General features: G+C 37.8%; 2 protein-coding genes across 18 annotated transcripts; one reads left to right on the top strand and one right to left on the bottom strand.

Moving 5' to 3' along the window:
- Positions 1-5,124: 5,124 nt before the first annotated feature.
- ELF2 (E74 like ETS transcription factor 2) lies at positions 5,125-100,317 on the bottom strand. Of its 17 annotated transcripts, none has more exons than XM_058721340.1 (11): positions 100,178-100,317; positions 71,197-71,284; positions 69,557-69,796; positions 58,548-58,713; positions 18,220-18,333; positions 16,190-16,363; positions 13,622-13,660; positions 13,182-13,268; positions 8,733-8,925; positions 7,769-8,116; positions 5,125-7,392 (listed from the first exon to the last, which is right to left on the bottom strand). In XM_058721340.1, the coding sequence occupies exons 3-11, from the start codon at positions 69,626-69,628 to the stop codon at positions 6,765-6,767; spliced, it is 1,821 nt and encodes a 606-aa protein (XP_058577323.1). In that variant the 5' UTR covers positions 69,629-69,796; positions 71,197-71,284; positions 100,178-100,317; the 3' UTR covers positions 5,125-6,764. The 17 variants fall into 17 exon arrangements, with proteins under 17 accessions (XP_058577323.1, XP_058577326.1, XP_058577325.1 ...); XM_058721343.1 differs by having other exon boundaries at positions 16,190-16,327; XM_058721342.1 differs by lacking the exon at positions 100,178-100,317 and adding an exon at positions 98,766-98,784.
- LOC131508015 (basic salivary proline-rich protein 2-like) lies at positions 99,107-108,409 on the top strand. Its single transcript, XM_058723316.1, has 5 exons — positions 99,107-99,221; positions 99,436-99,508; positions 99,619-99,775; positions 99,834-100,759; positions 107,062-108,409. Exons 1-5 carry the CDS (start codon positions 99,107-99,109, stop codon positions 107,066-107,068), a joined length of 1,278 nt encoding a protein of 425 aa, XP_058579299.1. The 3' UTR covers positions 107,069-108,409.
- Positions 108,410-122,795: the final 14,386 nt, after the last annotated feature.

Below are 122,795 nucleotides of genomic sequence, written 5' to 3'. Positions count from 1 at the left end.
ATATGATGGAATGGGGGCGCCTGGGTGGCTCAGTTGGCTGAGTGTCCGACTCTTGATTTTAGCTCAGGTCATGATCCCAAGGATCATGGGATCAAGCCCCTGCATGGGGCTACGTGCTGAGCATGGAGCCTACTGGGGATTCTCCCCTTCTGCCCCTCCGTCTCTAAGATTAAAAAAAAAAAAAACTAAGAAAAGAAAGATAATGGGAGACTGGGCACCAAGAATATGTCCAACACCTCATTTTGGTTTCCACAGATTGGTAAATCTGAAGAGAACAACATCACAGCAAAATTCTGCAACGTTTTAAGATTTAGTTTGTGAGAAAGTAAGGATCATTAGATGATAGTACAGACTTATTCCTAAACTGACCTACTCGCCCCCCCCTCCCCCCGCCTTTTTTTTTGGAAGGGAGGGAATGGAGATTGAGGCTAAAACTGAATTGAGAGGCAGAGAAGTTGTTTTTAGGTCTGCCACTGACTAACCTAACTACGACTGAGGAGTCCATTGTTTTCAAACCTTAGTCTCTTTATTTGTAACACAGGCAATAGATCAGAAAATCTCTAAGGTTTCTCAAAACATTGAACTCTGGTACCTCCACAAAATTTGAGTTTCTATTCACACTGCTCAAAACTGTTTTTGCAGGGGGCCTCTGACTCTTGGTTTTGGCTCAGGTCATGATCTCACTTCGTGAGTCTGAGCCCCACATCCGGCTCTGCACTGACAGTACAGAGCCTGCTTGGGATTCTCTCCCTCTCTCTAAATAAAAAAAGTCCCTTTAAAAAAAAATATTTTTGCAATTTCTTGGAACTGCTTCCATATCCAGTTTTAGGGTGCTCTCCAGAAAAGTACTGTGAATTTTATAGCCACGTCTCGTTTTGAACCAAATATGGCATTACCTAGCTTGATTCACATCAATTTATTTACCTCAAGTGACTTGGCAGTTTCTAAAACTAAAATCTTCCTCAGAAAACTTGCCTCTATTAATTATGTTTTAAATTTTAGGCCCTGCTCCAGGAAGCAATTAGGAAAAAAAAAAAAAAAAAAAAAAAAATTTCAAACAATGGTAGCATTGTTGGCATTAGTATATAGCTTTCCAAAACAATTTCTTTGAAGGGACAAGGCACGTTAACATAATATACTGTTTTGTAAGACTTTCTCACCTTAATTAAAGAGCTGTTAAATATGAGAAAGGCTTTGGAATTGATGAAATATATAGTACGTAGGCTTTTCAAAAGCCTGTTCTAATACTTTAAAAAAAAAAGTTTTATTTTTGAGAGAACGCAAATGGTGGAGGGACAGAGAGAGGGGGGACAGAGGATTTGAAGCAGGCTTTGTGCTGACAACAGTGAACCTGATGTGGGGCTTGAACTCATGAACCGGAAGATCATAACCTGAGCTGAAACTGGACGCTCAACCGACTAAGCCACCCAGGTGCCTCAAAAGCCCGTTGTAATACTTAATACACCTATGTCAAACTACCTTTTTCTACTGAACATTTAGAAAAGCTTGATAGAGCAGATCCCTGAATATAAAGCTTTCTTTGATTGTATCCATACAACTTGCCAGCAGCAACAATGAAGTCTCCTAGACATAGTTAATACTGATGATGCCTGGCTCCCGCTGCCATACGTTGTAACTGAATTGGTATGGAGTGTGACCTGGGCAACAGGATTGTTCAGTCTTCCCAAGTGATTCTAATGGGCAGCAAAGGTACATGTTACAGTGAATTAATATCCTGTAACTCAGAAATAATTTGCAGGTTATGTAAATAGTACTTCATCTGTTATGACAGCGATGGTGTCACTTAAGTCTTCTGAAATAGACAACACTTTCTCAAAGTTAAACATATTACTATAAGGGGATGGGAAGAAATCTCTTGGGAGAAGACGACAACTGTTATTTTACAGCCTATTTATAGTTCAGTTTTATTTTGTTTTTGATACAGAAGTATTAAACAGTCTTGTTGTTTGTAAGTTCTCACTGTGGAAGTTGTGATATATTGTGTTTAAGTCCTGAACTCCCAACATTACTGCTGAGTTGCAGTGTTCAAAAAGATAGTTACGGTTGCTTAAAACGAGAACTAGATAAAAATCAAATCAGATCAGTCTCCCTTGCAGGACTTGAGTTTTCAAGGCTTTGGAGGCGTGATGCTCAAAGGAAGCAAACCAGTGCACTTGCAAAGGGTTGCATAGTATCTTCTCATTCTCTTTAGGAATGTATCACTGTGTACGACTTCCTACAGAATATTGTAAGTTTTAATTACGGAGATTGTATGGTGATTGTAACATAGGGGCTGAAGTACAAATAAATCACAACCACAGAGGGCTTGGGTTGTGAATGGTTAAAAGCTGTAATACAGGGAAAAGTTACAGTGACAGCTATGGAACTAAAATAAAGTAGGGTTATTCTTGCCTCCCCAAAACAATGTGCTGTGTCCATGCCCTCGGAGTAGGCCAGGTGACTTCAAGTAAAAGTAGCATAGGATACTCTGTAAATAACCCCAAAGACAATAAAATTGTCTTCCTGTGTATGTCTAATTATTACACACGACTGATTTATACACAGTGATCAGAGATGCCTTCTCTGTAGTGAAGTAATTGCCAGGTTGTCAGAGGGAGGCCACTGGTAACGTCTCAGGTGCCCCATCCCTTATTTTCTGCCTTCAAGGCCACCGCCTACTAGAACTGCCCTTTTATTTTTACTGTATCAACAATCTCTGGCTTTTTCTTTGGCCACCTATGCTTAGCCCTTTCTGCTACACTTGATAGTGTTGCCCACCATATCTGGAAATGTTCCCTCATCCGTCCTTTTAATTCTCTGTGAACCATCTTTCATTTCCACTGCTTATTCTTTTTCCACTCCCCTAACCCTGGTCTTTATATACATTACACATTTCCGTCTTTATCCTCAGAATTCACTCAGAGTAGACCACTTCCCAACCTGGGTGGTTTCCCAGCCTATTTCAGAGATTTTTATTTTGATATCTGTCATTTCTAACTCCACAAATAAAGTGAACTCCTATGTGGGTGAATGCAGAGGGAGGTCTAGAGAGCAGCCATCTGTGGAAGGGCCTAGTGAGGTACCGGTGCCTGGAAAGTTTGTAGTCCAGAGATGACCAAAAGAGAAGCAAGAGAATAAGGCTTGGGAAGGTAGGCAGAGGCCAGATCAAAGGACTTAAATGTTCTGCTTTGAACTTTTATGTTTTCAGGAAGAGATGCCATTGAAGAATTTAAAGCAGTAGCAAGAGAAATGGACTACAGAGAGGCTTGGCAAGATGAGCAGTAAAGGTAGGGAGGATGGGAAAGGAAGCTACTTACAAGGTACTGTCAAGAGGATTTGGTGAACGGCTGGAGGTAGGAAGTAAGGTGTCTGGAATGGTTTCTTCTGGCCTGAGTAATGGGCTGCTGGTTATGTCATTTACTGAGCTGAGAACAGATTTCAGAACAGAGCTCAGCTGGACATTCAAGGAATAAATCGTAGGCAATTAGATAAAGCCAACTGAGCCTGAAAACTCTAGGCCAGAACACATTTGGCAGTAAAAACAACAGGCATGGATGAAATTATCTTACAATTCAGTTGAAGTAAAATCGTAATAGTAAGCACTTACTAGAGTGCTTGCTAGATGCCAGGCACTGACTCTAACAAATTAATTCATTTAATTCTTGCAACTACTCTGAAGAAAAGAGCCCCATTGACAGAACCTTAGTGTTAACATTAAATGGGAAAACTGAAGGACAGCAAAGCAGACTAAGAGGACTGACTGGTCAGGTAGAAGGTTGTCATGGAAAACCAAAAGAATTTTTAAGAAGCAGGCTAAGGCACAAGGTCACATGAAAAAAATGAAGTGTGTTTGATTTTACTACTGTATTATTGGACCTCAGTGAGAACTGTTTCTAAGCCAGAATTCAGCCACTGAAGAAAAAGAGACAGAATGATAGGCTATTAAACTGCTGGAACAAGGAGACCAAGGAGGTGTGAAAGGAGAGGAGAGGCAGAGTCCAGGAGGAGGGCACACCTGCCACCTCCTTGAAACAGGTGGGTGAGGAAGGATGCCCGTATAAGTAGATACTCTTAAAGCAAAGGATCCAGATATGGAGGGAGTTCACAGCTCACGACAGACTGCTGATTATTGTTCAAGAGCCCTAGTGAGGCTGGAAAACATAGTGGCATCAAGCTATTGTTATGTGGTTCCTCGATATACCAGACACAAAAAACAAATGTAGGTTACAGTTTGGAAGGGTTGAGATTAAAAGCCATACCACTGGTGATTTTAATCAGCAGAAACACTCTGATCAGTAATACTGTCTACATACAGGTTTTCAGATCTAGACCTTAGGTGTACTTGTTCTGAAAGAGCTAGAAAAATGTCTAGGCAGAATGGTAGAGATAAGCTAGGTAGTTCTGGTTTGACCCAGTTAGAACCAATTAATAATATAGCGGGGAGGGGGGTATATTATTCGTTGAAAATTTAAGTCTTATCTGTCATTCACAGTACATGACTTAGATTCTTAGCAAATGTGTTACCAAAACCAATACGTGTCTGAGTGTCCAATATGCTTAGCACTTTGGGAGTGGTGAAGGTATGGTATAAGCTATATATGTACTCTTTGCCCTCAAAAAATATAGAAGATAGGACTCAACAAATGAAACTATAGTGCAAAAAAGAAAGTGCCAAAGAAAACTGAAATACTTAAGAAATGTTTTAAAAGTAGGCAGAATTTGAGCTTAACTCCCAAATGGGATAAGAAGCGAGTTTTTCTTTCAGCTTTTATTAAAAAGTACCATCAGGTAGGGGCGCCTGGGTGGCTCAGTCGGCTAAGCGTCCGACTTCGGCTCAGGTCATGATCTCGCAGTCCGTGAGTTTGAGCCCCGCATCGGGCTCTGTGCTGACAGCTCAGAGCCTGGAACCTGTTTCAGATTCTGTGTCTCCCTCTCTCTCTCTCTGACCCTCCCCCGTTCACGCTCTGTCTCTGTCTCAAAAATAAATAAACGTTAAAAAAAATTAAAAAAAAAAGTACCATCAGGTATACTTATGGAAAAAGATCAATGCTTACAAAGGGTTCGGTTATAAAAATCTTTGTTGACCTAAGTAGTATCTGATCAAAAGCACAATTAAAGGCCACAAAATATTAAGTATCAGTTTATTTAAATTTCTAAAAGATGTAAAAATAGACAACTTTTCTTTGTAGTAGAAAGAACATGAAGATGTGGAGTCCTAGGACCTAGTTTGGTGTGAAATTAGGAAACTCCTGTAATCCCTCTGGTACCTACCTCCATTTCCTAATCTGCAAAAGGGCAAGAGTATTACTTGTTCATCCTAACCCTCAAAAGGTCTGTTTGAGAAATACCTGGTCTGATTTGAAATAGAAATTCTTTACGTGTGGCCAACATTAAAATAATAAACTCATCACGGTAAGTAGAACATTATAGTTCATGACAGTAATTAGAAATTAAGTGGCAACATGCAGATATTTGCAAATATTAATGTAATGAAACAAAACAGAAGGAATATTTCTTCACACGGTAGTTGGGAAGGAGAAATAAGACTCCTACTACTTAACTAGAAATAAGACTTCTACTACTTAACTAAAACAGTGTCTCTATACTAGCTTTTGAATATTATAAATATCACCAGACACCAAACCACAACATAAATTTCATTTCTATATTTCAGAAAACCTACTTGAATACACTTTGAAACAAGAGTACAACAAAATAGAATATACTTCAAATGTTGAATATACAAACTATTATAGTTCAAATCTGAACACTGGTACTTTCCCTCTTAAACTTCAACTAAAAAAAAAAGAAAGAAAGAAAGAAAAGAAAGGAAGGAAAAAAACAAAAACACCAGGTATTAGAGCTACCTGACAAAAATTCATGCTGAGCCTGAACTTCCAAGTGACAGTAGAACTGGAACTGATAAGTCTGCACAGATGCCAGGGCTAAGTGAGTGACACAGGCAGGTTACAGCAAAAGGCCAGAGCAACTGTTAATTTGTCCACAATTAGGAAACTGACAGACTTAAACTACCATATAAAATGTTACATGTAAATTCTATAACAATACTGTGCTAGGTACAAGATTTTTAAAATTTTTCTTTTAATAAAAAAGCTTTACACAAACAAGCCATTAGCTTATTTCGATAAAGAAAACTGAAAATTAGTCTAAGGCCTTTGTTTTAAATCAGCTTAAGCTATATGATATAAAAAAAAAAAATCGCACTAGATCTTTTTTGCTATCTTTCTGAAAAGCTTTTGGATCCATTTTCAATTCACATTCTAAAATACCTATATTAGCAGTCTTCACGTAGCACCAGTTAAGTGAGTTCTGTGTGAACACAGTAATAATTGCTGGTATGCATATAAAATGCATCAAAAATTGCTGTATGTAACAATGAGATCACCCATCCCAACCCCTCCCCACTGAAAACTATATAACCTCTTACAGAATGTTAGTGTTCCAAGTCTTAGTGTAACTTGATATTGTAGTGAGTTGCTTGGTCCCTTTTCAATCCTTTTTCTTATTGATGGGTTCAGTTGTTTCCTACTGTAAGAGGCAGTTTTCTGTCAGCATCTCCGTATGTAGTTCATTTCCCACTGAAACATGGGATAGGTAATTTACTTCCAGTAAGTTTGATTGTTTTCTTATATGCATTAAAAATGTTTTAAAGTCTTCTTTTGACTCTTCTTGATGACCTCCCTTGCAAGTATTTATGTTAGTACTATTACTAACAGTCTTAAGTCCGTGGTAGGGCTGCTATTTTATTTCTCACACGTCACTAGTCCTTCCGTTTTCATAGTTACGGGAAGGGCAATAGCTGAAGGTGCACTGACAACCACTACGTGGGTCACTGTCTTATTTCCATCTGCTGGTTTTTCTTCTTGTACCAGCTGCAAAGTTTTCACGTCATGTTCCTGCTTTTTTGCCACTGCTTCCGATTTTACCTCTGGCCCTTTTATGACCGCACTGATAACTCGGGGAGGAGTCTGGCCAGATGCCTGCTGAGTAGGCACCGATAGTCTCATTACAGGTGTACCATGGGCTATGGAAACAGGAGTAAGTGCTCTCACAGCCAGCGGGGTTCCAACAATGTTAATGCTTCCCGATCCAGTCAGATTTGACTTTGTCTGAAGTTGACACTGTGCAAGTTGTGTAGCTGGGATGGTAATAATTTTGGCAGGCTGCATGGTGATTTTGTCTCCATTTTCAGAAGAGGCTGGCATCACAGTAGGGATTGTCTGAATAACTACCTTTGGAGAGGTTGCTGTTGTTGGACTAGTGCTGGTTATTAACGGTGCACCTGCATTAACTGACTGAACTGCCACAGTTGAAATTTTCTGACCCAACGATGTCATTACAACAGGTACTTGCATCGCGACACGAACTGTCCTAGTAGATTAAAAAAATTGATTTAATGTTAGACAATAGGTTTCTTGAGCAAAAAGATGAATGCAAATCTAAAATGTACAAAACTATTGCTCTCAAACTCTACAGGTGTACTGACAATTTACAGTATGAAATAGCATGAAATAAATACATTTTAAAAACAAAAGCCCACACTAAGTTTCATCTACAAAACCATAAAAACCAAGTCAAGTTAGTTGAGACATCTACTTTAACAGCAACAAAATACATTTAAAAAAGATCAGGCAATTTTCCAAGTCTTGATGACAGTGGGTTCTTAGGCTGCTAACATTAAAAAGGGGACATATTTTTGCTAAGGCACTTTCTAAAATAAACACGAGTAATGGTTTCCTTCACTGACCTTGGAGCTGCCGTTGCTGACACAGATGTGGTAGTAGTAGGGGACCTGGATGGAGCATCGTGACCAGGGGAAGTGATATTCACAACTCTAGCTACACCCTTTTCTGCTCTGGAGCAGTTTAGAGAGGAGTTTTTTCCACCACGAACAGAGGTTGCTGCTTTTAGGAGACTTTCTGCAGACAGTGACACTCGTTCTAACGATTTTTCATCAGTAGCTGCTGCTAAGTCTTCATTACAAGTTTCACTTTTGTCGTCGTCTATGACCACTATGTTTTTGGGCATATCCTTGAACTGATATACAAGCCTCTGTCCTTCAACCTTTGCAAGAATACCCCTTTGGTAATAATATCTGTAAGGGAAACAGTATTACATGAATCAAGTGCATTACATTTTTTTACCCCCCAAGAAACACCATGTAGAATGAATAGTAACAGAAACATTCACTTGTTCCTGTTAGAGACCAGAAGGAACTCCTTTAAAAGGCTGAATCTGTGGAATATGTGAATACTGTCACGTAAACTATATGTCCATTTACAAACACCCCTAATTACAAGAAGGCATGTATACTGAAAAGTTTTATGGGTTTCCCAAATTGACAAAACTTAGGGGAAATTTTCATATTAAGATAAATCCATTGTAACAAATTCACAGGAACTAAAAAGTAAATTAACGATTTGGAAACCATTTTGTTTGCGTTTAATTTTCTTAAAGGTCTTCAACTTTTCTATTAAAGAACGGTCCTAAAATTAAGCACATTTTTCTGCAAAGATGGGTTTCCAGTGATGCTGCAATTTTAGACATCTAGACCAAAATCTTTCTCCCTATCTACCTCCAAATCCAAGAAACTGCTCTAAAATATCCCCCAAATTGTTATAATAAGGGGCTTTTAGAGCTCTTTTTTAAACCACTAAGACAATGTTCAGAGGTATTACGTTTTGTTTAAAAATTCACTCTTGTGTTCTTACCTCAGAGCTCGTCCCATAGTTTCATAGTTCATATCTGGCTTATTCTTATGCTTCCCCCAAAGCTTAGAGACAGCCTTGGAATCCACAAGTTTGAATATGCCTTTTTCTCTCTGAGTCCACTTAATATACCGAGGACAAGTATTTTTATCTTGAAGTAGATCTAAGAGAAACTCCCACAAATAGGTTGTGTTTCCTTTGAAAAAGTGATAAGACATTGGTGAAAAATTCTTTAATATAACTAAAAGCAAATATTTATGCTGAATAAAAATTCATTTACTACTGGTAAAACAAATGTACTAAGAGTCTGTCAGTAAGTACTTGACTATATGAGCAATCACTTATACAGTGTCAAATTGTGTCGCCCAATTACATATAAACTATCTTTCATTATAAAAGTCCTACATATACTTGTGTGCTGGTTTTCAAAAATAATATCCTATTTATAGTTATGATACTCCTATAATAGAGGTCCTGGGTTTTGTACTATTATACATCACCCTATCCTAAATTTTGAGTTCAGTAAAGGCAAAAGCATAATGCATAGCACAAAGTGAACCTGAATTAAACATAATCTAATTTAATCTATTTACAGATTTAAACCATGAATAAATTTGCACCAGTATGTTTATCATATAAGCCCAAATTCCGTGATCAAAATTCATCAAAAGGCACTTATTTGCTGGAAAGGCAAGTAGTACACAATGAAATATGCAAAACTTTTAGACATTAGTCCAAGGATCTTTTTATAAGATCTATATATATACTTTTATAAGATCTATACTATATACTATATAACGGCACACCCAACATGAGGCTCAAACCCACAACCCTGAGATCAGGAGTCGCACGCTCCACTGCCTAAGCCAGCCAAGCTCCCTGAAATGTATTTTTCTTTGGTTCACCTTTATGCATGAACTCTGAAGTACATGTCTTATAAAGTATAAATTACCCATGACCCTTTAAACATTCTTTTATCACTCCTCTGGACTACCAGTCAATTTGGATTTGATTATCAATGAATGAGAGCTACTGCCTCTAAAAATAGGGTTGTTGTTGTTTTTTTTCCTTAACTGCTAATCTCTTTCTACTGATGATACCCGATTCAGTGAAGATAAGCAGTATATTAGGATTTCATTATACACGAACAATTCAGTTAGTAAATACATTTGTGCTTCAGTCTTAAAATATGAACTCCTTAAATAGAAATACTAAGTAGTATTTCTAGCATTTCCTTTAACTGTCAAGTATTCATCAAATGTTAACTATATACAACATTTGATCATATACTAACAAAATTTGAAAATGGGATATTTCTGCAGAGTAAAATACTTATTCATCACACACTATGTAGTGTAGGACACAAAAGAGCATTTAAAACGTGGTCCTTCAAGGAATTTACAATCTAGTTGGGAAGGGGGGAAAAGTAAATGACAAGTTAACAATACAAAAAAGAAGTAATGGTTTGAAATGACCTAAGATCTATCACAAGGCAATGCATAATTATATTCCAAATGATTGACAAAGTTTCTGGGGTTTCAGGAATGAAAATAAAGTGGATCAATAAAGCATGAAGACTTGGAAAATGACTAAGATGTGCATAGAGGAAAAGGAGAGAAACTGCGTAGGTAAGGTAAAGAACTTAATCCCCCAAAGAAGAGTCAATATTTTTTTCCCCTTTGGAGAACTCTTGAGGGCAGACAAGTAGTGGACAGTGTTTATAAGAAGATCAGGCTTTTCAGGCTGCTGATTTTCTTTTATTCCCCTCATAAGCCTCTAGGGCCAGAGGTTCTTAAGTTGATCAAAGAACAGAAAAGAACACTGAGAAGAAGAAAATTACACACACCACCACGAGTCACTGGGTCATCTCTAGGCTCCTACTCACTATCCCCTTACTCTCATCAAATCTAGATCCAAATTACAGCCTTCATGAGAAGAACCTTTAAGGGTGCGAGGCTTCCAAATTAAGCCACTGCTACTCAATCTAAATGCTGATGCTCTTCCTCAGGCATTTCATTTTCATTCTGGAATTCTCTGAAAATTCAATAAATTTATTAAGCCACAGTTGAGACCAGTGTGCATCTCTTGACTTGAAAAGATTAACCTTCAACTTTACAAGGTTATATTTATGGCTCTGAAACCCCACTGCACCAGCATCAACATGTATAAACTATAGGTAACCTTCAACCACATCAAGATGAGTACTTGGGACATTTTTATTTTCTTTGTGATCAGGCCCCAGAAGTGGATATAGTAAAAGTGCAGAGAACTTACTCTGCAAAAAAATGTTTGAATAACAGACAATGCCTTTTATATAGTAGGGATTTGAATGCATCCATGTTTGTTGAACTAGACTCATAAACGTTCCTCAGGTTACCTTTAGGTACCACTCCACCCCAGTTCCCAACCACAAGTTAAAACTTAAAAGTCTTCATCTCATTTTAAGGAAAACAATTTGGAAAGGGAAGCCTTTATCAGACAAGGTAGTTCATTAAGCCTCTGACATACTGTCAGCATTTACAATGACATTTTACAGAGGAAACACTGAACTTCTTAAAATTTTTATTTTTATCTTTTTTTAATGTTTATTTTTGAGAGACAGGAACAGAATCTGAAGCAGGCTCCAGGCTCTGAGCTGTCAGTGCAGAACCTGATGCAGGGCTCAAACCCACAAACCATGAGATCAAGACCTGCGCTGAAGCTGGACATTTAACCAACAAAGTCACCCAGGCACCCCTTAAGATTTTATTGCTAGGTAATCTCAAGATTTTATTTTTATTTAAAAAAAATTTTTTAATGTTTATTCATTTTTGGAAGACGGAGAGAGACAGACCACAAGCAGGGGTGGGCGGAGAGAGAGGGAGACACAGAATCCGAAGCAGGCTCCAGGCTCTGAGCGGTCAGCACAGAGCCCGACGCGGGGCTTGAACTCACAAACCGCGAGATCATGACCTGAGCCGAAGTCAGACGCTTAACCGATTGAGCCACCCAGGCGCCCCTCAAGATTTTATTTTTAAGTAATCTCTACACCCAGTGTGGGACTCAAACTTACAATCCCATGATCAAGAGTCACATGCTCTACCGACTGAGCCAGCCAGGTGCTCCCAACTGATTTTTAATCTTTAATCTTCACATTTACCATGCTGCCTCAAGTTTAATAATACAATATGGGAATTTTAACAAAAAGTGATTCTGACTGGCAAAAACAGGTCATCACAAAGGTTTTCTCCAGTGTTAAGCATAAGGTCTTTGAGTACAGGAGACTGCTGATGATGGGAATTATTTTAAAAACAGTAATAATTGTATACAACATAAATTAAAAGATAAAACCTAAGATGTTAGAAATGTAAAGTGACCAAAGACAGACAAGGAAATAAGTATCCTAAATCCGTCCTAAATTGAATTATTATTGGTTCCTCAATAAATAACATTTCAATGTAACTTGATTTGTAACGGATTTTTTTTTTTGCCTTTATTTCCTGGCAAACTTATTAGAGAACTTTTTTTTTTCTAGAGACTTACTTTTTGCTTTAATTATTTAAAATTAGATGTAAAACCACCTGTTGAAGATGGAATAAACTTGAATGTATTAAACCAAAATATATCCAGCTACTAAATATAGATCTGAAAACATTCGTGAAAGTGAGAAATTTTGGTTATCAGATAATCAGAACACACCTAAAACCATGATTAAAATTACCTGAAATCAACTTACTTAACATATTAAGACAACAGAATGTAGAAGTCTTGTTAAAGTTTGTTTTTAACGAAAATATGCCAACTCTAAAGCAAAAATATGGTAAGTTTTTGTTCTGACTCCTGACAGGACTGACATTGGTTGAGTAGGAAATTAAATCCAGTTTGCCTTGGGAATTCTTGCATTACCTCTATCAGTTAATAAATGATGTATCCGAAATAAGTCTTCATTATAAACTCTTTCAATTCTGAGTGGCTCTGTGTGAGGATGAGTGCTGTTACACATACCTCCCCATCAAGAACAATGGCCCTTAAGAAGGGTGTGCATAAGACTGCACTTAAGGGGCACCTGAGTGGCTCAGTCAGTTAAGCTCCGACTCTTGATTTCAGCTCAGGTCGTGAGCTCACGGTTCACGAGTTTGAGCCCTGCACTGGGCTCTGTGCTGAGGATGCAGAGTCTGTTTGGGATTCTCTCTCCCTCAAAGACTGCACTTAAGACAACCTTTCCCAAACATAAATGCCTACTGCCTTTTACTCCCCCATAGCCTATCTATGGCTACAGAATTTCAGTGGGGTAGGGACTGGGTACAAATTAAAAAAGCTCCCCAGGTGATGCTCATACATCCCTGACTAAGAACTACTACCAAAGACTGTACTTCCGCTTGTACTAGAAATAATCTTCTTACAAATGCAGAAACGTCGACTGAAAAAAAAAAAAAAATCATCTCACCTCCAAAACAGCCCTCCCCAAATTACCTTTGCCTTCTCTGGGTTTCTTCTTTATACCTAACTCAGGAGACCCATTGGAAATTGGTGATTGCTGGGTCTTTGGTTTACGGCCAACTGAAAAAATAAGATTGAAACCATACAGTGAAAACAAGAAAAACAGAAGCACGATCAGCAGACTCTGTGAGAACACATTATTCATGAAATTGACACTAATTTGTGTATTAATATACTGCAGTGTATATAAAAAACTGCATTTAAAATGAGCATTAAAAGCACTTCTGCAATTTCAGATTACAGCAGTTAGTTGGCAGTAATTTCAGTGTATATGGCAAATCAGGTACTACCAACCTATTATTTATATGGTCAGAGCCTCAATTTGCTAACCTCTTCCAATAATGTAGCAATGGAAACGAATTCTAGTATACACTTTTTTGTTCTACAGGATTGTTAGAAAAAGCTTTACCTACCTATTGCAGAGGATGTGGTAATCTGCGAAGCCCTTTCAGCTCAAATGAGGAAAAGTAAAAAGTGTTATTTTAAACACTCTATTGCTCTGAGCCAATCAATTCACCAGAATTTAAGCATATGTGTCCAAATTTCCCCACCTCAACGTGTAGGTACATTATAAGGATAAAAAAAACCTTCCAAATAATTATTTAGTGCATCTAATAAGGGTGCCCTTCCTTTTGCTTCTCACTTCTGCCATAAGGCTCTCTCAGACAGACTAGCATCCACCGTGAACAGAAAGAAAAGCAAGAGCTGCACTTCATACTAAACGTGTAAGGCTGAAATGCATTGTTTCCAATCCTTAGCACTGACAGAAGAATTCTGGCAAATGAGGGGGAAGCCTCCACAAAGGCTGGGAGTAGCCAAGCATACTATATTTACAGATTATATTACTAATTTGGTGATTGTCATACATCTGGGATTTCTGATGTCACTCTGTTCTTCATTAGCAAGGATTATTTAGAGCTAAATAGAGACCTAAATTAAAGTGTTTTATTTCAAACTACATAGCTTTTATATTCTAGAATTCATCATGGTAAAACTAATAAATAAGAAGTATGCTCTGACAAAAATTAAAATGGAAAGTTCACTGGTCTCCTTATTAGAACAGAGATTAATTTCTCAATTTAAATAATGTTTAGATGTATAAATCAATCAGTAATAAGTCTCAAGCAAAAACAAACAAAACAAAAAAAACAAAACCAACTTCCTTAATCAAAACGTTAGCCCAGGGATGTGGCCTGGGTGCCTTAGTCGGTTAAGCATCCGACTGTTGATCTCAGCCCAGGTCTCAATCTCAGGGTCATGAGTCAAACTCCATGTTGGGCTCCATGCTGGGTGTGGAGTTTACTTATAAATAATAATTTAAAAAGCCCAAAAAGGCTTAATTTGTTTTCATATAAAGTAGTATTTGTGAAATCATACTCCTTAAGAAATAGTTTATTCATCAGTAGAAAACAAGGTTCTCCAAATTAATTTTTAGAATTGCATGTAATCGTCTCTTGGAGATTCATAACACACGTTAGTATATCAGAAGGATCTGTTATTAAAAAACAACCTACTTGGGGCATCTGGCTGGCTCACTTGGTTAGGCATCCGACTTGATTTCGGCACAGGTCATGATCTCATGGGTTTGTGAGACTGATCCCCGTGTGTCCAGCTGTGCGCTGACAGAGCACCGCATGCTTGGGATTCTCTCTCTCCCTCTCTCTCTGCCCCTCCCCCCCACTCATGTGTGTGCACGTGCTCTCTCAAAACAAATAAACTTAAAAAAAAAAAAAAAAAAACCCTACCTAACTCTGTATGTCCCAAATGAACTTAAGCACAAAATACAAGGTATATATATTTACAAATACATTATTTATATTTTAAATGGTCATTAAGACCATCTATTTTCAAATACGTAAAATTAGTGTTAAATTGGCAAATTATTTCCTGGTTTATATCATACCACATTTTGGTTCCCTAAATGATCCCATTTTTCATGGTCTTTTCCATCTTCTTTTAAATCCAAAAATTCCTTAAGTATTTTGTAATAATAGCTCCCATGTGAATACAGCCAGCCAAGGCTACAATGGGAAGGTAGGTAAACAGGGCTATTTATATGTATGTCTTTTGTTTTTAAACATTTACAGCAGGAAATAATTCTTTCTAAATTCTCTCTCATTCATAGCTCTCGCAAGATACATGTAATCTACATGTAACACATGACTGAAGGTACTCAATCTTATTCTTCACTGTGTCCCTCACAGTAATGCGCACAGACCTATAAATATCACAGCAATCTGAAATACCTCTAATAGATGAAAAAGCTACCATTATTTCTAACACAAGTTTTTCTTACTTTTGCCTTTTTTTCTACTCTAAAATGTGAAGAGATACAGAAGAAAATGGAATTAGATGAGTACCCATTTATACAGATTTTTCATTTTTTTCAAGTTTTACCTTTGGATCGAAGAGGAAAGAAAAGGACCCAGTTGCTGCACATCCCTTAGGGATGCTGGAGGTGTGCTGGGGCTTTGTGCCTCACCCACTGAGATCAGGTCAACAGAAGTTTCAGCAGGAGTCAAATAGTAAGTAGAAAGGCTCTTTATCCATTGGTGAGTTTATTCCACTTAAAAGTCCTTACTGGCAATCTTGGTGTTTTAAGACAGAAGGTAAATAGCATTGGGCTTTCTATTTTAATTCCCACAAAAGAGGGGAACATAAGATTATTAAAAATAGAGAAAATAAAAGTTTTTTTAAAAACAGAAAGCAAATAGGCAGTGAATCTCTGATCTTCCGTTTTCCAACACTTGTTATTTGCAGGCAACTTACTTTACAGCTCAAATACACACTCCTTTTAAACAGTATGAATATGTTAAAACACTACTTTAATCTCAATTTGTTGATTCTTTGAGAATATCTAGTTAAAGATAACTTCAATCTTAAATCTACAGCATGTATTTCCTATGTCCCTTGATGTGGGGAAAAAAAAATACCAGAAAAAATTTCACCCACTTTTCCAGAAATGTATAAATATACTCTACCTTTTTTCTTTTTCATTGGTTCATGGCTATCTGGTGATGTGGGAATAGGAGAGGTATCCATTGGTTCGGATTCTTCAGTTGACACCTCCACTACAGTTTCTGTAATGACATCTGGCCTCATAGCAGCATGGATAAATTCTGGAGTTGATACACAAGGAGGGACAAACACTTCCACTATAAAGAAAAGTTGAAAAATTAAAATTTCCCACCCCCATTAACACTTTTAATGCGGACAATTCAATATTTGATAGAGGTGAGACTTATTAACAATTCATCAAAACAGGATAAATGCCTGAAGTTAATTTGCTGAATATGCAATATGATCTCAAGTATGTAAGGAAATGAATGCAAAGAAAATCAGGCTGAAGGTAAGGTGGTAAAAAGGTGGGGATCATACGAGGTCACCCCCCTTCTTCACATTTTTACATGCTTTCGAGCTTACTGTAGAAGACTTTGAATTATTTTGACAATTGGGAAAACATCTGAAAATAAAATAATCGTATAATATAATAATAGTGAGTTCTTTAATAATTACTTTCCTTCCTGGTACCCATCATTATGCTCTAACTAGGTAATACATGCACATGGTATAAAATTAAAAACATTTAATAAAGGGACGCCTGGGTGGCTCAGTCAGTTAAGCGGTCAACTCTTGATTTCGACTCTGGTCATGATCTCACGGGTCTTGAGATCAAGCCCCACATCGTGCTCTGTGCTTACAGTGCAGAGCCTGCTTCAGGTTGTCTGTCTCCCTCTCTCTGCCCCTCCCCCACTTGTGCTCTCTTCTCTCTCAAAAATAAAATGTTATAAAAATATTTTAAAAACCATTTAATAAATGTGTCTGCAGTGAAAAGAAAGCACTTACACATCATTTAAAAATATGAAGAAAAGGAAAACCTCATTACAGCCCAATTAATATCATCTTTCAGTATTTAAAATTTTATTTAATGTAACAGTCCTGATGTTTTGAGTCACTAAACCAATACATACAGACTGCCATTCGGTGTTCTATTACAGCAATGTTGCTCTGGTTTCCTTTCCATGTGCATGAATAATCAGAATATGACATTTCTATTTCAATTAGGAGACAGTTAATACATACGATTGTGGATCAATACATTGACCAGCATTTCCTAACTTTTTTCTCACATCTCTAAATAATACATGGGATTCCAATTATTAAAAAGGACATTTGCTCTTAGGATTTATTATAAATCCCTATAATAAGAAAGGCCAATATCATTGTATTAAGTCAAATTAACACCTGGACATTAAAACTGGAAGACAAAACGACTCTCAAAGGCAGTCTTAAAGAAAAAACGGGACCAAAAGAAAAAGAAACTTGTAGCCTGAGGGAGTATGGGGAAACGGTGGAAGCTCGATCTCCTCCTTCCACCTCGGATGGTTCCCTGGAGCTACTGCCTATTTATCACTGAAGAAAGGATAGAAAGCAGTCTTGGGAGGCAACTCCACCACCCCATGTGCCATTCCCTTAAGGACTACAAAGGTCTCTAATTTACCCAGAACTAAGAAAATAAGACATGACAGGAGAAGTAAAAACTTAATGAACATTTATCTGTCTACAGTGGGCATTTTCTGTATCATTTATTATAAAAATCAAGTATTTCAAGTATTTAAGTCTTGGGAACTTTGACAAAGATCAATTATTGCTGTCACAGGTATTCGTGCATAATAAACCTTGAGAACAACAACAATCCCCATGTATTTAAGAAGAAACTTTCAGGGCACCTGGGTGTCCTAGTCAGTTAAGCCACCGACTCTTGGTTTTGGCTCAGATCACGATCTCGCAGTTCGTGGGTTCAAGCCCTGCGTCAGGCTCCACACTGACAGCATGGAGCACTCTTGGGATTCTCTCCCTCCCTCTCTGCCCCTCTCCAGCTCCCTGCTTGCTCACTCACTCAAAATAAAAACAAACTTTTTTTAATTAAAGACAAAAACAGAAGAAACTTTTATTTTAGATACGTGGAGTGATGTGACATGTTTAATATAAAACAGAACAATTCACATACCAGGACTTCTTGAATCCCTTAAGCAGGTAGGAGATTCCATATGAAGCAGGGCTTCAGCAGCTTCAATGGTCTTATCTGTACAGTGTGCATTACTGCTATGAACTGATGCTTCCACTGGGGGGAAAATAAGTTCTACTCAATTAAAAATATACTGAATACATTACTAAATTAAAACATATTAGTCTATGAGAAACAAATTCACTCTCATATGAATAAATAAGTCATTGATACATATTAGTCCATATAAATTATTTACACAAATAATTTAAAAAAACAATCTGGTATCTATACTTTGCAAAATAAGTGTTGAATTATAAAGCAACTATTGAGAATGATTAGAAATTACCAAGAAATTTCTGAATCTTATCGAAAGGAAAACAAGGACAGACCCTTGAAATCTGAATCTTATATCAACTTTAGAACAAAACTAACTTGGGGGTAGGGGGGTGGATAGTTGCAGTTTAACAATTGGGGAAGTCAATTCTGTATCTTGACATACTGCTACTGAAATTAGGGGATATACCTTGCAGAATCAGTGGGAAACACACATTTGTACATTAGTTTAATGAATTGGTTTCTTACAGACCCTCCTAGGTGAGTACTCTAACATAGCACCAGAACACTAGGAACTTTCTTCCCAATAACCTTGTCTCTTCTTCAGGACTTCACTGAGCTTTTCTGGGTTTTACCCAATAAATTTGTCTTTAACGTTTCTGTGTTTGTGGGGCACCTGGGTGGCTCAGTTGGCTGAGCGTCCAACTTCGGCTCAGGTCACGATCTCACAGCTTGTGAGTTCGAGCCCCATGTTGGGCTCTGTGCTGACGGCTCAGAGCCTGGAGCCTGCTTCGGATTCTGTGTCTCCCTCACTCTCTCACCCTAACCCACTCGCATTGTCTCTGTCTCTCTCAAAAATAAACAAACATTAAAAATAATAATAAAGTTTCTGTGTTTGTTTTCCCATGAAGCCTTTTCTAATTCTGCCACCTTCTGTAACTCTTTTTTAGCACTGTATGCTTTGCTGACTGAAATACCTGTGAAACAGTAAAACATAATACAGCAATCATTTAGGCTTTCAAGTCCAACAGCTTGGGTTCTGCCACTTATATGTTACCCTAGACCAGCTCAGTTTCCTCCTTCACAAAACAGGTGTATTACTTACCTCATATAGGTGTGAGAATTAAGTGACGTGCAATACCCATAAAAAACATGTACAGTGCCTGGCATATAGGTAAGTATTTAATAAATGATAATTTCTTACCACTCCTATAAAGATTATATGTTCCCTGAGGTCAGGAGGGCTATCTTAATTCATCTTTATATCTGCTATAATTTCCAATATAGACTTTAAATACAACAGGCATGCAAGTATTTCTTTTATATATTAAAGTTAAAAACAACCCACAGACCTCACAGGGAAATTGGCCATTCAAAGCACAAACTTGCATTAATGACATATTAATTTCACACCCTGACTTAAAATGTTGAATATTCTACTTGGTAAGAGCTTCTGAAACATGAATATGCAACAGTTTCTAATTTGATAGATTTTTCTCAGCATGTCCTATAGAAAAACTAAAACGAAATATTTGTATAAACTGCATAAACCATATGACAGATCCATACATTCTACACACTAAAGATATGAATCTTTTAAAACCGTTTCCAGGAAACTCTGAATTGAAAAAAAAAAAATTCACTTAATCTCAAAATTCACCAAATGCTAAAGCTTTAGCCTTAAACAGTAGTCATTTGGAGAGCATTTATTTAAAGGAAAAAAAAAAAAATCCAGCGACTGTTTTACCACCTGTTGCACATCATCCACACTCTCAAGCAAGGTACTGAGTCTCTCCAGTTGCTCTTTCCATTTATGGAAATCTGCTCAAAGCTAAACAGTTCCAGAGAGGCAGCCAAACCTCTAAGTAAATCTATCTTTAGGTGACCCTGCTTACTCTTTATCTGCAGCTTCACTGAAGCAAAGGATTCAATCAGTCCCAGCTCAACTTTAAGAAACTTAGTAAGTATAAAATATATTACCATTCTCAAGTAGTTTTTTCAAAGTGCCTCCCCCAACACTCACATGTATTAAAGAACCTTGGAAAGCAATTTCTCAGGCTTTTAAAATTTATTCTAGGAACTTCATTCTCTCTAGAGTCTGCTTGTGTTGCAATTTAGGTGTTGTCTTATGTGCTATTAATAAACTATCCTGGGTAAACTAATTCCTTATGTAATTGTATTAAGACACACCCTAAAAACCTTACCATATTAAAATGACAGCTTGAAAGCACTTGATAATACAGAAACAGAATTTTACCCAATGTTTAATGTTTTCAGTTTATAAACAATGAAATGTGCCTAATGGTTACATATAGTGCTGCTCTGAGTTTTTATGCAGTTTGAGGCACATTTCATGTTAGTCATGTTGCTATTTCTGACCTCAAACTCCCGTCTCCCCCAAATTCAACATATTATTTCCCAGAAATATTTTACATTTACAGAGTAAAACATTACATAACAAACTTTAAGAATTAAATTTACCAATTCATATTTTAAATTTAGGATAAGAATATAAAAAATGCAGATGTTCTTTATGAATTATCAAAGAGAAGATCTAATACTCTGTGTTCTGTCAACAAATGGTTGTTGAGCACTTATCATAGCCAGATCCTGTGCCACAAATCTGAAATACAAGTGTGAATAGATCTCTGGCCTCATGAAGCTTATACTAAGAGTTTAGAAACATAAATGGTAGTATCAAAAACATAAATGAAAATAAAATATTTCAAAACTAAAGAAAAGTACAAAATAAAGTTACTCTGTAAACTAACAGCTTATTAAGTAGAACACTGATTTCTTTTTTTTTTTTTTTGATGCTTACTAATTTTACCTTTTGTCATTTTTATTAACTGAAATAACCCTAAGCACTAGGAGCTCATACTTAAGATCAATTTGCAATATTGTACCCATCAGTATCCAAGAATACTTAACCATTTTGTAAAAGAAAGCACTATCTCCTTTTAATTTTCTTTTGTTGATACAAGTCTGTAAGTAGTTTCTGATAAAAGAAATTTAAGAAATATTTCTCAGGGTGCCTGGGTGGCTCAGTCGGTTAAGCTCAGGTCATGAGCTCCCAGTTCATGGGCTTGAGCCCTGTGTAGGGCTCTGTACTGATAGCAGCCTGCTTGGGATTCTTTCTTTCTCTCTCTCTCTCTCTCTCTCTCTCTCTCTCTCTCTCTCTCTCTCTCTTCTTCTCTCTCTCTCTCTCTCTCTCTCTCTCTCTCTCTCTCTCTCTCCCTCCCTCCCTCCCTCCCTCCCTCCCTCCCTCCCTCCCTTCCCTGTTTTCTCTCTCAAAATAAATAAATAAAATAAACTTAAAAAAAATAAATATTTCTCTTATTCAAGTTTCTGTAATTTTTAAAACCTTTCAATTCCTTTGGTTCAGCTCAGTAATTCAAATACAATTTAAACTAGAATTATGCACAATTCTTAAGGATAAACATGAATTTAACAGTGTTGTACAATCAAAGTAAGCAAATAACCAAACTACATGCAAGGGCTGAAAACTCCTTATCTCTTACTTAAAACCTGATTTACTGGCATCTTTCTAGACCTGTGTATGAAATTAATGGGAGGAAAAAAATAAGCAACACATTTTAAAAATTGAAACAATGAAGACAAAAGTAATCTGAAAGGTATCATTTTCTACCTAAGACTAGTAGGTGGTGTTGCTGGTTAATCCCTCTTGAAGAAATAAATGTATCAAATAAACTTCAAAACAATTTCAACTTTAATCATTGTGCCAAAATCAAATTTGCTTTTTTATGCCCTCCTTTAGTATTGGTAAGAGTCTTGTTGTTTCATTTCCAGCTTTGTAATCAACTGGTGTTTGTATGGCAGAGTATCCAGACTCACTCAACAGCTGTTACAAAATACCAAACTTGGTAATTAAGTCTGACAAGAGACATACCTCTCAGCTTTGCAGAAGAGAATGCTGGCAATGGATCTAGTTCATAAGAAAGTTCTTAAGGTCAAAAATAAAAATTAACAGCAACTTAATTTGAGAGCAATGGGAAAAAACAACAACAACATTTCCTTAAATGATAGTAGTATGCCCCTACAAGCAAGACCATAAACTAGTATTACAAGGTCATCACTCAACTGTGCACCTGACTTACTACAGCTTATCTCCTAATGCCCCAAGGTGTCAACAGGTGAGTGAAGAATAAAAAGGAATGCAATAAAAAGGGGGGGAAAGGTAAAACTTTTGGGACACTCCATCTTTTCTTGTTCCTCTTTGACTTTCTAATTACTATCGTCACAATTTAAAAGTTTAAAAGGGAAAAAGAACTAAAATTATTTTTGTAAAATAGAGCTACTTGATGAAAACTTAACATGAGGCACGTTTAGTTTTTAAATTCCTGCAGCCAGATTTTAAAAAGTAAAACTGAAATTAATGCCTTTCATTTAACCCAGTATATTCAATATATTGTCATTTCAACACGAAATCAATATAAAAGTTTTCCACAGTTTGTTTAAATTAGTTAAAATTTAAAAAAATTAAAAATTCAGTTTCTCAGTCACATTTCAAGTACTCAATAGCCGTATATGGCTAGTAGCTATGGTACTGAAAAGTGCGGACTAAATAAAACTGTAACACAGCTATTCTCAAACTTTTTTGGTCAAGGGAAACTTTTATACTCAAACTACTGAAGACCACAAAGAGATTTTGTTTATATAAGTCCTATTTTTATGAATGTTTTTATTTTATAAATTTTTTTTTTTTTTTTTTTTACTATTTATGGGGGAGGGGGGCAGAGAGATAGGAATACACAGACTCCAAAGCAGGCTCTAGGCTCTGAGCTGTCAGCACAGAGCCGGATGCGGGGCTCGAACTCAGACCATCAGATCGTGACCTGAACCCAAGTCAATTGCTTAATTCACTGAGCCACCCAGGTGCCCCTATACAAGTCCTATTTTTAGATATTATTCTATTTGAAATTGAAATTAAGAAGACATTACAATATTTATAAGTTCATTGAAAATAATAAACCCAATACTTATAATATTTTTATGAAAACAGATTTTCTATCACAAACAAAAATCAGTAAGTAGCTTTGTTTTACATTGTAGCAACTTTTTGTTAATACATGATAGAAACACAGTTGAATTCATATTTGCTTCTTCATTCAATTTGTTGTGATATCAAGTCACATAGCCTCTAGAAAACTCTGAACACTTGTGAAAGTGAAAAGGCAAATGTCTTAGCATTATTATGAAAACAACTTTGACCTCACAGACTCCCTGAGCCTAGTTACTCCCCAGATCCTCAGATAAGAGATTTCAGTTTTTAAGAACTGCAACTGTAATCTGTTGCCAAACATAACATCCAAATTCTATCTTAGTGTTTCTGTAACTTTTAGCTTCTAGTGTGTATAGATGAAAAATTATATTCTATTTTCCGTAAGTACAACAGCATTTTGTCCACTTACACGTAAAGGACTTAGCAAGTTTTTCACAAATACTTCTTTGCATCCCTATGAACATTTAAGCTATAGATTAACACAGGGAGTTTAAATAATTATCAAGAACATTCTCCTGCCTGCCCTTTTCAACCAACCACATGTTTCTAAAGATTTTATGTTAAATTATCCTGGTTGAGTAAACATTGATGTTACTCTTCAACTCAGTTTTTATATGAATTTTAGTACTTATGCTGCAATGAATTCTGAAGAGTAATTTCTTAAACACATTTCCAAATAAAAATTTTTTAATGAATGCCATTTTTCCAGGTTTATTTTAACACATGCTTCAGTTTTTCACATCCTAAATTGTTTCCAAATTGATCTTTTCAAGATTGATACCAGATATTTCAATTTACAGTAAACTGGAAATGATTTTCAAGTTCAAATTTCACAAACCTTTGACAAACTAGACAGATTTGTTTTGTCAGTGAAAATACTTAAGCTAAATTTCCAGAAACCCCCCCTTCCTGCCCCCCCCCCCCCATTTATTAACAGCATTAAAGTAGAGCAAAAGTTCTGGTGACCTTATCTCTCAATTCCAATTTCTTAATTCTCAATTTCTTAAAACAAGTAGAAACAAGTCAAGGGAAGTATAATTGAGAACAAGAAGGTAGAATATTTTAAATTGAAAATCTTCCAGAAAGTCTATAGACCATACACACCCAGTGCTTTCACATAAATGTTAAGAAAGTAACATTCATTTTTCCTATAGACTAGACATTTATTTTTCCTATAATTAGCTATATACGTTTATGTGTGTGTGTGTATATATACATACTATGTATGTATGTATGTATGTATGTATGTATACATGAAAATAAGCCTAAACTATATCATAGTCTCATTCAACATAAAGACCTGGCCTCAAGTTCCAATGTGACACAAAGACTGGCTAGCAGAAATTAACCCAATTATGTAATAACCTTACAGACATATTCATTCACATGGTGTAATGTAAAAAAAAACCCCAAAAAAATCCTTCACTGTCCATTAAATATTTGAACCACTTATAATTTTAGAGCTTTAAAAATTATTAAAGATCCCCTAGTCAGTCTTGTTCTCTTACAGAAAGTGAAGCCTTAGAGAAGTCAAGTCACTAGCACACAATTAGGTTAGTGACAGTGAGATGCAGATCTTCATCTCCTGACTTCAGGGTCAAGGCTCTTTCTCATACATCACACTGTAAATGAAAGTTTTATAAAGTATGTCAAGTCTTTACCACAAAAATATTTTCTATGTTAAAAGTGATTTTTAATAAGTAAGCTTATTTATTTCATTCTTAACTCAAACTCCTCTGACAGCATAAATGGTAAAAACTAAAGCTGAAGTTGATAGCTAAAGTTGATAACTTCAAAAGGAGGAAAAGCAAAAGTGTATCCTCAGTACCTTAACATATAACAATATAGTAGTGGTAATATTAAGTGCTTTATAAACTTAGAAACAACAGTTTTGCTAACAATATTCAACTTAAAGCTTACCTCCTTCTACAAGTTTTCATTAGTATCAGTTATTATACACTAATCATCAACCGATTATAGCATTAACATTTATGTATTGCATAGATTTACATCTGTCTCCCCAATTAGACTGTAAAATCTTTATGAGGAAGAATTACGTCTAACACTCGATGACTTCCCTCAAGGGAATAAAAAAGTATCATTCCATTTTACAAATGCAAACTTCACAAACATTACTCCGCCAACATCACTGGAAATTGGCAGCAATCTAAATTTTTATTAATTTAGATCCATGATTCTTCATTTTATGGGTCACGTTTCCTCCCCAACTTTTAACTCACTGAATAATCCTTGGGTAAATCAGCAAACCTATCTCAAGTTTCCTTCTAAAACAGAGCTTGAAAAAGAGCTTCAGATTACGTGAAAATTATTGAGGAAATAATCTGAAAAACAATTATATGTACAACATATTCTTTACAGAATACTATACTCACAAGGAAACTTCAATTGTAAGATTCATAAATACTAAAGAAATGCAGTAAGACTAGAAAATAACATATAACTTAAAAACCTCTTATCAAAGGAGATAAAACTTGTGTTTTCAAATTGCAGACTGCCTATATGTTTCCACTCCAAACAAAATATCTACAGGTCTCGTTCAGCTTCGCTAATTCCAAAAGCTTATGAAAGAAATACCTTCCACTGGGAAAATTAGGCCCTCTAACATTAACAATGTTTTTCCAAATTCTGTGGGGGCTATGCTACGGTTCTCCTGGTATGTTCACAATCACTGAAAACATTTCTCGAAATGTTTAACACTCACAGAAATATCACTGACCCCCACAATTACAGGTATTGTTAGTACCAGTAACATGAGGCCTAAAATTCCACTCCTTCATATTATTAATGGACTGAACATACAGAAAAGGAACCAAGTTCTCGCTGTACTCTGCCTCTTATTTACGGATACTTAGGTTCTTGCTCTTACAAGAAAATAACTGTCAAATATGTTTTAATCATCACGCAGTAAACTGTGATTTTTCTTTGGGACTTTTGATATGTGTATTACATCTTACAGGATAAAAGGCTAGTCACTTATGTGTTATACAATACAGTTATATTATTCAAGACTTTATTTCAACTTAAAGCCCTTCCGTTAAATTTAGAGATACGCATTTATGTTCATGATTCTCCCCAACCGAACTACTAATTTCACACTCTCAAAGGGTAACATCTTTTTGCAACATTAGTCTTTGGTATTTCCCATCTTCCAACTCCCATAGCTGGCGATATGAAACAGAACCCGGGGAAAAGAAACATGTATGCTTTGTTGTTAGCATAAGTAAATAATATTCAAGCACTGCTACATCGATTCAGGGCCCTCACTGCGCTGTCTGCTATTAAGTAAAGCTGCTTTTTCTATGTAACTTAAGTCCGTGCCCTTCCGCTGCAGCAGTGGCGCTGCACATCCCCCACCCCCGCGGCCACTTCCGTGTTTACACTCCTCTTCCCTCCAATTCCATGCGTACATTGTCAGCTTCACTCCCGCCCAATCTTCATTGGCCCAGCGCGGGCCCAGAGTCCCGCCCCCAGAAATCAACGTTCTTATTTGGAACATCTTAGAGAGCAGATTGGAACCAAAGGCCTGTCAATCCCGCCCGTTCTGTCCTCTCCGAGGCGCTTCCGCTATGGTGGGAGGTTTGGGGGGGAGGGGAAAAGGGGGCAATTCCGTGCTGAGACTTCCCTAGGGCCAAGACTCCCTCTCGCCCGCCCCACTCCTTCACATTCACCCACTGTTTACAAAAATAACCGTTCTTCTCTGATGCCTCAACCGTCCAGGTCAGGGGTACAAAATATATTCCGTGTCCTTCCCATTCTTACCCCTAAAAAAACAACCCACGAGGGAAGGGGCATAAGCCTACTTCTTCACAGCCACCCATTAAATGAGGAAAGGGAGGCGGGCCCCTGAGAGCAACATCAACCCGGGCTATTCCACATTATTCAGTGACCCTTTCCAGAACCGTTACTCCTGAGACTGCACAAGGTGGGGACGTGAAGAGGAGGGGCAGAGCATTTTTTTGGCGGGTATCGGTCTACCGGACGTGGCCCGGGGCTGCATCGTCCACGCGGAAGTCACGGATTTGTGGACCAAGTCTCAAAGGAGAACGGAGCGGGGGTGGCGAGCGTTCACCGGAGAAGCCCGCCGCCCCCGACCGCGGGCAGTAGCGGCCTCTCCGGCCAGACAGCGTGGCAGGCGCAGCCGAGAGACAACAGCCTCACTCACTTCCTGGTTCCTCAGCAACTGGGGTGAAGCGCACAACTCGTCCGCCCCCGAGTCCCCAACTTAACTGCGGCTCGGTTCTCCGGCACCCGCTGCCAGCGCTCCGCCCGGCAGCTGCCGCCGCTGCTCGCCGAACACACCCTGAAGCGACAGCGCCAGATTCGAGGCAGGTTACTCTCCAAGGTGATCACTTCCTGATTCGTCGCCTCCATTACTTCATTCACTACCCCCCTTTCCCCCGGCCGCCCCGGTGACTGAGGTGGACACTGAACCCCCTGCACTGACCGCCACAGGGGAGTCACCCCGCCTTCTGTGCACCCCCTCTCCTGCTGCACCGATGCACAGGAGAAAAGTTCCCTGTCCTTACCAGCCCGGATGAGCAGATCCAGCTGGTTCGTGGGTCCCTCATGCAGAGACGTCGCCATGTTTATCCCGGGGCTGGAGCTGCTGCTTCACATTGACTTACACCGTGAGCAGCGGCAGCAGGGGAGGAGGCGGAACCCACGGCCGGAGATACACGCCGTGCGACCGACACACACTCACGCACTCGCACACACTCAGACGCCCGGATCCTTGCGCGTCCTCCGACAGGAAGCCGAGGCCGGCCCGCCTCCCGCCGCGGGGCTGAGAAACCCCACCACCTAACGGCAGGGGCGGCGGCGGCGGCGACCGCCTCGGCTGGCAACGCGATCCTTCCGCCCCGCGTTCAGACAGGAAGTCCCGGACGCCCGCCCCGGAGAGCGGCCGCGGCCCACGGCGAGAGACACCTGAGGCTGGAAACCGCCCCGGTAGCCGCGGCTAGGACAAGGCCCCTCGGCAGGAAGAGGCACATTTCACGCTCTGCGGAAGAAAAGTCTGCAATTGTCCCCACTTTGGAAAAAAGCCATTAATCAAATTTTCTTCCTGGAAGAGATCTAATACCTAGTCCAACAGCTGTAAATAAAGGTGGCTATTTAACTTGTTTTGGCCGTTTCAAAGCTTATGCAACATGTAACCCGTCCACTTCAAAAAGCTGCACTTTAAAACAGGAATACCAACAACAAAAAAGGCATACCTACAAAATATTCTAAAAGCTTTACTTGGAAAGTTAAGTAGTTTACAACTACTTTAAGAGGCTGGCTTCGTCTTTTTTCCTCTACAGCAGTGTTAAAGAGCACACTAAACAGGTATTTATTAGTAAACAACAGAATTTGCCAACCTCTGGGAGATTAGATTATCCTTCCCCAATTTGCTAGTCATGAAATTCTCTTCTTACCCTTTCATTTCTGTTTGGTTCATTTGGAAACAAACGTATTCATTTGTATCATCTACTTTTAAAAATCTTTTTCATAGAAACAAATAAGTACATGCTAAAATACAATAGAAGAGCGAGATAAATTGCCATTTAGTGATTTTAAATTTATTGACAACACAAAATCAAACCAATAAAATGACTCAGATGAATCTTCATTAAAACAGCAACAAAAAATGCTTCCCTGGTTTCAAAATTTCATAACCTAAGTTTGAAACAAAATGTTGCCCTGAAGTTGTTTCTACATAAAATGTACATAAAACAGTGCCTCCTACAGAGTAAGTGCTCAATAAGTATTGGCTAAATACCCACCAAAAAAAAATTTGGCAGTTACAAATTTAAGGTACAATTTTTATGATCTGAATCAAATGAACTGTGCTGATAATCCGAGGGGAAAAAAAGTTTTCCAGTGGTAATATTAATGCAATATTTGGCAAAAGTTTGCCCAACATGTCAGTGCAATTTTAGAATAGACTTGCACAGCCCATAACTTTTTTTTTTGTTTTCATTTATATACTCATTTATTCTCTTGGAGCTTTGTCCTAGCCCTTCCACCATGATACCCACCCTCCCATAAAAGAACTTATATGCCATTTCCAGAGTACAACTCCCCTTAAACTCAATAAGGATCTTTCTTGCATTAGGTAAACTTTCACCTGTTGGACAAAAGGGACTATATGAGTGGTAGCTTTTTAAATCTCTAGTCAATTTAAAACAAGGATCATCTACTGATAAGCAGCATCTTAAACTGAGACAGTTTCCAGGTGGGGGATGATAAGGAAACCCAAGAAGTAATTCCTGGCTTTAGGCAAATCACTGAAATTGATAATAAATTTGAATGTCTACTCCTATCAATCAGTAGTTTTTCATGTATTTAAAAAGAAAGAGAAGCTTATTTTTTCTGGAGGCAACAGGTTAACTTGGGCTCAAGGAGGAATACACAACAGAAGAGTCAGTTTGAAGTATGATATATAACTTTTACCTCACGATTTGCATCCTGAGATATATCTTAAGAAGTCAATAGTGTGTATTTTACTCTTTGTACATCTTAATTATATGTATTTACCTTGCCTTATATTTTAAGTTCCAAGAGAAGAGAAGCTGTATCTATTCCTACCTAATACTTCACAGTATTCCTGTGTGTGTGTGTGTGTGTGTGTGTGTGTGTGTGTGTGTGTGTGTGTGTAATAACAGAAATCAATTCAGAAAGACTGGAAAGTATTCCTACATATTTAAAGTTCTTGTAAAAACACAATTCCTTGGGCTTTAATGCAATTCTGCCTTGCTACTGAAACCAGACTTTCAAGAGCCACCAATATTTTTTGCAAACTAAAAATACTATATTGGAAATAGCAAGTAAGGAAAAGCTGCTGCTGGAAATATAAATTGGTACAAACTTTCAGGAAAGCAGTGTGGCATTATATATCAAGGATCTAAAAGAGGTTCATGTATTCTGACCCAGGAGTTTCATTTTCCAGGGCCTAACCTGAAGAAATGGAAGACACTCAATGGATTGATTGCTCCATTAAATATGATTTGAAGAATTTTTTTTTTTTTTTTTTAAGGAATTGTCAAGCTGTTTTTCCTGGTGACTGTACCATTTTACATTCCCAAACCAGCACTGTATGAAGGTTCTAGTTTCTCCACATCTTTGCCAACACTTAACTATTTTTGGTCCATTTGTTTTTTATTTTTTATTTCTTTATTATTTTCTTTTTAAAATTTAGTACTTTTTTTTTTAAGTTTACTTATTTTGAGAGAGAGACAGACAGACAGACAGAGAGCGTGCACAGGAGGGGCAGAGAGAGGGAAAGAGACAGAATCCCAAGCAGGCTCTCCACACTGTCAGCGCGGAGCCTGTTGCAGGGCTTGGACTCTTAAACCATGAGATCATCGCGGTCCGTGAGTTCGAGCCCCGCGTCAGGCTCTGGGCTGATGGCTCGGAGCCTGGAGCCTGTTTCCGATTCTGTGTCTCCCTTTCTCTCTGCCCCTCCCTGGTTCATGCTTTGTCTCTCTCTGTCCCAAAAATAAATTAAAAAAAAAAAAAAAAAAACGTTTTAAACCATGAGATCATAACCTGAGCCGAAATCAAGAGTCAGATACCTAACCAACTGAGCCACGTTTGAAGAATTTTTAACAACACAGTAAAATAGTAAAAATATAAATGTGCCAAGATTTAATTACATATATATTTGTTCCACACAATATGACCCAAACCATGTAGTACATGTGAATGTATGTATATATAGTATGTATACGTATATAGTATACACACACATTGACACACATTCAACTGCATTTCTCAAGTCTTCAAGATTAAGCAGGTATTAATAAGCAGAATAAAAAACTGAGTAAGAATAGATAGGTTAGCATGGTAGACACTTTAGAGCAAATTCACATTCTGCTAATAACATTACAGAAAGATATCTCCTACACTAAAGTTACTGCTCTATATTAGCAAGGGAAAAAAGATAAATAGCTAACTTTTTTTGTAAAAAATTTTTAATGTTTATTTTTTATATTAGAGAGAGAGAGAGAGAGAGACGGACAGAATCTAAAGCAGGCTCCAGGCTCCGAGCTATAAGTTGTCAGCACAGAGCCTGACAGCCTGCTGCAGGGCTTGAACTCACAACCAAGGACATCATGACCTGAGCTGAAGCTGGATGCTTAACCAACTGAGCCACCCAGGCGCCCCAGGCCCCCGATAAATAGCTCTTATTGAAATAAAAGCTAGTGGTTCCATGGTGTAATGGTTAGCACTCCAGACTCTGAAATAAAAGCTACTATGCTAAATGCTTTTGGGGCACCTGGGTGGCTCAGTCGGTTAAGCGTCCAACTTCAGCTCAGGTCACGATCTCGCGGTCCGTGAGTTCGAGCCCCGCGTAGGGCTCTGGGCTGATGGCTCGGAGCCTGGAGCCTGCTTCCGATTCTGTGTCTCCCTCTCTATCTGCCCCTCCCCTGTCATGCTCTGTCTCTCTGTCTCAAAAATAAGTAAACATTAAAAAAAAATTTTTTTTAATATTTAAATAAAAATAAATAAATAAATAAATAAATAAATAAATAAATAAATGCTTTACCTTCGCTTTTTTCACATATTCCTCTCTACATTTCTGTGAAATGTATATTACCATTGTGCTCATTTTATAGATGTGGAATCTAAGGTTCCGTGAGCAAGGTCATCGAGTTAATGGGAGGCAGGGCCAGGGTTTGAACCCAAACACTGACTCTAAGAGCCCTTACTCTCAAACGCTACCCAAGCACCAAAGTAACAAGGCCTTCTTATCTGTTACAATGCATTTAGTACCTGTCCATTTTCTTTCTTGGCTGAAAACTAGTTTACATTCCTCCCTTCAAAAGGTGGAACCTAATTCCCCTCTCCCTTTGTGTGTGGGCTGGACTTAATGACTCACTTATAACAAATAGCATAAAACTGAAGTGATGATGTAGAACTTCAGAAACTGTCTGCTTGATCTCTTCCTCTTGGGTCACTCTCTCCAAGGAACCCAACCACCATGTCATAAGTACACTCAAGTATGCAGAGAGGCCTTTCAGGCAAGAAAACGGGCATCTTGCCAACAGTCTGGTGTCTTAGCTATCTAGAAGACAGACCCCTCCCCCCTACCCCCCAGCCCTAATCAAGCCTTCAGGGGACTGCAGCCTCACGAAAATCCCTGAGCTAGAACCATGCAAATAAGCCACTCCCCAATCCTTAACCTTAAAAACTACCCAGGCCCTTGGGCAGCTCAGTCGGTTAAACATCTGACTTCAGCTAAGGTTGTGATCTCACAGTTTGGCTGGGGAATTTGAGTCCCGCATCAGACTCTATGCTGTCAGCACAGAGTCCACTTCAGATCCTCTGTCTCCCTCTCTCTCTGCCCCTCCCCTGCTCACGCTCTGTCTCTCTCTCAAAATAAATAAATAAACATCCATAAAGTATTATTAAAATGAAGGCGTTTGAACTCAAAGTCACATATTCATTTATTCAACAAATAATTATCTAGCACTTACTTTGAGCAAGTTTCTATCATAGGTACCTATTATCACACCTGGTAACACTACGTTATATTAACAAAAGAAAAGAATTAAGCCTTCCTAATTCACATAGAACTCCCACTAATGGTGAAGTCCTTAGAGACAGTATGATGTACAAAATTGCTTATACATGAAATTAGGGAAGAGTGAGTATATACTACATTTTTAACTACCACCCAGGAAAGTTAAATTATTTATATGTATGTATAAAGCCTTCATAAAGCATACATTTTTAATGAGGGGTTCACAAAGGCAAAATTTTGTTAGTACAATGTGCATTTTTCTAAGGAGAAGAGCCATGGCTATTTTTAGACTCTCAAAGAAATCTATGACTCCTAACAGTTATTTCATCATAAATTATCTTGCCGTATGCATTTAAGGACCACGAAAACCCTACAGTGAGTAAGGACTCAGTATGTACCGTTTTGAAGGCGGATGGTTTGGTTTAGGTTTTCTGCATTTTACTTAAGTTATTCCCGGGCCCGACTCTTCCTTGAGCTTGCTGTCTCTACACTCTATAGTTTACACTGGGTGACACACAGCTTCGGATTCTTAGAAGCCACTCCTAGAAGACCGTCAATTGATTATTGTAGCTGGTTTTTTCTAATGGATATTATAGAAACAACTCTTTCCAAATAGCATTTACTAAGTGCCCATATGTACATGACACCCTGCAAAATGAGTTTAGTTAACGATCTCTGTATTTCAGATAACATTTATGACAACTGATTTCAAGGGTTTGGGTTCTTTATTATCATTAAAGAATTTGTAGAATCTTGAATACTCTGGAAAAATCTTTTTCAATTCTTATGAAACTTTCTAAGAGCTAATACATAATTCCCATTTAGCATGTTTATGAAAAAATTAACAACGGAGTTCTTAACTAAGATCTATTGCAACTCTAAGTTAAATTCTATCTTGAGTGATTCCAAAAGGAATATTCGGATTAACTAATTTCTTCCCCTCTCACAATACAGCTTCTGCGTGCTACCTACCAAAAAATTCCTCAGAGGTCAACACTGAGCTTTTAATTGCCAAACCCAGCCAACTCCTCTTAGTCCTCCAAACGAATGACATTATTGGCCACCCCTTAACGAAATCCTTCCCTTCGTTTGATTTTCATGAGAATTAACTGGCTGGCTTTGTTTTTTTTCCTATTTGTTTCTTTTCAACTGATTTCACCCATTTCTCCACAACCCTTAAAGGTGGCTGTCCTCCCAAAGTGTGATCCTTAACCATCTTCTCTCTTCATTCTTCACTCTCTCAAGAATGTTATTACCCATCCAACACTAGTGTTTTCAATATTATTTCTCTACTGATCAAAAATCAGTATCTCAAGGCCTGACTTATTATTTTTTTTAGCTCTAGGCGCTAATTTCCAATGTTATGGTAAACATCTTTATTGGGCTAACCCACTGGTACCTAAAGGTCTTTTTTTTTTTAAATATTTATTTATTTATTTTGAGAGAGGTGGGCAGGGAGGCAGAGAGAGAGAGAAGGAGAGAGAGAATCCCAAACAGGCTCCTCCACACTATCAGAACAGAGCTGGACGCAGGGCTCGAACTCACAAACTGTGAGATCATGACCTGAGCTGAAATCAAGAGTCAGATGGACGCTTAACCAACTGAGCCACCCAAGCACCCCTAAAGATCTTTTATCTACAAATCTCCTATCAACAACATTACCATCTTCCCAGGCTAGAAATCTGCATCATCTATGATCCTAGTTTAGGTATTCATGTATTATACAATTTTTGAAAAGGATTCAAAACCTACCCGAAATTATAAAACATAATGTAACAAACATTTATCTTTCCAACATCCAGAACAACAACTGTTAACATTTTGTTATTTATGCCTGAAGATGCTTTTTCCCCCTAAGAAATAACACATTACAGGGTAAGATAACATCTTTCAGTACTACTCTCAGTTCTCATTCACCATTTCATTTCCAAAGAAACCACTATCATTAAGTTTTATGTATATTCTTCTAGTCTATTTTTTACATTTTTTGTGTGTGTGTGTGTCCCAGAATAATTTATACTATTATTTTGCATGCTTTGGGTGCATAAATGACATTATTCTATATACATCATTCTAAAATTTACTTTTTTTCATTCAAGATTTACATTCTATCCATGCCAGCATAAATAAATATTGCTATGCTTTTTAGATGCTGCAAAATATTCCAATGCATGAATTTACCCCATTTTATTCATCAAATTATCTACTGGTAGGCAAATAAATTTATTTCCATTTTTCACATTAATGAACAATGCTGCAAAAAATTCTTATCTAAACACGTATGCTAGGGGTGTCTGGGTGGCTCAGTCTGTTGGACATCCGATTTCGGCTCAGGTTATGATCTCATGGTTCGCTTCAAGCCCTGCATCAGGGTCTGTGCTGACAGCTCAGAGCCTGGAGCCTGCTTCTGATTCTGTCTCCCTCTCTCTCTCTCTCTCTCTGCCCCTCCCCAGCTTGCACTCTCTGTCTCTCTCCCTCTCTCTCAAAACTAAACATTAAAAAAAAACATGTACGCTAGAGTTAGTTCACTGTATATACCTACAAATAGAATTTTTATAGAATAGAATAGGTACATTTTTAATTTTATATGTTACTCTATCCAAAGTATCTATGCAAGTCTAAAATCACATCAGTGATGTGGTAAAAGTTTCCATTTTTCTCAAATTCTTGTCAATACAAGATATAATCAGACTTTAAAAAGTCTATTGGGTGACAAGAAAATTTTCATTGTTGTATTAATTTCCATATACTTAATAAGTACTGGGGATACTTTTTCATATACTTACTGGCCCCCTATAAATTGCCTAGTCGTATCCATTGTCATTTTTCTAGGATACTTTCTGTCTTACTGAGGTATAGAATGTCAACATATCATAGATAATAATTCAGATATGTGTTGCAAATATCTTCTGCCAACCTGCTGTCTGACTTTTAATTTGGTTGGTCTATAGTATCCTTTGTCCTACAAAAACTTTACATTTTGATGTAGTAAAATTAATATGTGTTTTAATGTATGTTAAATAGTCCCTGGAATAAAAAGGAAATCATAAAGAAATTAAGAGATATTTAGAAATGAATTACAATTAAAATATAACGTGTCAAACTAGGTGTGGCATAGCTAAAACAGTACTTCAGAGGTCAGGAGATGAAAAGGTTTAAAAATAAGCTAAGCATTCAACTCATAAAGATGGAAAAGTCAACAGAACAAAACCAAAGAAACAGAAGGAAAGACATAAAAAAGAGTAGGAAAAATGAAATAGAGAACAGTAATTTTAAAAAACAGAAAAGATTCACAAAACCAAAAGATGGTTTTGAAAAGATTAATAAAATAGACCTCAGCAAGAGTCATCAAGAAAAGAAGGTGCAAATATAAAACAAAATGGGAGAAATAACCATAAGTACAATAGATATAGAAAATAAGAAATCAGTATTCTAAACAATTGTATGTTAGGCTTAAATGTGGATGAATTATATAAAGAAACTGTATAAATTATATAAAGAAAAAATGAATAGTAAGTAGTAGAGAAATTAAAATGTAGTCCGCAACCTCCTCTCCATATTATTTGTGAAAAGTCCTAAACTTAAAACAGAGCATGGAGAATCCATCAATTAACTGACCACATCGAAAGATTAAAGGAGAAAAATTGTAACTTACCAAAAAATGCAGAAAAAGCATTGGATAAGACTCCATATTTATGTATAACTAATACAAAAATAAAACCAAAAGTACAGATGGGAATTCTTTATACACTAAAACCTACAACAAACATTATACTTTAGATTGCAACTTTAGCTACACTCCCTTCAAGATTAGGAACAAAACAGGGATGCCAATTAGTATCACTACCCTTCAACATATAAGAGTTCTTTACCGACATTATAAGAAAAGAAAAAGATGTGAGATAAGCAGAAAAAAGAGAAGAGGGCTGAGTTGTAACAGCTGAGACCCTCCTAGACCAGTAAGCTCCCAAATGATCAACAGATGACCACAAATAGGTAAGTAAGTCCAGCCATCTCAGCAGAACCACTTAGCTAACCCACAGTCTCAGGAAAATCAATAACTAGTTCTTGTTTCAGGCCAATAAATTTGGGGTTGGTTTGCTATGCAACAATAGCTGATACAAGTAAGGAGTGATGGGTATCCGTTACTGGTTAACTTATAAAGGTAAAATGTAATGGGTATCTATCCTGGAATATTGTGTGGCAACATATTACAAATACACAAAGCAACATGCGTGGATATTAAGAACAGTACTTACTAAAAAATGTAGCAAACAGATACATAATACCATTTATATAAATGTTAAATATGTACAATAGGATATACACAATATGTTACAAAATATGGCTTGATCAAATTAAAGTCGATGCTTATGAGGAAGGGAGATGTGATTGTCGTACACATAAAAAGGATAGAAAGGAATAGATCAATTGAAACAATAAAACGAGGGTGTGAAGTACCCTCTTACTTTTTTTTTCTATGTAAAAAGCCAACTATCTTAATATAATTGATTGATAGCCCATCCTTTCCCACCGATTTATAAATCTATGTCTATTATATACCAGGTTTATAAATACATGCTTACTCGGTTTCTGGGGTTTCTATTCTATTCTATCCTAATGAACTATTTGTCTGTGGGCCAATAACACATTTAAATTTTTTCTAGGGCTATATAATCATTCCTTAAAGATAGGAGCGCAAGTACTCTACACTTTGCTCTTCGGCAGAATTGTCTAGATTATTTTTGATCTTTATCTAAGAGTTTATCAACTCCACCAAAAACAATACCTGTTAAGATTTTGACTGGAATTGTACTAAATTTATAGATTGGGGAAGAATTAACAGTTTTACCTTGTCCATCTTTCCATGTGTGTTTGTGGGTTAAAGACGAAAGGAATTTCCTCCTAAGTTATATATCTCTTCATTTATTTATGCTCCTCAATAAAGTTATATTCTTATTTTCATGAAAGTATTGCGTATTATTGTTAAGATTTATCCCTAGGGGTGCCTGGGTGGCTCAGTCAGTTGAGTGTCTGACTCTTGATTTTGGCTCAGCTCATGATCTCCTGGTTCATGGGATTGAGCCACGCTGTGAACAAGGAGCCTGCTTGGGCTCCTCTCCTCTCTCTCTCTCTCTCTCTCTCTCTCTCTCTATCTCTCTCTCTCCCTCTCTCTCCCTCTCCCTCCCTCCCTCTCTCTCTCTCTGTCCTGCTTGCGTGTGTGCACAAACATTCTCTCTCTCTCAAAATAAATGGATGAACATCTTTAAAAAAAGATTTATTCCTAGATACCTAAGGTTTTTTTACTATTATGAATGGGATCTTTTTGTTCACTTTGATTTTTTTATTTTTAAATTTTTATTATTGAAGTATAGCTGACATACAAGGTTATATCAGTTTCAGGTGTATAACACAGTGATTCAACAATTCTATATATTACTCAGTGCTTACTAGGATAAGTGTGGTCATCATTTATCACCAGATAATGTTTTTACAATATTATTCACTATATTCTATGTGCATGTATAGCCTCATGACTTATTTATATTTTATAATTGGAGGTCTCTACTTCTTGATCCCCTTCACCTATTTTGCCCATCCCCCCACCTTCCCTCCCCTCTATCAACCAACACTTTGTTCTCTGTATCTATGGATCTGTTTCTGGTTTTTATTTGTTTTCTTAAGTTACACACATTTATAAATGGAACCGGATGATATTTGTCTTCCTCTGTCTGACTTATTTCATTTAGCATGTTATACCCTCTAGGTCCATCCTAGAGCCATATTATACCCTCTAAGTTCATCCTAGAGCCATGTTGTTACAAATGGCAAGATCTCATTCTGTTTTTTTGGCTGAGTATTATTCCTGTGTGTGTGTGTGTGTGTGTGTGTGTGTGTGTGTGTGTGTGCTCACGCATGCACACATGCATACCACATCTTTATTATTTTCTGATTATTGTTCATGTATACAGCAACCCTGATGAACTCTCTAAAGCAGATTTAAAATCTATGCATTTTCTTAAATTTTATGTGTTAATTAAACCATTTGTGAATACCAGATTTGTTTCTTCCCTTCTGATCTTCATACTTTTTATTTCTTTTTCTTATTTACATTTGCTAGGACCCCCATAAAAATGTTAGTTAGTAGAGATGATAGCTGGCATCCTGTTCCCCTACTAATTATGGTATTTGCCATAATTTTTAATATAGATACCTCATTAAGCCCCAATCCAGATTAAAAGTCTCAGAAGATGGTGAATTTTAACAAATGCTTTTACACCTACTGAAATGATTGTACGGGTTTTCTCTTTTAGTCTATTCATATGGCAGATTAACAGATTTTCCTTTTTCTTAATTTTTTTTTAAGTTTATTTACTTATTTTGAGAGAAAGAGAGAGAGAGGGGATGAGTGGGGCAGGGGCAGACAGCAAGGGAGAGAGAGAACCCCAAGGAGGCTCCACACTCAGCACAGAGCCCCAAGTGGGGTTCGATCTCAGGACCATGAGATCATGACCTGAGCTGAAATCAAGAGTTGGACGCTTAACTGACTGAGCCACAAAGTGCTTCAACAGATTTTCTAATAGCCTTTGCCTTCCTAGTATGCAGTTAGTCACTATGTGTTTTTAATTAGCACTAGATTTACTATTATTTATTTAGAATATTTGTAGCTATGATCATACATAAATTCAGCAAGAAATGTTCTTCTTTTTATATTGGGTCAATTTTAAAGTAAAGTTATACTACCTCCATAAATGAGTTGGAAAGCTTTCCCTCTTTACTGTTTCCATAATAGTTTGTATATAATAGGGAGTATGTATCCCTTGACATTTTAGTAATAGACCTCGGTCTGGTGGATTTTATTTGAATGAGGGAATACATGTGTAAAATTAAAGAACTTAAAAAGTTGATTTGAATGTTTTCTATTTCTTCTTGAATCAATTGTAACTTATATATTTTTTTCATTGTCCATAGGTTTTCAAAATCCTTGGCAATAGGTCATTCATAGTACTTTCTTATGATTTCCAAACTCTATTCTACTGGTCATTTTTTTTTTCTTCATAGTGCTCATTTTTCTTTGGTCTGTCTTTACAGAGGTTCATCCATTTTTTAAAACTTATGGTTTCATCAATAATCTATTTTATTTTCTATTTCATTAATATTGACTTTTATCTTTATCATTTCCTTTCATTTACTTAATTTGATTTATTCTGTTGGCCTTTTATTAACATCTAAATGCTCACTATATCAATCTTTCATATTCTCCAATAAATGCATTTAGAGCTACTAAATTTTCCAGTGAATTCTATTTAAATTACATCTCAAATTTCTATATGCAACGCTTTCATTGTTATTTCGTTGCAAATGTTTTATAATTTTCATTTTCTCTTTCATCAGTTAATGAGTTTTTAGTTGCCAGTGTAAAGTATTTTGATTTTCACTTCATTGTTGGTTTCTAATATATCTTGTATTAGGATGACATGATAAATTTTGAATGATATGGATTTTCTGGACATCGTTGAGATTCCTCTATGACCTAGTACACAGTTAAAAACCGACCTAAATATATCTGGAAAAAAGTGTATGGGGTTGCATTTTATTAGGTTAGCTACAATGTTCTATACGCCTGGGTGGCTCAGTTGGTTGAGCGCCCAAGTCTTGATTTCAACTCAGGTCATGATCTCACGGTTTGTGACACTGAGCCCCATGTCAGTTTCTGAGTAAATAAACTTTTTAAAAAATGTTCTATAAATCTCTACTTTATGAAGTCTGTAAGTCCTATGGTTCAAATCTTTGATCCCATTTTTAATTTTGTATCTGCTTGATTTTGCAATTTTGGCTGAGGTGTACTGAAGTCCCATTGTTTTGTAGGAATGTCTACGTCTCCTTGCAATTCTGAAAGATTTTGCTTTAAATGATATTTCAAAGCTATGTTGTTAGATGCACATAGGTTTATGATGATTATATTTTCTGGATTGTTCCTTTTAGCAGTCTGAAGAGTCTCCATAGCAATTAAAAATTTTCACCCTAAATTCTATTTTATTATACCAGCTTCCTTTGGTTAGCGTTTTTCAGGTAAATATTTTCTTTCTATCCTTTTTATATTATTTACATCATTTTGTTTTGTGTTATCTGTTAAAAATAACACAGGCTCATGTTAAGATCACAACAGGTTATTTTAATATGATTTCTGATGTTTTGGACTTACTTCTACTATCTTGATTTATTATTTGTATTTCCATTTTTTCTCCTTTGTTGCCTTTTGTTAGATTTCATCACGTTTAGTTTATTTCCTACCCCCAACTTAGTATTCTGGAAGCTATACCTTCTATTTCTATTATTTCAGTATGTTCTAGTTGCTTAAAATAAATGTCCTTCTTTTCACTTCTCAATTTCTCCAGCTCACGTTTCACCCAGTTCCTATTTTATTCAAGGGCTACCATAATCTGGTTCCACTCTATCTTTCTAGCCTTATCTCTCTCTACCATATGCCACTACAAAGCCTAATCTAAATAAAATCCAAAATTCCTGGCATTGTTCTGGTTCATGATGTCTTCTCATTCACTCACCCATCAATAAATAATTTATTGAAAACCTATTTGGTGCCTAGCTCTGAGCAATACCAGTAAACGCAAAGGATAAGCCCTCTGGTTTTATGAAGCATCATGTGGAAACATTAAACAAGTAAATATAAATAGAACAGAACTTAATGAATACATGAATACATGGTAATGTACTGAATAATGAATACATGGTAATTGGCTCCCATCTTCCACTCTACCCTCAAACAACCGTCACTGGAGTACACAACTACCCACCAGGTGGCACCAAACCACAGCCGGACCTTAGACTGATCTGGATGCCATAGTCTGAGTCCTGGAACCCCTTTCACACACGTCTTTCTCCACACAGCTTGTCTTGGGCCATTTTATTAAACTCACAATAATGCCATGTTCCATGCAATTTGAGGTTTTGGGAATTATTTACCCTCACATTGTGGGAGTTTACTGTATCAAAGTTGTAGGTGCTAACCAAAAAAGAAAAATGGGGGGCTATGACAAAAATAACAGAACAGTCCTAATGGAGATTGACTTTTTATCAGCTAAACGCAATATTTCTCTTAGAAAGTGACATTTAAACTGAGATCTAGGGGCGCCTGGGTGGCGCAGTCGGTTAAGCGTCCGACTCTTCAGCTCAGGTCACGATCTCGCGGTCCGTGAGTTCGAGCCCCGCGTCGGGCTCTGGGCTGATGGCTCAGAGCCTGGAGCCTGCTTCCAATTCTGTGTCTCCTTCTCTCTCTGCCCCTCCCCCCTTCATGCTCTGTCTCTCTCTGTCTCAAAAATAAATAAAAACGTTAAAAAAAAAATTTTTTTTTAAATAAAAAATAAATAAACTGAGATCTAAAGGATGACCAGGAGTAAGAAACTGAAAAATGGGAAGCACTCTGTCCCAGAAAGCAAATGGTGTATGTGAGTACCATGTGAAGGTAAATTTTAGATTAATGGAAATGCAAAAAGACAACAGTGTATATATGTGTGTATATATATAAAAGACAACAGTGTGTGAATGGGGGGGGAGGGGGATGTATATAATTCATCAGAGTATAAATGCTTCAGAGCTTGGGCTTACAATCTGAATTTAAATCCTTGCTCCACCACTTAAATAGCTGTCCAACCTTGGAAAAGTTATTCAGCCTAGGGTTGTTGAAAGTATTAAATATATTAATATGTAAAGACCTAAGAACTATTCCTGGCAATATGGTAAATACATTTTAAATGTTACGGTTTTGTTTTTGTTGCTCTTATTGTTGTTATTGTTTCTAGATGGATGAGAGGAGACAAAATATTCAGTGTCTTGAAGGCCATGTTAAAAATTATGAATATTATCCTAAGTGCAATTAGAACCCACTGCAAGGTTTTAGGGAAGGGAATGTAATGATTAAATTTATAAATATATATTTTAAATCACTTTGGTTACTATATAAAGAATGGATTCTTTGGAGTAAAAGGGAGAAGGGCCAAGAGTGAAAATAAGAACACCAGTTAGAAGGCCAATGGCCATGGTCATAACTCACATAAAATAACTACAGATTAGTCTAGGCTAGGAGCAATGACGATGGAAAGAAACTGGTAGATTCAAGATATATTTTGGAGGCAAAATTGAAAACTGACATGATCTGGTTTTGGGCTAGGAGGTAAGGTAGAAGAAGGTATAAATGATGACTTCTCAACCAGAAAATCTTTTGCTGCTGAACAAAGATTCTTTGTCTACCAAACTTTCTTTAGTCAGGCTCCTGAACCTTCTCCTAGGCCTGTCTGTGTACTTCCTTGTAAAATCCCATTCTAACAAGAACTCTAAGTCAGTTTAGCTAGTCTGTTTAGAATCCCCCATCCTCCGTATCTGATTACTCTCCATATCTAATCGGGTTCCTCATCCTTCCCAAATCCCCAGGTAATGTGTGATCATCCTGGCCGGTCTTTAGCAAGAATCTGTTTAACCAGAACCCCCACCCCTCCATTCCTGATGTTTTCTCTTAGAAATTTTCATCCAATGACTCTGCTCCTTGGCTATAAATTACCACCTGCTTACGCTGTATTCAGAGTTGAGCCCACTCTCTCTCTCCCTCACTGCAAAATCATGTAACAGTGGTCTCTATCCTTATCATAATAGTACCTCCCTCTTGAATAAAGTCTTCCTTATGGTGCTTTAACAAGTATCATTGATTTTTTTTCTTTAACATTTCTCAAATGAAATTTTATTCTCCCAGGCTCAGCTAAAATATGAACTTTCCATCAAAATAAATAATAGCTCTCTCTCTCATTCTTACAACACAGATTTTCTTTGAACCTTCGGTTATAAAGAGTTTTCTTTTCTTTTTTTTTTTTTAAATGTTTATTTTTGAAAGAAAGACAGAGACAGAAACAGAGACAGAGTGCGAGTGGGGGAGGGGCAGAGAGAGAGGGAGACACAGAAACAGAAGCAGGCTCCAGGCTCTGAGCTGTCAGCACAGAGCCTGACACAAGGCTCAAACTCATAGACCTGAGCCAAAGGCGGCCGCTTAGCTGACTAAGCCACCCAGGCACTCCTAAAGAGTTGTTTTCTTATATATTTTCCCAATAAAAAGCAACATCCTTTACAGTTAGGGCCATATCTAATTTCTTATTCTAGCCACACACACACACACACACACACACAAATATGCTCTGTGTACAACAGGCCATCTCAGATAACTCCACAAATGGTCTCAGGTCCTCATGCTCTTTTACTTCCTTTAGGAAGTATAAGAATTCAGCCTGGGGGCGCCTGGGTGGCTGTCGGTTAAGCGTCCGACTTCAGCTCAGGTCATGATTTCACAGTTTGTGGGTTTGAGCCCCATATCAGGCTCTGGGCTGACAGCTCAGAGCCTGGAGCCTGCTTCAGATTCTGTGTCTTCCTCTCTCTCTCTCTCTGCCCCTACCTCACTCACGTTCTCTCTGTGTCTTAAAAATAAATAAACACTAAAAAATTTTTTAAAAAAGCAAGCAAATGTCTCAGGAAGAAATCAGCACCTTTCCATTTCTTTTTCCTCTTAGACGAATTCTTGGTTTCCTTTGAAAAGAATTTTTTCATTCTAACTTATTATTCTATCTATTTTCTGAGAATTAAGTTGTAAAAAAAAGGTAATACAGAAGAAGCAAAAGAATTCTGGTTTTCCTAAAAGTCTTGTCAAACATCATGTATAAGAAGTACCTTTTCACTAACTAAATTAGAGCTATAACTCTTTCCTTTTTGATGTAAAACTTCCTAGAGTGATCTTTTGCAAGGTCGTCTAGTTTTAAGAAAATCTCTCCCAAGTTCTAACAAGTAATTTGTTTTGTTTGAATATATTCTTAAATAAATAATAAGAAGAAAATAATAAATAAGTTATCCTGGAGAATAACTACCTATGATCACCACCCACCTAATATAAAACATATGAAAAATATTTTCAGTTAAATTTTAAAATTTAACTGTTCATTCAAGTAGGATATGTATTTTGACTGATTTACAAAGTGAAAAGAAATCAAACATCTGGTTATGATCAAACACCGACCTTAAATTAGGAGAATATGGGTTATCTCTTATAAAAACTAGCATTACATCTTAATAATGCCTAAGCAAAAGAGAGGAAATGGGCTACATTCTTTCTTCCCTGGTATATTGATGAAAAAAATTATAGAAACATACAAAATTTTTTTAAATAACAATTAGTACCATCCCATTTCCTAATCCCATTCCTAAATTGTAGCTAACCACTGCAAACAGGCTGGGTTCTTTCAATGTCCCCTGATTTATGAATGGGAAAAATAAAAATGGGAAAAAAGAAGTCACTCGTGTTTTGTGGTACTATTTCCACACATAAAAAAAATTAAAATGGTGAGATTTAGGAATGCTTAATTCCATTTGACCTGCTCCTCTGCCCCTAAAGCCAGAGGCCTTAACTGTCAGCTATGCCTTTATGATGAAATTTAAAATGAACCACCATATAGCTATAATGCAATCTGGAACTTTTAGATTAGCTACCATACTTGGCAATTCTTTGTGCTTCCTCACCTTTCCGCAACTGTACCTACACCACGGTATTATTTCCTTGAATGCTAGTTTTCCTCAATTTAGGTGGTAAGCTTCCTTAAGGCCAGGCACCATGTCTTTTTCAACTTTGAATCACTTACTCCCTAGGAGCCATGATGTTGTTTGTATATAATAGGTACTTTGTGCATGATAAATGTTAAGTTTACCAGTATCTCATCTGTATTTAATAACTGTCACATGAAGGTGGAAGAGGGAGAATTTATCTGCTGCTTCAAATGCTTGAAAAGAAATGATCTTAGCTTAATTGCAAATATTAAATCTACAAAAAACCAGTTTGGGAGATGTTAATTTGTATAATCTGATTTGTGACAAAACAATTTTACAGTACAGCAAACTTACATGCTTTCTTCACTAAATTCTAAGCACTAGGAATGTAGATACATTGCCTATCTTGTCTACCCAGCTAGCCCATGCCTAAAATAGTGCCTGGCATATGGTAGGTGCTCCATGAATATTTATTGATGAATTAATTAATAGTAATTCATTACATCATCTCATATAGACCTGAAAGAATTTTGGTATCTTTTCACCCCCAATATCAATCTTCTGTGATGGAAATAACACAACACGGTAAGAAGCTACTGTATTAACTGGGTTTTCACAATGGCAGAAGCTCTCTTTCAGTGCTGTCATTCCCAATAGTTTAGATAATGGTTCTCAAAGTATGATCCCCGGGCCAACAGCATCAGCATCAGCATCACCTGCGAACTTGTGAAACATGCAAATTCTCAAGTCCCATCCCTGATCCACTGAATCAGAAATTCTGGAGGTGGGCCTAGCAATCTGTATTTTAACAAGTACTTCAGATGATTCTGATGTATGGTCAAGTTTGAGAACCACTGGCCACAGAAATTTTTGTCACAGAAATAGATGGATCTCAAACTGACAAATAGGTCATAAAATATTAAATGAGCCTTTAAAGAAATATACTAAATGCTCAAATATTAGAATGTTTTAGAATAAGTTAAATTAGGTCAATCAATCAACCACTACATAGTTGAGAGGCTTTTTTTTTTTTCTTAGCAGGGATCATAAAAGTGTATTCAATGGCTGTCAGGTGTGCCTGGGTAGCCCAGTCGATTAAGTGTCCGACTTCAACTCAGCTCATGATCTCATGGTTCGTGAGTTTGACCCCTGCGTTGGGCTCTGTGCTGACGTCTCAGAGCCTGGAGCCTGATCTTAATTCTATGTCTCCCTCTTTCTCTGTCCCTCCCCCGTTCTCCTTCTCTCTCTCTCTCAAAAATATATAAACATTAAAAAAATTTACAAAAAATATTAAAAAAAATATATAATGGCTTCCAGATCCCCACTATGACTTGTTAGGAAAAAGAGAATAGCAGTAGGGCAGAATATAGGCAAGAAAGGATGAGAAAAAGGTAGATGACAGCTAAAATAATAATATATGGATGAAACCTAGAAAAACTGTTTTTTAGATTTTAACTGAAATTAAGCATTTTAATTTTAAATAATGGCACAAATCACAATAGTCTGGGCAGTTTTGTGACTTCATGGCCAATAGATATCATAAATATTTTCATATTATAGTTGTTACAGATATCTCAAAATGTAATTTATGGTCATAACTATCTATCGACATAAATTAGATCTGCCACGAGATCTCATTTTATGATTCATTATTAAAGAACCATATGCATTAATATATCACAATTAAAAATAGTTCAAAAGCTATATTTCAATATATTTGTTTCCTTTGTAATCCTAGTTATTGTATTTTATTTTTTTTTTTTTAATTTTTTTTTTTCAACATTTTTTATTTTTATTTTTGGGACAGAGAGAGACAGAGCATGAACGGGGGAAGGGCAGAGAGAGAGGGAGACACAGAATCGGAAACAGGCTCCAGGCTCCGAGCCATCAGCCCAGAGCCTGACGCGGGGCTCGAACTCACGGACCGCGAGATCGTGACCTGGCTGAAGTCGGACGCTTAACCGACTGCGCCACCCAGGCGCCCAGTTATTGTATTTTATATATTTTAAAAAGTTGTTCCGTGAGAAGGTCCACAGGCTGAATTTACCATGTGATCAAAGAGGTACATGACACAACAAGATGAAACAACTCTACAAAAGTTAATAGTTGCATTGAAAATGTTCTTGACCTCCTTTAAATGATGGGCGCCTTCATGAACCTGAGAAAACTCATGGGTCTCTTTCCCAGTTTACAAATGGTCATGGAGGATGCACAAGGGACAATGATTCCTCCTCCTGAAACAGCATTGTACCAAAGCACCCAGCTTTGAATTCCAAAAAGAAAGGCTAGATGTGCAACTACTTTAATCTCTGTAATTTTTAGCTTAGTATAGGCGATGAGCACACCTAAAGCTCAAATCTACAGAGGCAGACAATTTAGTGGCAGGTGAATAAAAATAGCTAACTATTAGGGAGCTCCGAATGAGAAGCTACGGAGTTCAGACGTCATTTTCATCATTTTCGGTAATGCTTTGATTGTCTTGTTTTACTTCTCATTTACAGTACTGTTTGGGAAACAACTAAATTTGTATAAAAAAACATACTTTTTAAAAAAGTCTTAAAAGGCTTCCTATTGGGCTTTAGGTAAGGCCCAACAAACAGATACAAATCTTACAAAGTCCTCAGCCTTACAAGATACAGTCTTTACAAAGTCCTCAGCAATAAGATTTTTTTACCTCATTAGCTTCATTTTAATTCCCTTTCCCTTTCATAATCCATATTCTAGCCATACTGAATTCCCTTCTGCAACTCAAATAGGCTATGTTCTCCTTCCTCCCAGACTTTCAACCACGCTATTCTCTGCCTGGCTAATTACTTCAAACCCTTCAAATCTGTTCAGATGTCACTTCTCAGGGAGGCATTCTCTGTCCTCCTAGGCATTCCCTAGCTGTATACTCCCTAAACTTTTCATTAATCCTATCATAACAGCCATCACAGTTAGTTATAATAATATGTTTAACTGTTCATTGCCCACAAAGCTGAAAGCATGGTGAGAGCAAAGACAAGGTCTTGTTTACCACAAGATACTCGGCTCTGAGCCCAACATGCATCAGCCCTTAGGAAGAGCTGGTAGAGGATGAATTTACCCAGAGATGTTTTAAAGCATTCCTACAGTTAAGAACCTTCAGCTATCCCTACTTGGCAACATTTATAACCTTGTGTGCTACTCATTTAAAATTCTTTTTTTTTTTATTTTTTTAATGTTTTTTTTGTTTTTCAGAACAGAGAGACAGAACATGAGTGCGGGAGGGGAGAAAGAATCCTAAGCAGGCTCCAGGCTCTGAGCTGTCAGCACAGCGCCCGACACAAGGCTCGAACTCACAAGCTGTGAGATCATGACCTGAGCTGAAATTGGACACTTAACCAACTGAGCCACCCAGGTGCCGCACTCATTTAAAATTCTATACAATCCAAATTTAGCCCTCTCCTCAGTCTAAAATTTATTACTGGGGTGCCTGAGTGGCTCAGTTCTTTTGAGCATCTGACTCTTGATTTTGGCTCAGGTCATGATCCCATGATGGTGAGATCGAGTCCCACATCAGGCTCTGCACTGAGTATGTGGCTTGCTTAAGATTCTCTCTCTCTCTGCCCCTCTCCCCTGCTCATGTTCTCCTTCTCTCTTGCTAACATAAAAAAATAAAAAACTATTACAAAATAAAAATTAAAAAATTTATTACTCAGACACATTGTTATATAGCAAAATTGAAAGTTAACTAGTGCTTTAAAAAATTAAAAATTTGGAGGCACCTGGACGGTTCAGTCGGTTAAGTGCATCCAACTCTGGATTTCAGCTCAGGTCATGACCTCGTGGTCATGTCCATGCTGATAGTGCAGAGCCTGCTTAAGATTCTCTCTCTCACTGTCTGCCCCTCCTCTGCTCTTTCTCAAAATAAATAAACATTTAAAAACTTATAAAAAAATAATAAAAGTTTGAAAATTAAAAATTAAAACATAAAAAGTTTGAGTGCAAAGGAATGAATGCTACTAGTTTCCAAAAGTAAACATCCTTTAATGATCTACTTTCTAGATATACTTCTCTTTCTGTTTATATAAAATGTTTCTTACAGCATACAAATACCATTTAAAATCATTCCTTTTCATTTCTCCTTTATTAACTGACAGGGTAGTTCTTTACTTTTGGCCACTATTTTTTCCTTCACGTAATAATCTGTAAAACATACATTCGAGCGAACTAAAAATTGGCAGATATTTTAAAGAGCCCTTAAAGGGACACCTGGGTGGCTCAGTCGTTAAGCAACCAACTTTGGCTCCGGTCATGATCTCATGGTACGTGGGTTCGAGCCCCACATTGGGCTCTGTGCTGACAGCTCAGAGCCTGGAGCCTGCTTCGGATTCTGTGTCTCCCTCTCTCACTCTGCCCCTCCCCCATGTGGACTCTCTCTCTCTCTCTCTCTCTCTCTCTCTCGCAAAAATAAAATAAACATTAAAAAAATAAAATAACAGTTTAGAAAGCAGAAGCTTCACTTCATTTTCCTTTTGGATCATAAAGTCCAATTATAAAGTAACAATTATGATAAAACTCTATTTATTGATTTAAGTAAATGTGTCATATTAAAACTTTTCATCTTCTATACTCTTCATAATTTAATACCTTCTAGCTACTTTGTATACTTTTAAACAATACAGTTAAATGATTTTCCACTTAAACACCCTCTACTTAGAGACCTTACTCAACACATTTAGGGACTTCCACAACCACAACTCACCTCCAGTTTTTAAAAACCTGATATTTTAATGTCCAATGCCCAGTAAATGGGAATTTCAGGAAGATTAATAATTGCATGATACCATATTTCATTAATTCTAAGATGTACGCTTTTTCACATTTTAACATCTCTGAAACTAGGATGTATCTTACAATTGATGGTATCCTAAAATTTATAATTGGCAGCGTTTTTTTCTTTTAGTGATCTAAAAATGTTTCTTACAATAGATGGCATCTTAGGCTAAATGAAATATACTTACTAAAATATTAAAAACTTTTCTCTAATAATGCTTTCTAACTGATCCAAATCACAGTACAATTATAATTCAAACAGTTCTAGAATAAAAACGAAAGGAACTTCAGATTCACATTTTACCTTTTTAGAAAACTAGTGACTAGGCTAAACTCAACAAAATGGATAACTGGAAGAAAACACTTCTTTAAAAAAATATAGAAAAAGTCTAGATTAGAAGCAACAGAAATAACAGAAATGCAGAAAAAAGGACTGGAAGATGTTGATCAGTAGTAGCATCTAAGTAAGTGGAGGCATGAAACAGCCCTAGAGCTTAATCTATAAAAAGAAACAAATATTAGGAACATGGCAGGGGTTAGCACAGGTAACAAATTGTTTAGGAGGAAAGATACTATTACATTATTTCTCCCTCCTTAAGGAGAAATCATTGTCACTCTTGAAACAAAAATATGGTATAGGTATATTGAAATAATTGTAATTAAATGGAAAATTGTAAACATTCTTAGTAAATGAAAAACCAACCTACCAGCATTGTCTTCCTTCTGGCTCAATCTGTTTCACCTTCAGGTAATCCTAGGATAGGGGCTCCTTTTCAGATCCCCAGTTTTTCATGTCGATCTTCTACCTCCCTGTGGCAACAATATTTTCTAATTAAAAGAGTCCTTTTGTGCCACAGGGAGGATTTCTGATGGTATAACAAATACAAAAGTTATCACAGCTCATCATGAAGTCAACCTAGTCTTGAGACTTTTCAAGAAAAGAAATTTGGCTCCTGAACTTATTTTTCAAGACAGAAATCTCATTTCTTTTTTTAAACTGCATTTAAAAAAGCTAAACTTCCATGTATTTTTTTTAAAAGCAGCGCTTTCTTGTTGAGTTATGTAAAAATTCTGATCATTCGTCTATCTTTTCAACTAACCCCTAAACACAATTTTGTTCATAAATGTAGATGCCTAAGTTTCCTAATTTTTCCTGATCATTTCTTTAACTATTAACACAAAATTTTTATGTTTTGATACCTAGTTAAAAACCAAAGTCCTGCTCCCAATGATCAGAAGAGAGAAGTAAGAAGCTACCAGACTGCTTTCAGCCAGTTTGTTAGTAAAGATTAATAAATCCACTTGTATTACATAACATTTAAACAAGGCCAGCAGGACATATAAAAAGCAATAGTTACTGTTCCCTTGCTGGTAAGATTATGAGTGATTTTCACGGTTTCTCTTTGCAATACTTCCCAATTTCTCCAATGGGAATGTATTGATTTTATTGTAAAAAAAAAAATCAAATTTAGGTGTAATCACATAAAACCTACTGTGATTTTAAGATGAAGTTAATCTAGTATGACAACATTATGGGCTTTGATATATTTTGGATAGCCATATTTATGTTTTTGGATGACTACCTTTTTATATTTTAAATAACCCTAAGGTATTCAACATTTAATTCGGTACCAAAAAAAGAAAATATATTTAAGATTTTACATAGATGGTTCTTGATTATACTGCAATACTAAGTCAAAACTCAATTTGTTTCAATCTGTATTTCCTAACAGTTATGTGTTAAATACTATATTGTACACTGTATTCAACAAAATAAAAAAGTATGTCTTCAAAGGACTTCTAATGTTTACTTTGAAAACAAAAGGAATATGTATACACACAAGAACAGTATAAGAAAGCAATGATCAAGTGCCTAAGTCCAGATGGTCTAACAGAAGATCAGGAAAGGGAGCATTTAATGCAGGCCAGAATCACTGAGGAAAGTTTCGTGTAGCTGGGCCTTAAAAAAATGGATAATACCTGAACACAGGTTGATAGAAAAATGTATTTGAGCAAAAGTTCAGAAGCATAAACAGTCCATGCAAGGGGCAATAAGGAAAACAGCTAGAGTATAATGTTTCAGTAGATAAGAAGGACAGAACAGGAAGGACCTACTTCTGGATGATTCTGTGGGTCACTGAATTTCGCAGAGAAGTGTCTTTTGAAATCTGATAAACAAAGAGCTTCTGGAGAATGATAAAGGTAGGTGCCAAAGCACAGTAAGCTAAGGAAGGAATGACAAGGAAAAAGTACACACTGAAGGTATAGAGCACTTGTTTTTTTACAAAAAGTGAAGTGAAAGGAAAGAGAAAAACACAATGGAAAAGTAAACAAATGTTGTTTTAATGTATAAAAGACCTTCTATATATTTGAAGGCACGGGAAAGGACCTAATGAAGTTAAAGGGATACTTACGGAGCACTTACTACATCACAAGCACTGTGTTTTATATATTTATTTTATGTAGTCCTCACATTACTATTTCATGACAGTGAAACAGGCCCCCAAAAAGTTAAATACTGATAAGTAAGTGATAAATTAGAAGTCTGAAACCAAGACTAACTAACCCAATCAATATTCTTCCTTTTTCTACTAAAGAGAACTACTTAAAAGGCTAGAAGAAAAAAAATATTAATCTCAGGAATAGGATTTTCTATCATTAATTGATTACTCTTGGCTCTTCTTCAGGTTTCTCAAAATGTAAACATTCCCCGGGGGCACCTGAGTTGCTCAGTCAGTTGAGCATCCGACTTCAACTCAGGTCATGATCTCACGGTCCATGGTTTCGAGCCCCGAAGGCTCTGTGCTGACAGCTCCCAGCCTGGAGCCTGCTTCTAATTCTGTGTCTCCCTCTCTCTCTGTCCCTCCCCCACTCATGCTCTGTCTCTCTCCATCTCTCGAAAATGAATAAACATTAGAAAAAAAGTTTTTTTAATGTAAACATTCCCTAAGGTCAATTCTTTAATTCTGTGTCCTTTGTTCTTGATCACAGGAAGACAAACACAGAATATAAATACCTTCTCCCTTAGAGAAATCTCTCAAACACCTTTCCTTCTGGAGATTCCATATGTTTCCATGGCATCAATGATGATGATTCCCAAATCAGTCTCTCCTTGATCTTTCTTTTATAAACTTCAACTGTACTAGATATGTTCCCTTTGCCCCTCCAGGTCTATTCTCCACCCTTCTTAATGCTGCTCTCTGTCCCAGAAGGCTGACTTCAACAGGCCTCCCATAGCTTTAGATTGCATTTGATCAGTGTGGAGAGCCTTGGCAGGGAATTAGAGGGAAGAAGGAGAACAAAATCAGGGTCCTTATTCCCTGGCTCCTTCCCTGTAGCATCACCCTCAAGCCAGCTGCATCCTTTGACCAAAGGTCCCAGATTCTCCCTCTTTCCAGGGCTCTCTTCTTCTGGGTTCCAGTAACCATGCCCTCCCTTTGGGCCTCAGGCCAAAGGACAGAAGGAGCTCTGCTGCTGCCACCTCTGGACTACTGCCCTATTTCTTATGGGCACCTTATGCTTGCCCACACATTTGTAACTAGCCATTTATTAAAACATTCTAAAAATTATCCTAATTTGAATATGCCATCACTTTTGCAGTGGGACCCTGACTACACATTTGTACATCTTTAAATACCCAAATATTTCTCCTCAGATCTGCTCTGCTTCAACTCAAAATCAACACACCTACTACCAAACTTACCTGTTTCCCAAAACAGTCTTGCCTTCTTCGAATTCTTGTATATTACGGCCATCAAGTTAGGGTCAAAAAAACCGAGTAATATCTTCCCTAACTATGCCTCTCCCCCTAATTTGCCATGTCAAGTATTGTTAGATCTTGCATAGTAGTATTGCTTACATAAGCCCCTTCTGTTCCTGTTGCTTCTACCTTGTTTTAATAGTTCTCAAGTCAACCCTTAACTCATAACCACAACAACGAGTCTGCCTGCCTCATCCCTTCCTCTACAAACATCAGATCCTGAGATACTAATTACATAGTACTTTCTACTCAAAACCTTCCAAATTTTTCTGCTTCTTACAAGCCTTATCACTCACTCTCGGGTTCAAATCATAATATAGTCACAACTCTTAATGGGACCTCCTGTCAAGGTCTCGTTTACTCACAATATCTTCTAAACATGCCTTGAGTTTCAATATTCTACCCATTATTAATTATATTGTCCTCAGTCTACAGTGTCTTTCACTTACCTCCTATCTGCCCATCCAAATCCTACCATCTGTCCTCCTTCTTTACTTTCTCTAAACATTCCCTAATCCTGTAAATTGAACGTTCTTCTGAAAATCTCTTTGAACTTGTAAGCAGCACCCAATTGATTCTATACTGCTTTACATTTCCAATACAGTATATATTATATATGTTAAAACTAAATGATTAACCCCTTGAGGGAAAGAAACATGTTGAAAGCAGTACCTTTGCACGTAAGAAATGCAAAGTATCTGTAATATATTCTCATAAATTAAAGTGGAAGGTTAAGAGGATAAATAGAGTTAAGGTGCAAGATGAAGAAGCAGATCCTAAACAGTTCAATCTTCTCAGCCGAGCCTTAAAAGATTTCTATCAAAACTTATCTGCTATTGATTGTATTGGTATAAACTTGTTACTTTTTAAATGGTAATCTGTAATAACCTTTTAAAATTCATGTGTTCTCTATCTACCTATCTATCTATCTACCTCAAATCTCAGTAGGGAATCCCAGAGACCCCTCTCCATCCCCAATGTGCCACATCAGTCTACCTAGCAGGCCCCCAGAACTGGAGTGGAGTGGAGTCTGCAGCCACTGGCAAGGGTATTTCCAGCCTGCCAGACTCAAGACAGCACTCATACTTCATTACTATTCCCCAAAGACTCCTTATGATTACTGATCTCCAGTTATCATCAAAAGGCAATTTATAGGTTTAGATGAATATGCCTATTTTTAAAGTCTCAAAACATATATTTGGCTTTTCCTATAAAATTTAAGAGAGGATTACTATTGCACATAAGCTCTGTGAGAGAAATGTAGAATTTTTTTGTCTATAAAAAGGTGAAGCAAAATAGCCTATGGTTACTACTAACAAAATGAGAAATCATTTTATACACAAAATAATTAAGATGGCTAACTGTACTTCACTATATAATTTTAGTACTCCTGCCTAGATTTCATCATGAACATGGTTTCTGGTATAAACATATACATATGGTTATATAGCAATAAAAGAAAAACTTTAATGTACACATGCAGAGAATTGCTATATCAGGTCAATAAATAGGAATAATTATGAATATTGAATTATGAATATATGAATATGAATATATGAATATTGAATTATGAATTATGAATATAACCTAAGTTATAACATAGGAGCATTCCAGAAAGTATTTCCTAGATGTACAAAAGGAAATCTTATTCTATACAGATCTCATTTCCACCAATTCACCAAATGAAAACCTCTGTAGACATATTATAAATATTCCTTTCCCTTTTTTCCCAACTTCTTCTCCAAAACCTACACGTTTCTGGAATTTAAGTTAAAAATTTATAGCACTACAAAATGAACCTGATCTTAATCCACTACCTAAAAGGAAACATACATTAGGATAAGTCATAACAACTTTATTTATCTGTATATGTTCTAGGTATCAGAAGAATGAAAATTTATTCATATTTTTACTTGTTTAAAAATGCATTTTATTCTTGGGGCACCTGGGTGGCTCAGTCAATTAAGCGTCCAACTCTTGATTTTGGCTCAGGTCACACACGATCTCTTGGTTAACGTCAGGCTCTGTGCTCACAGTGAGGAGCCTGCTTGGGACTCTGTCTCTTTCTCTTTCTCTCTCTTCCTCTCTCTCGGCCCCTCCCCTGCTCTCTTTCTCTCTCTCTCAAAATAAATAAATAAACTTAAAAAAATGCATTTTATTCTTTATTGGGGCACCTGGCTGGCTCAGTAGGTAAAGCATGGGACTCTTGATCTCAGGGTTTTAAGTTCGAGCCTCATGTTGGGTGTAGGGATTACTTAAAAATAAAATCTTTTTAACAATGCGTTTTATTCCTTAAATAAAAACAAAATTAGGTTTGGATTAGCTGATTCTAAACTAATGTATATATATTAACAATTCTTATAAAGTTACATTAAAAACCCATGAGCCATAGTATTTTCAAATAACTTAGTATGTTGTAGTTTCAAGTTCTGCATGCCTTATGATGAATAAATTGGAGTGTTTTAAATTGTTCTAATTATAGATGTATAAGATGTATGAGCCAGCAGTTTTCAGTCTCAATTTGGCATTGCCTTTAAAAGAGTTATAAATGAATTCTAAGTTTTACTGTGTTATTCTGTGAGAGACAAAAATAGCTATATGATACTATTCTTTATTTTTTGAAGTAATAGAGCAAGCATAGATTTAAAAAAAAACAGAAACATGAACCAGAATAGTATTAAAAATGTTTAAGATGAACTTCTCTGATACTTTTAGACTATTTTAGGATAATACAAGTTATTTACTAATACTTCCTTTTCATGTTGAAGAAAAAAAAGTCTAAAAAATATTATCAACTAGTCAAAAACTGCTTTCAAAATATCACAAAAATAAATGTTCTTTTACCCAGACTATGTATATTCCCTTTTCCAATATCACGATCGTTCATATCTCTGCCCTATAAATGATTATCATCACCCTCAGAGTTTAAGATGACTAAGAAAATAAAATCCTTTGAACAGATTATATCCACTTCCTATTTGGAATTGTTTTTACCTGAGTAATTGAAATTAATGAAGCAGCAATCATCAATTATACAACCAATAAGATCTGGCTGACCTGCTGTGGTATTTTAATGTGATAAATATCCATAATTTTCTACTTATGCAAATTTGGCACTGTAGTTTTCATATTTTACAAAGTTTCCGATTTGCTACCAAAATCATAGTCTTCCTTATTTTTTTAATTTTATTTTTTATTTTTTAAATTTACATCCAAATTAGTTAGCAGATAGTGTGTCTTCCTTATTTTTTGATCAAAACAATTTCCAGGAATTTCAAACAGGTTCTTTTTTTTGTTTTTTTCCATTCAACTTAAGCTATCATACTTTTTTTCTTGTGCCATTAGTTTTCTGCTTAGTTATGCTCCTGTAATAAAATCAGTTACAATATCTACTTCAAACTATCATCCTGCTGTTCTTCCTATTCTTTTTCTCAAGAAGAAAATTCATCTCTGCCCCCATGCGTCTCGCTTCAGACTGGAAAATTCTCCAAAACCCTCAAAAAACCACACATGTATCTTCCTGCCACTTGCATTATCTACTGTGTAAATCAAGTACCACTTCAGTCCAAGGTCACGAAGCCTGTATGAAGTGCTTAACTACCTATTTTGAGAGAAGGAATTATCACTTCAAGCGGAGTTTGCTGGCCTTGTTGCCATCACTGCTCTGAAGAGCAAGGTAACTTTTAATCCTTTGGCTCAGTAAGAAATAAAACTGGAGGAAGAACAGCCTTAAGCTAGAAGGAGCTAGTGGTCTGAGGGGTGCTAGTGGGCCTCAACAGAATATTCAAAAATGTTAATCATGAGACGTAACTACATTTGTAGAAATTTATCTAAATATGTAAGAAAGTTTATGAGAGTTGCAAGCCAAGTATAAGGATTTTTTTCTCCATTAAGAGCTAAAGATAAATTTTAACGTTTATTATTACACAACAGTCATACCATCTTTCTGGTGAAATACTCTATTCTCTTTATGGTCAATGGCAAAAATGAAAAGGTTTCCAAGGATTGCATATTATTAATCTCCAATTAAATGCAGACAGACTCAAACACCAAAATTCCTCAGAAGACAAAAAGGGAAGAAGATGCTGACCGACTGCTACAAAGACGCGTCTGACCTAAGAAAAAAGGAATCATACTGCTCCACCAATATTGATTCAAAGAAACTCTGAATCTGTTATAAAATGAGAGTACTCTACAGATTTTTGAATTAAAAAGTTACCCTCATATACTAGCCTATGGACTTCTATATCTAAATAACTAGTCACACTCTCAAAAAAAAAAAAAAAATGCTAAAGATAATTCTATTATTGCAGGCCTGTAATTTTGTCCTTAGGGTCCACTGTATGAGACCTGTTATACTTCAAAGAACTGTGATGTAGGACTTTGTGTATATATATACTATATATATATATATATATAGTATATATATACTAAAGTTCCGTAAATAAGAGATGTTTCACTGGTTTCTAAGCAAAAAGAGGTTCTTTCGTATGTACCATTCAGTTGGCAATAGTAACACTGACACTTATAAAATGAGAAAGTCACAAATAATGAACATTTTGTGAGATGTCTACCTGTTTCCACATTCTCGGTCTCAACTTCTTGTTCCTCTGCCACATCGTGCATCATGTAAGTCTCATCATCATACACCAGAACCTGGGCTGCATAGCCCTGCTCTAATCTGGCACTTGGGACCGGCTCCACAATCACTGCTGGATACTCAGAAACCTTTTCACTTTCCTGCAAGAGAAAATTTAGAAAACAATCAACTTTTTTATTCACAAATTCTGGATTTACTCCTAAATACTTGAGTTCACGTAGTCTCAAGGGGTTTCATGTATTACACAATGAGTTTCACATATTACACAATGAGTTTTATGTATATTACATAATGAGTTTCATGGATTACATATAAATATGAACATAAAAACTAAAACAAGAGATGAAAAGGGAACTTTAATAATCTTTTCAAGTCTCAGGAAGTGAGTCTTAGATTAAACTTTTTAAATAATCGGCTTCAGGATTAAAATGACAAATTAAAACCATGCATATAATTGCACTATCTCATGAAACCCACTAAACCGAAGTAAAAGACTTTTCAACACAAACCCATAAGGAGAAGAGATAAGAGCAACAAAATCTTAGAAGATTAAAAGTGGATGGGTAAGTGTTATGAAGTAGTTAAGGAGATCCAGGAAAGCCAAATCAACCTGGCAGCAAAAAGAAGCTGAGAAACAACACACCTTACACTGGAAAACCCACAGAAGGCAGTACCCATTACCCCTGAAAATGGAGTAGCAGGTGGTACAGAAAGAGGAGGGGTTCAAACAGGAAAATTCCATCAAAGCTGTTTGAAAAGCACTCTGATTCCTAGACCTGTTTCTCCTCCATTATGTTAAGCAACTGGCCCTCATTTCAGCAGAAGACTGGAGAATTAACTTTCTGGTGAGGGAATAACAGGAGCATTTTCACGGTATATTAGGCATATTTGTTAGTATTGATAATGTACCAAAAATAGAGGGTTTTTTTTTTAACATTTATTTATTTTGAGAGAGAGCATGCACAAGCAGGGGAGGGGCAGAAAGAGAAAAAGAGAGAGAGAGAGAGAGAGAGAGAGAGAGAGAGAGAGAGAAAGAGAGAGAGAATTCCAAGCAGGTTCCACACTCAGTGCAGAGCCCGACATGGAGCCTGATCCTACAACTATGAGATCATAACCTGAACCAAAATCAAGAGCGGTGGCTTAACCAACTGAGCCACCGAGGCACCCCCCCAAAATAGATTTTTCAATCAGCTTTTTAGTCCTCCACTTTTAATCATAAGCTAACAGTCAAGTATTACTAGTAATTTACAGAAAAGCCTTTAACACAGAATACATACATATACACACATACATACATACATACATACATACATCTATAGTCCTATTCCTCAGGGATATTATATTCATAACAAGAACAGAATACAATTTAATAAAGACATTTAAAAATAAAGAGTTCTTAGAAGTTAAAAACACGTGGGGCGCCTGGGCGGCTTGGTCGGTTAAGCGTCCGACTTCGGCTCAGGTCATGATCTCACGGTCCGTGAGTTCGAGCCCCACGTCGGGCTCTCTGCTGACAGCTCAGAGCCTGGAGCCTGTTTCAGATTCTGTGTCTCCCTCTCTCTCTGCCCCTCCCCTGTTCATGCTCTGTCTCTCTCTGTCTCAAAAATAAATAAACGTTAAAAAAAAAAATTAAAAGAAAAAAAAGAGGAAAAAAAAAAAAGAAGTTAAAAACATGATAGCTGAAAAAAAAAAAAAAAAGAGGCTTGGAAGATAAAATTAAGGCAGCCTTCCAGAAACCAGAGGAAAAAAAGATGAGGTTATAAAAAATAGGAGAGAAAATAGAATAATACTAGAGAACCAGTCCAGGAGGTCCAACATCTGAATAATAAAGTTCCAGAAGAACAAAATAGGGGAGGGGGGAAAAAACAGATTGGAAAGAAATGAAAGAGTTCCAGAAAATTTTCTAGAGTTGAAGGATATGAGCTGCCCATTTGAAAGGACCTACCAGATATTTAATATAAAAAATTAAGGGAGACCTACGCTGAGGCACACCACTGTGAAATATCACAATACTGGAGATAAAACGGAAGATTCTGCAAGTTTCTAGAGAGAAAATACAGGTCACATACAAAGAAATGGATTCAGACTTCAGTCTTCTCAACAGTCACATTAGAAGGAAAATGACAAGGGAGCCATTTCTTCAAATTATAAAGGAACATCATTTCTAACCTAGAATGCTTTAGCTAGTCAAATCAACTTAAGAAAATAAGGAGTTTTCTCAGATATGAAAGATCTCAAAACATTTACTTTGCATACATCCTTTCTCAAGAAGCAAATTTTGATTTAATCAAAAGTAAAATTTTAATAAAGACCACAACTTAGGATACAGAATATAGGAGACCCACCATGGGAAAGAGACAATAGTAATCTTTGGGAGGATTGGCAAGAGAGATTCCAGGATGCCAGCTACACACTGGATTTAAAGGGCAACCAGTCTGGATTATACGACCAGGACTCCTGAGACAGCACGATAAACTGTCACCAAGACAACCCCTGGCATGGTTCCTAAGGACAGAGTGTCCAGATAAGCCTATTCCAGGTTTTTATTCATATCTGATATCTGGCTTGCTTTGATGTACCTATTCACTCCACCTTGCTTTGCTACCTGGATTAGCTAAGAACACTCCTTTCACCTCCCAGATGTGTTCTGCTTTGATCTACTCTCAAGTGTTGAAAGAAAACCACAAAAACTTAAGAAACAAAAACAAGAAGAACAGCATTCTCTCCATGGGACTGTATATATATATACCTGCTGAACAAACCTGCATCACCAGGTCATACCACTGCCTGAAACCTGACCAAGATGGCCCTATGTTTCCAAGAACCAACTCATGACATTGCTTATTGATTGCCTGAGTAGAACTTCTTGAAATGCAGTGAACTTGATGCCAAACTAGTCCTCCTTTTCCTGGAAGCTTTAATCTAACTATGGTAATGCTATCCTTCCCTAACTCAGTTAGCTTGGGACATTATTCATATTTTCAAAGTAAACACCGTGTTGTTTATGAATATATCCACAAACAATAAAACAATAAAGAAAAGTAAAGAAATATTACCCCATAAGTCAGGATAATGGCACCTCTGGGGTAGTAAGAGAGGGGCACAGTTAATATTGTAAAATACTAGTAATTTCTATTTTTTAACCTGGTTCATAGGTAATATTTATTCTTTTTGTTGTTCTTAAACTAATATATATGTGTGTGTGTATATATATATATATACACACACATATGTACACACATATATATAAACGCAGTCTTCATATTGTATCAAATACTGCACCAAAAAAACCCTTTAAATAAATTACAAAACAAAGGTATGATAAATTAAAAATAAGAAAGCATAAGGGTGTCTGGGTGGCCCAGTCAGTTGAGCCTCCGATTCTTGATTTCAGCTCAGGTCGTGATCCCAGGGTCATGGGATGGATCCCTTCATCGGGCTGAGAGTGGAGACTACTTAACATTCTCTCTCCCTCTGCCCCTTTCCCCTGCTCACACACACACACACACACTCTCTCTCTAAATTAAAAAAAAAAAAAAAAAATTAAAATTAAAAAAAAGAAAAAGAAAAGGAAAACAAGCAAGCACATGCTGAACAGTAACACTGAATTTCTTACTCTGTATAAGGCAAAACATTTTTAACGTTAAAAAAAAATATCCTTGGGCCACGTGGGTGGCTGTCAGTTGGGTGGCTGACTTTTGATTTCGGCTGGGGTCATGATCTCACAGTTATGGGATTGAGCACCCTGGCCGGCTCCAACTGCACATGGAGCCCTGCTTGGGATCCTCTCTTCCTCCCTCTCTGCATGCGTGAAGAAAAAAAAAAAATCCTTCCCCACAAATTAGATATACTAACAGTTGAATCTCCATTCTTCTCGCTCAGCTTTATAACCACAACCTACAGGCAACATCACCTAGCTATAAAATAGATGTTAATGAGAAGCATGCGATAGGTAAAGACTGATGAGGTCCCCACTCATAAATTAAGAAAGCAACATCGTAAGTGGCATTTGAGCTGGTACTGACCCAAGCAGTAAATACCTTATTTATACAGAACCCAAAGGACTGATAACTTCTTTCATTCCTCTGAAATCTAATAGTATCTTTAATAGTAACATTAACCTGAAATTATTTTATACTGTGAACTCTCCACCTCCATCTTACCAGTAGGAAATAATTCAAATTTTCTAAACTATGAAATACTTGAGATGTAGAATTCTGGACAAGGCCAATTCCCCCATCTATAGTCTCTTCCCCCCACCAATTAGGATTCTCGACCCACTCTTCTCTCTTGTATACCTTAGCTGAGTTTTAATATTTCAACGGCTCCTTCTTATTAACTATAAAAAAGCCAAAATCTTTATTAAAAAAATTCAACTCTTCTTTCAAGTGAACTCCAGATCTTTGCATCTTATACCTGTATACATTCTCAAAAGATAGTCTAACTCTTTGACTCATTATCTACATATACCTCCACTCCAATGAAACTATTCTCTTAAATGTAAGGATTAAACTCTATTTCAGTTTTCATCCTCCTTTATCCTTCTGCAGACTCATATACTTACACACAGTTCCCTCATTTAAAAAATTGCTTCTTCAATCTTTTTTTTCTCTTTCTACCAATCTACTTTTAAGTATATCCTTTGACTCTTCCTCCATCTCCAGTGTCAGAAATACAGCCAACCTACTAAGGTTCTGTTCTCAGCATTTCCTTTTTACTCTATATTACCTTCCCTGGCAATGCCACCCATTGTTATGGTTAAAAACAGCACCTCTATGCTGATGATTACTAAATATTTGCCTTCTTCTCCGAGCACCTTCTGAACTCCAGAACCAACTTTTAAACTACCAATTTAACATCACTACAGGAATAATCAGCTAATACTCTGAGCTTAACGTGTTTAAATGGAACAAATTATTAACATCTTTCCCTGTGCCCTCACCCTGTGTTCTTCTCTACACGTGTGTCTTCATATTTAACAAAAAAAGAGAGATTATAAATGTTTATATCTCTGAAATTCCCTTGAAAATTAAATATCCACAAAGTACTTAGTACAGTGTTTAGAATGAAGTAAATACTCAATGAGTAATGGAGTTACTTAGTACAGTGTTTAGAAAGGAGTAAATACTCAGTGAGTGAGGAGGGCATGTCCTCACACTACAATCAGAATTATCTGTATTACTTCTTTGTACAAAAAGCTTTCATGACTCCCCATTTGTCTAAAAGGAAAACTGAACATACTAAACAATGATTTTTAAGACTCTTTGAAATATAACCCTCAACCCTGTTAGGTATTGAATTGATTCAGACTGAGGAACTACAGAAGACTTCCTAGAACTGGGTCCTGAATGGATGAAAAGGATTTGGACAGATGTGGAAGGCAATTTCAGGTACAAAATGAACATGAACAAAACTCATGGAGACTCTCACATTTGGGAATTAGGGGCAAAGCAATTAAGAGCTATGTGAGGTAATGTAGGAAATAAGGCTGCAAAGGTGGTATATTAATTTCTTGGAGCTGCTGTCACAAATTACCATAAACTCATAAACTAGGCTATAATATTCCTGTTATTGTCCCTGCTCTTCCTCCCCCTTCTGTTCTATTCTATTCCATGTTTGCCTAGGAGTCAATTTACCAGAACACCCAGTAACTGTGCACTTCATCTTAAAAGGACTATCAAATTATATTATTTTACATTCCCACTATAAGTGTATGAGAGTTCCACTGCTCTGCATCCTTTCCAACACATGGTATCCCTCTCATTTTTGCCATTCTGCGTAAGTATGTAGTAGTATCTCTCTGTGGTTTTGTGTTTCCCTGATCGTAATAGTGGGCATTTTTTAAAGTTCACTGATTTATTTGGTGGGCAGAGAGAAAGACAGAGAGAGAGAAAATCCCAAGCAGGCTTCACATCATCAGCACAGAACCCCATGCAGGGCTCAAACTCACAAACCAGGAGATCGTGACCCGAGCCAAAACCAAGAGTCAGACGCTAACCGACTGAGCCACCCAGGTGCCCCGTTGGGCATTTTTATATGCACTTATTGGCCATTCATTTTATTATCTGTTCAAATCTTTTTCCTATTTTAATGGATTATCTCCAATTTATTATTTTATATATTCTGAATATAAATTCTTTGTCAGTATATGTATTGTAAAGGTTTTTTTCCAATCTTTGCTTCATCTTTTTATTTTCTTAATGGAATTTTTTTTCAAGAACAGTTTTTAATTTAAATGAACTTCAATTCATCATTTTTTTTCTTTTAAAGTGTTGTCATGCTTTTGTGTTCAATCTAAGAAACCATGGCCTATTTTAAGATTGAAAATTTTTCTATGATCAATTTTGAGTTATTCATTGTGTATGATGTGAGAAAGGACTGAGTTCATTTGCATATGATATCCAGTTATTCCACCATTATTTGTTTAAAAGACTATCCTTTCTCCACCGAATTACATTACCACCATTACTGAAAATTAAGCAGCCTTGGGGTGCCTGGGTGGCTCAATTGGTTAAGTGTCCAACTCTTGATTTCGGCTCAGGTCATGATCTCACAGTCATGAGATTGAGCTCTGCATCGGGCTCTGTGCTGACAGCATGGAGCCTGCTTGGGATTCTCTCTTCTCCCCCCCCCCCCCATTTGTGTGCATGCACGAGTGCTTTCTCTCTCAAAATAAACTTTAAAAAAGAAAATTAATTAGCCTCAGATGGATCTATATTATGTTCCACTGATCTACATGTCTGTTGGCATATCAATTCCACACTGTCTTAATTACTGGAACTTCACGCTAAGTCTTTAAATCATGTGCGTAGGCCCTCCAACTCTGTTTTAACATAAATTCTCTAATCCATAAACATGGTATAACTCTTCATTTATTCAGGTCTTTAATTTCTCATAAGATGCTGTGTTTGCATATACATCTTTTATTTACTTCATTAAACATACCCCTGTGTCATTTTGATGCTGCTCAACAGTACTGCTTTTTAAATTTCCTATTTTGCTAAATTTTCTATTTTGCTAAGATATATAAATACAACTAATTTTTACATAGTCACTTGTTCTAAATTTGTTAGTTCTAACAGTTGTGTAGATTTCTTGGGAATTTCTATAAACATGATTGTATCATTTAGAAATAGTTTTACGACCTCTTTTCCAATCCATACATCTTTTTATTTTTCTTACCCTGTAGCAATGTTTCCAGTGCAATGTTGAACAGAAGTGGTTAGAGCAGACATCTTTGCTTTACTACCAACCTTGAAAGGAAAACATTCCCTTTGTCACCTTTAAACATGATGTTGCCTGTGAGTTTTTCACAGATGTACTTATTAGGTTGAAGAAGATGCCCTTATTCCTAATTTAGGGAACTTGTATAATAAATAGGTGTTGAATTTTGGCAAATGGGTTTTCTGTGGTCATTGATAGGATCAAATGCTTTTTTTCTTTTTATTTTGTTACTGTGATGAATTACATTGATTGATTAAACCTACCTTCCTGGGATAAACCTTATTTGGGTCATATGATCCCTTTTATACATTACTGGATTTAATTGCTAGTATTTAATCAAGAATGTTTTTACCTATGCCCGTGAAGGATATTGTTTGAGGATTTCTTTTCCTACATATCTCTGTCTGGTCTTGGTATCAAGATAATGCTGGCCTCAAAATGAGTTAGGACATGCTACCTTGTCTATTTTCTGAAAGAGTTATGTAAAATTAGTATTATTTCTTTCCTCAATGTTTGTTAGATCATCAATAATGCCACTTAGCCCTGGAGGTTTCTTTGTGGAAAAGATTTTGACTAGGAATTCAATTTATTTTAAGATACAGTGCTATTCAGATTTTCTATTCCTCTTAGAATGACTTTCAAGGATTTTGTCCACTTCATCTGAGTTGCCAACTTATTGGCATAAAGTTGTTCAACCCTTTCATTCCTTATATTAGTAATTTTTGCCTTCTGTGGTTTTTTTTCTTGTGCAGTCTACTGAGAGATTTATCAATTTTCTTAATCTTTTCAAAGGACCAGCTAGCAGATAATTTCTATTTGTCTACTTTTTACTTCACTGACTTATTTTTTTTACTTCCTTCCTTCTACTTTGGATTTTATTTGATCTTCATATTCTAGTTTATTGAAAGCTCAAATGATTTTAGACTTTTCTAACATAAGTATTTGAAACTATAAATTTACCTTTAAGCACTGTTTTAGCTGCATCCTTCAAATTTTGATATATTGTATTTTCATTTTCATTCAGTTAGGATATTCTCTAATTTCTCTTGTGATTTCTTTTTAATCCATGAGTTATATAAAAGTGAGCTGTTTAATATCCAAATGTTTGAGGATTCTGAAAGTGTTTTTTGTTGTTAATTTCTAACATATTTCTGCTTTTGTCACACAGCTTTCTCTGTATGATTTCAATCCTTTAAAAAGTATTGAGATGTATAGGCACACCTGACTAGCTCAGTCTGTTGAGCATCCGACTTCAGCTCAGGTCATGATCTTATGCTTCATGGGTGCAAGCCCCACATCAGGGTCTGTGATGACAGCTCAGCCTGGAACCTGCTTCAGATTCTGTGTCTCTCTCTCTCTCTCTCTCTCTGTCTCTCCCCTTCTCATGCTCTGTCTCTCTCTCTCTCTCTCTCTCAAAAATAAATAAACTTAAAAAAAATTTTTTTTTAAATCTGGTTTCAGTTATCCCATCACAATCTGAAGTAGGAGAACTCCTAACTTTGTTTGTCTGAAAGAAGATGCTCTCTAAAACTGTATTTGCTGTGTTTTAAAAACTCTGTTTAGGGGCTCCTGGGTGGCTGAGTCGGTTAAGCCTCCAACTTCGGCTCAGGTCATGATCCCATGGTTTACGGGTTTGAGCCCCGCATCGGGCTCTGTGCTGACAGCTCAGAGCCTGGAGCCTGCTTCGGATTCTGTGTCTCCCTCTCTCTGCTCCCCTCCCATGCTCACGCTCTCTCTCTCCTTCAAAAATAAATAAACATCAAAAAACAATTTTTTTTAACTCTATTTAAATCCTCTTTTAATTTTTTCCTGCATTAATTCTCATTTCTATGAGACTTACCTGTTCTACATTTCTGTTTCAGAAAACTGCTCTGGCTATTCCTGAATGTATACTCTTCCATACAATCTTTAGGTCATATAATCAATTTCCCCCCAAACTTGCCCTAACATTTTATAGAGGTGGAATATATAGATTAACTGGAAGAAACTGTCATCCTCCACAATATTGACTCTTTCCATTCTCCTATCCAAGTACAAAGCACATCTCTTTGTTTACTAAAATCTAGCCCTGACTTATTCTTTATAGCCATTCTGACATATTTTATTCCCAGTGCCTAGAAACATACTTGACAATTGGCAGTAAGTGGTCAATTAATATTTGCTGAAGGAACAAATGAATGAAAGTAAGTGGGTTTCTACATAGCATAATTTGAAGAAAAAGTTCCCCAAGAATAATTTCCCCCTTTCTGGTGCCGTATTACCTAAAATGCCTGTGACTACCCATAACGCTACCACATAAATCATTAGTAATGCCTTGGCAAAATGATTTCACTTATCAGATTCTTTCTTCCATAATAATCAGTTCTCCAGGCCATGAACGCCTGGGTTCCATGTAAAAGAAGAAAAATAAAGAGTCTTCCAGAAACAAACTGTTGTACTCTTTTTCCCAAATAATAATGATACCAAACCAGCACAAGGTAAATATATTCTGCCTATTGTTCTTGGTGGCTCCCTTCTTAGGGTTAAACATAACAAAGGAAGACTATACAACAAAGGGAAAGCATTGTAAAAAGAAGCAATAGTTGGCCTGGGTGATGTGGAGGGGATGGAAGTCCCCCGAGTCCCTGAACTCTTTGGTGAATCACACCTAGAAGTGATCATACAGAAAGTGAATCTTCAAGGAAGAAGTAGACATCGATTGTTCTGGTAGCTGGGGCTTCTCTTAATGGGCTTTGAACCAGTTTTAGATTCAAATATAACAGGAACATTCTGGTTACCAAGTCCACTGAGAACAAAGGAAAAGCAGTACCTTCATTTTATCCCCTTCCCACTGAATTTAACCATAGCTACCTTGGAAGACTAAACAGACACAAACAAGCAAGAAAAAGAGGCAGACTCTAGAACACACAGCCTGATATCCTAACTTGTTTCTTGGTCCCATCACTACACCACTATGCTGCTACTAAGGACCAGTAACAGCAATATCTTTCATAGCATACAGAGAAAACAGATTTTTTAAAGACAGTCAACTCTCCATTTGTCCACCTCATCTCTGACCAAATATTGTGACAAATTATAATTTAGATCCTTTTCAGTATTCAGTCTTTAGTGAATGGTGGGACCAGAAGCCAGGCCATGGAAGTCCATATGTTTCTGGTACTGTAATTTTTCTACTCCTATCTCCTGTTCTTTAATGTTATCGTAACAAGAAAATAACCAAATATGCTACAGAGTTCTATATGTATAAAATTTCAAAACCTTTCTTTTCTGATTTACAAATCATCCAAATTCTTAAGTATACATATAGGATTAAAATATAATAGATCCCCCTGCTGAATTAGAAATGATAGAATAACAAAGGAAGCAAAGATGACAACTAAAGGAAATACAAAATTCTAATTTAAGATGAATTTAATTTATGTATTTAGGTACATTATATATCTATAAATTCTGTAATCCAAAACAATGGATTTTATCAGGAATTAAAAGCTATCTCTAATACTTTGTGTTCTTTCTTTCAATTTCTTCCTCACAGTTCATTACAATATATGCATGTTCCAACAACTGAGGTGAGCCTGGCAGTAATTATCTCAACCTTCTATTACCTAAATTATATAAGGGCACATGACACATACATGTACAGTTTCACGCATTGTACATTTATACCCTCAAATACCTGTTTCCCATTAATTTCAAAATTATTTCACGCATTGATTTCTATGAACAAAACAGAAATGTAATATACATTGGATGCCTAACCTCTTGATTTTCTACTCCATTGCTGGAAAGCTCCAAAACAGAACCTCCACTGTCAACCACTGCTGATGTCATTGTTTATTCCCTGAGGAAGCTTCAAACGCTATTAACCAATATAATGTAAAGGTTCATGGATGATTGCCAATGCTATAGATTTGCATTATCATGTTTTAAAAGTCAATAAACATGAAGTGAAGTAGATATCCAGAAATCCAGTCTTCTAAAGATGATTAACCAGAGAGCCTAAAAAGAGGAAGAATTTGAAAAAATTATTAAAAATATACAGGAAGGATATAAAGCACAACCTATTTTACAATCTAATCTTTGACATTTTTGTAAACTAAGAAAAAGGAACTTGGCTTATACAGCCCTGTGTCAAAAGAGGGCAGTAATGAGCATTCTACTTCTCAGAAAAGTCAAGCTCATAAGCAATCTATTACAACCAAGCTATTGCACATGGATGACCTTATGATATTTGTTTCTTATTTTAAGAGAGAAAATGTTATAACTTTCTCCTTTTATGAAGATGTACTTTTATTCCTGAAATATTTTAGTAGACATTTTTAAAACCTTTTATGCGTTGGTAACAAAATATACAAAATAAAGTAAAATTATATTCCTGTTTAACAAATTAAAAGATTTACTGGTTTGCAAATATTTCATTCTTCTTCTTTGGCTCATTTGGTTTATTTACCTAAATAATATAATTAGACTTGTCTTTTGCTTATCGTAGCAATCTTATTCTGTGTTCACATTTTGAATACTCTACTAGGACTAAAAACAGATTAATTGAGTTGTTTATACTTTCAAATAGTTTAAAAATAAAGTAGTAAATCACTTATAATGCCTTTAGTATTACTTTATCATTCTATCATTCTTTCATCAATATTTTTTTTTGCTACTGGTTAAATATTCAATATCGCTAATGGTTTCAAGGACACATAATCCAAGCTTTTTTTCCCCTAGTAGAGATGACTGTCAATATATACATCATCCAGATTTATGCTTTAGATTATTTCTAAAAGCTTATATTTTACTTGATTTTATGTATGTTAAATTAAAGGTTTGTTTTTGTTTTTTTTTTTTAAAGTAGACTCCATGCCCAGGTGAAGCCCAATGCAGGGCTCAAACTCAAGACCCTAAAATCAAGACCTGAGCTGAGATCAAGAGTCTGATGCTTAACCAACTGAACCACCCAGGCACCTTGTAAGATTTACTTCTTAAAGAATTTTTTCACATAACAATTAAATAATTCAGAGAAATTAAGCATATTTAAAGAGAAATGAACATGTATTTCTAATAAATCATTCCATTAATATTATGTCCTACATTAATTTTGACTACTGCTACCATACAGATATGGAAATAAAATAATAAAGAATTTCTATAAATTTATACAATAAAAGAAATACCTGGAAAAAAATTTCACCCTACCTCCTAAGATTCATTCAGGACTATGAGTATTCTTTTTGATCTTATCAACAGAAAATGGGATAGGACATATATGTATCTTAACAAAAATTAGTAAAAATCCACAGTATACATCACACTAAAGCTCATTATTATCATATAAGGTAACAACTATTTTCAATTTCTTTTTTCTTAACATATAGGTAATATTGGCAGAAATAAAGTTTACTTACCATTTGAATGTTAAGTAGTCTAAGCATCCTTCACTATTTTCACAACTTGGCAAGAGCTAAAATACAAACCAGCAGTTCTTTGGAACTACTATTTGGGGGGAAAAAAGACAGTATTAATATAATTCTATTTAAAAATATTTTGCTCAAAACAGGTATGATTCAGACAATATGTACTTATTACAACAAACCATCTGCAAATCCTGATAACACACATCATATAATGGACATAATAAAGAAGTTATTTCTAGGCTATTGAGAATCAAAAGTGTTTATCAAACTTAAAATTTTAATTCACCACTAAAGTGTCAAATTACTGAATAATGACAGATCCAACATGTGTGGCCTATGCCTCATATTATGGGCTATATTTCAATAAACCAATAGGATTTTAACACATGGCTGCAGGTATAACCCTTGATGCCCAGGAGTTTAAAATCAAGTTTAAAAAGACTAACCCAGAAAACTACTGTAAAACAACACTAATGATATATCATATTGCCTAATAAGTCACTTTCCTGTTCTCTCACCCTCCAAATTTAGCTTGCATACACTTCCAAACAACCCAAGCCTTCTCAAATAGCCCTCTTCCCTTCAAAGGCTAATCTCTGGACCTATGCACTAAATGTTAGGCCTTGCTCCATCGATTATTCCCTCCTTTTCCTTAACCTTCTCTTACTTAACTTTGGGTCCTTTCCCTCAATATCTAAACATCTGTAAGACTCTTTCATCTTAAACATAGAAAAGTCCTCCTCCATGACTCTGCATACCCCTCCACCTACTATTCTAGTTCCTTCTTTTCTCAGAGATGGTTCTAGAAAAAAACATCTATCTTCTGTCTCTACTTCCTAATTCCTCAGGTATTCCTCCTTTTATGGAGGTTTGGCATCCATCACCACCAACTGAAAGTTTTACTCTAAACTCTAATTGTCATTCAAATCCAACGGATACATTTCTGTTTTCATAGGACTTAATGTCTCTGAAGTATTTGATACTATTGATCATTCCATCCTTGAAACTCCATCTGGAATTTATCTTCTCCCTCTCTAGCTACTCTTTTTCAATTCCCTTCTGTAGGCCCACCCCTAATTTTCAAGGGGCTCGGAGCAAGAGTACAAATGGAAGCCTACAGTCCACATGCCTAAATATTTTAAAGTTATAAATCAAGCTAACAAGCTGGTAAATTATTATTCTATCCTCCTATATTCACATAAATACTTCTATAACAACCTAAAAGGTTGATTTGGAATTCTGATTTGGAATTCTCCCTGAAGTTATACAGGAGCATGGGAATCACTCATTCATATATATATGTGTGTGTGTGTGTGTGTGTATGTATATATATATATATATATATATATACACACACATATATATATGAATGAGTGATTCCCATGCTCATTATATATATATATATATATACATACACACACACACACACACATATATACATACACACACATGTAGACATCCCATCCCACATGTCCAAATTCTGGCCACATGCCTGCAAACAGCTGCAGCTTGGTCATCCCTTGGGCCTAAAGAACCCCACACATGTGTTCAGTCAAGAGAGGAGAGAATCAGGAAAGAAGCTTTTGAAGGGCCACATGGGCAGGGAATTCTGGGGTTCAAATACTCAGAGCTTAATCTAGAAATGGGTACCAGATGGACTAGTTCCCTTGCGCGTTCCCCCTCCCCCACCCCTGCCCACCAAATCCTCATTCTACCAGAAGGGTTATAGCTGGACAAAGGCTAGATTTGGACCTCTAAAGCACAGGGCCTGGAGCAGGGTTCCTGCTTTGTGAAGTCAAACAACAGTGTTACTCTCTGGTCAGCCCTTACGTGGAGGTGTTTTCAGGATCTCATCCCTAATTTTCTTCTGATTCTTTATACTCTTTCTTACTACCTCATATACTGCTATGACTTCACGAAAATCTCTCTTCCAATCTAAACTATTTTATGGGCTCCAGTTTGTCTACTAGACACTTCCTTGCCTCTACTTCTTTGTGAAATTAAGTAGGGTGTAAATAAACAGTAAGCATCTGTTCCAGGATATCCCAGGCACTCCATTAATTGATCCAGTCGTTCAGTAAATACTGAGCACCTATTATATTATCAGTTTTCAGGGTTAGAGGTGTAGCGGTGAATAAAGGAAAAGTCCTCATTCTTATGGGTCTTAAATTCCAGCAGGAAAAGATGAAAATAAACAAAATATGTTTAGCATGCACATAGATAGTGATAAAGGCTAAGGAGACAAATGAACCAAAGAGAAAGAATACTCAGCAGGGAAGAGAACTATAATTCCAAGTTAGGTGGTCAAAAAAGAATTCACTAGAAAACTGACATGAATAAAGACCTGAAAGTAGGAAGTAAGCTGTGACAAGGACTGGGGGAAGAGTCCTGTAGTTGAAGGAAAGGGAAATGCAGTATCTTCAGGGCGGAGTATGCCTTACTAGTTCAAGGAGGCCAATATGGCTGGAGTGAAATGAGCAAGAGGAAGAAAGAACGGAAGATGATAGAGAGTTAAGGGGAGGGGGCCATGTAGGCCCTCTTTGAGGACTGTGACTTTTACTCCAGGGAGAAGGAGAGTTTTATACAGAGAGATGACTTGATTATTACAAGAATCATTAAGAAGCTGGGTTGATTGCCATTTGCAACTACATGGATGGAACTGGAGGATATTATGCTAAGTGAAATTAGTCAGAGAAAGACAAAAATCATATGACTTTGTTCATATGAGGACTTTAAGAGGCAAAACAGATGAACATAAGGGAAGGGAAACAAAAATCATATAAAAACAGGGAGGGGGACAAAACAGAAGAGACTCATAAATATGGAGAACAAACTGAGGGTTACGGGAGGGGTTGTGGGAGGAGGGATGGGATAAATGGGTAAGGGGCACTAAGAAATCTACTCCTGAAATCATTGTTGCACGATATGCTAACTAATTTGGATGTAAATTTAAAAAAAGAAAAAATAAAATTAAAAAAAAAAAAAAAAGAAGCTGGGTTGAGAACAGACAAGGGGACAAGGGCAGAAACAGGGAGATCAGTTAGGAAGCTACTATAATACTTAGGTGAGAAATGATAGTGGTTAGGACCAAAGTGGTAGGTTCTGGAGAGAGTGAAAAGTGGCCAACTGTTGGATATATTCTAAAGGTAAATGGACAAGATTTAATAGCAATTTGGATGTGGATGTGAGATAAAGAATCAAGAATGAATCCAAAGATAGCAGTCAGAGCACACAGGAATAGCCATTAAATGGGATAGGGAAAAGTGCAGCAGGAGAAGTACATGTCCCAAACTAAACACGTTTTCCTGACAGAGGAAACTGTGCTTAGCTAAGTAAGCTACCCTAACGCCCACACAAACAATCTAACATGAAGAGTGCCTGAAGTTCAGAGTTCCTGAAAAACAGAGTTCCATCAACACTATCATAGTTTCTCACTCTTCACCCCATTCCTATAATCTCATATCCTCTGCCACAGCTGAGGTCTTATTATCATTTCTCTGTATTGTTTTAATGGCCTCAGAATTTGCCTCCTCATCTCTAATTTTCCCACCCTTCAACTCCATCTACTGCAATATCAGGATGATCCAAGATGGAATAATGTTAAGCCCCTCTCAAAATTCTTCAATAGTTTCTCATCACGGGAGAAACTCTCAGCCTCTCTGGAAACATCCTGATTTAATAGGAACAAGCAAGGGTATAGGTCTATTTCTCAGAAGTTATGAAATGTTCATTCTGATATGCTCAGGTATGAAAATCACAAATCTAATCCACACTCACTTGTCCAGTCTCATCTTCCATTTCTCCCTTTATCTAACCTTAAACCACAATTGTTTATAGTTCTCTATATTCTTTTCTCTCTTTCTGTGAACATCTTTCCTTTTGCTTGCCCATCTGGCCAATTCCTAGTTGTCGTACAGGTCTCAAGTTGTAAGTACCCTCATCCCCTCAGGCTCAATATCATTTTTTTTTAATTTTTAAATATTATTTAAATCCAAGTTAGTTAACATATAGTGTAATAATGGTTCCAGGAGTAAACTTAGTGATTCATCACTTACATATAACACCCAGTGCTCATCCCAACAAGTGCCTTCCTTAATGCCCATCACTCATTTAGCCCATCCCCCCACCCAACACCCCTCCAGCAACCCCCCAGTTTGTTCTCTGTATTTAAGACTCTCTTACGGTCTACCTCCCTCTCTCTTTTTACCTTATGTTTCCTTCTCTTCCCCTATGTTTATCTGTTTTGTTTCTTAAATTCCACATACGCATGAAATCATGATAGGCTCAATATCATTTTCTAGGACTCTCCTTCCCCATCCACACCATGTGCCTCCTTCACAAAAACATCAGGGAAATAACAGCTTCCAGCGGATCCTTCACCTGCCACCTCCTATCAACTGTATCAAGCCCGACACCTATGCCTTTGTCTCAGTGCCCTCTAAAACCCTGCTCCTCTTTACCTTCCTAGTCTTACTTGGAACTACTTTCCCCCGAAGTAACAAGTTTTAAAAATCTGTGGTTTATATCACCTAACCAGGGCCTTTCATACAGTAGATACACAGTAAAGATGTGATGAATACAAGAATAAACAAACACGTTCCAATGAAACAAGTATCTTCACTGTTCACATACCATGCTCATCCCCATCCCTATCCCTCTGCTAGTGCTCTTCTCTTACCAGGAAGGTCCTCTTCTTCGGTTACTCAAATTCCACCTATCCCTCAAGGACAACTTTTTCCCCACAACTCAGTAACCTCTTTCTTATCTCTTACTACACCAGTTCTTTCAATAATACAGAAACAATTACAATCACGTAAATGCCATTAAAGAAACTACAAAGTATAGTGGAAACATAAAAAAAAAAAAAAAAAAAAAAAAAATCCAAGTCGACCTTGGAGAGTTCTGGAGAGACTTCAGAAAGGAACCACCATTTGCTCTGATACTTTAAGCCAGATGGATATGGGCACAGCAATAAGAAGAGAAAGAACTTTGAATAATAAATGCTAGTCTCAGGATTGAAAAGAAACTGTGAAAAATGATAAAAACTTAAGTATCACTCAGGAAATCTCTGCTCAAACTATAATTTAGTTCCTTAGAGTACAAATCACACTCTCATCAAAAAAATTGTTTAAGTGTATGACTTGATATAAAGTACAAAAACAAGGAACACTACAACTATAATATTAGAAATAGGATATTATATTACAACAGGCTAGTATAACTAATATACAAAGAATGCTTAAAATAGAGGAATAAAGGACCAAAAAAACAAAGAAAAAAATAAAGAAAACACATAAATATACAATTTACAAAAACAGATATAAAGATGGCCTTTAGGGGCGCCTGGGTGGCTCAGTTGGTTGAGCATCCCACTCGGTTTTGGCTCAGCACATGATCTCATGGTTCAGGAGATCAAGCCCCTGTCAAGCTCTGGGCTGACAGCATGGATCCTGCTTGGGATTCTCTCTTTCCCTCTCTCTCTGCCCCTCCCCCACTCACACTCTCACTCTCATTCTCTCTCAAAATAAATAAACTTTAAAAATTCTATTAAAGATTTTTATACAATCTACATTAATATACACATGAGTAAATGTGATGTGAATTCTTGTTAAGGTTCCAGTTTTCATGTTGAATTATGGATTCTTGTGTGTTTCATAAACAAAAAGTTATGCTTGGGCTAATTATTTAAGTATGTCGTGAATCAAGGACTATGATTCATATGATTTTATATAACTGGGGTCCAAGGAAGGGGGTTTAAAACCATATTAATTTTATTAGTTTCCCATCCAAAGTGTGAAAAACTCAATTGGTTCCCTTTAAATATGTCATGCAATTTGATAAAATATTTACTAATCCTCTGGCAAATTCTCTTTTTTTCATTTTAACAGGTTATGTTAATTGCTTCTGATCTAATTGCTTCTTTTTTTAATGTTTATTTATTTACTTTTTTTTTTTAACGTTTATTTATTTTTGAGACAGAGAGTGACAGAGCATGAACGGGGGAGGGGCAGAGAGAGAGGGAGACACAGAATCGGAAACAGGCTCCAGGCTCCGAGCCATCAGCCCAGAGCCCGACGCGGGGCTCGAACTCACGGTCCGTGAGATCGCGACCTGAGCTGAAGTCCGACACTCAACCGACTGAGCCACCCAGGCACCCCAGTTTATTTATTTACTTTGAGAGAGAAGGAGAGTGAGTGTGTATGCGGATACATGTGAGCGGGAAGAGGGGCAGAGAGAGAGAAGAGAGAGAATCCCAAGCACAGTGCAGGGCTCAAACTCACAAACCCTGAGATCATGACCTGAGCTGAAATCAAGAGTCAGAGGCTTAACCCACTGAGCAACCCAGGTGCCCATATTTTCATTCTTTACATATAGTGTCTGGCACACTATGAACATTGAATGTCAATTTATTATTATGTCTTTGTAGAATCTGTCAGAACTGAATCACATTGCTAAAGCTTCACGTAAGAATAAAGCAGTAGCAGAATAGATGATAATTCCTAAAAGCTAATTGTTCCTCACGCAAAACGGGGATGTTCATTTTTATAATTTGTTAAAACAAAAATTAGGGGGTGCCTGGGTGGCTCAGTCAGTTGAGTATCTAACTCTTGGTTTTGGCTCAGGTTATGATCTCACAGTTCCTGAGTCTGAACCCCGTGTCAGACTCTGCTCTGAAAGTGGGGAACCTGCTTGCAATTCTCTCTTACCCTCTCTCTCTGCCCCTCCTTGGCTTGCTCTCTCTCTTAAAATAAAGAAATTAACTTTAAAAAACAAAACAAAAAAAATAGTACAGCATTTTTTTTTTTTAGTACAACATTTTAAAGGGATAAAAAGTAGAGGCACCTGCGTGGCTCAGTTGGAAGAGCATGCAACTCTTGGCCTTGGGGTTGTGAGTTTGAGCACCATGTTGGGTATAGAGATTACTTAAAAACAAACAAACTCTTAAAAATAAAGGGATAAAAAATAAACTAATGAATCTTTTAAAAAGATTCCCTTGTGAAAATGGGAATGAGATCATTTTGAGGGAACTAAGTCTAAGGAGTATACAGTTTAGAAATATTCGGGCCCGTAAGTCAGAACCAGAAATAATTTTGGCAGCAACAGTTCATGTCATGGGACCTACTTTAGGGCAAGGTGATTGATCCAGATATTTAAAATTGGATGTTAGAAATTTATAGGATAAAAGAAATTGCAGAAAAGCCCTTTTAATCTGGAAGAGATCTTAGTGCTCATTTTACAGAAGAAAAAACACACGGAAGACGCTAATTGAAAAACCCAGTGAAATAACTTGCCAACCATAAAAGCAGTTTTGCATTTCAAGAGTCCCACACCATGGATAACAGTATCTTAACATCCTCATTTACTCATGGCCCTGACATTGTTATCCAATTAAGATACATGTTCTTAATCTTATAGATTCTCATGTGAAATATATATGAATGATATATAGATAAGGAGTGAATTTCGATAATCTGTGACTTCATCTAAATTCCATATAAGATATTTTGATGCTTTTCTTACAAGCATGTTTTGTTGGTTTCTTCAACAAAATAATTACAATGGCCAGATTCCTGGACATAACCTAATTAATGTTAACTTGTTCAACCTATTTTATGATGATTAAACTCTAACAGAGAAGTATCATCTAAAAACACTCTGAATACAGATATCTTAATAAAAAAAATACACATACTCTGAATAATCAAACTTCACAGTTATTTAAAGAATTGATGAGTAAAGAGACAAGACAAAATCAACCTGACTTAGCTGCCTACAGTCACCACTGGAAATAAAAATGATATTGCTGCCTAGCTACACTCCTTTAATATTATTATCCTCCTAATCTGCTACCATTTTGCACAATGCTCAAATTCTAGGGCAGCAATAATAAGGGTCAGAATAAGTATATGAAGGAAGCACATTTTACAATCCAACCTATCTTGAGGCTGAAGATAAGCAACAAAGATCTGATTATTTATCAATAACCTTAAACTTATATGACTATTCATTCCCAGATTTACTTCATGAACTATTTGTAAGAAATAGTAAATTGTGGGAATAAATGTGTTTAGCCAATTTCCAAATCAAATAAGAACCAGAAAAAAGGACAGGTACTAGGAGGTTTAGTTAGGGAAAAAGTAACAATCAAAGTCATGGCTTATGTCCTGACTTTGCTCAGATGTTTGAAAAGTCTCAAGTCTGGTCACAATAGCCCCTTGTATATCAAAAAGAGATACATAAAAGTCTTAAAAGACTTGTTTCAGGGGCACCTGGGTGGCTCAGTCAGTTAAGCCTCCAACTTCGGCTAAGGTCATGATGTCACGGTTCGTGAGTTCGAGCCCGCGTCGGGCTTTGTGCAAAGAAAGCCTAAAATCTAGTCAGGTTCTATTCCAGAAAGCAAAAAAGGAATTTTCCTTTTTTAAGGAGGGACAAATTGCCAGCCTAGCAACTGCGATCCTAACTTAGTGCAAATAATTCTAAAACCTTAGCCAACTTCTGCACTTTCATGATTTAAAAAGGAAATAAAACTGCCTTATACAAGAATCTTTTTAATATTCTGATTTGATAGGATATGAATCCATTAAAGTGAATTTATCCTGGACGAAAGTCAACAACTAGCTTAGTTTAGGGTATTTTTTCCTTCATTTTCCAAACAATAATGGGATAATTACAGGTAACATTCATACAGCACTTACGTCATGCCAGGCATTATTTTAAATTCATTATATTATCAATTGATTTAATCGATACAATCCTACAAAACAGGTATTATCAGTCCCATTTTATATTGGGGAAGACTTGAGACATGAGGAAATTCAAATAACTTATCCAAGGTCAAGCAAGAGGCCAGTGAGTCACAATATCAACCTAAGTAGTAGGGCTCCAGAATCTTAAGTTTTTCTGCCTTATGATTATACAAGTATTTTTGGTTTTGTTTTACTAAAACTATGAAAGAATCACAGAGCATCTTTCCCACCCCACCCTGGGAGATTTTTCTATCTACTTTCTTAATTGGCTTATAACATGGGCTAATTAAAAGGCTTAAAACACGTTAAGTGGATGCTACACATATCTTGTCTACATAAGTAGATTTTTTTTTTCTCTTTTCCAAAAAAGCGGGGGCGGGGGGGGGAGGGCAGGAAGATGAATTCTTTAACTCATAAATCCTCTCATATAAATTCTATAGACCTTAGGGAGAAAGTGACAGCATTAGAAATTTTTTCTACTTTGCTCTCTTCAGGGTTGAGTTTGTTTTTAGAAAGAAATGTTGGCCTGGAATTCTGAATTATCAGCAAACAAAGATTCTCAGATATAAGCCTTATATGCTGATTCAAGTTTACCCATATTTCAAGTAAAAGAACCTGGAACCAAAGTATAAACATTTTCGTAATGCTAAATAAAAAGGCCCCTACAAGGGCACCTGGCTGGCTCAGCAGGTGGAGCATGTGACTCTTGATCTCAGGGTTATAAATTTGAGCCCCATGCTGGGTGTAGAGGTTATTTAAAAATAAAAATTTATAAATCAATCAATAAGCTGCCTGCAGATGCAACTAGGGGAAAAAGTACACCTACTCTCACTTTGAGGCCTAAACTATTTACAAGGTTACCTAATTATGCTAAGTAAGGTTTACAGCTCCCTCCTCAGGGCCTGGAACATGGGTACATATGGGCCTATAGGATGCATAATGAATGGATGTATGAACAAATGCATGCTTATTTTTATTTGAAGGACTAAATATCATCTCTTCCATTGTACCTAGGACTCTAATCACCAAGCAAAGGTAAATACACTTCATCCCCAGAGGTTAAAACACAAATCTTTAGATTCTGCAGAGCAGAATTTCTTTTAGTCTTGCAGAGGTATATCAGGAGTCTCACATATCTCAGCATATAGTTGTATTCATGGATATACTAAATACACCAACGTACATATGCAATGTTTCTGTCCAGAGAAGCCCATCAGAGACTCAGCACCCAAAGTTTTATTGAGGGTTGCTCACATGGGCACCCTCTACCTCAGGTATACTCAAATTCTAGACCCCTAGGAGGAAAGCACATGTTCAACATAAACCATATTGTTTGCACAAACAGTCTAGGCACAGTGAATCATCTTTATCAGTTACTGGAAACGCTCTGAGAGTCAAGTTCCCAGATGTCAGCTATGAGCCAACCTTGCAAACAGATCTTTCTAAGGAGAGTAGTCTCAGACCTACTATGTTAAAGTTATTTAACTTCTTAAAGTCTCAGACTCATCTGTAAAAAGGAAAAAAATAACAGAAACTACTTCACGGCTAACATGATTATTACAGTGGTATTAGTCTCCAGTATGATGGCAAGACTTCATAAAGATCACTTGATAATGATGAGGAGGACTACAGAAAGTTTATAGTAATGTAAAACTTCAACTTAAAACTTAATCTTTAACCCAGCAGCAACTTTTTTTTTTAATTTTTTTTTTTAACGTTTATTTATTTTTGAGACAGAGACAGAGCATGAACGGGGGAGGGTCAGAGAGAGAGGGAGACACAGAATCTGAAACAGGCTCCAAGCTCTGAGCGGTCAGCACAGAGCCCGACGCGGGGCTCGAACTCACAGACTGTGAGATCGTGACCTGAGCCGAAGTCGGCCGCTCAACCGACTGAGCCACCCAGGCGCCCCCCAGCAGCAACTTTAGAGGAGGATAAAAACCATAATGATCTGGAATGAAGAGGACATAAACCCCACCTTTCTCCTGTAAAAGATATGGGAGGATTATTTTATTATAGAATGATATTATGATTGAGTTTAAATGCTTGGATAGGACATAGAATAGCATCTCCACTTCCAAAAATTAAGTAAAAATTCATGAAGGCAGAGTTCCTGGAACATTCTCAACTCATCCAGATTATGAAATAAAACATGAGCTTGCCCTGGAAGTTTATTTAAGCACACTATTAGAGAACGAAAAAGAAAGAGGAAACAATTCACTAATCCTTTTAAAATGAATATACTTTCTATTTCTTACTAATTATCACCTAAAATTAAGATAATCATTAAATTTAGATTTAGAATGGTATATGTTTAACATAGAATTGAGATTTATAAGGAAAACCTATTTTTTAATTCATGTATCTAAATGGTATCCACTGCAAGATTATATATAACATTACTCAAATCGGGCAGTTTGTTCATGAAAACATTGAAACTTTGGCCTTCAAGTATAGATAAGAATCCAAAAGATTCTGAGGTTTAATATTTATTCTGAAATCACTATATTATTTGCTTGTTTTATCCCTAATTCATGAATTTAACTTTTTTCTTACATTTTTAATTATTTTTTAATGTTCAGTTTTCAGAAAGAGAGAGACAGAGCATGAGCAGGAGAGGGGCAGAGAGAGGGAGACAGAATCTGAAGCAGGCTCCAGGCTCTGAGCTGTCAGCACAGAGCCTGACACAGGGCTCGAACTCATGAACTGTGATATCATGACCTGAGCCGAAGTCAGACAGTCAATCGACTGAGCCACCCAGGCGCCCCTAAAAAAAATTTTTTTTTTAAATTTTTGAGAGAGAGAGAGACAGAGTGCAAGTGGGGGAGGGGCAGAGAAAGAGGGAGACACAGAATCTGAAGCAGACTCCAGGCTCTGAGCTGTCAGCACAGAGCCTGAAGCAGGGACTCAAAACCACGAACCGCAAGATCATGACCTGAGCCAGTGTCCAACACTCAACTGGCTGAGATGCCCAGGCATCCCTTGTCTTACATTATTTATAAAGTTTAACCCTATAATCAATCTACCACAATGTCCCTCTAAGTTTTCTTATTATCGCTAATTATGGCTAAGTAGAAAACTATAGACCATTATAAATTACTGGATTAGAGAAATTTTTTGGTTCTGTTCTTTGGCCAAATTTATAATCCCCAAAATAATGCAAATTAACATATGCTAACTTGGGAACCAAAACAAATTAGCTTTATTCTATTTTATTTTTTTAATTTTTTAGTGCTTACTTATTTGTGAGAGAGAGAGAGACAGAGCGTGAGTGGAGGAGCACAGAGAAAAGGAGACAAAGAATCCAAAGCAGGCTCCAGGCTCTAGGCTGTCAGCACAGAGCCCCACGTGGGGCTTGAACCCACAAACTGCGAGATCATGACCTGAGCCAAAGTGGGACGCTCAACCGACTGAGCCACCCAGGCACCCCCACTTTATTCTATTTTAAATGAATCATATCAAGGATACTAAAGAATGTTTTCTAATTGTCCGGATTTTATCCTGTCCCAAGTCATCTTTTTGTCACCTCCCTATAATGAAGTAAAAGGTGAAGGTATTTTCTTACATGCTTATTGCAAATCTTTCTACCCACCTTACCAACACAAACTAGAATAAAAGCTCCATTAGAGCTGAGCCATAGCTATTTTAATCAACATTGCATATATATCTCTCAGAAATAGTGCGTAGCACATAACAGACAACAATTTTAACTCCCAACTCAACTTTTCTTGTTCTTGGCTTCCTTTTTCTATTTTACTATCTCTAATACATACACACATGTGTCCTTTGTTAAGCCACTTTAAATCATTTTGGGAAAAAAGTGAGCACCTTTTAACAACTATATATACAATACTGAATATAGTCAGAGTAAGTGGATAGTGATTAAAGGGGCGAAGAAATAAACATTCAGATACACACTGTAAGTCAATTATTAACACAAAATTAGAGTAATTTAAAAATACCTTCCAAATTATGGCATATCTGAGGTTTTTTTTTATATAGTTAGCTTATTTGAAATATATTTTCAATACATTTTCAATACAGTAAAACCTTGGTTTGGAGCATAATTCATTCTGGAAACATGCTTGTAATCCAAAGCACTTGTATACCAAAGCAAATTTCCCATAAGAAATAATGGAAATTCAGATGATTCGTTCCATAACCCAAAACTATTCATATAAAAATGACGATGATACTGTAACATAAAACAATAAAGAAAACACAAAACATAAAAAAAATAATAAACAGATTAACCTGCACTTACCCTTGAAAATCTTTGTGGCTGGTGCAAGGGAGACGAGAGAGGAGGGCTACTGTGTAGGACAACTTTCACTGCTATCACTAATGGAATCACTGCTCTCTATTGGCTCAGTGGAATCTTTTTCTGCATGGGGGCCCTTGTATACACTCACATGGATGTTGACTACGGTGCAGTATTAATAAACCCTGGTCATACACTGTATTTAATGTAACTGGCAATAAGGCAGCAGAGGACAGGTTCTATATCTGCAGGCAGCCTGACCTAGAATGAAGCAAAGTATTCCCAAGCTTACTCTTGTATGGGAAAGCAAAGGACTGTCCATAGGTGCTTTGAAATGACAAAAAAATACACTAGTGCCAGTTGTGGGCACTTTCCAACATTCTGAAAAATCACTGATTTCTACCAAACACCATGGCCTGAGACTGAAGCATCTGAACATGGCAGACAATCACCCACAATTCTGCAGTGAGAGAGAGAGAGAGAGAGAGAGAGCAAGCAAGGGAGGGACACAGAGAGAGAAGGAGAGAAAGAGAGAGAGAAGAAACATTGGCTCAGTTGTGATCACGTGATGTTCGGCATCCCATACTACTCCTATTGCAAGACATCGCTTGTTTATCAAGTTAAAATTTATCAGAAATATTTGTTCATCTTGCAGAACACTCGCAGAACAAGTTACTCACAATCCAAAGTTTTACTGTACTAAAAATGTATATCTTAAATATTACAGAAAAGTGCATTTTAAATATCAAAAAATACATGACAATTATAAAGGGAAATATTAGAGATATTGAAGGCTACTATTCACTTTATAAAAACTATAGCTCACTTTTTTTTAATAACCAATAGTGGTACTTTGAAGAGGTAGTTTATCTTCAAAAATGTCATTCACATAAAACTTTGGAGGACTATACGCCACACTGTTTAATCTGAAGTAATTTGAGGTCATAATTATTTTGTGTTAATATTAGTTAGCCAAACAAAAATAATCAACTGTTTTTGCTAGTGAAGTAGGGGGGGAAAAGTTATATACCGAATTATTTAGAAAGTCAGTCATCAAACAACTAACTACATCATGTTATCTGTATATTTTTTGCCTATAATTATGAACAGTTGAAAGTCTAATTTTATAATACTAACATGAATTAATTAAAATTGTTATAAGAATGCCTGCCATTGTTATAATTGTATTACAAATTTAAAGTTTCATAGATATGGTATTTTATTTTAGTTTTAGGTAGCTAAATTTCAACTAAGAAACATCTGGAAAGCTATTTTCCCTGCTGTTCTTTATGAAGCTAAAATCATTTAGAGAAAATTCTACATATGTTTACTCACAGTCAAAAACTGTTAAAGAATAAAGTTACAACCGGGCTGTCAATTAACTCCTTCATCCAGAATGAAGGTCACTGAAGTATTTCTCCAGTGGGTTCCCACCACATGTAGAAAAAAAAAAACCTAGGGGTACCTGTGTGGCTCAGTTAGTTAAACGTCTGACTTTGGGTTTTGGCTCAGGTCATGATTTCACTGTTTGTGAGTTCGAGCCCTGGGTCGGACTCTGCACTGCCAGTGCTTGGGATTCTCTCTCTTTCCCTCTCTCTCTGACCCTTCCCCGATAACCCGCTTGCTCTCTCTCTCTCAAAATAAATAAATAAACTTAAAAAAAAAAAAAAAAAGGAAAAAATCTAAACTCAACATGGTCTATGTAAAGATCAACCCAGGGCTAGCCCACCCCAATTCTCTGACCTCATTCATCTCTCATCTCTTCTTCACTGGCTTGCTGAGCTCCAACTACAGTGGCCCTGTTCCTATAACACACTAAGCTTATGCACCTCCTATTCTCAGATTACAGGTTCTTTCAGATCATCCACAGACAGAATCTTCCTCACTTATCATGCAGATATCACCTCAAGTCCCACCCCTTCACAAAGACATTTCCATCATGATTCCCCCCCCTTCCAATTATATTCCAATTCCATGTAGCTTCCCTATCAGTCTCTATTTGATATCACATTACCCTATTTTGTTTCTTCATTATATTTATAAAAATTATCCTACTCGTTTATATGTCTTTGCTTCTTGTTTTTTTGTTTTTGAGAAACAGCGTGCACACGAGCAAGGAAGGGGCACAGTGAGAGGGAGAGAGAGAATCTTAAGCAGGCCCCGTGCCCAGCACGGTGCCCAACACGGGGCTCTACGTTACAACTCTGAGATCATGACCTGAGCCCAAATCAAGAGTTAGATGCTTAACCAACTGAGCCACCCAGGTGCCCCCCTTTTTTTGTTTATATGTTTAATGCTTGTCTCCTCCACTAAAATGTAAGTTCCATAAGAACAAGTACTGCATTTATCTTGTTTACTGCAATCTTTCAAGGACCTAAAATGAATTAATATTATTTTTTTTTAATTTTTTTTTCAACGTTTTTTATTTATTTTTGGGACAGAGAGAGACATAGCATGAACGGGGGAGGGGCAGAGAGAGAGGGAGACACAGAATCGGAAACAGGCTCCAGGCTCCGAGCCATCAGCCCAGAGCCTGACGCGGGGCTCGAACTCACGGACCGCGAGATCGTGACCTGGCTGAAGTCGGACGCTTAACCGACTGCGCCACCCAGGCGCCCCAATATTATTATTATTAAATGTGCTGGCTGATAGGAACATTTTGATATTTTGTAACCATTCTCACACATATCGCTCTTTTAGGCTTCTTCCATTTTTTTCTACCCATTAGTACTTAACCATGAGAGAACTGGTTAACTATAAAAAATATGGACAAGCAAATATATGTTATACTGTATAATCAGTTCAGAAACTGAGCCAAGGTTTCAGATAACGGCATATCTTTCCAATTGTACACTGATCCTATGTATCAATAAACATTAGTAATTTTAAGTAAATTGTTAGTTATGTTTAAATAAAAACTATCAGATGAAATTTAGCATTTATTAGCAATTACATTCACGCACATCATGAAATATAGATGAGAATTATTGAACATAATTTAGAAATACAACAAATATCATTTTAGGATTTAACACACAGTTTAGATATCATCTTCTATCTAAAATTTAATTTTATCTGCAATTAAAGAAACCAAGTTTAAAGAATTAAAGGAGAGTATGACAACTGTAACTCAAAAACTGAGCAATCTCAATAAAGATACAGGCACTATTTTAAAAAATAGGAAAATATGGAAATTCTGGAGACGAAAAATATAATTCAAGAGTTGGAAACTACAACCAAAATTAAAAATTCACTAACAGAGCTCAAAAGCAGATTTGAGATGACAGAAGAGTCCGTGAACTTGGAGATATATTAATAGAAATTACCAATTCTGAAGAACAGAAAAAAAGAATTTAAAAAAAATGAACAGAGCCTCCGAGATTTATGGGACACCATCAAGCATCCAATCTACGTGTAATGCGACGTCCAAAAAGGAACAGAGAAGGAGAACAGAAAAAATATTTGAAGAAATTATGGTCAAAACTTACGAAACTTTTGAAAAAATATTCATCCATAGATTCAAGTTTAATGAATCCAAAGCAGAAAAAACACAAAGAGATCCACACCTAGATGTACCATTATTGAAAGCCAACGACAGAGAAAGTCTTGACAGCACAAAAAGAATAACTCATTGTAAACAATTGAGGTCAGAAAGCAAGAGACAACATATTCAAGGTGCTGAATGAAAAAATTTCTGTAACAAAGAATTCTATGTCCAGCAAAACTATTCCTCAAAAATAAGGGCAAAAACAGGGGCATCTGGGAGGCTCAGTTGGTTAAGTGGTCGACTTCAGCTCAGGTCATGATCTCACAGTCTGTGGGTTCAAGCCCTGCATCAGGCTCTGTGCTGACAACTCAGAGCCTGTAGCCGACTTCAGATTCTGTGTCCCCTTCTCTCTCCCAACCCCTCCTCCCCTGCTCGCTCTCTCTCTCTCTCTCTCTCTCTCAAAAATAAACATTAAACTAATAATAATAATAAAATAAAGGCAAAATAAAAACAATCCCAAAAAACAAAGATTAAAATAATTCATTTATGACAAACCTGCTTATGAGAAATCCTAAAAGTCCATCCGACTGAAAGAAAATAACCAGCCCATAACCCAACTACACAAAAAGAAATGAGGAGCACCATAAAAGATCAACATATGTGTTAAGTATAAAAGACTGCGTAAGCCTTTTTTTCCTCTTGTACTTGTTGTAAAACACATACAATTGCATAAAGAATATAAAATGGTCTTGTTGGGCTTCTAACATATAAAAACTTAATATGTATGATAATACCACCAGATAGGCTAGGGGAGGAAATGGAGCAAAGTTTCTATATTTTACCATAATTAAACTGGTTAATCTGAAGTACAATGTGACAAAGATACATACTGTATTCCCTAGAGCAAAGAAAATAATCCCAAAAATCTAGTTAAAACACTAACAAAGGAATTCAAATGATACTCTGGAAAATATCCACTAACTCCAGAAGAAAAAGATGAACAAAGAAATAAAAAAGAAATGAGACATATGATTGCGGATATAAATCTGACTATCAATGATTATATAAAATGTGAACAGAGTAAACCCTCCAATCAAAAGGCAGAAATGAAAAAAACAAAAGCAGAAACGATCACACTACTTAAAAAAACAAAGCATTCTAACTACATGCTGTCTGTAAGATACACTTTAGACTCAAAACACAAATGGGTTGAAAACCGAAGTATAGAAAAAAATCTGCAACACAAACAGTAAGTATAAGAGAGCTGGAGTGGCTCCACCAATACCAGATGAAATACAACTAGACAAAGAGGAATCTTTCATAATGATAAAAGGTCTTCTTAATAGCAGTGCCCCCAAAACATGAAGCAAAAATTGACAGAACTGAAAGGAAAAATAGACACTCCAGTAATAATAGGGCTTTTAATCTCTCAATAATTGATAGTATGGCTAGACAGAAAATCAGCACAGACATTGAAGGCTTGAAAACTATCACCCAACTTGACCTGTCACCTACAAAACATTCCGCCCAACAACAGCAGAACACATATTCTTTTCTAGCACACAGGGAACATTTTTCAGAAAGGATTACATACTAGGCCATAAAAATGTCTCAAAAAATTTAAAATGAGAAAATCATACAAAGTATGTTCTACTACTACAGGGGAATTAAATAAAAAATCAAGAACAATGTAATTTGGGGAATCCCCAAATAATTGGAAATCAAATAATACATTTCTAAATAACCCAGAAGTCAAGACATCACAAGAAATTTAAAAATATTTAGAAGTGAATACAAATTTTAAAACGCAGAAATTTAAAAATGTACAGGATGCAGCTACCCCAGTATTTGAAAGGAACTTTAGAGCTTTAAATGCCTGCTCAGTAAAGACCTCAAATCAATAACTTACACTTCTACCTTAAGAAGCTAGAAAAAGGCACACTAAGCCCAAAATAAGCAGAATGATGAAAATTATAAAAATTAAATAGAAAGCAGTGAAATAGAAAGCAGAAAATGGAAAAAAATCAATTAAACCAAAACTTTTTTTTGAAAGTGGCAACAAAATTGACATTTAGCTAGAATGACCAAGTAAAAAAGAGAGAATACACATGCTACTAAAATTAATTATGAAAGAGGAACACCACAAACTACACTAGTAAAATTAAAAGCACATATAGGAATACTATGAACTATATGCCAAAAATATTAAATAGCTTAGATGAAATGGACAAATCATAAGGAATACAATTACTGAAACTAACTCAAGAATAAGCAAAAAATCTGAAGAGACCTATAACAAGTAAATAAATTGAATTAACAGTTTAAAATTTTTCCAAAGGAAAAAAATCCAGGCCCAGATGCTTTCACTGGTCAATTCTATCAAATGTATTCAATGGGGTAATAATAACCAATCATGCACACACTCTTACAGAAAATCAAAGAAGAAACACCTCTCAATTCATTCTATGAGGCTAGTCCTACTATGTCACAAAATCCAAAGACATCCCAAGGAAAAAAAACTACAGACCAGTATCTTCCATAAATATAGACACAAAAATGTTCAACTAAACATTAGCAAACCAAAGCCAGCAACATATAGTAAGAATTATATACCATGACAAAGTGAGATTTATCCTAGGACTAAGGCTTCTTTAGTATCTGAGAATCAATTAATATAATACACCATATTAATGGAATAAAAGACAGAAACCACATGATCATCTCAGACACTAAGGTGACCAACCATACTAGTTTGTCCAGAACAGAGGGGTTTCCCAAGATGAAGGAATTTCAGTGCTAAAACCAGAACGGTCTTAGGCAAAAGGTGACAGTTGGTCATGCTAACAGATGAAGAAAAAGCATTTGACAAAATCCCATAACCATTCATGATAAAAACTCAGGAACAAACTGGGATTAAAAAGGAATCCCCTACCAAATGTAGAGATCTGCTATACAACATTGTGCCTACAGTAAACAATACTGTACTGTACACTTAAAAAGTTTAGAAAATAGATCTCATGTTAAGTGTTCTTACCAAAATGAAATAAAAATTTAAGTATAAGATTTATGCACTGATATTATAAAATATCACTGAGAAAAATTAAAGATCATTAAATCAAGAGAAATTTTCAAGTTCATATACTAGAAAACTCAATATTACAAGATTTGCAACTCTCCTCCAACTGATCCACAGATCCAGTGCATTCTCATCAAAATTCCAAGCCTGTTTTGCAGACATTAACAAGCTGATTCTAAAATTTTTTAAAATTTTATTTAAGTCAAAGTTAGTTACCATATAGTGTAATAACAATTTCAGGATCAGAATTTAGTGATTCATCACTTACATATTAACATGCAGTGCTCATGCCAAGTGCCTTCCTTAGTACCCATCCCCATTTAGCCCATCCCCCCAACCACCTCCTCTCCAGCAACGCTTAATTTGTTCTCTGTATGTAAGAGTTCTCTTAGAGTTTGCCTCCCTCTGTTTTATCTTATTGTTCCTTCCCTTCCCCTTATGTTCTTTTATTTCTTAAATTCCACATACAAATTAAATCATATGATATCTGTCTTTCTCTGACTGACTTATTTCACTTAGCATAATACCCTCCAGTTCCATCAGTGTTGTTGAAAATGGCAAGATTTCATTCTTTTTGATTGCTGAGTAATATTCCATTGTGTGTGTGTGTGTGTGTGTGTGTGTGTGTGTGTGTGTGTGTGTGTGTACCACATCTTCTTTATCCATTCATCAGTTATATGGACATTTGGGCTCTTTCCACAATATGATCCTAAAATTTGTATATAGGGCCTAGAAGAGCCATAACTTTTAAAAAGAAGAAAAGGGGGCGCCTGGGTGGCTCAGTCGGTTAAGCGGCCGACTTTGGCTCAGGTCATGATCTCACGGTCAGTGAGTTCAAGCCCCGCGTTGGGTTCTGTGCTGACAGCTCAGAGCCTGGAGCCTGTTTCGGATTCTGTGTCTCCCTCTCTCTGACCCTCCCCCGTTCATGCTCTGTCTCTCTCTGTCTCAAAAATAAATAAACATTAAAAACAAAAATTTTTAAAAAATAAAAATAAAAAGAAGAAAAGAAGAACAAAATTGGAGGGCTTATTTACCTGGTTTCATAAGTTACCATAGAGCACAAAAATCAAGTCACAGTAGTAAAAACATAAAGACAGACATATAGAGGGGCGCGTGGGTGGCTCAGTTGGTTGAGCATCCTACTCTTGGTTTTGGCTCAGGTCATGGTCTCATGGTGTGTGGGTTTGAGCCCCGCATCAGGCTCTGTGCTGACAGTGTGGAGCCTGTTTGGGATTCTCTCTTTCTCCCTTTCTCTCTGTTCCTCCCCAACTCATGCTCTCTCTCTGTCTCAAAAATAAATAAACTTAAAAGGCTGTAAAAATTTAAAAATAAATTTTAAAAAAAGACAGACATAGATAATGGAACCGAATTGAGTGCCACATTTATAATCAGTGGAGAAATGATATTTTTTCAACATAGATATGTTGTCTTTTCAACAAACTGTGCTAAGAGAATCCATATACAACAGATGAATTTAGACCCTTCATGCCATACATAAAAATTAACTGAAAATAGATCCAAAATCTAAGAGCAAAAATTATAAAAGATCTAGAAGAAAACAAAAGAGAAAATCCTCAATATCTTGGATTAGGCAAAGAGTTCTTACAACAAAAGAATGATCTATAGGGGCATGTGGGTGGCTCAGTCAGTTAAGCGTCTGACTTCAGCTCAGGTCATGATCTCACAGCTTGTGGGTTTGAGCCCCATGTCGCACTCTGTGCTGACAGCTCAGAGCCTGGATGGAGCCTGCTTCGGACTCTGTGTCTCCCTCTCTCTTTGCCCCTACCTCTCCCTCTCTCTCTCTCTCTCTCTCTCTCTCTCTCAAAAAACTAATAAACATTTAAAAAAAATTTTTTATGATCTATAAAAGAAAAAAAGTGGGAAATTAAACTCCATCAAAATTAAAATACTCCTGGCTGGCTCAGTCAGTAGAGCATATGACTCTTGACTGTGAGGTCATGAGTTCAAGCCCCACACTGGGCCTAGAGCTTACTTAAAGAATAAAAACTCTAGGGGTACCTGGGTGGCTCAGTCAGTTGAGTGTCTGACTTCAGCTCAGTTTATCATCTCATGGTTTGTGGGTTTGAGCCCCATGTCAGGCTTTGTGCTGACAGCATGGAGCCTGCTTCAGATTCTCTGTCTCCATCTCTTTCTGCCCCTCTCCTGCTCTCTCTCTCTCAAAAATGAACATTAAAAATCTGAAAAAATTAAAACTCTAAAAAAAAAGTTTAATTATTGCACTTCAAAGGCCTCCAATAAAAAAATGAAAAGACGGGGAAAAAATATGTGCAAATCATGTACCTAATAAAGGACTTGCATCCAGAATATATAACTTTCACAACTTTATAATAAAATTTTTTAAAAACAGGCAAAAGATTTGAATGGCTATTTCAACAAAAGGGATATATGAATGAATAATTACATGAAATGCTCAATGCCTTGAGTCTTTAAGAAAATGTGAATTTAAACCACAATAAGTTAACCACTTCATACCTACTAGAATAGCTATAACAAAAAAGATAGACAATAACTAGTGTTGACAAGGATGTGAAGAAACTGGAACTCTCTTACACTGCTGTTAGAAACGTAAACATATGGCCACTTTATAAAACAGTTTGGCAGGTTCTTAAACAGTTAAATAGATAAGCCAGCAATTCTATTCCTAGTATCTACCCAAGAGAATGAAAGCATATAGTCACGTAAAGACTTGTATTCAAATGTTCAAGCTGCATTATTTGCAACAGTCAAAACTGGAAACCATCCAAATGCCTATCAACTGGTCAGTAATAAACAAGATGTGGTATATCCATACAGTAGAATACTATTCAGCAATAAAAAGGAAAATACTGGTACATGCTACAATATTGATAAACCCCAAAAAACATTATGCTAAGTGAAAGAAGCCCAATGTTTCTAGTGTGATTCCATTCCTATGAACTACCCAGAAAAGGCAAATCTATAGAGACAAAACACAAGTCAGTGGTTGCCTGGGATGGGGGTGGGGGATTGAGGGTAAATGCAAACAGACTAGAGGTAATTTTGGGGAGGGGACAAAAATGTTCTGAAACTGGCTTGTAAGCTTAAACCAGTCCTGCTGTCAGTCTGTGGGAGTCAGATACTGTGCACCCCACTCAGTCTCTGCCATCACTGTCTCCCACCATGTTGAAGATGAGCTCCACTTCTCCATCCCTAGGATAGACCACCTGGAGCTGGCCTCCCTGGCCTCCCATTGGCCCAGTGCTGAGTCCAGCAACTTCACACATATAAAGCTCTGTCCCTGATCACCAAGCAGGACCTGGTGGCCTGAGAAGACCCTGGGCCCTCCCCCTGGCTGGCTGGGCCACCAGGCTCCCTCCCCTGATTCTGGGGAGTCCCAGGGGAGTGTCATCTCCCCAGTCCTCTCTTACAGACCTTTCTTTGCTGAATTAAAGTCTGTAAGAAGAAAGAAAGAAAGAAAGAAAGAAAGAAAGAAAGAAAGAAAGAAAGAAAGAAAGAAAGAAAGAAAGAAAGAAAGAAAATAAAAGAAAACTGGTTTATAATGACAGTATAACAATTCTATATGTTTACTAAAAATAACTGAATTGTTTTTATGGCTGAATAATATTGCATTGTGTATATATATTTATACACTGCATTTTCTTTTTTTAATGTTTATTTATTTTGAGAGAGAGTGCATGCGCACACACAAGAGACGGAAGGGCAAAGAGAGAGGGAGACAGAGAATACAAAGCAGGTCCGTGCTGTCAGCCGAGAGCCCGATGCAGGGCTCAATCTCAAGAACCGTGAGAAGAAAACTTGAGCTGAAATCGAGAGTCGGGCATCTAACTGACTGAGCCACCCAGGCACCCCTATACCACATATTCTTTATCTATTCATCAGTCGATGGAAATTTGGCCTCTTTCCATAATGTGGCTATTGTTGATACTGCTGCTATAAACATTGGGGTACATGTACCCCTTCAAATCAGTATTTTTGTATCCTTTGGGTAAATACCTACTAGTGCAATTGCTGGGTAGTAGGGTAGTTCTATTTTTAACTTTTTGAGGAACCTCAAAAAGTTTTCCAGAGTGGCTGTACCAGTTTGCATTCCCACCAACAGCAAAAGAGGGTTCCTCTTTCTCTGCATCCTCACCAACATCTGTTGTTTCCTGTGTTGTTAATTTTAGCCATTCTGACAGGTGTAAGGTAGTATATCATTCTAGTTTGGGAAAAACAAATAAAAATAAAAATAAAATTAACTGAATTGTGCACTCAAAATGGATTCATTTTGGGCATTAAATAACTCAAGATACTAATTTTTTAAATTGAAGTGTAGTTGACATATTAGTTTCAAGTGTATGACATAGAAATTTAACATTTATACAGATTACAGAGCAATCATCACAATAAATCTAGCTACCATCTATCACCACCATACAAGGTTGTTACAGATTAATTATATTTCTTGTGCTCTACATTGAATATTTATGTCTTAATTTATTTTACAACTGGAAGTTGGTACCTTTTAACTCCTTCCCCTATTTTTTCCATCCCCTTGTCCCCCCTCCCCTCTGGCAACCACCAAATTGTTCTGTGTATCTATGGGCCTGTTTCTGTTTTGTTGTTCATTTGTTTTGCTGTTCATTTGACATAATATCATACAGTATTTGCCTTTGACTTATTTCACATAGTATAATACCTCCTAGATCCATTCACGTTGTTGCAAATGGCAAGATTTCACTCTTTTTTTATGGTTAAGTAATATTCTACTGTCTATATACCACATCTTTATCCACTCATGTATCGATGGACACTCAGGTTGCTTCCATATCTTGCCCATACTAAGTAATGCTGCTATGAACACAGGGTGCGTATATCTTTTAAAATTAGTATTTTCATTTTCTTCAAATAACCAGAAGTGGATTTGCCGGACTGTACGATAGTCCTACTTTTATTTTGCAGAAACTCCATAGTGTTTTCCATAGTAGCTACACCATTTTGCATTCCCATGAACACTACACAAGAGCTCTCTTTCCTCCACATCCTTGCCAACCCTTGTTATTTCTTGTCTTTTTGATAGTAGCCATTCTAACATGTGTGAAGTGATATCTCATTGTTGTTTTGACCTGCATTTCCTTGATGATTAGGGATGTTGAGCACCTTTTCGTGTGTCTGTTTGCCACCTGTATGTCTTTTTGGAGAAATGTTTATTTGGGTCCTCTGCCCATTTTATAATTGGACTTTTTAATATATTGAGTTGTAAGTTCTTTCTATATTTCGGAATATTGACCCCTTATCAGTTACATCATTTACAAGTATCATCTCCCATTCAGGAGGTTGCCTTTTCATTCTGTTGATGGTCTCCTTCACTAATAGTGTCATCAGCTTTTTTTTTATTTAAAAAAATGTTTTTTAATGTTTATTTATTTTTGAGACAGAGCATGAATGAGGGAGGGGCAGAGAGAGAGGGAGACACAGAATCCAAAGCAGGCTCCGGGCTCTGAGTTGTCAGCACAGAGCCCAACGTGGGGCTCGAACCTGTCAGCCATGAGATCGTGACCTGAGCCAAACTCAGACGCTCAACCGACTGAGCCACCCAGGTGCCCCTTCATCAGCTTTTCAGTCTGATGTAGTCCTGCTTACTTTTATTTTGCTGCCCTTACCTGAGTAGATGCAAAAAAATACTGCTCAGGCACATGTCCAAAAGCTTACTGTTTATGTTTGCTTCCAGGATTTTAATGGTTTTTGGTTTTACATTTAAGTCTTTAATCCACTTTGAGTTTATTTTCCTATATAAGAAAGTGGTCCAGGGGCACCTGGATGGCTCAATCTGTGGAGCATTCAGCTCTTGATCTCAGGGTAATGAGTTCAGGCTTCACACTGGATGTAGAACTTACTTAAAAAATAAAAAATAGAGCACCAGGGTGCCTCAGTCGGTTAAGCATCCGACTGCAACTCAGGTCATGATCTCACAGTTTGTGAGTTCAGGCCCCCTGTCAGGCTCTGTGCTGACAGCTCAGAGCCTGGAGCCTGCTTCGGATTCTGTGTTTCCCTCGCTCTCTGCCCCTTTCCTGCTCACACTGTCTCTGTCTCTCTCTCTCAAAAATAAAACATTTAAAAATTTTTAAATTAAATAAGCAATAAAATAATAAAGTGGTCCAGTTTCATTCTTTTGCCATGTAGTTGTCCAGTTTTCCCAGCACCATGTATTGAAGAGACTGTCTTTTCCCTGTGGTAGCTTCTGGCCTCCTCTGCTGAAGATTAATTAACTTTATAAGCATGGGTTTGTTTCTGGACTCTGTTCTATTGATCTAGGTGTCTGTTTTTGTGCAAGTACCATACCATTTTGACTACTATAGCTTTGTAGTATAGTTTGAAATCAGGGAGCCTGGTATCTTTAGGTTTGTTCTTCTTTCACAAGACTGCTTGGGCTATATGGGGTCTTTTGTGGTTCTATACAAATTTTGGGATTATCTGTTCTACTTCTACAAAAAAATGCCATTGGAATTTTGATAGAGATTACACTGAATCTGTAGATTGCTTTGGATAATATGGACATTTTAACAATATTAATTCTTATAATCCATGAGTATGGTTTATCTTTCCATTTGTTTGTATTATCTTTAATTTCTTTCATCAATGTTTTATGGTTTTCAGAGTAAAGTCTTTTAACTCCTTGGTTAAATTTACTCCTTGGTATTTTATTCTTTTAAAAAAAATTTTTTTAATGTTTATTTTTGAGAGAGAGGGAGAGAGACAAAGAGAGTGTGCATGCATGGGGGAGGGGCAAAGAGAGAGGAAGACACAGAATCTGAAGCAGGCTCCAGGGTCCACAGTCAGCACAGAGCCTGACACAGGGCTCGAATTCACAAACCACAAGATCATGACCTGACTCAAAGTCACTCAACTGACTGAGCCAACCAGGCACCCCAGTATCTTAATCTTTTTGATGCAATTGTGGATGGGATTGTTTTCTTAATCTCTCTTTCTGATAGTTCATTATTAGCGTATGGAAATGCAACAGACTTGTGCATATTAATTTTCTATGCTGTGTACATACCTAAGAGAAATGAAAACACAGCCACACAAAAACTAATACAAAAATGTTCACAGTGGCATTGTTTATAATAGCTAAAAAGTGGAAACTCAAATGTCCAACTAATAGATTAATAATGTGGTACATCCATATAATAGACTATTACTCAACAATAAAAATAATGACACATGCTACAACATGTGAACTTTGAAAACTTTATGCTAAGTGAAAGAAACCAGTCATGAAAAATCACATATTGTATGACTCCATTTATATAAAATGCCCAGAATAAGCAAATCTATAGAGACAGATGAGTGGTTGCCTAGAGCTGGGAATCTTGGGGGGGGGGGGGGGGGGGGGGAATAACCACTGAACGGTACAGAGCTCCTTTTCCCATAATGAAAATATTCCAAAACTGATTATGGTGATGGTTGCACAACTCTGTGAATATATTCAAAATTACTGTACACTTTAAATTGGTGAACTGAATGGTATATGAATTACATCTCAATAAAACTGCTACAAAAAAAAAAAAACCACTTGGTGTACAATCTATGAGTAGGTAAAGCCATCAACACTGGTAGGACTACCACAGCCAAAGTTACCAATCTATTTATTTAGGACAAAAAAATCTCAAAGTTACAAATACCTTCCAATCATACTGATTATTTTGTAAATGAGTATATATCTGAAATGAGAAGCAATGATTAATCAAAGTAATTAGTTAAGTCACTAACCTTAAAAAATAAATTTGACATTAAATATTCAGATTTCAAATGCCCAAGATACTTCAATTCTCTACTTCATGTGTTTCCTAGGAGATAGTTCATTGACAGTCATATGAATGCCCTGCATAAACTGGATTGCCCTACATATATATGTGTATGTATACACATATATATGTAAAGTTTAATCATTCCTTAATTCCTTAAATGAAATTCAATAATTTCCAGGCTTATATAAAATCATTCTACCTTTTAAAGAGAGGAAGAAACTCTGATACGAAAATATCCAATTCTACGTTGGTAAACTGTACATTCTTCTGTGATTCTGGCACTATAGAAAGTGCATAATTTGCCTCTCCATACTGACTCATAGATAAAAAGAAAAGCAAATCTGATTACCAAAGGCAAGATTACTGTTTTATCATCACTGGATTAAAATTAAAGCCACACAGCTAAAGTAAAATGTTCATGAACGGGGGAAATTTTAGTTTTAGAATGAAGAGCCCCCCACACACACACTCATTTAAACAAGTACTAAGAACTTAAAGGCTGTTCTGCAGCTAATCTAGCTCCTAGAAAGAGAGCCCAGGATGCTGGCACATAAGAAACTGCAATCGGGATTACTCTTGGCCTTATGGAATATTTTCTCGGTCCTTTATCGACGTGGAATAAAAATGCCCAATGGAGTGGGGTCGGGGGTCGGAGGTCGGGGGGGGGGGGGGGCGCCTCGGCTACCCTGCTCTCAAAGCTGCTCCGTCAGTCAGCACCAACCCTAGCAGAGCCCTAACCGTTCCTTTCCCGCGCCCCCAAACATCCAGTAGCACGGTCCCAAGGGGACAGCTTCCCCAACAGAGGATCCAGAAGGCGGTCATTGGACGCGCGTGTTACCGAGCCCGTTTTTGTTTGGTTTAAAAAACAGATTCCTATCACAGCCAAACCTCCCTACCCCCAGGGGAATTGGGGGAAGTGGCAGCAGGGGGCCGGAGTGGAAAGTGAGAATAAAAGAAGAACAGAGTACAACCTGCCAGGCAAGCTAGCCGCGGAGAGAAGGAAAGGTAAGAGGCGGCGATAAGGCCGGACGGGGAAGGAAACTGGTTTCCAGCCCTCCACGCCACCCCGAGCGGCCCGAGCCTTCCAGGACCCGCCCCGATCTCGCTGCCCTGCCCCGGCGCCGGCCGCAGCCTCCCGCCCTACCCGACCCTCCCAGGACGCGCTTCCTCCGGAGCCGGACCCCCGCCCTGGCCTCCCCGCGGGATAAGGCGGGTCAGTTCAGTCCGCTTCTCGGCAGAGGTGACTCGCACGGAGATGTAAACACAGCGAGACCAGCTGCGCTCGGCCCATCCCCCCCCCCCTCCTCCGGGGTCCGTAACCTCTTCCCTCAGCCCTGCCCCGCGCCCTGTGCTCCCCGCGGGCAGGCGCGCAGCGCGCCTTCCCCTTTCTCCAAGTCCCGCTTCCCGACCGTTGCCTGGGGGCACTGAGCCCCCTTCCCCAGTTCCTAGCCGTTGTCACCGCCACAGCCTCCGGAAAACCCTCGGCAAACCCCGGAGCAAACAACACAGGGGCGGGGGTGCGGAGGGAGGAGGCGGCACTCGGGACGGCGAGGCTTTATCGCCGCGCCCTCAGCGCTCCCTCCCACCAGCCTCGGCTGCCCGCGCTCTTACCTGCTCTCCGCGTCGCCCGGGAAGACCACGGCGTCGCTTTCCCTCCCGGCAGGGCCGAGGACTAGCACCGCCGCCGCCGCTGGCCGGGCGTCCCGAGGGAGCCGGGGCCTCCCCGGCAGCCCGAGCCGCTTCAGTGGGAGAAGAGGAAACAAAACAGCGGCGAGCCGGCCCGCGCAGCGCCCCCCGCCCGCGCCGCCCCACGGATCCCCAACCGCCGAGGCGACGGCGGCGACACAGAGCCCGGCGCGGGGAGCAATGGTGGCCCCCGCCCTCGCCCCGCTCCGGGCCCCCTCCCTCCACCCCCCGCTTCAGCTCCTCCCCCTCGGCCTCCTACCGCCGCCACCAGGACACTCGAGTCCGCCTCCCCCACCCCGCCCGCTCCGAGCGCTCCTCCCCTCCCCACGCGGCGAGGGAGGGGGGGGGGGCAGCACAGCCAGTCACCGCTGCGTCTGTCAAACCAGGGCTGGCTATTTATACCCGGCAGGGCCCCACCGGTCCCCTAGCCGGCCAACCTGCTTCGGTGGCTGTCTCGACTCTCGCCCGCCCCTTATCCCCCAACTTCTACCAAACCCGCCTTCTCAGGTAAAGACTCTGGGCACTTGTCCCGCGCCCTGCTCTGGGCTCCCCCATCCCACTCTCCAACCCCGGACTGGTGCCGGAGCCCCAAGACGCGGGCAGGCGCGTGGGGGTGGCGGGGCCGCGCGTGCACCTGCAGCGCCCGCCCGCTTCTCCCAGCTGGCCGGGACCGCACGCACACACCCTCGCCACTCTCAGAAGCCTCCGCGGGCCCTGGCTGTCACTCCATCCCCAGCCCTGGACTCCCGCCCTTCTCCAGGGACTGTTCCGCACTCGGGCAGTCTGACAGTTACCGGGGGCCGGGGGCTGGAGAAACTCCTAGCCCTTTCCACTCTCCACTCAGCCTGGGCTAAGTAAAAGATGGGGGCGCGAGCGCGCCGCCAGCCCCGCCCCGGCCCCTCCTCGGTCAGTGACGCTTGTGGCGCACCGCCCCTCCAACCTCGCGCCCTCGGCGCCGCCCGCTCCTCCTCCTCGCTCGCAGGCGCCCGGCCTTGTACACCCGCGACCCCGCCCCATTCCCAGAAATTACCACCCGCCCAACGGCCGGGCCGCGCGGCGGTTGGTGCCCGCGTTTGCTGACGGTCGGGTGGCGGGGCTCAGCGCGCAGCTGCGGAGCGCGGCGGGCGGCCCCTTGGCGCTGCCCCCCGAGCTGCGGGCGCCCGCACCAAGCCATTGTCGCTCCTCGCTCGGTCAGCTCGGTTGAGTAACTCAAGTCCGAGTATTGTTGGTGCGAGAATGCGGGAGTGTGTTGGTGCGGGGGTATTTTGGTCGCAATGCCTAACGAATTCGAAAATGAAAACCCAGCAGTAGCTGCACGCTTCTGGTTTCCCCACTTTCACACAAAGGGGAACCTCTGAGCAGGGCACTCACGCGCCTTCAAATGCATAAAAGCCAATGACACGGTGTCCTGGACTGTCCTGCGTTTGGAGCGCCTCACTAATGATCTTTCTTACGCACAGTTAAGCCTACAAACGCAAAGTTGTGGCACAATCTCTTCCCCCACCACCACGCTTCGCCGCCGCCGCATTTTCTTGTATTTGTTTCTTTAACAAAGAGCGATGACTGTCCCGGTGCGCGGAGGGACTAATTCTAGCCCTCTCTCGGGCTCCTGCAGCCCCACTCCGATAGACCTGGCGCAGTATTCGCCAGGTTCATTTCTGGGCTCCACCCTTAGTCTTTTTGCAGTTCCAGAACCAGTCAGGAGAGAAAAAAAAAAAAAAACCCTGAGGAATACAAGTGATAGCTGTTCTTGAAAGTAACGTGGGAACCATGGAAATAACCTTAAAGCAGGTCTCAAATGTCAGAGGACCACAGGAGGCCCCACTCATTTGTCTTTGAAGAACCTAAGAATTTAATGATCTCTTTCTTTTTTAAAGCTATTAATGCCTTTTTATTTACTGGGGGTGCGGAGGTGGGAGTGGGATTCTTCCTTTCCTATCTGAAAAAGCAACTCTGGTGACTCCTTCATAGATCTTTACTTTGAAATGTAGGGGGAGACTGGATAGCAAATAGGGTTAGTCAAAGAGATCTTCTGAACTCTGATGAAGTTTTATGAATTCCTGAGTTCTAAAACATGGCGACTCAGCATTCTTTTGAACTAAAGAATTCAAAACTTTAACACACACACACAAAACAACAGAATACTACAAACCTAGCACCCTTCCTAGGGCAGTATTTCTAATCTGATATTTACAAAATTAGGGAACCGTTGTCCACTGGATATTTGTAAGGAACTAATAATACTACTGAATGTCTATGACATTAACATGTCATATAAGGAGCATGCAAGGACAAAGCCTAATTCCTATAGTTAGGAACAGATCTCACCTGCTGGGTGAAATCATTCCAGTTTTCAGCTACCATGAGAAGAAACGTATCTCTCCAACTGCCAATTGGAAGTAAACTGGAAAGTCCCAGGCAGATAACAATGGTAAATAACATCATTGTTTCCAATTCTTCAATGCTCCTTCCATGCATGTTCTTTGAAATGTGGCTTTGCATTTCTTCTGATTGGAGATAGAAAGTTTCTCCACCCCACTGATGTCGGGCTTAGATTATTCCACTTGCTTTTGGCTGAAGGAATATGGGCAGAAGTGACAGCATAACAGTTCTGAGCCTGTTCTTAGGAGATTTTGCATGTTTCTGCTTGCCTCCCTCCCACACTTGCCTTTCACAATGTGAAGAACATAGTCATGGTAGTCTGCTGGGACAAGAAGAATGAGAGACATGAGGTGGTCTAGAACCATCCCCAACTTGGAGCCAGTGACCTGCCGAAAAAAAAGCCTTGTTTTAAACACTGTGTTTTGGAGTGGTTTTTTTTACCCAGAATTAGTTTTCCAATCATTGACTAGTGGAATAGGAGACGGAGCAATCTGCTTTCTTAGTACTGGCCTTGAAGGTGCCAAACTTAGGTCTTTGGGGTTAGCTCTTTGAGAGTGGGTCTTGGAAAGACACATCCTTTATGGAAGCTAGCCAAGTAAGAAACTGAAAAAGTTTGTAGCAAAGCATTCTGAAGACCTCAGGTTCAGTTAGGAAAGGGGTGATGTGGTCAGTAGTCCTAGTTAATGATCATAGAATAAGAGGTCTCCAGGTTATAACTCAATTGCTCTTGCCTCTGTTTTTTTTTTTATTATACAATTTATTTTTTAATTATGCAAGTGTCTCATTAATACATTCTCATCGTCAATTTTCAAATAATACAAAACAGACTTTTTAAAAACCAAGTCTCCTCATTTCCTTCTCGATTTCCCTTTCCACTCCTCACCCTTCACACATACCAGTCATTACACACCTCTACCCTTCCACAGGTAACCATAAATGATAGTTTAGCATTTCAGCTTCCTGACATTTTCCATGTATTTATATACATATACATGCAATTATGTAGACTAACTATAAATCAAATGGTATAATATGTGTATTAGATAGAATGCTTCTGTACTTCTTTTCTGTTTATTTACCCTTTATTCTCTCTTATTTACCTAAGAAAGTATTTTTAAAGTTCCAGCCTGGCTTTAGTATGGTAGATTAACCAAGAGAAGAGGTTTTCCCCCTTTTATATCAGAATGTTAAATGGGAAAAGGACCTTTTAGGGCCAGTTTAGGGATGGGAGTGGTATCATGAGGAACACTGAAGAAAACTAAATTCTCCTACTGGTAGCCAGTAAATCATTGCCCTTCCCAAACTGGAAATTCTCTTTCTTGAGATAATCCTTGGACACTTTGCGTTACAGCTGATTAAATAATGTTATATTCTCTTACAACATTTCGAAGTGAGTAGTCCAAGAGAAGGGGATTCTGTGCTATGTTTTCTGACCTAGCCTCAGGAGTCACACACATGCACGTGCACACCTGTGCCTTACCACCAGTGAAGATCCCTGGGGCCATGTTGGAAGTGAGCTACTACAAGGGCATTCTGCAGTAGTAAATTTTGAATTACTGATACAGCCTTTAAACCTGTTGGATTCCCTCATTACAGATGGGCAAATCCCCAGGTTACCACCAATTATGTAGACTTTCAAGAACAACCCGAAAAATCTCTTCTTTTGCTTCTCCCTAAAGAATGAGTGGTCTGAGCGCTATTGTCCAAGTTTTATTCTGGTATTAGCCTACCTTATTTATAAGCCACTATATCCATCCCTCCCACCACCCCTTTCTGGGCTTCTATGAAAATATCATTCATAACTCTCCCATACTCTGGTTCTGAAAGGGACTCAGTCTCCAGACTCACTTTTGTTTGAGGTATCATTTTGCCTTGTATGAATCAGAATCTCTTAGACGTCATATGTTAAACAAGTTATAAGAGGCTTTCTTCAGAGAATGGTCAAAAACAAAATAATTTCAGGGGGGACATGTTAAGTTTCCAGAATCCAATGAAACAATTCTTGAAAATGAAATTTGCATCATCAAATGCCATGAGAAAGTACCAAGTTTTGAATATGGAAGAGAGGTTAAATCTACATGAGTTGCACATGTAATTTTACCATGGAATGTTTTCTAATAAAATAAGTACTTACAGTCATTTCATACTTTGAGTTCTTGATATATTTTTAAAGCAGCCTTCTCTTTAAGATAGTACTTTACTTGGAAGCATTTTATTAATTCTATTAACAAATAAATTACTTTTAGCATACATTTTATTGCTTTATTAAAATAATTTGAAGTGTCAGGGCACCAAGGTGGCTCAGTCGGTTGAGGATTCAACTTCACCTCAGGTCATGATCTCACCTCAGGTCATGATCATGAGTTCGAGCCCCATGGGGTGGGGGGGCTCTGTGCTGACAGCTCAGAGCCTGGAGCCTGCTTTGGATTCTGTGTCTCTGTCTCTCTCTGCCCCTCCCCCACTTATGCTCTGTCTCTCTCTCTCTCTCTCTCTCTCTTTCTCTCTCTCAAAAAAATAAACATTAAAAAATATCTGAAGTTTTGAAGATGGATTATATTTTATTCTAGTTAGAATTTCTAATATTTTCCATGACAAAACCAATTTTTGTAAGCAGATTTGCCTACTTTATTATAAAAATTAAAAATCCAAATGAAATGTACATGAAGACATTTTATTAGTGATTTAAGATCATATTAATCTCTGAATGAAATTGGTTTCTTAATAAAATTCAGGATAAATGCCATAGTAGTTAATTAAAACACAAAGATAAATATATTCCATGGGGAAAGTTCTGAAATAAATTTCCATATTTGTGAGCTGACTAGTTTTCAAGGGCATTTAACTGTTTCCTCCATGATACTAAGTTAAAATGGATTAATAGAAATTTTCCTTTCCATTCATTTCCTGGATCACTCTAAAGAATAGAAAAGCAAACCAAAAGCTTTGTTTTTTCCACCATTTATTTGCTCTCTTCTCTGCAGTTTTTTTCCTACTGGTCAGCGAGTCAGAGTGAGTGACACTATTTTAGCAATAGTAAATAATAACAACAATAACAGGGGCTCCTGGGTGGCTCAGTTGGTTAAGCGTCTGACTTCATCTCAAGACCTGATCTCACGGTTTGTGAGTTTGAGCCCTGCATCAGGCTCTCTGCTGTCAGTGCAGAGCCTGCTTCAGATGGTCTGTCCCTCTCCGAATGCCCCTCCCCCTTTTCTCTCACAAAAATAAATGAACATTAAAAAAACAATAATAACAATAATATTGGCCACCGTTAGTATACCACTAGGTACCTTACATGCTCTTAGGAGCATCTCCATGTCACAATTCACACTGAAGGCAAGAAAGGTTAAGCCACTCATTCAAAGTTACACAGTTGACAATAGAGTTGGCTATTGAATCCTCCAGAGCCTGTCCTCTTAACCACTAGCACTTCTGAAGTGCAGGCATATTTTAACTGTTCATGACCAAACATCAAGGACAAAAGGTATTGCCCTCTGTTTCAGCTTTGACACCAGCCTCAAGCCCTAGTCCCCCCAAATTCCCTGGGCTTGGATACCACCTTGCAGTCCTACTCACCTCTGCTTGGGGCCCTGTTCTGCCTAACATAGCAGACACTACTGCAGATGGTTGAGTGTTTCTGGCCGTCTTCCCTATTTCCCTCTCTCCAGACACTCCTTCCTCCGCTGGTTGCCAATATATTACCTCTACTCCAGCTCCTGTTTCCTGTTCTTCCTGTCTGCTTCATTGTGTCTCCCGTATCTGCCGATGACACTGACTGCTAAGCAAAAAGAGAAATTAGGGTCAGGATAAGAAGCCAATCAATCTGGAGGATGGAAGGGTCACTATAATTCAGAAGAACTATAATTAAACTGTGAATGCCAGACAGAAGAAAATGGAGTAAACGGGAAGATGGGTTGAGAGTTTTAAAATACCGTGAATCTATATGAATGACTGGAAATTCCCGTAATGTGAAGGAGAAGAGGAAAATAAGAATAATTCTATCATTGATATTCAAAAGTTCGTGATAGGTATAGTAATTGATAATATCTGTACTTCTATATGGTCAGAGTCCTAAATACCAACAAAATACTTTTGAAATTTTGCATCATCTTAACAGTTTTGATTGAATGTGTACTTTCTTTTAATCTTTTAGGGGCGCCTGGGTGGCTCAGTCGGTTGAGCATCCGACTTCGGCTCAGGTCATGATCTCGCGGTCCATGAGTCCGAGACCCGCGTTGGGCTCTGTGCTGACAGCTCAGAGCCTGGAGCCTGCTTCAGACTCTGGGTCTCCCTCTCTCTCTGACTCTTCCCCATTCATGCTCTGTCTCTCTCTGTCTCAAAAATAAATAAACATTAAAAAAAATGTTTTTAATCTTTTCTTTTAAACCTCTTAACAACCGAATCAGAAAAGTACTGTTATCATTTTGCAGATTATGACACTGATGTGACTGAAGGAGTGAGCAACTTTCTCAAGACCACCAGCAAGTGAGTAATGGTGCCAGGCAAGAAATCCAAGCAGGCTGGCTCCAGACTCCATGCTCCCAGCACTCTGCTCAGCTTCCTCCTCCTCTGCATTGTCCTCTCCAGGGTTGAAGGAGAGACCAGGCCAGCTTCTCCCTATCCTGTCCAGCTTCTCCTTAAGAATAAGCCAATACCTCTGCTCTGACATGTGATTTGACTGGTGAAGGGGCCCAGTTCACAATTCAGCAAGCCTCAAAGTGGATTATATTCTACCAGCAGAATATTTTCAGAGCCCACTTACTAAGTCTGCGTTTTTATTTGGTTACCTGGGTGGAGAAAGAAAATTAATATGTTAACAAGGACTAATTATATTACTACCCGGTGTGTCTGAGGAGCAAGTACATCCCTTTGTGATCAGTATAAGCTAGAGAAGTGAGTTTTGACAGGTAGAAGAGACAAGGTTGGAGTCTCCAACCTCCAGCTTTTAGTCTTCTATATCTGTGAGAACTATTATATATTTACTCTGACCCAATCATTCTATGTTGAGAACGCTACGGCCTAAAAATAAGTTACTTACTTTTGTTAACACAGGTGAGCAGAGTTGGAATTTGAATCCAGGTTTTCTTATTTTTACAAACTCCCTTTTTGAGATCACTGAAGTGAAAGTTGAAGAACAGGAAGGTCTTTGGAAATGATGCCCTTGAGCCTAATGGGGGAAGTTTAGCAATAATAACCTCCCTCTCATTGACTTTGTCCGGCTGAGCAAGAAAGGGAGGGACGGAATAAAAGTCAAGTGTAGAATGACAGAGACAGGCTTCAATCTGGTGAGGCACCGGGAAAGAGTTGGGAAATTAAGGAGCCAAGGCAAATCTCAGGAAAGAGCGAAATTGATTAGGTAAACTGTGGACTCACATGTAGACAAGTTATCTATTTTACAGTTGTGTCCATAGCTAGCCATACCCTTTTGTTCAAAATTATTTTGCTTTTCAGTTTTCCTCAGGGTGTCCTGTATATTTTTATTCAGGTGGTCCACATTTATTATAAGCCAATTTTGGTGTTTTTCCCAACACATATGATGGAAAGCTTAATCATGTGTATATTGTTCACATATACACATATACACATGTGATATTTCAGTCTTTAATATTTCTTATTTACCATTAACCCAAAAAGCCCTTCAATCACTCATATAGTCCTTTTTGAATTAGACAGGAACTAGATATACTGAACTTCCAAATAACAGTGGTTGAGAAAAGCAAGGGACAAATTTGTATTGAAGTGAGTTACACATCTGGTTTTTAGACCAAATGAGTAGCACTGAGTCTTTTTTAAGTGTAAAATTTTTTAATTTTTTTTTAATCTTTATTTATTTATTTATTTTTTTTAAATTTTTTTTTTCAACGTTTTTTATTTAGTTTTTGGGACAGAGAGAGACAGAGCATGAACGGGGGAGGGGCAGAGAGAGAGGGAGACACAGAATCGGAAACAGGCTCCAGGCTCCGAGCCATCAGCCCAGAGCCCGACGCGGGGCTCGAACTCACGGACCGTGAGATCGTGACCTGGCTGAAGTCGGACGCTTAACCGACTGCGCCACCCAGGCGCCCCAAATCTTTATTTATTTTTGAGACCGAGTGTGAGCAGGGTAGGAACAGAGAGAGGGAGACACAGAATCCAAAGCAGGCTCCAGGCTCTGAGCTGTCAGCACACAGCCCAATGCAGGGCTCGAACTCACAAACCGTGAGATCATGACCTGAGCTGAAGTCGGACACTTAACCAACTGAGCCACCCAGGTGCCCGTTGAGTGTAAAATTTTAAAATGGCAACAGCAGGTGCTTCTGTAAATGGTCTAGGTATCTTGAAAGGGGATTAATGAGTAGTCCACAGGACAATGGTGCATGTGATTGACTTTGTGAAACCCTCCCCCAACAAAAATAAATTCGCTGGAACCCTGTTTTCCCATAGCAGGTTTTTGGGGTGAGATAAATGAACGGGGTGAAGGTATGAAAAGTAATATAAGAAATCAAGAGTCTTTTGTGTACTCCAGGTATACTAGTTGTTTCTATTCTTGTAGGAAAAATGTTTCAAAGATCTAATGCAAGAGGGGCACCTGGCTGGCTCAGTTGGTACAGTATGTGACTCTTGCTCCTGTGGTGAAGTTTGAGCCTCAAGTTGGATGTAAGATTACATAAAAATAAAATCTTATTCAAAAAAAGCGATTGGGGTGGGGCTCATGAGTGGCTCAGTCGGTGGAGCATCTGACTCTTGATTTCAGCTCAGGTCATGATCCCAGGGTCATGAGATCAAGCCCTGCATTGTGCTCCTTGATGAGCATGAAACCTGCTTAAAATTCTCTCTCTCTCTCTACCTCTGCCCTCTCCCCAGTTCGTGCACTCTCTCTCTCTCTCTCTCTCTTAAAACATTTTTTAATCATAATTAAAATTTAAAAAATTTTTAAATTAAAAAAATGCAAGATGGGGCGCCTGTGTGGCTCAGTCGGTTAAGCGTCTGACTTTGGCTCAGGTCATGATCTCACAGTTCATGAGTTTGAGCCCCACATCAGACTCTGTGCTGACAGCTCAGAGCCTGGAACGTGCTTTGGATTCTGTGTCTCCCTCTCTCTCTGCTACTTCCTGCTCACAAGCTGTCTCTCTCTCAAAAATAAAGATTAAAAACAAATGCAAGAAAAAAAGAGAAAAGAGGGGCACCTGGGTGGCTCAGTCGGTTAAGTGTTCGACTTCCGCTCAGGTCATGATGTCGAGGTTTGTGAGTTCGAGCCCCACATCGGGCTCTGTGCTGACAGCTCAGAACCTGGAGGCTGCTTCGGATTCTGGGTCTCCCTCTCTCTCTGCCCCTCCCCCACTTGTGCTCTGTCTCTGTCTCTCAAAAATGAATAAATATTAAAAAATTTAAATAAAAAAAAAAGAGAGAAAAGAAATTATGGTAAATCCAGGGCCTAAGGTCATTCGGTATGCTAGGTGACAAACACTTCATGTTCTTTTTTTTCTTTAATGTTAGAACTTCTAAAATTAACATCAATCTGAAATGATTATTATAAAAGTAGTGTATGAAAATCTTCCTGATGAGCTATAAAGAGATGAAATGTTTCTTTAAAAATGTCCTCATGGTTGGGGCACCTGGGTGGCTCAGTTGGTAAGCATCCAACTCTTTATTTTTGTTTTTTAATGTTTATTTATTTTTGAGCGAGAGAGCACAAGCCAGGGAGGGGCAGAGAGAGAGAGAGAGGGTTCTTTCAGGAATTTAGAACTGGGACCAAAAAGCCATTTACAGTCTCTTAACGTGTCTGGAACCTCGTGTATATGTATGTTAGTAGCTGTGGGAGAGCCATAGTCTCCCATATGAAAACTCAGAGCAGGGAAAGCCTTCAGCTGTGGCTCAGCCACAAGCAGAAGCAGACAAGAGACAGCAACAGAGAAGTGTGTGGGTTCCTGGTCTGGATCCACTCCATTCCAGTGGCTGGGGGTGAATCCAACTTTTGTGGGGCCTATAATTTGGGAGTCCTCTTTGAAAAAAATAGAAAATTATGAATACAGAATTAGGTGTGGCCAAGCATATTATTTAGAATGAAAAATAAATCACAAAAAAATGACATATTTTTAAAAGCTGAGCAATATCCCAAATATTATAAAACCCCAGAAAAGTGAATTATATGATATATTTATTAATTTTTATTAATCAACTGCCTGACATACCTCTAAAGTAATTGTATGATATACACTGGCTACATATTCTTTCATTGCTTCTGACTGTGATGAGTTTGCAAATATTATTTTCAATGGAAAGAATAGAAAGATAATTAAATTTTTTGTGTAGCTTGATTAAATTTGGTTTTTATTACTGATAATTTAGAAAAGTTTCTAAAAGCCTCATATCTTGTGGTTGATAATGTCATGTAAGTTTTTAAGATTGTTCTCAATTTGGGGTGCCTGGGTGGCTCAGTTAGTTGAGCGTCCAACTTTGGCTCAGGTCATGATCTCACTGTTCATGGATTCCAGCTCCTCATTAGACTTGCCACGGTCAGCATGGAGCCTGCTTCAGATCCTCTGTCTCCCTCTCTCTCTACCCCTTCCCTGCTTGCTCTCTTTCTCTCTCAAAAATAAATAAATCTTAAAAAACAAAAAGATTGTTCTCAATTTAAGGAAATTTCCATTACATATTTTTCATGTAGAAGTAGGATTTTACCACATTCCAGTAACACATTGCAGTAACTAATCTTAAATATTCTTTGAACTGAAAACACTTACTAAATTGCTATTTGGTGTTCAGTGAGTAGTGAGTATGAGTTTTATGTTATCTCTTAGCATAATACCCTCCAGTTCCATCCACGTAGTTGCAAATGGCAAAATTTCATTCTTTATGATTGCCGAGTAATACTCCATTGTATATGTACACCACATCTTTATCCATTCATCCATCGATGGACATTTGGGCTCTTTCCATACTTTGGCTATTGTTGATAGTGCTGCTATAAACATGGGGGTGCATGTGCCCCTTCAAAACAGCACACCTGTATCCCTTGGATAAATACCTAGTAGTGCAATTGCTGGGTCGTAGGGTAGTTCTATTTTTAGTTTTTTGAGGAACCTCCATACTGTTTTCCAGAGTGGCTGCACCAGCTTGCATTCCCATCTAAATTTCAATTTTAATGAAATTTTAAATATATGTTCAAAAATAAATAACTTTTTAAATGATAAAAGAAGGTACTCCTCATATCCTTCCAAATCAGAAGTCTAGTTCTTTGTTTTCTTGAAATGTTCTAAAGTGTCTTTTTTTTTTAACTTATTTTTTATTTTTGAGAGAGAGAGAGCATGAACAGAGGAGAGGGGCAGAGGGAGAGAGAGAGAGAGAGAGAGAGAGAATCCTAAGCAGGCTCCACACTCAGCACAGAGTCAGGTGCAGGGCTTGATCCCATGACCATGAGTGAGACCACAACCTGAGCCAAAGTCAAGAGTTGGATGCTCAACCAATTGAGTCACCCAGGTGCCCATCAAAATGTCTTTAAAATTACAGTTAAAATGCACATTCAAGGTTTATCAACTTTTTGAGTAAATATTTTGCATCTTGCTTTTATTAGTTTCTCTTCTGAATCTCCAAAAGATTGAGAATCTTCAATTTGTCATTGTACCCATGTAGCAAAGCTTGAACAGTTTTTTTGTTTGTTGTTTTTTTTTTAATTTATTTAGTCTAGTAATCTCTACTACTGTCAACATCGGGCTCAAACTCACGACCATGAGATCAAGAGTCACATGTTCTTCGACTGAGCTATCCAGGCACTCCAAGGATAGGATAGTTTTACAATGGACAGACCATCTTGTTATTTGTAGGCCCTACAGAGAAATACAAATTGGCAGGTGTGTTTAAATGCTGCAACTAAAAATTGGAAATGCTTCATCTAAACCATGATCTAAAAAGAAAACATGTAACTGCTGCAAAATACTGAAGTAGTCTACAAATAGGGGCATTGTGGAGACAGCTTTCCCCAGTTCCAATCCCTTCCAAACAGGAAAAACAGCCAGTGGTGGCACAGACTCCAAGAATAAGTAAATGGAGAGGTGATCTTAACCAACTGTGGTTAAAATGTCTCACTTTTACAAATTTTACAAAAACACTTCACCACTGTAAGTATATATTGGTGGGGCCCATCCCAGGTACTCTACAGCAATCAGCTTAAGCAAGAAACCCTGAAGTTAAATTTTATTAACCTGGGGCCCGACCTGCCCCAGGGCTTTCTGAATCACCTCAGTTCCCCTATAAAAATACTCTCCTTTTTGACTTAGGCTACATCAGGTTGGTTCCCATGTTTTGCAAACCAGTGTCTCGTACAAGACTCTATTATATTTTTCTCAGACCACTACATTAGACCTGTAGCTGGTATGCTTTCTTTCTTTTTTTTTTTAAAGTAAGTTCTGTATTCAACATGGGGGCTCAAACTCAGGACCCCGAGATCGAGAGTCCCATGCTACACCAACTGAGCCAGCCAGGTGCCCTGTAATTGGTATGCATCACGCTGTTCCCGATTCCAGTTTCATACATCCCTGCCAGATTAATCTTCCTAAAGCTTAACTCTGATGATGTCATTCCTCAGAATCTCTGAGTACATACTCCCCAACTTGGCGTTAAAAGTAATGGGATTTCAGGGGGACGCCTGAGTGGCTCAGTTGGTTGAGCATCCCACTCTTGGTTTCAGCTCAGGTCATGATATCACGGTGGTGGGATCCAGCCCCAAGTCCTCCTCAAGCTCAGCACAGAGTGCAGAGCCTGCCTGGGATTCTCTCTCTCCCCCTCTTTCTGCCCCTCCGGGCTCATGCATATGCATGCGTGCACACTCTCTCTCTCAAAATAAATAAATAAACTTTAAATAAATAAATAAATAAATAAATAAATAAATAAATAAAAGTGATGGGGTTTAGGACACACTGCACCAAAATATGGCATCTTGACACCTTAAATATTTTAAGCTGAAGGAGTTTGATAAAACAGCAGAAGCAGGAGGGTCACTCTGACCTCCTACCCCCTGTCCCATAAAATGCTCCTATGAGAAGCGTCCTCTCTATACCCAGAGGAAAGGAGCATCCTTACCTCTGAAGACAAAGGAACACCAAGAAGAATCCTAATGAACAGGCCTTGCGAAGTTTCCCCCAGTTTATTACAATTACATCGTAATCCTTAACCTATCATATTCTTCCATGACTGTCCTCTCTTCATCAATGCTAGCATAAAAGATCATAGGTCTGTTTCTTTGGATCTTCACTTCTGCATGAAGATTCCCATGTCATATAAAACTTATATTAAATAAATGTTTATGCTTTTCTCCTGCTAATCAGTCTTTGTCAGTTTACTTTTCAGATACAGCTAGGAACCCTAAGAGGATAAAGGAAAACTTTTTCCTCCCCTACAAAGGCCTCTGTAAGGGGCGCCTGGGTGGCTCAGTTGGTTAAGCGTCTTGGATTTCAGCTCAGGTCATGATCTCATGATTCATGAGATTGAGCCCTGCATCGGGCTCTGTGCTGACAGCGTGGAGCCTGCTTGAGATTCTGTCTCTCCCTCTCCGTCTGCTCTTTCTCTCTCTCTCCCTATCAAAATAAATAAATAAACAAACATAAAAACAGCAGCAACAACAACAAAGGCCTCTGTAAAGTGGCCCACTGCCTATCTTTCCAGGCTTACTTTCCACCACTTGCCTTAATGGAGTCGTGACAACAGCCATGGTAGCTCTCACTCATCATGCCCTGAGCTTTCCCACCCATGTGCCTTTGCTCAGGATTCTCCTCCTACATATAACTCCCTCTCTTGCTCTGGCTGTCAGAGCTACATATCCTTCAGAGTCTATCTCAAATATCCTCTCCTTCGTATACTTTTCCCTAATTTCCCAACAAACCTCCCATCCCCAACACGAAGTGCAATTTGACTGTAGGGCTTTATCCCATGAACCATGGGATCATGACCTGAGCCAAAATCAAGATTCAGACAGTTAACCAACTGAGCCACCCAGGTGCCCCCTGAAGATTTAACTTTTTAAGAATAAAGTTGGCCTTTTCTTCTCATTATAAAAGCATCATGCGGCCATTTTGGAAAGTTTTAAAATTTGAAAGAGTGGGAGCACCTGGATGGCTCAGTTGGTTAAGTGTCTGTCTCTTGATTTAGGCTCAGGCTATGATCTCATGGTTCATGACTTTCAGCCCAGTCAGGATCCTTTCTAAATGCCCAGAGCCTACTTGGGATTCTCTCCCGGTCCCTCTGCTCTTCCCCTGCTTGCTCGCACATGTCCACTCTCCCTCTCTCTCTCAAAATAAATTTTTTTAAAAAATTTTAAGAGACTAAATCAATGCCTTTAAAAAAAAAATTATTTTAGGGGTGCCTGGGTGGCTCAGTCGGTTGAGCGCCTGGCTTCGGCTCAGGTCATGATCTCACGGTTTGTGAGTTCAAGCCCCACTTGTGAGTTCAAGACCTGTGTCAGGCTCTGTGCTGACAGCTTGGAGCCTGGAGCCTGTTTCGGGTTCTGTGTCTGTCTCTCTCTCTGCCCCTCCCCCGCTCGTGCACGCATGTGCGCTCCCTCTCTCTCTCTCTCTCTCTCTCAAAAGTAAATAAACATTAAAAAATTTTTTTAAACAATAAAATAAAATAATAAAAAATAAATTATTTTTAAAATAAATTATTTTAGTTTAGTTTTCAAGTAATCTCTGTGTGGAGCTCAAACTCATGATCCCGAGATCAAGGGTGACATGCTTCACTAACTGAGCCAACCGGGCACCCCCATTAAATTATAAAGTAGATTGATCTCTAGCCTCCCTGGAATGCAAAGATCATCCTCAGTAGTATCTCTGAAGTAAATGGCATATGCTGAGAGTGAATTCATGGTGAAAGTTATACAACTGACATTGCATCTTTGGGATAAAAGGAGAAAGAATTTTGGGTTTTACCCATTGAATTATCAGGACTCTTGATGGCATGTGACAATGTGAAAATCATTATAAGAAACCTCACTAAAATGGAGCTGGGAGGTTTCAGCAGGGGGAGCTCTCCTGCCCTACCATTCCTACTCAATTGCAGACACAACGGGAACAGATGGATTTGACCTTACACAGACTTGACCTTGCAAGTTGATCCTATATGGCTATCCCCCCTCACCTCCACAGCTCAGCCAATGAGAAGCCATTACACTTGGAACTCCCAGTTTATTCCAGTGGACTGTTTATAACAGTCTTCCCAACTTGCTCCTTTTCTCCATTAAAAAAGGCATACCTCTCCTTCATTCTCCAGACTCACCTATATGGTTTTGCCAGCAGGTTTTTGCCCTGGATCGCAATCCTCTTTTATTTCTGCATAAGCCCATTTTTGCTGGTAAAATAACTGGTAGTTTTTATATTCAAGGTTAACAACAAAAACCGACTTGAGCCAGCTAAGCCAAATATGGCAATACATTTATTGGCTCACATATGCAACCTATGAGACAGGCAAGGACGATTGTAACAAAGTCTCTCACTTGCAGGTTGCCCACTCCCCATCTTTCTTCTCTGCTTCTTTTAGTGGTTTGGGTTTATTCTCTAAGCCAGCTTGCTACATTAGAGATATTATAGCCTTCAGGCTCACATCCTCAGTGTCCCTGGGCATAATGGACTAATTCTTACCAAAAATAGGAGTGCTATTTCCGTAAGAATAGAAAAATGTTGGGAGAAAAAAATTTTCAGTATCGTTCATTCTTTGGCTACTGCCTACCCCACCACACACACTCATACACATAACATACCCTTCCTATACAGACAATTCCAAAAGTGTCCTTGCCTAACCACTACACAAGATCCCAGCTATGGGATCTTTATGTCATGTCAGTTCCTGATCAGGATGTTGAAGCTTCTCGTTTCCTTACAACCTACAAATAAACAATAAATCTGAATATCTTTGATGACCCTAAATAAAAAATAAGATAAACATTCCTTCCAAAGCGATGTTCAAAAGAGAGGGAAAATGGAAAAAACAACACACAGAGCATAGGCCACTTCTTCCTGGAGAAGGATAGCAAGTCTTTTGTGGACTCAGAGCATTGAATTGAAGGGAGCTTTATAGAGAGAGGGCACTAACTACTAAGGCTCTATATGTCTCTAAATGTGCTAGGTGAATGGGTAGAATTATGAATTTATAGGGTGCAACTGGTGCAGCTTTCAAGTGATGACTTTTTTATTTAAAAAAAATGTTTTTTATTCTTTATTTATTTTTGAGAGAGAGAGAGAGAGAGTGAGACAGAGTGCGAGCAGGGGAGGAACAGAGAGAGAGGGAGACCCAGAATCTGAAGCAGGCTCCAGGCTTTGAGCTGTCAGCACAGAGCCCAAAGTGGAGCTCTAACTCATGAACCATGAGATCATGACCTGAGCTGAAGTCAGAAGCCTGACCGACTGAGCCACCCACGTGCCCCTAAGTGGTGACTTTTTTAGCCCAAAATTTTTCAGAAGCTTCTTGGACATTACTGAACCTAATGGCATTTAAATTAAATGGAGATTAGAAAAAGAAAGAAAGATGCCATGCATACAGATACAAATCATTAGCCTGTACACTTTAAACTTATACAATGCTACCTGTCAGGTATAGCTCAATAAGAGTGGAAAAAATGAAATTGAAAATAAATTAAAAAGAAAAAAGAAAGGAAGAAGGAAAGACCTAAGCGAGGAAACATGTACTTGATATCTTTCACAATAGACATTTACACCTTATTGGTATATTGTATTCAGGATTTTAGGCAGATGTGAGTAGAAGGTAAAGAAGTTCCTAAAGAAAGAGTGGGATGTACTGTTTATTGAGAAGAATATTTGGAATACCATAAGAAATATTGTAATTTCCTTATTTTAATGAAGTCACAATATATTAGTAAATATGAATATTGACCGAGAAAGTAAATCCATGAAATGGCCAGTACCTAAAGAACATCTTGGGAGAAAAAGAGATGTTGATATGGCATCAGAGACAAGCAAATGAACAGTACAGTAAATTATTTGGTTCCGGACTGACCCTTTTAGTATCTAGATTTAAGTTCAGTGGGTCCATTTGAAGCCAGCTGATGTAGTGCTGGACCATACTTAACCCATTTATCTCTGCTGTGGGGTAACTATGGGCGAAGTCTGATACTGAACTTGGCTTTTAGGTGTGCCCTAACTGCAGGATTGGGGTGGAGAGGGCAGAGTGGTGGGGGACAGCCAACTACCAAAGTATCCTCAGGAACCAAGCATGCTAAACAATTCCTTATTTTACTTCAGAGTTCTAGGTTCAATGGATTCATAAAAACATGGCCATCTACACAGAGCATCATGAAATGGCAGAAATTATTATAGATGGTTCAAAAATAAAAGTTTTATGACAGTTCAGTTCACACAACTGAGAAAACATAAAAGTTAAGTTTTTCAAATAAGAGTTAATACCACATCATTCACATACAATTCTGTCAATTCTGAATGTAAACTTGTAGTTTAAATAAAACATACAGTGGAATTTACAAAGAAATGTGTTTACTGTATTATTTGATTTAATTTTTTTTATCCTGAATATTCTACATCCACTTGTATTTATTTACTTAAGAAGAGAAGAATAGGGGCGCCTGGGTGGCTCAGTCGGTTGGGCGGCCAACTTCGGCTCAGGTCATGATCTCGCGTCCGTGAGTTCGAGCCCCGCGTCGGGCTCTGTGCTGACAGCTCTGTGCTGACAGCTCGGAGCCTGGAGCCTGTTTCCGATTCTGTGTCTCCCTCTCTCTGACCCTCCCCTGTTCATGCTCTGTCTGTCTCAAAAATAAATAAACGTTAAAAAAAAAAAATTAAAAGAAGAGAAGAATAAAGAAACCTATGTCAGGTTAAAAAAAAAATTCAGCATTATGTCGATCTTTATGGAGATATGTAAAATCCATAATAGCATCATCAATATAACTAAAATGTTATTTCAATATTTACAAAATTAATATAAACCATTTATACATTTTGTCCTTAAATTCTGTGGGGGGTTTTTTTTTGTAAGATTTTATTTTTAAGTAATTTCTACTCTCAACATGGGGCTCAAATTCCACAACCCTGAGATGAAGAGTCAAACGTTCCGTTGACTGAGTCAGCCAGGCTGCCCCTTAACTTCTGATTTTAGGTATAGAGTAGTGCCTATTAGACTTTTCTTAGACTTTTCCCGTAGTATTTTTGAGTTTTGTGTCTATGAGATTCTCAGATGGTAGGGAAATGACTTCCCAAATACATTTCAAAAATCAATTAATTTTGTTGAAAATGAAAAAAAAGTTACTTTCATATTGAAACTCTCTTGTTCTTATATCCATAGGAAAAAAAAATATGTAAACATTCTAAGTGAAAAGAATAGTCAGAATAGCATGCTCTACCCACTGAGCCAGCCAGGAAGCCCTCAATATTTCAGTAACTTTAATAAATTATTTTAAAAGTTAAAGTAGACTGGAGGTTTCTGGGTGGCTCAGTCAGTTAAGTGTCTGACTTCAGCTCAGGTCATGATCTCACAGTTATGGGTTTGAGCCCCATGTGGGGTTGTAGGGCTCCTTGCGGACAGCTGAGAACCTAGAGCTACTTCAGATTCTGTGTCTCCCTCTCTGTCTGCCCCTCCCCTGCTTGCGCTCTCTCTCTCTCTCTCTCTCTCAAAGATAAACACTAAAAATATTTTTAATAAAAGTTAAGGTAGACTGTACATTTTTAAATGGTTAAGATGATTAATTTTACACTGTATGTATTTTACTACAATAAAAACAATTGAAAAAAAGGTAGAATTAGACTTATAGATGGCAGTGCATCTTCAATACATTATTGAACTTGGTACCTAACTGATTATTTGTGTAGTTTTCATGACCAAAAGTTAATATGTTCCAGACCTGTGCTGTCCAATACAGTAGTCACTAGCCACGTGTGGCTTTTGAGCACTTGTTGTGGCTTGTCCAAATTGACCTGTAGTATAAGTGTAAAATACTCTAGATTTCAAAGATTTGGTACAAAAAAAAATAAAAAGGTAAAATAGCTCAGTAATAACATCTTTATTGATAACATGTTGATGATAATATTTTAGATATATTAAGTTAAATAAGCATATTAAAGTTAATTTCACCTTTTTTTACTTTTTAAAAATGTGGATACTAAAGCATTGAAAATTATACACAGAGCTGGCACTCCATTTTCAATAAGCAGTGCTGCTCTGCACAGATTTTCTGACAGCAGGAAGAGCTGAGCTCTTGTCTGCACATCCTGGGGAAAGGGAGGTGAGGAACAGTGTGGGCAGTTCTCCCAGAAAAGGAAAAGCCCAACATAAAAATCAAGACATTATTCTTACAATGGGATACCAAAATATTTGTTCTGAATTATATGAGCCTAAAATCTGTTCAAAGCGACCATTTTACAAAGTTTTACTTTGTAGGTTTAACCAAAAAAGCTAAATGCTCTAACAATCTACCCAAAATATGGATATAAACAGTAAACTATAGTATTTTTCCTTCTAGAACAGAATTTTACCAAATTTACTAAAAGACTTCCATGTTAAAAAAAAAAAAAAGAAATTGAAATAGAACAAGGTGGCAGTAACACCAAAACAATTTGTTTCATCATAGTCTAGTCTTTGTCCATATATTTAGAAACTGAACACACAGACAGGATCTTTTCCCTTACTTGTTTCCTTTGTTTACGGGTAGCATTCAGATTCAATGTGCAGTCTACCTCAGTTAGTCCTCTCCAGTCAACCTCTTCTTCAGAGCATCACTCACAAAATCTCAAACCTGATGCCTTGCACCGAATCCCAGGTGCTTTCTAGCATGAAAGAGAACTCTCACGAATATTCACTTCCTTCCTGACCTGCAGCTGCAGTGGGGTTTGATTATGAATCCCCACCAGTCAAGTGTCTCTCCATCCCTCTTCTTCAATTTTTTTCCCTCCTCCTCCCTTACTGTGCCACACCCCCTCTTCCCTGTAGAGCATGGTGTTTGAAGCTCTCAGACTTAGTGCCCTCTTCTGTTTAAAACTTTCAGTGCGCATCCAGGCAATTTGCCCCGTTCTCAAGCAGCCTGAAAAAGACTGGAACTGTTGTGAACAAACCTAGTAGGTTTGTATGCAGCTTGAAAATTGTGTAAATGGCAGCTTCTGAGAAATGTGGGCACAACAAAGGGATTCAAGAACAATATACCTGAAAATTAGATTTGTCTCACTTTCCTTTTCCAAAACTATGCCTAATACTTTTGGATACGCTGTATTTCTAATTTAGTGAATATCAACACACTTTTATAAATCAACAAAACCAAGTTTACTTGCTTTCTTGTTAGACAGGGCTTATTATCTATTTCATTACACTAGTGTTGAAATGTTTTTAAATTGTCTTGACAAAAGAGAATGTTTGTTTAAATTTGTTCTATGTCCTTAATAACAGTGCCATGGCCTTCTCCTTTACCTGCTGGAGAGGCAGAAGGGGACAGAGGATAACACTCTCCATTCTAATCAGATTATAACTGATGACAATGGGGGAAAATACCACTTTAGAAGCATTTGGGACGGAGACAATCATAGGGTAGAAAACAGAAGTACCATAGAGGCCACACTCTGAATGGCCACCCAGGATTCTTTCCCCAGCATGACCCTTGACTTCGTTCCTGTCCCTGGTGACCCAGACTTCCAGAACTACACGTTCTGCACTACAAGAAGTAAGAGTAAACTAGCCATCATTTTACTAAGGTTTGCATTTGAAAAGTGACCTTGACCTTGACCCCAATTAAATCATATTGCTAGGCATGGGACCATATGTCTTGGTTATATCTCATGGTCCAAAAAAGTGATAATTCTCAGAGGTATGATTCTCATGGTTATGAAATAAATTTGCTTCCTCATGAAACTGTGATTTTTGCCAAAATATAAACTTTAAGGTTGCTAAAATGAATGTTAACCTGTATGTGCTATATTTATCACTTTCACAGTGGTAGAGCTCTCTCCTGGGAGTTAGGGGATCTATCCAAGTTTCTTTTTTTTTTTTCTTAAATCTAAGTTTCAATACTCATATCTGCTGCTAACTGGATGTGTGATTCATGAACAGTCACATAATACTCTTCTACGTCTTAGTTTTCTCATCTGTGTTCTTGCAAGGATCAAATGAGCTAACGTATAAAAATTTTTTTAACCTATAAAACCAAAGATGTGGCTAACCAAATTAAAATTCGATAATCCCTTTTGGATTTGAAAATGAAACCATTTGGCTCTTAAATACAGAGAACAAACTGAGGGTTGATGGAGGTAGGGGGTAGGAGAAAGGGGAAAATGGGTGATGGGCATTGAGGAGGGCACTTGTTGAGATGAGCACTGGGTGTTGTATGTAGTGATGAACCACGGGAATCTACCCCCAAAACCAAAAGCACACAGTACACGCTGTATGTTAGCCGATTTGACAATAAATTATATTAAAAAATAATATTAAAATAAAAATAAAAAATAATTATATTAAAAAATGAAACCATTTGGGAACCCAATTTGTTGTTTTGTTTAGTAAAAGGGTTCTGTTGTTATAAAAGTTTAGCAGCAATATAACTGTCCTAAGTGGCTTGGAGAGACCTTATCAACCATCATGACTGAGATGTGTAAGGAGAAAATTTTCAGTGATAGTGAATCACATGGTCCCCGGATCTGAGTGGTGTATGTAAGATTTTTCTTTCTTTTTCTTTTCTTTTTTTAAGTTTATTTATCTTGAGAGACAGAGAGAGCAGAGGGGCAGAGAGAGAGAAACAAAGAGAATCTCAGTCAGGCTCCATGCTGTTAGAGCAGAGCCCATGCAGGGCTCAAACTCACGAACCGTGAGATTATGACCTGAGCAGAAACCAGGAGTCAGACGCTTAACTGACTGAGCCACCCAGGCAGCCCTGTAAGATTTTTCTTTTTTTTTTTTTTTTTTATTTATTTTTGGGACAGAGAGAGACAGAGCATGAACGGGGGAGGGGCAGAGAGAGAGGGAGACACAGAATCGGAAACAGGCTCCAGGCTCTGAGCCATCAGCTCAGAGCCTGACGCGGGGCTCGAACTCACGGACCGCGAGATCGTGACCTGGCTGAAGTCGGACGCTTAACCGACTGCGCCACCGAGGCGCCCCTGTAAGATTTTTCTTAATACAATTTTTAATTTTTAAAATTGTAGTAATAAACACAAAATATAAAATTTACCACCTTGAGGCGCCTGGGTGGCTC

The sequence above is a fragment of the Neofelis nebulosa genome, chromosome 3 (assembly GCF_028018385.1).
Source record: "Neofelis nebulosa isolate mNeoNeb1 chromosome 3, mNeoNeb1.pri, whole genome shotgun sequence".
In the NCBI taxonomy this organism is placed as follows: Eukaryota; Metazoa; Chordata; class Mammalia; order Carnivora; family Felidae; genus Neofelis; species Neofelis nebulosa.
This window is presented reverse-complemented; position numbering and strand designations above follow the sequence as displayed.

Bases quoted from the DNA above. Each gene is read 5' to 3' on its own strand.
- ELF2 (XM_058721340.1), bottom strand. From the start codon at position 69,628: ATGACATCAGCAGTGGTTGACAGTGGAGGTTCTGTTTTGGAGCTTTCC. The intron at 58,714-69,556 runs GTTAGGCATCCA...TTTCTCTTGCAG, and splicing joins ATGGAGTAGAAAATCAAGAG to GAAAGTGAAAAGGTTTCTGA. The intron at 13,661-16,189 runs GTAGAGTATATT...TCCTCATTTGAG, and splicing joins ACCAATGAAAAAGAAAAAAG to CTGAAAGGGCTTCGCAGATT.
- LOC131508015 (XM_058723316.1), top strand. From the start codon at position 99,107: ATGCTGGCACATAAGAAACTGCAATCGGGATTACTCTTGGCCTTATGG. The intron at 99,222-99,435 runs GTCGGGGGGGGG...TTTAAAAAACAG, and splicing joins AGTGGGGTCGGGGGTCGGAG to ATTCCTATCACAGCCAAACC. The intron at 99,509-99,618 runs GTGAGAATAAAA...ACTGGTTTCCAG, and splicing joins GCAGGGGGCCGGAGTGGAAA to CCCTCCACGCCACCCCGAGC.